Source organism: Choloepus didactylus, chromosome 14 (assembly GCF_015220235.1).
Source record: "Choloepus didactylus isolate mChoDid1 chromosome 14, mChoDid1.pri, whole genome shotgun sequence".
Lineage (NCBI taxonomy): Eukaryota > Metazoa > Chordata > Mammalia > Pilosa > Megalonychidae > Choloepus > Choloepus didactylus.
In genome coordinates this window covers 73,275,152-73,419,330 of record NC_051320.1, presented here as the reverse complement: position 1 = coordinate 73,419,330, position 144,179 = coordinate 73,275,152, and the positions used below count along the sequence as shown (strand labels likewise).

At 38.9% G+C, this 144,179-nt stretch overlaps 1 protein-coding gene across 1 annotated transcript; it reads right to left on the bottom strand.

Annotated features, from left to right (window-relative positions):
- Window positions 1-69,640: 69,640 nt before the first annotated feature.
- SLC30A8 (solute carrier family 30 member 8) lies at window positions 69,641-137,654 on the bottom strand. The gene is made up of 10 exons (XM_037803012.1): window positions 137,644-137,654; window positions 125,996-126,059; window positions 105,827-105,934; window positions 100,819-101,018; window positions 90,684-90,830; window positions 88,802-88,955; window positions 83,530-83,680; window positions 81,678-81,783; window positions 72,871-73,005; window positions 69,641-71,524 (listed from the first exon to the last, which is right to left on the bottom strand). Exons 3-10 carry the CDS (start codon window positions 105,895-105,897, stop codon window positions 71,379-71,381), a joined length of 1,110 nt encoding a protein of 369 aa, XP_037658940.1. The 5' UTR covers window positions 105,898-105,934; window positions 125,996-126,059; window positions 137,644-137,654; the 3' UTR covers window positions 69,641-71,378.
- Window positions 137,655-144,179: the final 6,525 nt, after the last annotated feature.

The window sequence follows — 144,179 nt, the reverse complement described above, 5'->3', positions numbered from 1 at the left end:
TTAATATCCTCAGATACAGACCAACACTGGCCCATGGGTTAGGCAAACCCAGTATCAGAGTTTGCTCATCTGCATCTAGGTTGTAGCACATTACTGAGCACAGCTTCCGTGCTAGACTGACTGCAGGGGTACTAGTAGGAAACCAGGCACTCAGATTATCTTCAGGGCCAAAGAAAGTTCAATTCTGGTGCCCCAACGTTCTTGTTTTATGTAGGTACTTCAGGTATTTAACAGGCACTTTGGGATGATGTGCAAAACCTCAGAAAACTGATTTCTGTTGCAGAAGAAAAATGAGTACATTTTTGCCAATTGTAAGCTTGCCAACTGCATTTCCTCTATAGCCACCGAGTTTAAAGCTTGTTAGGCCAGACATGCAAGCAGAGGCTATTATTTTAATTTGCATTTCTGGAACACAACATCAACCTAGATTTTCTTCTAGTGTACAGTCTGTGTGAAGAAGATGCAATTTTGATGGTTGCTCCCTCAAGCCCCTGAATATAATTAGATACATCTCAGCCTGAGACAGAGAAAAAGAGAAAAAGAGCAAAGCACACACACACACACACACACACACACACACACAAAGGAAAAGAAAAGAAAAGAAGTTGGCCTTGCCTCATGCTAACTCTGGAAATCAAATGTATTTGTTTCTGTGAAAAAAGTGTCCCCGAAGTCCTTGGTAGAGTGCTCAAAGTAGCCTTTATATAAGTGCTGGAAGTCATCTTTCAATCCAGGACCCGAGAACTGTAGTTCAGTGTGTGCAAGATCAAACAGAGGTGAGCAGAGATGCCGCATAGTTCAGCCACTCGCTCTAGAAGAAGAGCTAGGCAGAAGACTGTGGAGGAAAATTTTCCAATTTTAAAAATTACTGAAATATTACTGTCTGGAGATTTGGAGTATTTAAGGGACCTCTTGGAAAATTCATTTTCACCACATAGAAAGGTAGGGATAAGATCCTGAATAAGAATCATTTCCTCAAAGAAGTTCTGCTTTTACCTCCACCACAATCCTTGAGAACTCTGAGGTAAAATAAACCCAACCAAAATGTGAGATCCCACAACCTTGTAAGGAGAGCTGGAAACTTCACTCGAGTAACATAATTGCTCTGATTTCATGCTCTTTTTTTTCATTAACTATTTATTGAGTGTTTGCTCTGTGCCGTTATGTGTGGAAAGCAAAACCTCTATTTCCCTTGCAGAGTCCCCAGTCTGGTTTCAAAGTGGCAAATTTTCTTTGCCTTCTGGACCCAGCTGTGGGGAATGACTTGTTGAAGTATAACAGGAAACCTCTCTTGGCATGTTAAGGACCTGGTGAAATTGGGGCATTGTGGAACCTAAACAAATAGAATTTTATTTTCATTTCTTTCTGCTTTAATTATCACTTCTCTGGACCAGCTTCTTCCCAGACACAGGGTATTTTCAGAGGCTAAACTTGATGACCTTTTCCAGGAACCTTCCCTCTTTGCTACAGAACACTCCCATATCCCCTGGACGTGCCTCAAGGCATGATGGGAAGAATGTGGCCATTGGCTTTAGAGCTGAGTTCAAACATTGGCAGATCTTCATAGGCTACCACTTAAGAGCTATGTGTGTTTGAATAATTTAGATCTGAGTCAATGCACCATTTCCTCCAGTGCATAAATTCTGGCTGCATCTAAATCTTGTTCTCATCTGTACTGGAGTCATTTTTTAAGCAAACATTTATTGAGTCCCTGCTCTATGCAGGCCCTGAAAATACAAAGCTGAGTATGACACATCCAGCCTTGAGAAAGCCGGATGAAATTTTAAATGCTAACATCATTACAGCCTGGTGTGGTTAGTGGAATCAACAGGGATAGGGATTCACAGTTTACAGTGGAGGGCATGGGGGAAGTAACTAATTCTGCCATTAGTATGGACAGTTGGAGGGCTGGGGCTGGAGAAGAGTGAAGTCAGGATAGATGTGCATCTGAACCAAGACACTGGAGATTGGAGCACCCTGATGCATTAGGAAAACAGCAAATATTTGAGATTGGATATAGTGCTTGCTTTCATTTGCTATGTTTCTCAGGATTTCACTCTGGTCACTATGTTTATAATCATATACCTACAGACTTGCAGCTGTTAATTCCCTCATTTGTTCAACAAATGTTTTTGAGCATCTACTATATGTTAGGCAATGCAGCAAGTTTGATATTAGTGTCATCAAATCTCATAATTATAGTCAAAATGGCTGAATTAATTATACTAATTAAAGTAATATTTCAAAGTTTTCCATAATGTTTCTGTGATTCTGTTCTAGAGGTTGAAAACATTCTAGCACATTGTAGCACACAATCATTCTGGCCCAGTAAACATATTTTAAAACAGCCCTGTGCTTATTTATGCATTGATCAAAGAATAAACTTAATAGGGACTTCTCCAGAGTGTTTCACAGAAGTGACAAAATAATTATCAGGTGCTTTTATAAAAGGTAGAATGATCTTTAATGGTAAGAATATCATCCTCTTACAAGCAACAGAGCCCCCTCCAAACTAATTATTTATAATCAGTCTGCAGCATCTTTTCAAACAACATCAAGGCCATAAGCCAAACGTGTTCTGTTTTCCAATTTCCCAATGTGATGTAGAATCTCTGCAAATAAGGACTTGAGAGCATGTTCTTAGCTCTTCCTTAGTTGAAATATGGGAGTTAAAGCATAACTCCCATGCATGCAGTTAGTTTTGAGATGTTAATGACTCTTCTGGTTATGTCAGCCTGATCCTGTGGAGATGCTGATTAATGGATAAGTTATGTGTGTGCCAAAGAGACAGAAGTGGCTCATTACTATGGCAATGCTTATTATGATCTGACTTTGTTATTATTCACAAAGGTGAGTCTCAGCTCTCCCCTCCCTTCTTTACAAGACATACATTTCCTGACCTCGGCATCCCTACAGAGCCCAATTGTTACCTCTTATGGGAATCTGTATAAAATCTCTTTCAGTGATGGACATTTCTGTGCAGTTATCCAGGACTTCGGAGTAGAAGATCCCTGCCTTCTGGACCTCAAGTATTGCAAGGGAAGTGAGTTGACCTTTGCAGCTATTTAACACTGAGTCCTATCCAAGCATTGCCCTAAGAACTAGGAGGGAGTGCTGAGCCTCACCTATGCCCAGTGCCCAGAGACCAATTATGTCCCTGTAAGTTAAATAGCCACCATTCACCTGACTTGCACCCAACAAGTCATTTGGTCACTTCTAAAAGAGGAAGGCCCAAAGACAAGCCAATGTCACTACACCATGTCAGCCAATTCTCTTTAGCAGATAAAGTTTTGATAGTCATCAAAAGTACTCCATAAATACTCATTTCCTTTAATTTATTCATTCAAATAACATCCTCCCACTCATATATTTAGCACATACTGAGTTAAGCTTTGAGATATAATTTTCGCTCCTTGGAATGACCATATCTGAAGTGTATAGATTAATAAAAGTCTCTATAATGATGCACTACAAACTCTTCTCTGAATCACATCTTGTTCCAAATTTTCACAGGATGTCAGATGAACAGAAAGAAGGCATGCTGATAAAACACTGATGACACAAGTTGTTAGTTCTAACTAACACTTTGAATGACAGGGTTAGGATTTTATGTTTTTAACAATTAGAGCTGCCCAAGAATGGAATGAGCTGCCTGGTGAGATAGTAACTTCTTTCTTAACACTGGCAATGGAAAGAGAAAGAAAGAGGCTGAAAGGGGAAGTGTGCGTGTGTGTGGTGTGTGTGTGTGTATGTGTGTGTGTGCCTGTAGAGGCAATGCTTGCTAGAGGGAGAGAAGAGTTTCACTACTGAAGACAAACTTGGTCTCTTCTCAGGTACTGCCTTTGGTCACCTTGATTCGTAAGTCATTTACCCAAGCACAAGAGAAGAAAAAGAAGGATATTCCACTCTGTGAGTCTTCGAGCCCTGGCCTAGGTAGACATATTATTCTCTCAGGGGTGAGAAATGTGGGAGGGTTGGTCTGGGCTTGCATTACCTGCTTATTTGAAATAGATGCTTCTCTTTATCTGAACCAATGCCTCAAAATGGCCCCTCTATAGTACATCTTCATAAAACTATGCTTTATTTTGTAGTATGTAGTCTATGTTTAAAAAATATATATTCTGAAGGGCACATAAATATCCACAAATCCAAAAGATTGAAACAAAGATCTTGGAGTGAATGTCGAAGAGATAGTTCCAAAACTCAGCAAGAATGAGGAAGGATTCTCCACATGGGGTTGTCACATAACATCCGTCTTGTACAGGACAGATAATTCAGAGAGAACAACCCTTCTGCCCAACTCCCCCTACTCCTGAACACTGACTGATTTCCTCAGCCACAAGCTGTTGGATATATTTTTGGAGTCATCTTTGAGGATGATCTTGATTGAGTTAATCAATCAATTTCCCACAGTGCTGATATTCTGACATCCTGCTAAAGGCTTTAGCAGGAAGGCACATAATTAAACTCCCTGCACACCAGTAAACTGCACTATTGCACTAGAATACATAATTTGCTTCTTAACAATTTTCAGTTAGTGGTGTGTGCAGAAAGCTTTTCAATTGATTTATAGTGAAGATTAATCATAATAACAACAATATACTTTTTATTGGATGTTTGCTATGAGCCAGGCAATATGTTAAATATCTGAATGTGTTATGTATATTGCCTGATTTAATTCTAATAGTAACTCCGTTACAAAAATTTTATCATCTCCTTTCTTGAGATAGCAAAATTCATGCAGAGAAAGATTAAGTAATTTTCCCATTGTGAAAAAATTAAAATCTAAATAAAAATGCATTTTAAACTATATACCTTAGAAACCATTCAAGGGGAGAAAGTGAATAAAGAAGATGGAACATTTCAATAGAAAAGAAAAAGAAGAAAAACAGTAAAGAAAAGCTCAAAATGTGATGAAAGAAATCCATCCTGATCAGTAATAATTATGAATGTATGTAAAGAGCTACACATTTTAAAAGAGCTATAATTGAATATAATGAACCTCAAAATATTGAACTAAAGGATTACAAATACACTTGGAAAATACTAACATAGAGAAAGCTGATGTGACTATATTAATATCAGAATAAGTACTTTTTGGCAAAAAGCAGTATTAACAATAAAGAATGTAGTATTGAAAGGAATAATAGTTCAGCAGATATATATATATATATATATGTTGAACTTGAATACACTTAACAACATAGACTCAAAATATATCAAGCAAAAATTGAGAGAATTCTACAAAGAGTTATATCCGTAAAACCACAACCATTATGGGAGATTTTAAAAAGCTCTTTTTGAAATATATATTGTTACTTTAGATAACAAAATAAAGTAAGATTTACATGTGAATAACAAAAATAAAATAAAATTGAACAAAAAATACATTAACTGACACCCAATAATTAGGCAATACATATCATATTCAAGTACATCGGGACAATTTTTGAAAATTGGCCACAAATTAGACCACAATGTAATTCTCAGCAAATATCAAAGAACTGATAGTGTGCAGGCCACATTCTCTAACAATGAATAAAAAATTTGAAGTCATTTATGAAAGTGTATTTGGAAATTTTAAAATGTACTTGTAAATAATTCATTGGTGGTAGAAGATATCATAATATTTAAAACTGAAAAATAATAAAACTAACAAATGTCAAAATTTCCCCAATGCAGCTAAATCAGTGTTTAGAGGGACTTTAAAAGCATATATGAACTTTAAATGCATGTATTAGAAAAGACAAAAGATCAAAAATTAATGAAATAAGAGTACAACTCAAGAAGTTAGTAAATGAGCAACCAAATAACCCTAGAAAATGGAAATAAGAAAATCATGATGGGAGTGAAAATTCATAAAGTTGAAAACAAAGAAACAGTGAGGATTAACAAAAGCAAACCTGTTTTACTTATTGGCATAATAAAATGGACAGATATCTTCAGCAGAATTTATTTGGAAATTATAGTAAGTTCCCATAAATAACATTAGACATGAAAGGGGGAACATAATGAGATGCAATAGCAATGGAAAATATTCATAACAAAACTCTAAACATCATTATGCCAATAATTCTCAAAGCTTAGAATTACCTAGAAATACAAAATTGGCCAAAACTGTCTCAAGAAGAGGAAAAAAACTTGATTAGATTTATAACCATTAAAGAAATTGAGTAACTAATTACAGTAGTTATCATTAGTTATATAATTAATGTACAGTTAAATACTTGTACAACAGAAAACTCCAGGCCTGGAGGATTATATAGGTGAGTTGTATCAAATATTCAAGGAATAGTTAATCCCATTTTATAGAAATTATTCCAGAATATAAAACAAGAGATAAACCTGCCACAGTGGGCTGAATGGTAGTCCCCAAAAAGACATGTTCATGACCTAATCCTTGGAACCTATGAAAAGTTCCTTATGTGGCCCAAAAAAAGAGGATATTATGTTATACGGTAAAAGACGTGATTGGGTTAATCTTGAGAAGAAGAATGCGATCTCACATATCCTTATAAGAGAGGCAGAGGCAGTGTTGAATCAGAAGAGGAGGAAGTGACCTCGAAGCCAGACGTGGTATGATGGGGCCACAAGCAAAGGAAAGCCTGCAGCTGCCCGAAGCTGGAAGAAGCAAGCAACAGGTTCTCCCCCAGAGCCTTTGAAGGGAGCATGGCCCCGATGACACCCTGGTTTCATTATTCTGGCTTTCAGAACTCTGAAAGAACAAATGTTGGCTGTTTTCAGCCACTAAGCTTATGGTAATTTGCTGCAGCAGCCATAGGAAACTCATCACTGCCCCATCCCATTTTAAAGGAATAGTAAAATTTTATTTCTAAATTAAACAAATCATTTATAAATATAATGCAAAAAATCCTAAAGAAAATATTGCACAAATGAATTTAACTAAATATATATGTATTTGTGTATAGTATATACTTGTATATAGTTCATAGTATATAGTATATACAAGTATGTATAAGTACTCTTACTTACTTTCATCCTTTTATATTTTCTAACATATGCACTTGAGAAGTTTTGATTTAGCGTCTTCAGTAAACATAAATGTATATATGTACAAATATATATACACATGTATATATGAAAATTTACTGAGGCGTGCAAAAAGAGAACATAGAAAAATGGAAAGGAAGAAATTATTAAAGTAATACTTAAGAAAATTTCCAACTGAAATGTCAGTTTTTAGATGAAGAAGTCATCAAGTGCCTAGCCCAAAGGATGAAAAATAGACCCACCCTAAGATACATCACAGAAAAATTTCAAAAAACTGGGGACAAAGAGAAAATCTTGTAAATTTCCAAAAGAAAATAAAAGGTCACAGACTGAAGACTTTATAAACTAAACACTGGTTAGTAGAAGGCAACAGAAAAGTGCTTTCAAAAATCTAAAGGAAAGTTATTTTCAACTTAAAAAATGGTCTGAGTCAAACCATCATTTAAACTTCAGGATAGAATAAAGACATTTTCAGACATGCATAGTCTCAATATACTTATCTCCCATGCAAGTCTCCTCTGAAAACTACGGGGTAACATGCTTCACAAGAGCTACGGAGAAAATCTGGGGAAAGAAATATAACAGAGAAAACGTTAGATGAACCATGAGAAAGAGACAAAGGGAATCGCCAGGATAATAGTTTAGGGTCAGGCCAGAATGCAGAATGCAGAAGGGAATAGATGCAGAAGGCACTCAGATAAACTTCTTAAGGACAAGAAAATTGATAGAATACCTGATATATCTGAATATCTTAGGATGAGATTTAGAAAACTGGCAAAGTGTTTGGGGTTGATTTTTAACAAGTACATAGAAAAATTAGGCAAACAAAATACAAGCTAATTTTTAGCTGCAGGGAAAACAAAATGATGTTCAGGGAACAAAGTTATCATAAATGGCTCAGTAGTGAATAGTATTTACAGGGTCAAATAAATAGCAACTGTTAATGGTAACTGAACAGTACACTTATGATGGGAGAATGGGAAGGTGGGTTAGGTTCATGAAGGCTTAAAGTTTTAAAGAGAGCTAAGTCGTCAACTTCTATAGTGGTAATTCAATGGATAATGCCTAAAACTAAAAGTGTAAGAAATAATCTTTCAAGTTGATTATTTTGAAACATGGAGGTAAATACCAAAATAATCAGATAAAGTATTAAAAATTTGCCTCTGAGGAGAGAAAAGAGTAGGGAAGAGAGCAGGCAACTGTAGTTTAAGGAAAAAAAAAAAAACAACTTGTAGAAATATTTGGCTCTTTAAACTATATGCATATAATTAAAAGAAAAAACCTACTACCATTAATTCCAAATTTCAAAAGAAAAAACACATAATCCAATAAATCTAGAAAAAATCTGATAAAATTGAACACCTATAATTGATATATTATGTAATTACATATATTTTATATACATATCTTAACAAACTAGTAATAAAGCAAATTTCTTTAACCTGGTAAACCAGCAGCCTATGGAGACATTCCACTTAAAGGCTAAACCACAGAAGCTTTCCATTACAGTCAGGAATGAGGGATATAGAGTGTTCCAACTTGGTAAAGTCTAGTGAAGCTGAAGATGCACTTCCAAGCCATTCCACTTCCAGAGAAATGTCTGTACATGTGCACAAGGAGACATGTAGAAGAATGTTCTCTGCAATGGTGCTGGCAAAAATGAAAAAAGAAAGACAACAGTGAATAAACTACGAAAACGTGATAAATTTCAAAACATAATGCTGAATGGACAAAAAGCAAAAGGAAAGTTACGGTATGAAACCATGTAAGACAAATCATAAAACCCACAAAGTATATATAAACATGCACACATGTACCCCCATAAATACACATGCATGTATATACACATATACTTATAATAACATAAGTATATAGCTATATTATATATAGCAATATATATGACTATACATGTGTGGATAACAGAATGGATGAATGTAAAAGATGCAAAGAATCAATCTACACCAGTGGTTCTCAGACTGTGGTCCGTGAATCAGCAGCAGCACCTGGAAATTTGTTAGAAGTGCAAATTTTCAGGCTTATCCCAGAAACTTCTGGGATGAAAGGCAGCAGAGTTCTCTGATTTATCAAGCACACCAGGTGATTCTGATGCACATTAAAATTTGAGAGCCACTGAGCTATAGGAAATGATGATTGATTAGATGTGGGGATTGAAAGAAAGGAAGGAAAATGAGGATAATGCCCTATTTCTGGCTTGAGAAACTGGGCAGTAAAGAGGAAAATAAAAGTCAAGACATTGTGCAAATTCTCCATAAATGGGATTATGCTCACAGACCCCTGGCACCTAGGCAGGGACCAGTTTAGTCTTCATTTTCTCTGAACAACATAGAGTCTACCTTCAAAATCCATGAAAATGATGGAGGTTTTACACTCTCTTCCACATGTGGCTTCTCCTTTCCTCCTGCTGAAAGTTATTTTTTACTTCACAACAAATGGTTCAAATATGAAGCAAAAATCCTTTCCAGTTCCTATTCAGCTTGAGGGTTCTGAGCTGCTGCTGCAATGGCACATGGAAAGAAGTTTAAAGAAGAGGGAGTGACAGTGGGAAAAATTCTCCATGAAATTGATCCTCCTTCCAGCAGTCTGTCTGGGGCCTTTTAATGTGCCACATAAATAAATCTGTTCTAGCCCAGGATTTTTAGGGCACCTAAGAATGAAAAAAGGATGAATAAATTATTTATTTATTTTAGGGACTAGCTCAAGCTTCAGATAACAAATAACAAAAATAACTATCATTTTTAAAGCCTGATGCAACAACGCACCTTTGCACGCTGCATTATTCAAAGCTTCTCAATATGTGGGTCCTCGCTACTGCATGCATCCCACATGCCAATGCCAGATTAATCTTCTTGAGGCACTGAAAATACTAGTTTTATTGTGTCTCTCCTGTTTTTCTGAACACAACATTGAAACAGAAGAGAAACATCATATGTCCTGATTTGTGGGGGATATCCCTTTACGGAGATTAGTAGGAAAAATAAAAAGAGAGAATTTAATTCTTAGTACTTTCGGTGGGTCTCTCTTGCTTATTTAATGCATCCATTGGAAATATCTACAGAAAGATTGGATAGAAAAGTGCTCTGAGCTTTGTAAATTCGTATTAGCATAAGGTGGGAAAAGTGTACCCGGAACACATCTCTGCCTAGGGTGAATTGGCTAAGCACATTGCAAAAATATTGAGGAGACAATACTCAGAGCTGGTGTTCTGGGGTAATGCAAGGGGGCCTGTCTACAAAGAGTAAAGGAGATGGGAGCCATGCCAAGTCTCAGGGCACAGATGGGAGTTACTCCTGCTGGGCTGATCAAGGAGAAACATACTGGTGGCTATAAAAGGACAGTTAACGTAGCTTGCAGGCGGGCACTGTTAGGTGTTCTCTCCATCCAGCAGACTTCGGTTGCTGTTTCAGCTCTCCTGTGACTTCTGCCCACCCATGATGGGCCATGTTCTGTTGAGGGGAGGCTGGGTGATCTCCACACTCAGATCTGCCCCTAACCTGTGGCCCCTTCTTGTCCAGTCCTCACGTCCCTGGACATTTAAACCCACACACACACAGAAAGTTTGCTCCAATCTTGTTGGCTCTGTTCCCCCCTTCTCCCAATTCTGATGATATTTTTCTCCCTAGTCAAGGGAGTAGAAAGGACTTACTATTACTAAATGCTTTTCCCCAAACTTACATCTGTTCCATAAGTCCATCTCCTTCCCTTACAGGCCCAGGCTTTAAAGACCTAAAAGGGAGAAAGGATTCTTCTTTTTCCTTTGCTGCTCTCTGCTAGCACTTTAACTTTTTTTTTTTTTTTTTTTTTGGCAGAGGCAAGCATTTACGCTCAGGCCAGCATAGCTTCTTGCATTGGAGGAAAGGAAAAGTAGAAGAAAACAAACTCTGTAAAATGATGATTAAGATTAAGTTGAACAACATGAAACTTCTAGTATTCAACCTTTTTATTTTAACTGCAAAATAGCAATTTCAAATTGTTCAGCTAATAGTTTAAAAATATTTCCTATTACATAAAAGTGTATGAAAGGGCTTTACTATACCTAAGAGCACAATTAAAACAAACAAACAAACAAAAAAACCCACAACCCAACATGGTACAAACTAAGAATTAAGAAACTCTTAGGCTAATCAAGTTAGAATGAATCAAAGAAAATCTTCTAGAAGAAATGAGCTATACTGGTCTTAACGTAGGGGCATGGGCTAAAAGGGAGAATTAGGAGGGAACCTAGACTGAGAACCAAAAGACCTGAATTTTAATCCCAACCCTCACATAAATGGCAAGGCAAGCTTGAAAGACTTAATAGGCTTTGCAAGTGTATACCGCCATATCTATCGGCACAAAATGATAATAGCACCTTCTCTGTCTCCCTCACAGGACTGCTGTCAGGATCAAATAAAATCACCTAAAGGGCTACAAAAATGCATACAATTTATTTATTTATAGTCATGCTTTTGAGGTCTCATTTAGGCATTGTGTGGCTTCATGTGGATTATTGGAAACAAATTCAGAAAAAAAGAAAATAAATTAAACTCATTTTTAGATTCTCAAGAAAAGTCAATAATATTTCAATCATGAATGATGAAAGAGAAACATTAGCATAACCTAAAATTATCACCCCAGGTCCCAACTTGATAAACTCTTCTTCTGGTAAAAAAAGAAAAAATGCTTTGCTTTTCATACAACTTTAATCTTCTTCTCCATTGCCTCTTCTTCCTCCTCCACCTCCTTTTTCTTCCTCTTCTTCTTCTCCTCTTCCTCCTCCTTATTCCTCTCAATTTGTTGAGCATTACTTGCAGCAAGACTCTATCTTAAGCCCCTTATACAATTTTTTGCATTTAATTATGCACCATTTTCTTTCCCGTACTTTTTCTGTTCTCTGAATATTTATCCCAAAATGTAAATTTGCATGATATACACTTCTGGGAAAACTATGGTTAAGGGGATGAAAATGGCCTATCTTTAGACAACGCACCCATTTCCTACCCCCCCACCAAGACCTGCCATAAACCCTGTGGATTTCTCTGCTCATTGGAATTTTTGGCACTCGTGTCTGTCTTCCGTCTCTCCCTACACTTGACTTTCCACACAGTCTGCGGAGCTTGGCCAGGCCCCATCGTGTCCTCCAGCTACGTGCGTTAGCTGCTGTGTGTGGTCTCCACAGCCCTGGACACAACCTCTCTGTGTAATTTCTCTGCCCATCTTGCTTAACCTCGCACGTAGGCAACAATAGTTGTCTCTAGGATGCTGAAGGCTCATCTGTGAGGGGCTAATTGATTTCCCTCTGTCACTCTGTATTTATTTTTTTTTTCGTTGCCTCCAGAAGCATGCTCTGAACCAAAGGCCGTGGCTGCAGCTCAGGCTGGCAAAATCCTGCTTTTATCATTTTTTCTCTGGCAACTGTTATTTACCCAGCTTGTCAAGTGACTGAGGACATTGTCATGACCATCTGCTTCCCTCTGTCTGAATCCTTTAACATAGTTAGACTCCATTTTCAGGAGCATCCACGGATGCTGCTTGCATTTTTCTCCATTTGCATCTGCGAGCTTTGGCAGCTTTTCTTCCCCGGGGTTGGCATTTTCACTTCATGCTTGTTCATTTGATCAGCATCTCTCTCTTGTGAGTTAACTGTTTAGCTACCACAGAGGGGTCTCTTGGTTAGCTTTCCCTTGATCCTTGGCTTTTTTTCCACCTCATACGCACTGACACCATCTTTTTCTTCAAAACCAAGTCTGTTGATTAACTCCCAAGGAGCTCACATCCCCCTCTGTCTTCCTGCAGTGGTGTCAGTTCAGGCTCTCGTCCTTTCATGCCTAGAGGACTGAAACAGCCTGTTCTTCTGTCAATAAGCCTGACCCCTGCAATCCATAGCTGCCAAGTGATTTTTCTCAAACACAAGTCTGTGTTCATGGCACTGTTGTGCTTAAATCCCTCAGAAATTTTCCACTGCACTCAGGATGAGCCCATCCTTTGGTTGTGACAGTCAATGCCCTTTGAAATTACCCCCCCTATTTTTGTCTCTACTACATATCGTGTCATGGCTTCAAACTTTTTCTCGTGACTTGCAAAGCCCTGGAGGTTCTGAATTGGGGGGAAGGATGGGAGGTTGCCTCCCAGGTGATATTTGGCAATGTCTGGGGATATTTTTGTGACAGTGGGGGCTTGGGGGGTGCTGGCATCTAGAGGGTAAAGGCCAGGGATGTTGCTAAATATTCTACAATGCGCAGTTCAGTGTTCCCAAGCAAAAAATCCTCCAGCCCAAAATGTCAGTGGTACCAAGGTTAAGAAATCCTGCTTTAACCAGACCAATGTGCTTGAAGTTGCTAAATGTACTATGCCCTCTTATGGCCCCATATCTTTGCCTAATGCTCTTTTCTCCCCCAATACATTTCCCCCCATTCCATTTGTCTATTAAGGTCTAAGCAGGCTCCAAGGCTGAGCTCAAGAATCCCTCATTTTGATTTCCTGACCATGGACCATGTCTGATGCCCCTCTTCTGAGCTCTTAGTCATCCAAAATTTAGCTAATCTATATTTATTAGGCAATTACTAAGTACCAGTACTGTGGTGGGTTCTAAAATTAAAATAGTGCACAAAAATTAACATGGTCACTGCACTTATAAAATCAGCAATCTGGTGGAGGAGACATAAATTAATCAAATAGACAAATAAATGTGCCATCACAATGCCCTGTACACACCTCCTCTCTGTATTAGAGCACTTACCATCTTTATTTTATTCTAGGTTTTGTCTAAAGGGCTCCACCAGGCAAAGGTCCGCAAACTTTATAAAAGGCCAGAGAGTAAATAGTTTAGCCTTTGCAGGGCTTACAGTGTCAATTCTGCGAAGAGCAGAAGTAGACAATACATAAACAAATAGGCATGGCTGCATGACAATAACGTTTATTTACAAAACGGGGATAGCCCTGATTTGGTCCTCAGGCCATGTGTTGCAGATCCCTGAGCTAGACTGTGAATTCCTTGAAAGCTGCAGGGATGGTGTCTTTCTCGTGTCTGTTTTCTGAGCATTGAACATGGTGTCAGACAAATAGAAAATGCCCAGGAAGTGGTTATTGACTGAAATCACCTTCTTACGGATTCTGGAACAATAAATTTGCACCCTCATGCCCTGCTTGTGGAAGAATAAGTTGGTATGGCCATTTTGGAAAGCAACATGATAGTACCTAATAATATTAAGATTGATAATACTCAGTGTTCTTACAGTTCCATCTCTTAATGTATCCCAGAGAAATTCTCTCAAAGGGCCATAGAGTGCTATGTGAGAATGCTTATTGTGGCAGTGCTACAGGGAACATAGCTGTCTTTTACCAAGGCAATGGACACATAAAATGTGGAGGAGGGATACAGTGGAATACTATGCAGCAATTAGAAGTAATGAACTAGGTGCAGATGCAACAGTGTTGAGATTAAAATGTAAGAAACAGAGCAAGATTTGTAGCACAATACCATTCATGGAAATAAAATGCATATTTGCATGCAAAAAAATTCAAGCTATGTATTTTACAAGGAAGGATATTACATATTGAAGGATACTGCTCCTTCAGTGTCTATGGTGGAACAGTTGCATTTTTGGGGTATGGATCAGGGTTTGAGGATGAAGAGCAAAGAATAATAATATAAGAGAAGGACCTCATGAGTATTGATGAAATGGTGTTCTACAAATTGAAGAATTTAATAAGCCCAACTTATATTGGAGGCTCATGAAGGGAAAATGAAAAAGACAATCTCTTTTTTTGTAAGTCACTCAGTGGCTATCAAAAGCTTTGAATGACAAGAATTCTCCTGTATAAAAGAAATAAAAAATCACGCAAAGGTTTAGGTCCTTCATTTCCAAGGATTTCTAAGAAGCTCCAGTTGAAGTGGATTAAGTGAGGTATGTATCTGGCGACACAATCAATAAACAAGGAAGTTCTTTTATCTACATATAGATGATAAAGAAACCTCCACCTCTTTCCCAGATCCACCAAAGTGATTTCAGATATCCAAAAGCCAGTCCCAGTAGGAACGAGTGTGGTGTGGGTCAGTGGGATGGGGGAAAAGAGGTAGGGGTATTTATTTTCTAACCCAAGACAGGTTCTTTTCAAATAAGGCAACTACACATATGCCTTCTCCAACTTCCAAAATTTTATATAATAAATAATGTGAGAAATGTGTAAATCAGAGGCAGAGAGAATTAGAGAGATAAGTGCATTACATTAGGATAATTGAGCAGAAAATGGTTTGTTCACAGACGAATCAAGAGATATCTTGGTGGAGTCCCTAGGCAGGGATGAAGTCGTGTCCCCTCCCCATATAGGCCACCTAATTGCCAAGTTTTTACTTGGAGATGGGATAGGAAGTATTAAAGTGTTTTTCAGAAGCAGCAGCTGCAGTATTACAGCCACAGGTGATTCCTATAATCAGAGCTTCTAGAGCATAACTCAGCCATTAAGAGGGCCTGGGAAATCTTTAAGCTACCTGGGCTCCTGGGGCACTTATCTAAATTCTTAATATTAGCCAAATGAGAAGCATTCCTGCAGCAAAGTAGGTAAATACTGAGTTTCACAATTTGCTGTTAGAGAAAACTGCCATTAATCCTCCAAAAAGTCATTCGAATGTAAAACTTGCAGTATGGAGAGTAAATGTTATTAAAGCTTCAAGCATCTCTCATGGATTAATGATGCTGCCACCTCATTCTAAGACACAGTGCTGAGGTCTGGGCTGTGGGCTTGGGTTACAGGTGACAGCACTGTTAAATCGAGGTCCTTCAGGCAAGTCTGGTGGTTGAATCTCCCTGCTCAGGAAAAGGGGTGGAGGGTGCAGGGGCGGTGGGGGAGAGTGGTTGAAGGGGCTGGGGGGTGTTGCTGAGAGTGGGGAGGTTGGTGAGGGAAATAGATCAGATCATGCATATCGTCAAGCCTATCTAAAATTTGCAGAAGGGAGGAGTCTGGGTGATTGCCTAATGGGATGAATTATCTCATGCCCATGTTAACTCATTTTGTCCTTTGCTTGCTTGACCTGGACAGACTGAGGGGAGTAACAGTCAGAGACACCCCAGAAAGTGAATCACAGTGGAAATAATGAGTTCTCAAGGAGGGAGAGGTGAGGGGGTGGAGATGAAAGGAAACCACTTGCATGACCAATTTGAGAAAAAGATTGCCCCAATGGCCTCAATTTAATTTATTTGCAGGGAAGATTAAAGAGGAGACCAAAGGGAACCACTTGACTTGCAAACAACCCAAGAGGGGAATAGGTAAATTATTTGTGGAATCTATTTGATTAAATGCAAATACATACCTTTTAAATATCTATCATTCACTACTTACAAGGGGGAAGGGGAATTCCCCAGACCAAATTGGGGTGCTCTTCCCAGGAATGAGGAAGGCATACTAGGTAGACAAAAGAAACAGAAGATAGAAAAACCAAATCCAATCCTGCATGTGCACACAAATCTTCAAATAATTAAAAGTCAATGAAATACCCTTAGTATGGGAATTAAACTGAAAAACACAATTTGGTAGTCCAGATTCTATCACACTTATTAAAGGTTCTTAAATATGTGTTGAATTGATAAAAGAATTTCTTAAATAATTAATCACAATTATTAGATGTATTAGATACATGTATCATAATTTAACTGACCCATGAGTTATTTACTACATATTACATATTTAATCTTACTAGCAAAGAACCAATAATTATATAATATTTTATGAATGTTCTTTATATTAAATATGTTACCATATGTTGCTTATGTGTGTCTGTATGTGTGTATGTGATAGATACACTATCGAAGCACCAATAGTAGAGGTCTCTGGTTAATAGAGTTGTGTAGTTGACAGAAATTCTGGTGAGAGGGGTTCTGTTTTTATCATTGGCCAGTGAAAGGCATGATGGTGAGATAACTACCTTGAATGACCAAGGAGTCTGGGAAAATAAGTTTTACTCTAAGACTCATTTGGAGTCTGAGAACTCAACATCTTCAGTACTCACAGATTTATTTTCCCTTGGAAGCAGCACACTGTAACTCTGAACCCAGTTATCCTCAGTAGTTCAGTATCCTTTTGGTTTCAGAGCTTGTCTAACAAGTTCTTTCTCTGGAGCATATTTCTTTCCTTGTAGGTATGTAAAATATGAATCAGCAATCAGAAAGACCATAAGGGTATGATAAGCCAAATTACACTGGATAAACAGAGTTTCAGTTCCCCACATGTTGACAAAATTTACAATATTGCAAATGACAAACTTCACTCTGGGTTGTTCAGGGGATACTGAAATTGAAAACTGAGTACCAGGGCTTTTCCGCCCTCATGGCCAGACTTGGAGCGTCCAGACGCATTCATGCATCTGGTCCCTGGCACTGTGGCTCTCACGGAGCCCTTGACTGAGGATTATGTCCCCAGTGCTGGCACCATCAGTGGCACCTGGCTCCCCACAGCTGTTCCGACCACGCCCCAACCTAAGATTCTGATGTGAGATTCTGATAACTTCCACAAGCATCAGGTGGGCACTTCAATTCCTGTGTAAAATCTCCAGAACCAGGAAGGGAGCTGAGAGGACTTGCCTGATGTGGTTGGATGGAGCAGAACCAAGCAGGTAATCCAGTAGGCACGAGTGGAAAAGGAGAGAGAAAAGAGAGAAGAGAGCAGGGTTATGTTGCAGTTTGAAGCTGAATTGACCCCAAATGATCTTAAAGCTAATCCATTCCTGTGGGTGTAAACCTGTTTTGGGTGGGACCTTTTGATTACATTATTTCAGTTGGGACATGCCCTAAGTTGGTCTTAATTCTCTTACTGGAGTTCTTTTATAAGAGAATGAAATTTGGAAGCTCAGAGAGAAAGATACAGAGCTGAGAGAGAAAGCCACAGAAGCAGAAAGGAAGCCACTGAAGCCAGAAGCTGGAAGCAGCAAAACCCAGAAGAGAAGGAAGAGACCAGCAGATGCTGCCATGTGCCTTGCCATGTAGCAGAGGAGTCAAGGATCACAGGCAGCCTGTCTTCAGGAAGAAGGTATCATCTTGACAATGCCTAGATTTGGACATCTTCACAGCTTCAGAAATGTAAGCCTTGTAAGCCTATAAATCCTCATTGTAAAAGCCAACCCATTTTATGGTATCTGCATTTCAGCAGCTTTAGCAAACTAAAAGAGGTTATAAGGAAAGTAAGGGAGGAAAAGGCAGAAAGAGAATTTTAAAGGGGGGGGATAGGAGAGAGAGAAAAACCCAACCTAAAAGGCAAAAAAGGGGAAGAGGCCCAGATGGAGGCTGAGACTGAGAGACAGAAAGAGAGGGTGATCACTCTATAGAGGAAGACCAGATAAACCTGACTGAGTAATCAGATAGCCCAAAAACCTGTCCAGCACTGCAGGAAGGAGGTCTGGGTGCTCATCTGTGCCTGTGTGTGTATTTGTGCATATGTGCATGTGCACAGTAAAGCAAAAATGCACCTCCTGATTACAAAAATCAAAGCTATGAAGGATTGCATATGGTTCAGTGTAGAGAAGTGCAAGAGCACAGAAAGAAGGTCTCTAATCAGAATTCTGCCATTAAAAGTAAAAGCAATAATGTCAATATTTATTAGGGATTGATACTTTCCAGGCATGGGGCCAAGTGTTTCACGTGTGCCCTCTTGTTTAATGCTCACACCAACTCCGTGCAGCAGGTCCTATTACTATCATCCTGCTTTGGCAGACAAGGATACTGGGAGATATTCAGCAACTTGCTCAAGTTTACACCTATACGTGTACTTGGTGAAGGGGTGCAGGGTGGGAAAGTGGGTAAGGGGAAAGCTGAGACTTCAAATTATTTCACACATCAGGGTCTGTCTTAACATTTTTGCATGAGAAAAGGAGTTTAGAGCTAAAAGCATCTTAAAATCACAAATCAGACACCCACTGTGATTCCTTCCTGCTCTATATGTGCCACATAAAACCCTTTCCTTCCTACTGTTGAAGGATGATGTAGCAGCTGATATGCTCAGGATCTTTTCCCTAAGGCCCTTTCCCTTTAAAACAACTTTTTTATATAATGAGGAACAGGTGACATACATATAAACAACAAAAGTCTCTGTTTTTATTTCTCCTGCTGTTTTCGCTAGCTGTATCTCCTCTCCACTGGGCTGACTACTCCCAGATTCTCCAGTGTCTGGTCTTAGTTTATCTATGGTTGGAGTTTTTGTGCAGCAGTCTTAGTTTGTTAATCAGTGCTGCAGCTGCAGCTCTCCTTCCTGTTTCCCAGCACCGATGGCCCCACCTCCCTCAGGAACTAGCTGCAAAACAGTCTGTTTTGCCTGGCAGGAAGGGGCGCCGGCCTCCTGGCCACGAGAACTTACAGATTTCACTGATCTCAGCTGGTCCATGCACTGGAGACTGTTGCATGTCACATGTCCAAACTCATATTCCTCTGCAGTGTCCGTTCCACACTGTTCCTGGCTATCTAGCAGGTGTCCCAGAGGAGTAACTAGAAGACCCACCTCACCACTCTGCCATCTTGCCCTGCCTCTCTTCCCATTTATTACTTATTCATGAAGGCTGATGAGAAGGGGAAAGGCTATAGGTCTGCTCCAGAAATGTGGCTAAATTGATGCATGGGCCCTGATTGGTAGCCAGAAGCATTTAGGGACTTTTTGCCCATAGAGAGGATAAAGAGAGTCCCTGAGAGTGAATGGGGGAGCCAAGCAGTGTAGGCTTTAAGCTTGAGGTATAACATTCATTTCTTGTAGCTTTGGTCCTACCCACACTTTCCTAAATCTTATAAATAACTTCCTTAGCACAAATTTTAGTTTCCTAGCTGCTAAAACAAATACTACACAATAGGAAGGCTTAACAACAGAAACGTATTGGTTCATGGTTTCAGAGGCTAGAAAGACTGGCTTCCTCCCTGGTGGGTATCTTCTGGCTGGCTGGCAATTGTTGGAGTTCCTTGGCTTCTCCATCACATGGCAATGCATGTGGCAGTGTCTTCTGCTTTCTCTTCCATGTTCTGTTGACTTCTAGCTTCTTGCTTCTCCCATGGCTCTGGCTCTGTACATGTGAATTTCATTCTGCTTATAGAGGACAATGTGATTCAATTGGACCATATCTTGACTGAAGTGACATCTTGAAGAGATCTGATTCGCGATGGGTACATATACTGTGGACCCAGACCAAGAACATGTCCAAACTGGGGTATGCCAGTTCCTTGCAGCATGGCAGGGAGTTCCTGACTGCTACCAGAAGTCAAAGGCAACACAGTGGTATCCTCAGCAGATACTGAGCCATCAGTATCAAGACTCTAAAAAGACTCTCCATGGAAGTGTAACCCCAGGTGATTCCTGTTCACTGTAAGATCTTTTTGACTGAGGAGGGAGGGCTTTTTGTTGACAGAGATAAAGCAAAGACTGTGAAGGGAGACATGGGGAGATAGATCATAGAGCTGCCCCCAAGTGTTGGTAGGCTGTGGTGAAGCCCATTACTGCAGTCTCTGCCTCCTCTACATCACTTCCCCCCACCCCGCCCCACACACATCTCCACTATAGAAAAATTTAAAGAATAAATTTGCTCTTCACTGTATGTTTTCTTGAAGGGACACAGCACATCATACAGCAAAGCATCCTAAAATTTTTAGGCCCATTTTCCTGAGGTTTTCATGGTGGCTACTTACAAATTTCTTCCCCCAGATTCCTTGTCTGGGTCCTTGGCCATTCCCTTCACTCTGCTCTCTCCTCTCTCTTCAAACCCACTGTTCCTAAGTCAGATCTGACTGCCAGTGTCTCTCTGCAGGCAGCCCCATACAATTCTGGTGAATACAATTCTAAACGGCATTATAGGGAAAAGGAAAGAAGCTAAAAGTAGAAACTGGTAAGAACAAGCCTTGAAATCCTGGGTGAATGGAGAAGTGAGAGGATGGGAAGGAAGGCTTAGAATCAAATGGATATGCTGATTAATGGGTGTTTTAATGAGTGGCTGTGCCGGTTTGAATGTATTGTGTCCCCCAAATGCCATTATCTTTGATGCAGTCTTGTGGGACAGACTTTTGGTGCCGATTAGATTTGCTTGGAATGTGTCCCACCCAGCTGTGGGTGGTGACTCTGGTGGGATAGTCCCATGGAGGCGTGGCCCTGCCCATTCAGGGCGGGCCTTGATCAGGGGAGCCATATAAACGTGGTGACTCAGAGAGACTGAACGCAGTGCAGCTGTGAGTGACATTTTGAAGACGAACAAGCTTGCTAGAGAGGAATGTCCTGGGAGAAAGCCATTTTGAAACCAGAAGTTTGGAGCAGACGCCAGCCACGTGCCTTCCCAGCTGACAGAGGTTTTCCGGACGCCATTTGCCATCCTCCAGTGAAGGTACCTGATTACTGATGTGTTACCTTGGACACTTTATGGCCTTAAGACTGTAACTGTGTAGCCAAATAAACCCCCTTTTTTTAAAAGCCAGTCCATCTCTGGTGTTTTGCATTCTGCAGCATTAGCAAACTAGAACAGTGGCTAATCAGGAAATTGGGGAGAAAGCAAAGATGAGACAAGAGAGACCAGTTATGATATATATTTTTTTTTAATTTGTATTTATTTGATTACTAAAGAGGGTGAATATCAGTTCACATTAACTGGCCAATTTCATTTCTTCTTTTGTGAATTGCCAGTTTCATATTCTTTGTCCAGATTTTAATAGGACAGTTTGCTTTTTTCCTACTGATTTGGAAAACAAAAGCTGTCTACTTTATGTTAAGGATAATGTTAGCAAACTCTTATATAGTGCTTCTATGTACCAGGCACTGTTCTAAGAAATTGAGGTATTTTCTTATTTAATCCTTACAACAATTCTATAAGCTAAATATCATTATAATCTTCATTTTATAAATGAAGAACTGAGGCACAGAAATGATGAGTAATATATAGCTAGAAGAGTCAGAACTGGGATTCAAGCTCAGCAGTCTGGTGTCTTTTGTCTGTTACAGGTAAAATTATTTTTAGAATTTAACTTTTAATTTTAAGCATTTTAAAAATATTGTTGTAATTTATAAAGTCAAATTCTAGTAATCTTTTCCTTTATGGATTCTACTTTGGGGTCATTTAGTTGGCCTTTGAGGGTAGGAAATGAAGCATGCATTAGAAAGTAGAGGATAATTTATTTCCCATGTACTTTTTCAAATTTACCTAAAACTTTTGGATGAGTTTGAATAAAACACCACGAAGTCTCATTGCACTATAGAACCTCTTGTTACAAATCTCTTCTAGTGATATTTTAAATATAAAATGAAGGGGAAAGAGCTAGCCAAGAGAGTATTCTTATTTGTTTATCTTGAAACAGATTAAATAAAATGCTGAAAGTCTTGCATAATGTAAAATATCAACTGTAAATATTATACCTAATGTCACATGGAGAAATTAGATTTTAGCCAGAATGACATTAGTGGAATTGAAAATTCCCCACAATTTGCTGCATTTGGATGGAGATTTGTGAGAAACGAATTGAAGAATCTTAATGACAGAGAGAGCTTGCCCTTTGCAGTGGAAGAGGAGATCAAGTTATCTTATCTTAAGTACTTCCTCCTGCCTCCCTCCCTCTCTCTCTCCTTCCATTCCTGCTAAATGGGAATCAGACACATGTGTCAAGGGGACTGGGTCACCTAGTCTGCATAGTAACTGTTACATTAAGATTTGCTGCAAAAAGACTGCCCATTAAAATTTTCCCTCTAAAGAGGGAAAAGAGTAGAAATAAATTATCAGCTGAAGGGCATTTTGGGAAAACATTTTTTGAGCATTCATATTTAGTCATATTTAAGACTAATTGAAACCAATTGTTCAACGACTCAACTCTACCCCCATCAGTTTTGCCCTTGGGAAAGCTTTATTTCTTCCCGTGTCTGGGTCAATAAATAGAGTTCTGATTTGGTAACCGTGTAAAAGATCCTAGAGTCCTTGATGAGGAGACCCAGCTTTCAAAGCAGACTGTTTTCTCTGGAATGCAGAATTAGGGTGCACTCCCCTTATATAAGAAGCAAGGGCAGCCCAGGGTGATGCTCTGTGCTGGAAAGGAGGCAAGACACTCATTGAGGAACAACTTGGCCAGGACAACAGTGCATGAAGCTGAGGGGGAAATATCTAAAGGGATGTCAACCAAGCCATCCACAGGGAGACATGATTCATCTCACAGCTTTCAAGACTCTGCCCGGAAAGTTCCACCTAACATCATCAGGCCTTTCTGCCTTTGCCCTTGCTATGCCGTCTGCCTGGAATGCCTTTTCCTTGTCTGATGTACAGGTGGATTATGTGATTTGAGAGCACTGGGAAATGTTCTTCACTTGAAATATCACCTACAAAAGCCTGTCTGGTACCTGATGTGTTCACATCAGTCATTTCTAAGGTCACAGCTTTGAAGGAAGCTCTTAAAAGATAATGTCTCCAATTATTTGCACTTAATAAAAGCTGAATTAGTTTATCATATTCACAATAGGAGAGACTAGGAATCAAAAGAAGGGGACATAGTTCAGTTTTAATAGGAAATTAAAGGAAGGAGGAGAGAAGGTATGTGCTTCCGGTAGCTTAGGTTAGTGCAAACAGCACTGAACCAGGAATCAGCCACCCAAGGGTTTGAGTCTACCCTTTGATTCTTACTAACTGCATGACTTTAGACAAGTCATTGGAATTTCAGTGTTCGGTTTCCTCATTACAAAACTGGGATAACAGCATCTTTCCTAATAACCTCACAGGGCTAATGTGGTTATAACACAAGGCGATCAAAGACAGATCCAGGTTCTCTAGGTTCTGAAGCATATTCAATTTGGGGGATCCTCTTTAACAAAAACATATTAAAAATTATAAAAGTAAGATTAGGTACTAGTGTGAAAGTTTAGAATAAAGAAAGAAATCACAATGCATTAAGAAATCTGTATTCCCAACTCAAAGTTTTCTTACCAGATACTATTCCAACACCAGTAGACAGGAAGAGAAATGTGAGAGAGGGGAAGTCAATGTGAAGAGAGAGTGGTCTTAACAAATTGCAGTAAAAAAATCCACGTTTGCGAAGTTTACAAAATCACAGACCATGTGAACACATTGCTAATGTTCCTCCTAGGGGCTTGAAAGGGGCTTGTGCAAATGAAGAGTCTAGATGCCATAGCTTCATTAGCTTCATGGCTAATCAGCTTCTGGGATGATGTTTGTTAAAGTTCATTGTGAACTGTAAAGTACAACACAAATGAAAGGTATTGTTTCCGTTTCATCCATTTCCAGAAGTTTTGCCTACTGTCTAATACCTTACAGTTAACTTGATGTAAACTGGTGATTAGACTGTTTGTATCACAGCCAGAAGTTAAATTATGAAGTTTTAAAAGTCCATATTTACTTAAATTTCCCATCTCAGAATATATACATCCAACTGCATGTACAAAGCATGTTTTAGATCTGTAAGTGAATAGTTCAGACATTATAAAACTCTAAAAACACATACTTTCATTTGAGTCTTTTGCTATAGAACAAACTGCCCTGAAACTTACATGTTTAAAAAAATCATGTATTCTTTCTTGTAATTTCATGTGGTAGGGGCATTTGGCAGTAGTTTAGTTGGATGCTTCTGCCTTGAGGTCTTTCATGTGGTTGCAGATGGATTTAGGACAGACCTGCAGTCATCTGCTCCAGAGGATTTACCTCCAGGGGCTCACACTTACATAGTCAGCAAGTTGGTGCTGGTTGTTGACTGGGAGCCTCATCTCTTCTCCACATGGTATTCTCCCCTAGAGCTGCTCAATTGTCCTCACAGTATGGTGACTGGCTTCCCAAAGAGCAAGCAATCTCAGAGAAGAAGCCAAATAGAAACCATCTACCCATTTATGACTAGCCTAGGAAACCATCAGTGTCACTTCCCTTGCATCCTACTGCCTCAGGAAGTTACAAAATCAGTCCAGATTGAAGTGAAGGCAGCATAGACCTTACCTCTCTATGGATTATCAACACCACACAGTAAGAAGAGCATGTGTAATGGGGTATACGTTAATGAAACATCTTTGGAAAAGACAATCTGCCACAAGCTTCATGCAAACTTGAGGGTGAGTAGGGCAAATATTTGCATCTTCCTTTATGGAGAGGGAGTACGTCAAAGCATTTTATCAGGAAGGAGCCTGGCAGACCTGGATTTAAATCTATTCTCTATACTCGCTGATAACCCCAGGATAGGTACTTACTCTCAGAGTCCCTGCTGCCCTGTCTGTAAACTCTAATACAGTATGGAGATTAGGTCTGTAAAGAAACCAGTCCAGTGCCTGGCACATAGTAAATGCTCAGTGCAGGGTAGCTACGTTTCGTAAATGAGAGAACAACAGTTGAAACATTACATAATTACTTGTTAAAAATTTCGCAAGCCCAAAAAATCAAATTATCAAAGCAAAACCTTTTAACACAAGTCCAATATTTGTTTCATAATACCAGGCCACTGAATATTGCACTCACTTAGTAAATAAATGACTGATACTTTGTGTTAGTATGTATATTCATATGTGATTTGTTCATAGCGATTGATTATAAATAGGGGTCCTTCTTTTAATTCAGTGTCGAAAAGGAACTGGAAAGTTGGTTCTCTCCCAGTCCCAGGGACCCATTATTTATTTTTGGATGATAAATGTGATCCACATTATTGATGATGCAAGCACTGAACTTACGAATTACTTTTTAATTATTCAATTTGATAGGATATAAAATATGTATAATTAATAGAAGCCTGGAGTCAGGAGCCAATTTTCATTTTTTCCTTTAGTTAACAGACTTGGTATAAACAATAATACAGCTGAGCTTAGCACCCAAGGAAAATGTAATCATATTTTTAATTGTTATGTATATTAACTAATTGTGGTTTTTTTCTCAAATATTAAAGGTTATTAAGGAACTTGTTTACCTAGAATTATTTGGGCCATATCTGTTGGGAGGCTGAGGGAAAGAGTTAGCAGAAAGTGTTTAATGCATACGTATAAGGATTCCATAATTCATCAGCTCCACTTTTGTAAACTTCCTATGCATTTACAGAGACTGCATATATTATACAATGATGGATGGGATGCTGATTAAATAAAATTGTTGCTCTTGCTCTTAAGATGCTGATTAAATAAAACACATGTTTTCCACATTAATTTTAGAAATTCTGAATGGTACATTTAAAAATGGCTGATTGTTTATACAAGAATTGAACATCAGGGTTAACCAGAATTACTAGGAATTTTACGAACAAAAAGTTTGCTTTCCCTTGACTTTGCATAGGGCACTTCTCACTGTTTCACATCAAGACTAAGAAACAAAGCGAATTAAAGTATGAAGCCCTATTTCAGACATTTAACAATTCTTGAGAGCTCTTCACAGCATTCAAAATAGTGTACTACGAGAGGGTGCTCTCCACCTCCAAGGAAGTTAATGAAACTGGGGAAGCTTGCCTATTCCACATCCCTCTAGGAGAATCGCTGAATACATTCACATATCAGTGGTTCTCAGAAATCAAGTAGCAAAGTCCGTTTAGCGTGATTTAACCCAGTGTTTTCCAAGTGTATTTGAGCAGGGAATTCTTTTCTTCAAAGAACATCAATTGACATAACGTAGACCCTGGGCCTCTTTTAAGGGCTACACATTCACTCTTCCAGTGGATGTATACAATACAATACTTAACCAAGCTCCTGTTGATGGATATTTTAGTTATTAGCAGGTTTTTGCTATTTTAAAGCACCCTGCACATAAATTGTAGCACATAGCCATGAAAATGTCTTTAGATTCCTAAAAGTGGGATTGAAGGTCTTGACCTAGTCAGGATGTATAAGCCACAAAACAACCTTCTGCACATCACCAAAACTGCTCCACGGAAATCAGAGTGCAACCATCCCTCCTCTGCACTGGAAATCCTGCTGTGACAATTAGAGCATGAGGCCTTGACCTTAGGGGGTAGACAAAGCACCATCTGCTGCATTAGTGTGGGAGCCAGCTCTCTGCTTTGCCTTGATTCCACTCTGGATCTGAATACACATTTTCATCAAACATAAAGCCTACCACAGAGGCAGCAGTTGAGCACCTCTGGCTTGCTGAGGAGATCTTGAGATCATGTGAATGGTTATACTGTGGAATACTCACAGAAGCCCCAAAATGGCTGAGGTAACTGCACAAGTCACTGAGTACCACTCTTCTTTTGCTTTCCTGTCTGCCCAGTGCTTTGAATCCTCTTTTTATTCCTTTTCTGCTGATGCCTGGTTACATATAAAGAAGTGCATGGACCACACGGAACAACTCTCCAAAGTCCATCTGTTTTCTGTGCTACTAGTGAAACTACTTCACTTGTCAGTTTTCAGCTCCTATTTCCATTTGGGTGACTATGATTTCTCTTCAACATTTGGCCAAATGACTCATTTGCAATCAGTGTCCAAATATGTTCTTGTATATAAACATTCATCATTCATGAATTTTGGAAAAGTTCTGAGCCCATCCAATCCTCATTATGACTGTGATATTTTCATAAACCCTGACCTAACTATATTATGAACTACCTTCCAGAACGAACCTCTTTCATTTGTGCTGCTGTATCCAAGCATCATTATCTAGTATTGGACTCACTCTTGTATCCACACATCACTAGCTGGCACCATTCCTCCCTCCAAATAACCCCTCTTCCTACTGTGTGTGCCAGCTTTCCTTCACCCTTATATCCTTCCTCTCTATTTTTTTAATAAATGTTACCTGCTTTTCTTTGCTTAGGTTCTGTTTGAAACCTTCCCTGAAGCCTCCCCAGCCCCTCCTAGCCAAATAGGATCTTTTTGTCCTTATTTCATTCAGCATTCACCGTATTTGGCCTTACGTTCTCATTTATCTTTTTAAAAAATTTCTGTGTGCTTTGCTTCAGCTAGACTATAAGCATCTTGAAATCAGTGACTGTCTTTTCTTCCTTTCAGATTTATGAAGCATACATTCTCTCTAATGTGGTAGAGACTAAAGGACAAAGTCACAGATGGTATTTGCCCAAGTCAGCATAGAATCTTCTGGGTAACTTTCAATGACTTCTTGGTTCTCCTCATCTAGAATAATCAAAAGTTACCTCTACAGGTATTGGGTTATTATTATTTTTTAAATAACATACAACACTCTCCCACTAAGCCACATAGAGTTTCCTTTCAGTTTTTCCTAGGGCCACAAATGCCTTGCTGTCCTTAGGAACTATGCATTTACACATTTAGAGAAGTGTAATGTTTCATTGAAAATCTTTGTAAGAATTTTAGGCAGTTGGAGAACCAGGGATACCTGCCTCAAGTATTGTCTGATAGGAAATAGGTAGGGAAGAAAATGTTTTTCCAAACACTTTTTGAGACACTGGTATGTGCCACTATCCATCCTTAGCTTTGGAATCCAGCAGTGAATAAGACAGAAACACCCTGCCCTCATGAAGCAAATGCACTGAAGATCTTTTGCTCTTAAACCAAGAATCCAACCTTGAAAGCTAAGAGAGAAAAGAAATATGAGTGCCCATTTGAAATTCTAGACATAAAATACATGAGTCACCTATTTTATGCAGACATGCTAGTGTGTGGTTGAATAAAATGGGGACTTTTTTATTATTCTTTTATGGATCAGCCATAGACTATGCAATACAAGTGGGACATAAAAGAGTAATGGAAAAGACAAGACCTGACTAAATAAATCTCTTGAAAGCTTTTCTGAAAAAATTTTTTAACACTCTGTCATGAGAATAAATTCTCCTTGTATCGCTTTTTGCTTCTGTTCCTTTCTAGGTCACCAGAAATGAAAATATATTAGGAGAATGGCATGTACATTAAAAAATCTTTGCACTATCTCTGTGTCAACACTAAACCTTTAAAAACCAAAAGGAAATACTCAAAATGAATACATTGGGGGAAGGGTGCCAAATAGCATTTGGAAAACCTGAAAATGTCTACACATTTGTCTAGGCTGGTGGCTATCATTGTAATAAGAAACTGAAGACAAACAAATTATGAGGCAGTTTTTTAGTGACAGCATTCAGATTGTAATCACACACACTGTGAACACATAAGTATTAGATAATCCTCATGATAAGGGGTTATGAGAACATTCTGTGAATAAATAAAATTAGGGGATTAGGGTGAGGCAAATTTACTGTAGAACATGGGCACATAGATAGGAAACAGCAGTCTATAAGTGTGCCATTTTCCATAATATGACATAAAATGGCTTCTCATTATTAGAAATTTCCAAGCCGTTGAATGGTAGATGAATGATTGGGAAGTATGCTCTGTGATAAAAACAAGGTATTGGTTCTGTGAGATTTTAATTTAGATTAGTTCACTTAGAAAAAGTAATAAATTGAAATGTACTTGACAGAGCTCACATTCAAAATGACTTATCAGGATTCCAAAATGAAACCTTAGGCAAGCAATAATTTTAACTGTAGCACTCACCCCCATCACCCAAACTAAATTATAGCATCTTTGCAAATAATTTGGACAAGAACAGGACAAGTAGTATATCTCTCAATGACAAATGGGAGCTTGCGCTGCAATGTTGGAAGAAAAGATGGGAAAAGAACTGGAAATGAGTGTCTGGCCATAATAAATTAGGAAGACAAACATCTGAACTATTAGAAAAGTGGTTCAACATAAGCCATCCCATAGATTTGCCCAATGCCTGCTTCAATTTTGTGGTTTCACATGGTCAGATGAAAGGTGTTATCTATATGTAAATATAGAATTGGATCTTTTTGATTCATATCTTGATTTCTTGAGATGTTAATTTGTTGGTGGTCAACTTTTGTTTGAAAGAATATTTCATTCAGTTTTTTCAGCCTCATATATGTATTTAAATCAAATAATGCATATAAGTCTGCTAACATAAAGCTTGGCTATAGTGGGATAATAATAATAATAATAATAATAACAGTATTAACATTTTTTGAGCCTTGTTATAAGGCAAGCATTAAGCAAAAACACTTTTATTATTGCATTTAATGTGAAGTTCAGAAAGTTTTATGCCCCCTTATGTGCAATCATGTCTCACTTTTGCATTTAGTTTTACATTTTCTATACTGAAATCATGATCATGGGGCTAGAAATTATTTACTGTTTATCTGCATACTAATTGAAGATGCTAGGATCAAATTTACACCTATTGTGTTGCGTCACTTTTTCTATCAATTCTTACCATTTCCAGGGTAAATATTTTGCTTATACAATTAATACATGCCTCTGTGTGTGTGCATGTATGTGCACACACACACACAAACTTTAAGCTTTCCCTCTTGGCCTTTCTTGATGACTTGGATTTTTAAGACTCATTTGTACAGGTCACCATTATTAAGTGACTTTATAGCCATCTCTGGAATTGTTCACTGCCTTTAGTAAAGAATGACTTAGTTCCGTTCTGGCTCTTTCATACTTGCTCAGCTTTCTAATCTCCAATTTAAAGAATTTCTCTTTTGTAGGTTCAATACTCACCTGCTTAGAAGTGAAGTTCTTTGTTAAAGGTTTAGCTTCTGTAGTATCCTGGGATGCTTTGGGGGCCATTAAGCTTAATGAGTTAACAATTTCTTTTCCAAAGTGTATATGAGGTGCCTACTGAAGATAACTTTAACAGGTCCTCCTGATTTATTACAAAGAAAGTCTCTTTTCAACAAAAGCTTTCCAGCTGAATGTCCATTCTAGTCTAAGAAAAGCAAACGTTTGGTCTCAAGTGCTGCATAATACATCACATGCCATTTCTGTGTTCTTGGGCTATTATATAACCAAGCTATCAGTTACATCAAAGCTTGTCTCCCTGCACAAAGATGCGCTGACAATAGATAAATCCCTTTCCTCTCCAATTGTTTTTTTTTTTTAATAGAATTCCATTGCATGAGGATCACTTTTCCCCCTTTGAAATGAGATTTTAAATTTCACACATATTTATCAAGAAACAGTCAAAGCAGAATGGGTAATTTTTATCATAAAAGTTTTTTTTTTTTTCCTCCATAGAACCTCTAAAAGGCAAACCCCATGGAAAACATCAGAGGACCTTTCAGAGGCAAGCCATCAAAGCGTTCCTTTAGCCCCAGTGGTGCCCATTTCATAAGAGAGACCCCTAAAGACCCTCACTGTCTACCCACCCTATCCTAGGCTTCAAAAGAGACCCCTGACCCAGAGGAAGAGGAGACAGAAGCAAAGATCCTACATGAAAACGACAGGAAGTGTCCCTGACCAGCTGATTGGAGGTTGGACAAGGGGAGCTGCAGCCAAGCTGTAGCCAAGGAGAGGCAGCTTGGTGGGGACACCCTTCTACTCATTCTCAAGGCCACACAGGGTCCTGCTGACCCTCATCAGTCCTCTACTCTGATTTATACTCTAATATTTCTAAAACAGGTAGAGCCCACCATCTTTGTCTGTAGACAGCCAAAATCAACATGGCACACCAGGTGCCATGGAAACTTCAACACGTTTCTTAACCTTTTTGGGCCTCTGATCCCTAATTTGTAAAACATGGATAATTTATTCACATAACAAATATTTGTGGGTGTTTAGTCTGTGTCAGGCACTGTGTTAGGTACTAAGAATACATCTGTAACCATAGAAGCCAAAAGACAAAAATCTCTGCCTTAAATTAGTATACATTCTATAAGGAGTTTTAGACAATTAAAAAAAAAATTAGATGAGCAAAATATCCTGGACAAAATTAAATCAGGGAAAGAGAACAGGAAGTGTAGGTGAGGGTTGCAGTTTTAAAAGGAGACTGGGCAGGGTTTTCTGAGACTGTGACATTTAGAAGGAGATGAGGGAATGAGCCATGGAGATATCTTATCTGGGGAAGAGTGCTCCAGGCAGAAGGGAATAGCAAGTAAAAGAGCCAGATATGGGGGCATGCTTGTGCTCCCAGAAAAGCAAGGAGGCCTGGTAGCCAGAGCAAAGTGGGAGATTATGAAAGTAATAGAAGGTGAAGTCAGAGTTGCAGCAACAGATTTATGGGCTTGTCAGCCTTTGTACTACATTGGCTTTTACTCTGAGTATTATGGAAGGCTATTTCAAAATTTTCAGCAAAGCAATACGATCTCTCTTAGAGTTTAGAAGGGTCACTCTGGCTACCAGTTTGAGAACAGACAGTGAGCAGGGGTGAGCCAGGACAGAAGTGATGAGATCCATTAGGCAGTTATCTGGATGCTGCTGGTTTGGGCAAGGAGTTGATGAGAAATAGATGGGATCTAGACATGTTTTGAATGTAGAATCAGCAGAATTTGCTGATTGATAAGATATGATGTAAGGAAAGGAGAGGAGTTAAGAATGATTTGGACGTGAGCAACTGGATATATATAAAGATGCTATTTACTGAGTCAGAGAAATCTGCAGAAGAAACCTGTTGGGTGGGGGGAAAACAGAATTTGGTTGCGTATATGTTGTTTGAGAGACCAAGGAGACTCCCAAGTGTGAATATTGAGCTAACATTTAGATAACGATAGAGCTTACTGCTTTTCCCACTTGATGGCTAGATTGCTTTTATGATCTAGCCCTGCCTCCCTCTCCAATTTCATCTGCCACCACAGCTTACTATCCACCTAGTACTCAGCCAAGTCAAACTCTTTTGTGCTCTTTCTCACCTCCATGTCTTGGCACATATAATTTCCACTCTCAGAAGGATCTTTCCTCTTTGTCCACCCATTCCCTTCATTCTGCCCATTTCTTATTGACCAATACTTAAATTGTTCTTTCCAATTCCTCCCTTCTTCTCTAATTCCAAGAGACCCACAGAGTAGTCTCATTTGCTTATAACAAATATCACCTCCTCCAAGCAGTCTTCCCTGACCTCTCTGGTTACAGTCCTCCTCCTCTCCGAAAGACTCATAGGGTCTTTCTGTAGTTTTAATGACAGTTATCACATTAATTATTAATTATTAACTAATTAATTGCCATTGTAATTATTGATTTACATGAGTATCTTCTAATAGGCAATAAGCCCCACAAAGTATGAAATTTTTCTACTTTTCTTTCCATCAACAGTGCCTAGTACAGTTTTTAGAACATTAAGTATATAATAAATATTAGTTGAATAAATAACTAAACAAATGACTGAATGTTTTATACAGCAGAAACAAAATAGAGAAATCATCTCTCTAAAAAGAATTTTTGCATTAGAGCATTTGTCATGAAACTGGGTTAACCAGTGTCAAATCTATAATGGTCACCTTTTTTGAAGCTTCCCTAACCCTGGTGTCTAGCACTGAGGAGACCCTTCTAAATGTTTGCTGACAGAGGGAATGAATGAACTCTAGAAATGACTTATAAAGGGAGCTTCTATCTCCATGGTGTCTGCTACCGTAGAAGGTTCCTCACCAGTGTGAAATTTGGAAATTAAGCTTCAACCAATTTGGCAAAAAGTATCCTTCAGAATTTTCTCACATGAGTAACGTTGTTGCAACCTTCTGGTAAGAACTGATTCTTCATGTCTTTAAAGTGCCAGGCTCCAAAGCCACCTGTCAACATTGGTTTGCCAATATCAGATCGTTAAGAAGCAAATGCTTCTGTAAACAGCAGCTGCCCAGCATTTCTGAAGGTGGTGGCCAGGGAGTTCTGGTGAGAACTGAACAGAAACTATCTCCCTTTCCTAAACGTGCCATGTTCTCTCATTCATATCCCTGGAATGCCCGCACCTTCCCTTTTCCCTTGAACTCCCGCTCCTCCAGGTCTCAGTGTGATGTCACTTCCCCCGGGAGTTGTTCCTTTATTCCCCACGACACATACGGGGCCTTCCTAAGTGTGCCCAGAGCACCTGATACACCTCCCTGTCTGAGCAATGATCCCTCTTCATTATAAATTCTTATTCAGGTATCTACACCTTTATTTATAATTTCAGCTTGCTTAACTCAGAGCCTGGCATATGGAGGTGCTCAATAAATACTCATGAAACGAACTAGTAACTTTTGATTAAGGGTGGGGGGTGGTGATTAGGAAAGCATTGGTGCATGGTGTCTCTTTGGGAAGATTAGACTACATGGAGGGCCCTAGAAATAGTTTTCCAGAAACTGATTAAAAAAATCACACCTCGTTGCCCCACAATTCAGCCAGGGCCAATCCCTCTATTAGTGTGCAGTAAAGCCGTGGCTAAGTCATGCTATTATGAAATTCCTCAGGGGTTGTATTATTCCAAAGTTGTTTTTATTTTTTAGGAAATCTCTTTTAACAGGTATAATTCATCTCAATTAGAGAATTTGAAGGCATAATCTCTTCTTTACAGCCCTCCGGGGTTTTCAGTAGTGCATTGGAACATCCAAGATTCAGGTTTGACCATCCCATTGTCTGTTGTAAAAAGAAATTTTGTGATCACTCCCATGTAGCTTCAGGCATTCCTGGGACTCAGGGTACATCTGTAATCAGGTTGGAGTGTTTCCTCATTTTTTTTTTTTCTTCTTTTCTTCCCCAGTGGGTCATTCCAAACTATAATCTGGGGCACAGTAGGGGGAACATGGTAGAACTTAGTCAGATTCCCTTTTCTGGATACCCACATAGCTTTCAGAGATGGGCCCAGAGATGGGCCTGGGCAAAACCTGTCTGTGTTTTTCTGCTTCTCAGCCAAGATCCTCGGTGTACACAGCAAATAATGCATGAAGTCCTTGAAACTACCGAACTCACATTAGTTGTCAGAGCAGTAGACTGAGTACAAATTGCAATTAGAGCATCACTAGAAAAAGAAATCAGTTGTTAAACAATCCTAAGTCCACTTAACATGCAGGTGATGTTCAGCACTTAATATAAAACCAGCAAGGTCATCACCAAGTTACAGCGATCAATTCATGATTCGTGCCGAAGATCAGTGGCTTGGCAAAAGAAAACCTTACAAACTGGGCTTTCAAAAAAATGACAATTAGACAAGCTATGAAGCCCCAAATTTTGATTTATTAACTAAATTAAAATTAGATAGAAAATTCTTTTCCAACTTTTTTTTGGTTCTCAGATGCTTTTCTTTATTATATCTAGTCTTTAACTAGACATCGTTTAAAACACACACACCCAGACACACAGACACAAAGCATGTTCTAAACATAGCTAAAGTCTAATATCAAAGAAGAAACCAAAAATTAAAACCAAAAATTAAATTCTAATTCTTGCTTTAGCATAGTTATACTGATCTCAAATTTACAAAATTTTATTTTCAAGTTAGATGTGATTTTGTTTTTGTCTATTTGCATCTCAAGAACAAGAAAAATGGAAGAATTAGAGATTTCTAAGAATGATATTTAAACAGAGAATTGCATGCACAATTAATTGAGTGAATTAGACCCTAACTTTGAAATACATGATCCTGAAGTCCACATATTTTTTATGAATTCAAAACACTATTATTTTGAGACAGAATAAATTTATGAAGCAGAAAACATAGTTCAAAGAAATGAATAACTGAAGTTGCTTAAATTAAAGCAACTACTAAGTGCAAGAATATTTTTCCGTGTTACCATAGTCTATGCAAGCTTTATCTGAGGTTTCTGGGAGGTTAACCTACTATTTTATCTGCCGATTGTTGTTTATTTGAGCTACGTAATTCTGGATTGTGAGTACATTCTCAGGAGATCCATTTGTGGAAATCCTGGGAAGTCTGGGCTTAGGATGTATCCTGACAAATAGGTTTGGTTTTTGCCAACCTGGAGCTGTTCTCTTCTGATTTCTTCTTTGGTGTTTCCTAGAAAATGCAGGTAGTGTAAAGTCAAGCTCCCAGTGAATATAAGGTTACTGATTTTAGTAAATACCCCACTCTTCACCCCAAATCCCAGGTTAAAATCTACAAGTTCCTTTATCTTCTCATGACTGTGGTCAAATCATTTCTAGCATCGTTTGTAGCCTTTGAGGTCCAGTACCACCTCGTCTTGTGAAGGCTTAGATGCCTCCCTCCTGCCTCTGTGTGGTTACTGAATCGTGTCCACTTGAAACCTATAGGCCTGTCCCAACTCCAGCAGGTGTGGAATTTTCCACATCCTGTTGGGAGTTCCTGAAGCTTTCCCTTATTTTCTCATAAGCTGAGCTATGCATTTTAATTTTTTTTTTTTATCTTCCACAGCATTTCTGGGTGTTTTGCTGCAGGAGGGTTTTCTGGTTATGGGGTCCACAACACTACTAGAAATGGAAGTTTAAACAAGATCTTAACGGAAATAGTAACGTGCCCTTAAAACAGAAGAAAACACAAACACATAAAAACAAAGGTAATTCGCCTCATTGAGTAATTCTCAAAATTTACATAGCTATTGCTATGTAATGCTATGAAAAATTTACATAGCTATTGCTATGTAATGCTATGTAAAATTTACATAGCTATTGCTATGTAAATGCTTTACTTATATAATTAGAAAATTCAGTTTGATATTTTTATTTATTTTATTTTGTATATTACAGTATATAAGAAATGAAATGACTTACAATGGAATAAGAAATTTTAAAAAATATAACTGGGAGAAACATATGTGTTATATAGGTACATTACGTTTATAGAAAACATTATATAAAAAGAAATCTTTATATACCAAACATCCCCAGGGTAATTTATTACCTATTTCAAGACTATGTTTTGCTTTTCTGTCTCCTTGCTCTATCAGTTACTGAGATAGGAATGCTGAAATATCCAACTATATTTTTGGATTTGCCTGTTTCTCATTTCAGTTTTGTCAGTTTTTGCTACAGTATTTTGAAGTTTGTTTCTAGATGCATAATTACTGAGAATTGTTGAGTCTTTTTAGTGAATTGAGCCTTTTTCATTATGTAGTGTACCTCTTCATCCCTCGTAATTTTTTAACTCTAGAGTCTAATTTGCTGGATATTAATGTAGCCATTCCAGCTTTCTTTTATTAGAGTCTACATGTTATATCTTTTCTCATTTTTTCTTTTAACCTTCCTATACCAAGGGTCAGCAAACTTTTTTCTTAAAGGGCCAGATGGTAAATATTTTAGTCTTGTGGACCATGTGGTCTCTGTGACAACTACTCACCTCTTCCAATGTGGCATAAAAGTAGCCAGAAACAATACGTAAATGAATTGAGATGACTGTGTTCCAATAAATTTTATTTACATAAACTGGTAGCTGGTTCATAAGACATAATTCACCAAACCCTAACCTATATCATTATTTTCCACTTACCATTGATAGATATCTTTTCAAAGTCAGGAAAGTAGCTAATTCAGAAGCAAACAACACATACCCTGCACAATGCTGTTATATTCCCTAGAATCCATAAACCCCCTTATAGCCGGGGCCATTAGACCCAAGTAAGCAAAACTCACAATGCTTTCTGTGATTTTTCCACTCTTCTGTCTCCTTCAGAATAAGAGGTTTTATAAATTTTAAATGTATTATTACTGCCATGGTATAAAAGTGCCATCCAGTTTCTACTGATATTACAGGGAAGCAGCACTCAACCTTTTTACTGTCAAAGACACTTGTCGGCCTCTACTCACGCAGATGCTTCCCTTGCTGGGCCTTATTATTTTTCTCACTGTTGTTGATAATGTGGTCAGCTTCCATCACAGCCTTCTCAGGTGTTTGGTAGATCCTGCCACGGAGACCGCACTGGCAGCTCGACGCCTGGTGTGTGAAACGACGCGTCAGCTCCAACCTTGCCTGGCAATGAGAACTGGTGCTTCCAGGAGCTTAATTCTCCAGAGCCAGTGCCTTTCACTGAGAGTGGATAAACATACAGGTGAAAAGAGCCCTTATTGCTCCTATTCCCTACCTATTTGATTGCTTATTGTGTTGTTTTGATTTATGACCCACTCTCAAATTCCTGGTTTGATAGTATCTATTATCTGTGGTTGTCACTTGCAAGAATTGGACATTACTTTCTTTACCACTCCTACGTACCTGTGGTGGGTGAGAAATGGCCTTCTCTGTGCTTTAATTTTCACAGACTATCTAAAAAAAGTTGACAGGGAAGCTGCTCAAATACACACATGTTCTATACATGACAAAGAAAAACAAAAGAATCTAAAATAAAAAAATAATGAATAGACACTTGTGCACTGAAATAAAGATAAAGAAGAAAAACATGCTGATGTCATGCTTTTCTAGTTAGAAGCAAATGAAGGTAAGCCAAAAAAAAAATGCAAAAGAAGTGTTTGGTTACTTGCCCCCCTGCCACTTTCTAAGTAAGTTAATTAACATTTCAAAAATGAATGTTTTTCATGTTTCAAGCAGGGACTGTAATACTTACCACACAGTTTTGCTTTGAAGATTAAATCAGATAACACATGGAGTGCCTGGCACATTGAAAGTCTCTACATCAGCCTTGACCGGGTAGTAAACAGATGCCCTACACCTCTTTACAAAGATGAGGGCAAAGTTGCAGGAGCCAGTATGCATTGTGTAGCAGCCCAGGGCTAGCAACAGCGATGAGCCATTACCTCTCCTAGAACTGAACTGCTGAGAGCTGGTTTCCAGCACCGGGGAGTAGAGTATAGATGTATGGAGAGGGTCTCCTAGCAGGAGCTGGGGCAATTGGCAGAGGGAGCCACTGAACCCATGGCCACCTGGCAGGGAGAGGACTAGAAAACCTAATACTCCAAACTCACTCTCCTCCTGTCTCTGATCTGCTTGTGCCCCCATCCCCACTGTGGGAGAAGCCAAAGAACAAGGGCCGCCATTGAATCAGGGCAGGGTGGAGAAGGGTGGAGAGAGGATCTGGAGGGACAAGTGAAGACATCCAGAGCAGCAGTAGACACTGTTCTCTTTCCTTCCTTTCATGCCTTCCACGTACGGGAGTTTTGATAGTTGGGCACACATTTTTATCTAAATATTCACTCTTGCTCCCCGTTCATCATTTTCCAAAGAGCATTTCGAGCAGTCTTACAAACTTATAAATCTGATCACATCACTTCTTTGCTTAAAACCCTCAATTATTTACCATTGCCCTTGAAAAGCCCTATGTGATCTGTCTGGGCCAACCTCTCCAATTTTACCTCAACTACCCTCCTTCTGGCTCATTATACTCTATTCACACCTCACATTCATCTTTCCTTACAAAGTCACACTTGGAACCACTTTAGGGTCTTTGCTTTCACCATTTTGCCCTTCTTTTCTTAGAGCCATTCAAATGCCACTCCATCTCAAATACTGTCTCTTCTGAAAAGCCACATAAGACCATCCATTCTAAAGTAGCCATCTATGGCAGACACTGTTGGTTGTCTTCCAAATATCTAGTTTTCCCTGCTTTCTCAAATTAACAGAACTCTGGTTTTTCAGTGGCCATATTGCTACCCAGCTGAAAGACTACATTTCACATCCTCCTTGCAGGTATGTGCAGCCACATAACTTATCTCAGACTAAAGATACATGAGCAGAAGGGTCCTGTAGGAATACTAACAAGTCTTCTTAAAGGGGTGAAGTGTTCCCTTGTTCTCATCCATTATGCTGCTTGGAACATTGATGTGATGGCCAGAACTCTTGCAGTCATCTTAAACCATGAGGATGAGGGCTATACCTCAAAGATCGAAGAGTGGAAAGCTGGAAAGATACAAGCTCCCTAAAGACTTTAGAGACGGGCCTGTGCTTCTCATCTGTGGATATTGTGTTTAAAGAGTTTAAAGCATTATTGTTGTTTTTTTTTTTTTTTTCTTTCCATATCTATCTCTTTCTTGCAGCTCCCAACCCTTCCCTGGCACTCTTCTCAATATTCAATATTTCCCCATCCATTTATTTCCTTTAATGGACTTACCACTATCTGAAATTGTCATATTCATGTATTTGTTTTGCTGTGTATCACCTATCTCCCCTCACTAGAGGGCAAGGGTCTTTTCTGTCCCATTCACTGTTTTATTTCCAGCTCCAAAACAGTACCTGCCACATGAAAAAGGCATTCAACTAATGCTTTCAATGAATGAATACTTTCCTTTGTCATAATTTTGCTGCAGATGAGAATGATTGCCTGTGGATCGTATTTTCTTACAGTTTTTACTATTCTCCACTGGAATGGTTAGAGTAAAGAACATAGCCATTGTGGCAGGTAAGAATCAAAGTAATAAAATCATTTCTAAAGTGGAGTGACTTGACATTTAGTCTATTGAAAGGTCAGGACTGTGTTGGGAGCTAAGACCTAAAAGCCATGTAGATATTGCCACTGACTCGAGATGGCTGGAAATAACTTCTATTTAATTGGCCTTATAACTTTAAAGAGAGTCAGTTTGGAACTTCTTTGATACTACTTCCATGAGGAGGATTCTGCTAATGAAAACCTACAGTAACTGTATTAGTCAGGACTTTCCAGAGAAGCAGAACCAACAGGATATTTAAAATATATGTAAATATTAAGAGACTTGTTATAAGAATTGGCTCATGCAAATGTGGGGATTGGCAAGTCCAAATTTCAGAGGGCAGGTGGTAAACTGTAAACTAAATGAAGGTGACAAATTCCCAAGGGAAGCTGGAAGTTGGGAACTCCAATGATGTTGATGATGAAATTCCCAGAAGTAGCTAGGCAATTGAAATAGAGACAGAAATTCTTCCTTTTCTCTGTTTTTCTCTCTGACTGCTGAAATCCTCAGTTCTTCATTTTAAGGCTTCCAGGTGATTGGCTAAGGGAACGCCTCTCCTTGCTGAAGGCAATTCTCCTTTGTTGACTGTAGATCTAATCAGCCATAGATGCAATCAACTGACCAGTGATTTAAATCATTCTACAAAACACCTTTACCATAACAATCAGGCCTGTGCTTGCTTGACCAAACAACTGGACACCATAACCTAGCCAAGTTGACACATAGCATTAACCATCTCACTGCCCAAAGGTTTACACATGTAAACTTAAGATTTAATCCTGTCAGACTCCTTTATAATAACAAATACTATGGGGATTTTTTTCCCCCAAGATATAACATTTTTTAATTCCTAAAGAGTTTTCCCTGAAGCTTGTTCCCAATACAGTCTTCACGACCCTGTAACATGTAATTTAATGCCCATATCATGTAATTCAATGTTGATTTTGTCCACTCAATTTTATCTTTAGGCTTCTGGTGGCTATGAGGGAGGGAAGGTATGTGTAGTAGTTTGAGTTCTGTGAGTTGACTCTTCCATTGTCTGCATTGCTCAGGATGATGTGGGTTGGTACAGGTTTACTCCCACTAAATTTTAGGGAATGTTGACAGAGGTGGGTTGGAAGGTGGGTTTAAGAATTTGGTTGGATTTTGGCCTTCCTTTACTCTTGTAAAACTGAAATAAAGTTTCTTTATAAATAGATAGGTATAATAATAATAGTGATGATAATATAGCTAACATTTATACATTTATTTAACATGTACACCCATTTCACTTATTAACTCATTTAATCCTTTACTAACATATACTATTGTTGTCTCCCATCTTACATACAAGAAAATTGAGCCACAGAGAGGTTAAGAAAGTTGGCCAAGGTGTAAGGAAAGCAAATAGCAGAGCTAGGTTTTTTTTGTTTTTGTTTTTTAATTTTATTTTGAAATAAATTCAAAGTTATAGGAACAGTTGCAAAAACAATACAAACCCCATACACAGAACTCCAGCTTACCCTGATCCCCCTCCCCTGATACCCTGATCCACCAACTTTAACATGCTGTCACACCACCATTTCACTTTCCCTCCCTCCCTCCCTATCATCCATCATCTATTGCTCTGTCTTCTGAACACAGGAGATCAAGCTGCACACATCCTTGAACAAACACTATAATTCACATATACAATTCCCATGAACAAGAACATTCTTTTATGCAATCCCATTAAGCACAGCTAAGAAGTTCAAGAAATTCAACATTGATACAAAGTTTACATTCTTTATTTCCTTTTTTCTTTTTTTCCTTATGTCTCAACTGTGTCCCTTTGAGCCTCCTGTCTTCCATCCTTAGATCCCATCCAGGATCATCCTTGGCATTCAATGTCATCTATTTAGACTGTCATTTTTTTTTTCCAATTATGGAAACATATATACAGCCTAAATCTTCCCATTCCACCCCCTCCCTAGCATTCCATTAGTGGGATAGTGGGATTAATCACATTTAGAATGTTGTAATGCTATCACCTTCCCACCATCCATTACTAGAAATTTCTCTTCACGTCAAACAGAAACCCTACACTCATTTCTTAACTCCCCATTGCCCCTTCCCCCACTTCTCGTAACCCATACTCTACTTTTCTTCTCTATGGTCATATTCTCTGATAATTTCTTTGTGTTTACTGTGGGGATTAAAATTAACCTCTTGAATCCATAACAATCTTGTTTTTCTTTGATACCAACTTAACTTCAATAGGATACATAAACTATGTTCCTATACTCCTCCATTCCCCCACCTTTATATTGTTCTTGTCAAAAATTACATATTTTACATTGAGTCCAAAACCACTGATTTGTCATTAGAGTTTGTGTATTTTATATCATGTAGGAAGTAAATAGTGGAGTTACAAATCAAAAATTATTGACTTCTATTTGTATTCCATTGTGGTCAGAGAATGTGCTTTGAATATATTCAATTGTTTGTTTGTTTGTTTTTAATTTATTGAGGCTTGTTTTATGTCCCAGCATATGGTCTATTCTGGAGAAAGATCCGTGATCACTAGAGAAAATGTGTGTCCTGATGATTTGGGATGTAAGGTTCTATATACGTCTGTTAAAATTCTCTCTATCTCTCTATCCTTTCTTTGTTTCTCTGTTGGTAGGGCTCCCTTTAGTATCTGAAGTAGAGCAGGTCTTTTATTGGCAAAATCTCTCAGCATTTGTCTGTCTGTGAAAAATTTAAGCTCTCCGTCAAATTTAAAGGAGAGTTTTGCTGGATAAAGTATTCTTGGTTGGAAATTTTTCTCTCTCAGAATTTTAAATATGTCATGCCACTGCCTTCTTGCCTCCATGGTGGCCACTGAGTAGTCACTACTTAGTCTTATGTTGTTTCCTTTGTATGTTGTGAATTGCTTTTCTCTTGCTGCTTTCAGAACTTGCTCCTTCTCTTCAGTATTTGATGGTCTGATCAGAATATGTCTTGGAGTGGGTTTGTTTGGATTTATTCTATTTGGAGTTTGCTGGGCATTTATGCTTTGTGTATTTATATTGTGTAGAAGGTTTGGGAATTTTTCCCTGACAGTTTCTTTGAATACTCTTTCTAGACCTTTACCCTTCTCTTCCCCTTCTGGGACACCAATGAGTCTTAAATTTGGACATTTTATTTTATCTGTCATATCCCTGAGATCCATTTCGATTTTTTTGATTTTTTTTCCCATTCTTTCTTTTGTTCTTTCATTTTCTGTTCTGTGGTCCTCTAGGACACTGAGTCATTGTTCAGGTCCCTCTAATCTTGTATTATGAGTATCCAGAGTCTTTTTAATTTGGCCAACAGTTTATTTTATTTCCATAAGATCTTCTATTTTTTTATTTACTCTTGCAATTTCTTCTTTTGCTCTTCTAGGGTCTTCTTTATGTCCTTTATATCCTGTGCCACGTTCTTCTTCATGTCCTTTATATCCATGTCATGCTCTCGTTCTTTGATTGTAGTCCTTTGATTAATTGCACCTAGTACTGTGTCTCTTCTGATATTTTGATTTGGATGTTTGGGATGGGTTCTCCATATTGTCTGGTTTTATCATATGCTTTAAGATTTTCTTTTGTTTTTGGCCTCTTGGCATTTGCTTTGCTTGATAGGGTTCTTTCAATTTGTAAAAAAAATACCAATCTAATTTTTCAGAACTATAACTTGCTGGCGTACACTTTCTCTAACTAACCAGCAGATGGCATCTGAGAGTCACCTATTCCCCTCAAATCAGTTCTCCTCAACTTTGTCTTTGTGGTGTGTGGGGAAATGATTCTTTTGGGGTTCAATTGGTGAACTCAGTTTGGCTGTGTTTTTGGTGCTGTCCGCCCTGAATGTGGGGCATGTGTCTGGGTGGTTAGGGAGGCAGGGAAGCTTTAATATTCAAACCTCCCAGGTGTTCCCAGAGATTCAAGGCTGTTGCAAGAGTCTAAGCCTTCATTTCAGTTTTGCCCCAGATTTTCTCTGCTGCTGACCCACAAGTCCCCGGCATTCACGTAGTGTCCCTGGGTTTTCTGAGCGGGCCCTCCTTCTCAGCTTTGATCTTCCAGGACCTCTGCTGAGGGAAGGCTCTGCTACATCACAAGTGCACATCGTCCCTCAAGGGAAGCCCTGGGCCACCGGGCTGTGCAGGGGTGCTCCTAGCCTGATGCAAAGATGGCTGAATGGGGCATCTTAACCCCCCCCCCCCCACTTTTCGCACAGCTCCACCTTCCTAGCTCCAGGACAACTAGCTGTGTATGCACCCAAGGCCACTGTCCACGGCCAATACTGTGGCATGTGCGCGGTGCTGTGGGATACACTCCCCGTCACACTGGGTTTCCTGGAGTGGCTCTGGGCTGTGGGTACACCCCAGGCAGGAGTGTCTCCAGCCCGCCGGGGAGCCGGCTGCAAGCAGTATGGTTTCTTTCTCTTTTTGGCTCTCCCCTCTGCCCCGCTAGCTCTGAGGGAATCAGCAGCGGTCTATCCTCCATGCCAGACACCGAGAGGTTGGCACAGCACGCTCCTGCCGTGCTTCACTGCACAGTTCTCACTGTCATAACTGCAGCTGCTCCTGGGTTTTTTGTTTTTTTGTAAAGAACTAGTCCATCTTCAAATACCAACCCCCAGTTTCTCCACACCGCAGTACAGCTGTGGGACTTTCAGCTGGCTTACTCACTCGTTTCAGAATGCAGATTCCCAGTTTCACCAAGTGCACAGTCCCTCTGGTTTTAGCAGACCTTGTCCAGCTGGTGCATCGCTGAAACTGGTGTTCTGGGTCACTTTCTGGTTTTTATCTAGTATTTTTCACGGAGGTGTTTTTTTGCCCTATTTCACCTAGCCACCATCTTAGGTTCTCCCCAGAGCTAGATTTCGAATTCAGGCAGTCCTGGCTCCAGAGTCTGTGCTCTTAATCACCATCTGTGCTCCAGATCAATAGTTTTTTTTTTTTTTAAAATAAAAATTGTATCAGGGGAGGGTCTCATTAGAAAAGATTTATATACAAAACAGGTCCTCACTGCCATTTAGAAATAATTAACCTGGATCCAGGAGGGGTCCTCTCTCTGAGGAGCCTAAACTCCCTCCTCTATGAAGCTGAAAAGCTTTGTTAATGAATATATTAAGGTCTGGCCCTGCCTATTTACTGGTTAACAGAACAAAGTTAATTTCCCATCATTGAGGAGGAAACCACTCAGGGGGAACCACAAACACGGGCTTCTGGCCTTCTTGGGAGAATCAAATTAAAAAGCTGACTTTTTAAGGGGAGTGCTGATGTCAGTAACCCCAGACTGCTGTGGAAGTGGCAAACAAGTCAATTAGCTTGGTGCAAAGCGTCACCTCCATGCCCTGAGAGAGAGAGACAGAGACTTCTGAGGACTGCCAAATGAGCCTCCTTCTGTGAGAAGCAGTGTTTCTGGACAGAGAAATGGTGTTACAGTCAGGCAGGTTGGGTTCTAATTCTGATTCTGACATTTTCAATAGTTTAATGACTGTGGCAAGTGGCTACCTATCCCAGAGGGCTGCTGGGAATATTAAAAAAAAAATGAAGTATTCATTTAGTGCCTGATGTGCACCCAAATGTGTTTGGTGCTGGGGACACAGTGATAAACAACAGAAAAATTAGAAAACATCCTTATGGAATTTCAGTTCAATCAGATATCACATAAGTAAGCATATAAATGATATAACCACAGATGGTGACCAAAGCCATGAAATATAGAATAGCAGGATGTGCTCAGGAACAATCAGATAAGGTTGGGGGAGGCACCACTTTTAAAGGGAGGTGAAGAAAGGCCCTTGTGAGGAAGCCATGGGGTAAATTTAGCTATGAAGAAGTCAATCATGGCAAGGGGTGAGGGGAAGCATATTCTAAGCAAGGAAGAGCCAGCGAAAAGGTGTCCTGAAGAGGGAAGGGCTTGCTATACTGAAGCAACCAAAAGGCAGTCAGTGCAAATGGAACATGGGAAGTGAGGCAAAGAGGGATATAAGATGAGGTCGTTGGGGCAGGCACTAATTGCTGCCCATTCCACCTTTCTTCCCTCCTGAAAATATCCTGATTTTGTTTGGTGCTGTAGCAGATTACATTAGATGAGGATGGCCATGTGACACAGCTCTGGTCAATGAGATGAAGCATAGTTCTCATCCTCTCCCAATTAAAAACAATAAAGACTCACAGGATAAGATTCTTGCCTATGTCTTTCATACTTCTGTCTTCTTCTTTCCCGGGACACTGATGTGCCTAGAGATGCAGCAGCTATCTTGTGGCCATGAGGACAAAAGCCACATGGTAAAAATAGCACTGGAGAAAGATGGAAGGAACCTGGGCTCTTGGATGACTGCCTTGATCAGCAACCTGGACTTCCTAGTTTTGGAAAATTATTAAGAAAAAATAATCCCTTCCTTTTCTAACCCATTTTGTTGTTTTCTTTTCCTTACCACATAGCCACAATTCTTAATTCACACAGTTACAGAGATCAACAGAAGCCAGACCATGCAGGCCCTTCCCTATACACTGTGATAAAGAATCTGGAACTTAAATTAGGTTTTTAATACATGAGTAATACTACTATTAAATTGGTGATATTCATATATCCTAAATTGTCAGTTTAGGAAAAAAAGTAAAAATCTTAGATAAAATTTTCAAACTTCTACGAGTATTTTTTTTCCTCTCCAAACTCTTCTCCATTCTCTTCTCCAAAGCAAAATCTCAGAAAATTGCTCATAATAGACACTGGGTCAACACTAGTGTATCATGCTACATTAGGTGCCAATGATTAAACTGATACCATCTGGACTGAAACGTGTTGTCTTCTGTATAATGTCAAAAGAGCAAGGACAGCAGGAGTCACATTCAGTGTGCTGGAAACTTCCAAATATCAATCCACAGAAGGCTGCTGAGGTTGAGAAAGCAAAATCTCAGTAGTCACAAATAGTTTAGCACTCTAGAATTGGCCAAGTAAGCCTGAAGGAAGAAGTGATAGGGAACACAGCTTGCAATCTCAGGAGACAGCACTTCCCTCTAGATGAGAAGTAGAAAGAACCTGCATATCTCCTCTGCCCCCGAGCACAGTTAGCCCCCAAATGAGTCTCCTGGGACACAGGCTTAAGTGGAAACCCGAATCTCCTTAGTTATGATGTAAGGTTTCTAGAACTTGCATTGAGACAATCTTCAGGCTCTTATTAACTACAGGCTCCCATGGTCTCAGTGAAGTGTGTGGCAGCCTCTACTTCCCTATCCTGGGTTGCTGAAATGGTTTTAAACATTTTAAATTTAATTTTTAATAAATAAATTACTTGTTGTGGTTTTCATTTTATAAGTGCAGAGTGTCCCACTGCATAAGAAATCTCTGACTTCCAGGAACTTAACTTCTGAGTCCTCAGAGTCATGTTTCACTCTTAGCAGTTGGCCAAATACTTCAAATATGAATTAATTTCTCCATGAGATTCCAATGGCCTGTGTGTCTTCCAGCTTCAGTATTCTTGGGAGTGTCTGAGATTTGTTCTGTGGGCAGAAATGTACAACAAATCATGGACCAATTTTAGAAGCACAGGATGTAGGACACATTAGAGATTGCTTCTCCAAGTAGTCCATTTTTAAAGGTCCTAGGATGGAAAGGTAATTTTATCTACTAGCAAGCACAGGTTCCTCTTGTCTTACATTCAACACAGCAGAAAATAACTGAGTTTTCTGATCAGTTACCCCACCAACAATTATTCTACCTCTGTCTTGTATAATGTCAGACAAGACATTCTGGTTTGCTAATGCTACTGACACACAAAATACCAGAAATTGATTGACTTTTATAAAGGGGGTTTATTTGGTTTCAAATAAGTCCTAAGGCCATAAAAATGTCAAAATTAAGGCATGAACAATAAGGTCCCTTCACTGAAGAACTGCCAGTGGTGTCTGGAAAACCTCTGTTAGCGGGGAAAGCATGTGGCTGGCATCTGCTGATCCCAGATTGTGTTCCAGCTCCTCTCTCAGCTCCTGTGCATTTTTCATTCTTTCTCTCAGGACATTTCTCTCTAAGTGCCTGGGGGTCCTGTTTTAGCATATTTTGGGGCACACTCTGGGCTTCACCTCTTAGCTAAACATCCTCCTGTCTGCATCTCCAAGCATGTCAAAGCATCAATGTCAGCAACCATCTGGGCCTGTGAGGCTCTTTTTAAAGGACTCCAGTAAACTAATCAAGACTCACACCTTGATTTGGAGGGGCCACACCTCCATGGAAATAATTCAATCAGAGTTATCACCTACAGTTGGTGAGTCACATCTCCATGGAAACAGGCCAATCCAGATATCCCACAAGATTGGATGAAAAGATCATGGCTTTTTTTTTGGGGGGGGGGGATATAATATATCCAGACTGGCACACTCCTTCTCCAATATCTATTGCCACAATAATGCTATGCAAAAGTCACCCCCTACTTAGTATCTTAACATAACCATTACTATTTCTCACAAGTTTATGGGTCATCCAGGAAGTTCTGCTCTCTGGGCTTGACCTGGTCGATCTTAACCAGGTTCACCCTTGAGTCTGCACTTAGATGGTGAGTTGGCTGCAGACTGCTAGTCTAGAGTGGCCTCTCTCACATGTCTGGTGCTTCATCTGCGATACCTGCCTGGCTTGACTCTTTCTGCTCTATGTGCCTCATCTTCTGAAAGGCTAGCCTGGACATGAGCCCATAGCAAAGGCAGAGGAGGAACAAAGAGAGCAGAGTCCACAAGACCTTTTAAGGCCTTAAGTTGTAACTAACATACCATCACTTCCACATGTTCTTGACTAAAGCAAGTCACAAAGTCAGTCCAATTTCAAAGGTTGGAGAAAAAGACTCCACCTCTCCATATCTGATGCTAAATTAGAGTCATTGTAAAGGCCACGGTTACCATAAACTATTGGTATTTGCTGCAGTTGACAACATTATACTTTCGTGTACTAGAGTCCTTTAGAATTGTCTTTAATTTAAGGGTTGAAAACACTTTTCATTAATCAACTTTTAGTTCATTTTGACTTTCAGGGTGACTTTCAAGGAATGGGACCTGCAAAACAAATAGTTTGTTAGATCCCAGGGTGGGACAACCTAATAGTGCTAAACAAGATTCAGATAGTGCATAATGGATCAGACTGCTAGAGTCTCAAGAAAGATCACTTCCAAATCAAACCAACAGTCTCTAGCCTTAAACTCCTACTGCATTTGAGCAAGGGTGCTTATAAAGCTTTAAAGAAACATTCCAACTTGGCTTGGTCATTTCTGTTTTCTTGGTCTTCTCTTTTAGTCTTAGATGTGTGGGGGGTGGTGCGGGGGGAGGTGGGGTATAAATGGGATGTTTGGGGGGTTGTTTGTGGAACACTCCCACTCCCCTTCTGGATGAGCTACAGAGATATTGTTCTCAAGTTGTAAAATTTATAAAGTAAATTTATAAAAACTACCTAAATGTTTTTACATTAAATAGCCTATTTATATGTATACATATAAAGATGTATACAGATTTTGCATATGTATGTATACACTTTGCATTTTTATGTATCATAAATTCATCTCTGCAAATTACATAAGATGGTGGCAGATACCATTAAATATAAGTTTCAGACTGAAATGCTGTTGAGATAAAAGTTATCCATAAGAATAATTTACAATTAGCCATGACATTGGGCTCCAAGGCCAAAGAAGGTAGTTAGGGAAGTCTCACATGTAGATATGGCAAAAATGACACTACCTTAAGTCTGACATCTGGGACAATCACTTTATCATCATATCCATGCCCAATTGAGTGATTAAAATTTCAGACAAGACATCTAAGATGAAGGACGTGCATGACCCCTTCTCCCTTGACATTCACAGGAGACACCCCTATTGTTGGCCCATTTTCTTGTGAGCCCGAAGTGCTGTATGGACGAACCTAACCTTCACCGGGGAGAGCCTCCTTCATTTGATAGCTGCCAGTGTGGTGGTGGCAGTAGTGGAGGGAGGGATAATGACCACCTAGAAAGTAGTCATCAAGCCTCTGTCTTTGTTTTTCACTGTCCCCAATAGTCCTGAGGTAAAGTTGTCTAGTGCTAGCAAAGACACTTAGAAAATCAAACCCCAAATAGAAGACTATATATTTGTACCTAAGGATATATTATATGTGTGTTTATATGCCTTATGAAGTGAATTATTATGAACCAGCAGTATGCAAAAGAAACTCACCAAAATCTTGCTTCCTGCTGACTTGCTAGTTAGTGAAGCTGAGCTTTTTTGGAAATCTAAAAAGCAAACTAATTTGCAAAATAGATAGCAAGGGCTTCCATGTGATTCTCAAGTGTAGCTTTCAATTTACACGTCTTTCATCTGTCCCCACTTTTCTTCTGCCCTTCTTCCCTTCAACATCGTTTGAACCACAGCAGTTTATCAGCGTGAAGATTCTGAAGAATTGCCTAAAGGCTTCCCCAAAGAGTGCAGAACCGTCTATCTAGATATCCCTAAGGTACTTTTAACTGTAGGACAATGTCCTCTGCCACCTGCCATTAATGAAATCCAATCAGCTCAGAATTAACCTGAAATAATAATAATAATAATAATAGCAGCAGTACTAGTAGCAGCAACAACAATAATGAAAGCCACAATGGCTGATCACTTTACATATATTGTCTCACAAAATTCTTTTGACAACCCTGTAGGACAGCTCTTTTTAAAACTGAAGAAATTGACTCAGCTTATTAAAACTACATGGGTAATGGCAGGTACAGGATCAAACCTATGTCCTTATGATTACAAAACTCATGCTCTTAACTATTTCTCTATGTTGTTTCTGGAGAAACTAAAATGAGACTAATTTATGCTGCACACATGTTAGGGTAAAATCACTGTACAAGATTACTGGGGATTTACCTATAGTTGCTTAAGCCACGGCTCATCAGGAACCAACAGTAGACAGGGCAGGCCAAGACACTGATACAAGAGAACTTACATCCAACTTGAAGCAGCAGAATACAGCTCAGTATCTACTGCAGCAGGAAGACATGATGGAGTATGGGGTTACTTGAGATAGGCTGACTCTGAGCAGAAAGCATTTTGACAGCCCCTGGGGCAAAGGGGGCAGAACAAAGTAAAGGGACGCCCAGCAGTAGTAGTAGCTGTGTATTGTAGAATGTACCATCTTGGGCACTATCAGCCCTCAGATAGCAACACTTCTAAGGTGTCAACTTCTAAGTGAGTACACGCATAGGATGTACGTACTCGTAATAGTGAATATTTGTAATTCACTAGACCAGGTGGCTGTGTAGAATGCAGAATAGCCAACCCCCTTTTATTTTTTTTAATTAAATATTTTTTGCAGAACTTTATGTTAGACTCGCTGTGTTTCAGCCACTGGCTTCTGTCTTTGAGGAGTGCAGAGCAAGGCATATAAATAGCTACTAGGAACTACAATGAAACATGAGAGAGGTATTGTAGTTGAAGATTCCCTGAAGTCTTTTGCTATCAGACTCATCTTGATAAACTGAGAGCTATATTCATTATTGTGTAGCACAAGGTACCAACCACAGCCCACGGTAAAGGCTTGCACTCATTCTTCATTTATGCAGACAATATTTCTTGAGCCTCAGTTAAATGTCAGATGCTATGCTCATCACTGTCAAAATAGAGCGGGGGGAACAGAGTACTTTAAAAATGCAGAAATATTTGTTTAATCATGAATGTGACTAGTGCTACCAAGAAGCAGGTCAGGATGCTATGGGAGTGCGTTGGGGGGGGTGTAAGCCAGACCTAGCACTCTGAGACAGTGATGTTTAAATGGAGACTAGAATGAGAATATAACCCTTTTTATGTGAGTAAGAAGGCAAGAATCTTCCAGGCAGAGGAACAGCGTATGCAAAGTCCCAGAAGGAGAAAGGAGCTTGGGACTTCTAACGAATGTTACTGTGGCTGGAGTAAGAGCAGGAAGGCGGGAGGGGGGAGGTGGAGGAGACTGGAGAGAGAGAGGCAGGGCGTGGATCATGGAGGGCCTTGCCAACCATATTTTGTATTTTGGACTTTATTCTCAGGGCACTGAGAAGTCACATGAAAGATTTTAAACTGGGGTGTAACATGATAATAATTGAGCCAGGATTTCTTCTAAGCACTTTATATCTGCTAACTGTACAACCCTAACAGGTAGATAATATAATCATCCTTATTTTATAAATGGGAAAGTTAAGCCTCAGAAAACTTTAGTAACTGATGCCAGGCAAACAGTAAAAAGTTGAATTAGGATTCACTCCCTGGGGTTCTGGCATCTAGATCCCAGCTAAACGATTACCTAACATTGATCAGCTTTGTGTTTTAGGGACGGTGGATTGGTTGTGGGTAAGCATGTTCCACATATATTCGTTTAGTTGGATATGTGAGTGAGGGAGAATAGACTATGATTTGAAGAATAAATCATTGAACATCCATCTGCCTTTTGTACATACAGCTGGATGAGGCCTTCTGACAAATGTGAACATCACTGGCAGAAGTACTTTCTGCTCCTCTTAGACATTCTGCACTTAAGAGGCTCTGCTAAAATGGGAGTCAGTCTATATTTCAGCAGCTTCCATTAAGCTATCATATACCTTCCTTCCATTTTCAGCCAGGTGCCAGGCCTCAGATTGAAAAGATCTTTTCTTGGTGAAAGATTTCCTCTTTCACCTGCCCAGCCATCCTGTTTTCTGCTCCCAATGCCACAGTCTTAATAATTTTAATGTGAGATGCACAAAGTCAAACCCAGATCTTGGGCAATCATGAATCATGTGGCAAATGTAGCCAACCTTTAATGAAGGATAGAAACGCAGTGAGCTTTTTTGCAACGGAGGAGTGGGCCAGCACCGCATCGAGGCAGTAAGGGATGGAGGAGAGGTCAGTCAGGGTGCCATGAGATCCTATCGCTTTTTCATTAATCCTTTAAATTTTTATTTTATTAAATTTAAATTTATTTATTTATTTATTTTGTTTGTTTATATTTGCTTAGAGAAGTTGTGGGTTTACAGAACAATCATGCATAAAATACAGGATCCCCATATATCACTCTATTATTATTCCCTTGCATTGGAGTAGAACATTTGTTACAATTGATGAAAGCACATTTTAATAATTGTACTATTAACTGTAGCCCATGATTTAAGTTACAGTTCACTGCATACTGTGGTTCCATGGATTTTCTAAAAACTTTTTTTACTCTGTTAACAAATATACAATCTAACATTTTTCCTTTAATCACAACTTTTAAGTAGCTTTTTTCTTTATTTGGCACTTGCTCTGTTACTGCAGCCCATTAATTGTTTTCAGGAGATTTGAGAAAGATGTTTCTGCCAGTTGTTGCTTGCTGTTCAAAGATTCTGTTGGTCAATGGTTAATTAAGATTTACTTTCTCTCTTCTGATTAGTTTTGGTAAATTTATTTTTGTAGAAAATTATCCTTTCATTTAGGTTTTCAAGTTTGTTGTATACAATTAAGCAAAGTAATCTATTATAATTATTTTTTAATGTCCTCTGTTTCTATGTTTAAGTCTATTTTTTCCACTTATTCTTTTGTATATCATTTTGCTTTTTCCCTCTGAAGCAGGTTTGGTAGTTCCATTGCTGAAGAACCAGATTTTATATTTATTTATTTTTATATGCCTGTTTCTATTTTCATTTAGTTTAAAAAACCTTCTAATTTCTCTTTTTGATTTATTTTTTGACCTATAGAAGCATGTCGTTTGGTTTCCAAATATTTGAGAATTTTCCAGAGATCTTTCAGTTATTGATATCTAATTTAGTTCCATTTTGGTCAGAGAACATATGTTTCTTTGTCTTTGATTTTTTTAATATGCTGGTCTGCATGTGATAGTGTTCTAGTTTGCTAATGCTGCCAGGATGCAAAACACCAGAGATGAATTGGCTTTTATAAAAGGGGGTTTATTTGGTCACACAGTTACAGTCTTAAGGCCATAAAGTGTCTAAGGTAACACATCAGCAATTGGGTACCTTCACTGGAGGATGGCCAATGGTGTCCGGAAAACCTCTGTTAGCTGGGAAGTCACGTGGCTGGCATCTGTTCCGAAGTTCTGGTTTCAAAATGGCTTTCTCCTAGGATGTTCCTCTCTAGACTGCAGTTCCTCAAAAATGTCACTCTTAGTTGCACTTGGGATATTTGTCCTCTCTTAGCTTCTCCGGAGCAAGAGTCTGCTTTCAATGGCCGTCTTCAAACTGTCTCTCATCTGCAGCTCCTGTGCTTTCATCAAAGTGTCCCTCTTGGCTGTAGCTCCTCTTCAATATGTCAGTCACAGCTGCACTGAGTTCCCCCTGTCTGTCAGCTCATTTATATGGCTCCAGTGACTCAACTTAGACCCACCCCAAATGGGCAGAGCAGCACCTCCATGGAAATTATCCAATCAGAGTCATCACCCACAGCTGGATGGGGCGCATCTCCACAGAAACACTCAAAGAATTACAATCTAATCAACGCTTGTAATCTGTCCACACAAGATTACATCAAAGATAATGGCATTTGGGGGACACAATATATTCAAACTGGCACAGATAGTTTCAGATTTTCTATGCTTGAAAATTTTTATTTTGTTTTTTAAAGATATTAGAATTCTAAGGTGGCTGTTTTTTTTTTTTTTTCTTTTATTACTTTAAAGATGTTACTCCCATTTCTTTAAGCTTGCATTGTTTCCAAAGAGAAATTTGCTGTCAGCCTTACCTTTGTTCCTCTGTGGGTAATGTATCTTTTTTCTCTGGCTCCATTCAATATTTTTCTCATTATCATTGAATTAAACAATTTGCATATGATAAGCTTTGGTGTAATTTTCTTCATATTTATTGTGCTTGGGATTTGTTGAGTTTCTTGGATGTGTGTGTTCATAGTTTGGAGAATTTGAGGTGAATATTTCTACAAATATTTCATCTGCCCTTTTCCCAGTTCTCTCCTTTGGGGACTCCTATTAGAGATATATTAGGCCATTTGAAGTTGCCCCACGATACACTGATGCTCTGTTCCTTTTTTCCATTTTTTTTTTTTCTTTTTGATGGTGATTTTTCTACTCCATTTGGGTAGTTTCTAGTGCTCTGTCTCAAATTTACTAGTCTTTTTCTCATCAATGTCTAATCTGCTGCTAATTCCTGCAGTGATTTTTTTCATCTCAGACATTATAGTTTTCATCTCAAAATCTGATTTCTTTTTTATGACCTTCGTATTCCTACCTAACAGGTTCAATCTAATTTCTTAAACATATGGAATACAGTTATAATAAGTGTTTTAATGTCCTTTACTAATTCTATTATCTGTTTTGTTTTGGGGCCAGTTCCAACTGATTGATTTTTTTCTACTCATTATGGGTTGTATTTCCATGCTTCTTTTGATTCTTTTTACTTTTTAATTGGATGCCACATATTGTGTGTTTTACCTATTGGGTGTTGTATATTTTTGTATTTCTATAAATGTTCTTGAGCTTTGTCCTGGAACCTAGCTAACCTACTTTAAGAGCTTCATTCTTCTGGGTCTTGCTTTGAAGTGTCGTTTGGCAGAGCAGCATTTAGTCTGGGATTAATTTTCCATACTACTGAGGCAAGACCCTTCTTAGTACTCTAAAGGATGCTTCCTAAAGTATGCACTTTTCCATTCTGGCTATTGGGAACAAGCACTATGCCCAGCCTTCTTTAAGATAGGAACTGTTCCCTCTTTTCCTTCAGGTGGCCCTACCCAACTTTCAGTAGTATCCTCATTCACAAACACGGATCAGAACTCGACTAAGGATTGAAAGATACTCCATGCACATCTCTAGCTCTCTCTCTTGCTGTCTCTCTAGCTCTCCCTCTCCCTCTCCCTCTCTCTCTCTTTCTCTCTTTCTCTGTGTGTGCTGTGTGTGTGTGACTCTTTCATCTCTAGTAGTCTACACTGTAAACTCTAGCCATCTTGGTTTCCCCAGATTCTCTCACCTCCATCACTTCCATTCAGAGACCCTTTCAGGATTTCCCCTACCTGCATTGCAGTTTGGGAACCATTTTAAGACTGTAACCTGAGGAAGTCATAGGTCTTTCTTTCTTTGGTCCCTGTCTTTCAGGGATCAAAGTCCTTCATTGGCCAATGTCCAAAGTATTGAGAGCCATCATTTCATATATTTTGTCCATTTATTTATTTGCTTCTGGCAGGAGGGTAAATCTATCTGTTACTTCATCTTGGTTCAAATCTGTTTTTTGGTATCTGAATTCTATTGGGCCTCTCTGTATACTTCTCTATTTCCTCTCATGTGTCTTCTATCCAATCCTAGCTAATTTTGAAAGCCTCACCCATATTCTGGAATTGATGGATTATATCTTTCCCCTAGTGTGACTAAAAATGAATTACAAAGGTTTTTATTTGCCCATTCTCCTTGTTGTTTTGCCTGATAATCTCAAAGAGAATGGGAAAGGCGCTGACATTCTCCAATAAAGCCATTTCAGTTCCCTTTTCTTCAACAACAGCTAATGAAGTGTACAAAATTGCAGTTTCCCATTTTTTAAGGAGAATAAATTGATGCATATTCAAGGCCAGCAAGTTTCCAGGTCATATTATATGGGGATTGCATTTACAATTCTATAGCTAATGAACCTCATAATATTTTGAATGTTATTCAACAGCTAGGAAAATTTTCTGTGAACCTATGTGGCCATCATTATCACCATTAATATTAGCACAATTCAATTTTCAAATGAGGCAAAATTCACTATTCCTTAGGGCAGTAGCGTTGGGAAACAGAATGCAAAAGAATTACCCAGTCTGCCCACGCCAGCCCTCAACTCATCACCTCATCTTGAACAGCTACTGAGCAATTTGCTCCTGTGGTGCCAAATGAGAGAGTTGAAAGCTCTCTCTTCCCCTTCAAGTTATTTTTCATGTTACTTATGTAATCATAATGAGAAATGGGCTGGGAAAGGAGTGGAGAGTAAAGTTTTAGAGTATGAATTTTGGAATGAAACAAACCTGGGATTGAATCTTAGTCCTATTACTTGTTAGATTTGGGCAAGTCATTTAAACTCTCTCAGCCGTTTCCTATCTATAAAATGGAGATTATCATAAACATCATGAAGTTTTTTTGAGGGTAAAATAATAAAATGTATTTAAGTTCTCAGCACAGTGCTTGACACTTTGCTAGGCACTATTATCATTATTATTGAAATTATTTACATAATATATTGTTATTGTAGTTATTATTAATATTGAGGAAAGGGTTGGACCTTAATTTCTCCCTCTAGCATCCAGTTTGGTATGTCCTGTTTCCTGTCCGAAGGTTTTGAAGGGCTATGTCAAACTCGGGCTGTTACAGCTATTTTGATACTTTAATATTCACTGAGCACTAAGTGCAGCATTTGTGGGAGCACTAAGTGGAGCTAGAAGTTCATTGTGTGGCTGAGAGCAGCACAGCTAAAAAGACCATCTGAAATAGTGTAGTAAGGGCTCCCAGAAAGCTTGTGGAGCCTCTGACTAAACCAAGTTGTTTGGCTCCTAATCAACTTAGCATTAAAATTCTCCAAGCCCTCCTGTCTAAGATGCTAATTCCTCCTATAGAGGCATGTTTGTAGGATCCCACATCAATCAGGGGTGCTGTTTCCTTCTGCCTCATGTCACTGCTGTCAGCCAGAGTGATCCCCAGGAAAACAGAATTCTCCCCTTAAAATAAAGTAAAATCCTTATTTGAATAAATTCTGCCAACCCTTCAGTTTGAAGGGCCTGAACACACTAGGGGGCTTATGGCTTTGCCACTCCAGTAATGCTCCTCTCGGAATACATGCCAAGTTCCCTCTCTTATCAGGAAAACAGGCTTTCACAGGTCAATGGTACCTTCCAGAATCACCGAGACCTTGACCTCCTACCCCCCCTCCAACCCCAAATACTCTCTAAAGTTCAAGGGTTTCCTGAATTCTGGACATAACATGGGTGCAGAAGCTGTCTCCTCCAACTTTTCATAAAATGCATCCTGTAATTGCTTTCTTTGCTTATTACCTGCTTCAGGTCAGAAAAACAGCAATCAGAGAAGTCTTTCTATGTCCACCTTCCCAGAGCAAGATAAGCAAGGCCTACCTATTAATACCCTGTATTATAAATTTGGCCTGTTTCAACTTACTATGCTAGAGGAAAATTGAGATCAGACCCTCAGTCTCATTTTCCTTTGAATTACATTGAGTTCCCCAGATACAGGGTCAGGCACATAAAAGTTCCTCCATCAATATTTGTTTAACAGTTACTACCAGAAGTGTTATTTCTTAGCTTCTGTGGGTTTGTATTTGCAAACAAATCCTTTTGTATTTGCTTCCAAACATCATGGACAAGTAGTATTACAGGAAGACCTTAATAAACAATTCTCCACAACCCAGATGGTCAGTGTTTATCCTCTATCCAGGGTGAGTGTCACTTGGTAGTTTTACTCCAGTCTCCAACCTCTTTCCCTTCTCTCCATCTGGGCCCATTCTCCACCCTATGTCTCCCCTCTCCCTGTTCATTCTGTTTCTGAAAGTGATAGGGAAGGAAGTTAAACTTATCCTGTTATCTGGGATAATGCCCTATATATGAGGCAGTAAGTTAAGTATCCTACAAGCATTATCTCCAAATGCAATTAACTACAAACACTTTCCCAATATTGCCATGTCCTACAAATCAGCATCATAACTGTCCACATTTTTGTTTTTGGAAACTCTGTTTTCCCTTCTATCTCTTCCATGTCCTATTTATTTCTACCAATTGCTTAAAATAATGGTATATTCAGTAGAATGAATCTAACTTCTAAAGGTCCGCTGATATGGGCCAGAAAATTTTCCTGGCACATTCTGATCATATGATTCTAAGTCCATTAACCTTTATTTTTTTGGTAAGAACCTGTACATTATATGACACCATCACTGTGGTTTACAAGCTCATGTTTTAAGAGAAGGGATTGAGTTTAGAAACAAAGAAACTTTCATGTTGTTAATGTACACTACAGGCCTACCCTTGTTCTGGGAGAGTCACGTTAGTTAGCTAATGCTTACAGAAATCTTAGGATATAGATGTCAGTATCCCCATTTTATTCTGAGGAAATTGAACTCTGCTTCTATGGAGCTAGAAAGGGGATGAGCTGGTTCAAAGGCCAGAATTTAAATGCAAGTATCCGGTGTTCTCAATGATGCATACATTAAGAAGTAAAATGCTTCACTCTCTTATTAATAATGATTAAGGCCTGCTAGGCAAGAATATGTTACTCCAGACAAAGTAATTCATTAAATACTATTCTGTGCTAGGCATTGTGCTAGGTGATAGTATTCAAAGATAAATAGAGATTCACAGTTCAGGGAAGGAAAGATATAAAACCCAGGGAAAACAATATAATGTGACAAAAGCAAAAGCACAAGCAGGTATGTGCTTGAAAAGGTAGTGCCGAAAATGGAATGATTGACATGTGGAATGTCAGGAAGCTTTCTGTGTGGGGGACATCTGAGCAGCTTCTCAAAAATGAAAAAATAATAACTAGAATTTGTTGAGAACAATATGAGCAGTGCATTGTGCTAATTGCTTTGCATGCAGCATCTCATTTAATCTTCTCAATAACCTAAATGAAATTGGTATTATTAATCCATTTACAAATGATAAAACTGAAACTTAGGTTGAATAACTTGCTCGGGGCCAGACAGCCACTTCTTCAGATTGGGTCCAATCAGACCACACCAATTATTTTAACTGAGAGAATTTCATATAAAAATTTGAACCAGGTGTTGAAGAACTGAAAAGGAAAAAGAGAACACCAAAATATCAGAGGTAGAATTGTAGGAAGCAGCAACCCTCCCAACCCCTGGGCTTGGGAATTCATAGAACTTTGAAGCTTGGAGGGTGAACCCATCCACTGAGCTACAACTCAGTCCTCTGAGGAGGAGGCTCTGATCAGTTGATGCTGAGATCTCAGCCTTCAGGGAGCTGCCACGGAGCTGGGATCCAAGCCTCTGAGGAAGGAATGAGGGCCAGCTGGTGCTTGTCTCTGAGGTGGGGTGATGAGGCTGGCTCTGTGGGTATTGAATACACTGCAAACAGAAATATTACTGGCCCTGGAACGAACTGCCCCTGCCAGGGTGAAGAAGCATTGCTGGGTTGACACTGATTGGAACAGATCAAGCAGGGAGCAAAACAAGAAGCAAGTCCCTTTTTTCTCCTCCAGTCTTGCAGTCTTCCTCTAGGATCTTCTAATAGCAAGTAGCTAGCAAAGAAGAAATGTGTTTAGCACAGTCCCTGCCCTAGAGTTATGAAGTCAAGTATTGAAGGGTGGTTGTGGAGCTGAGAGACAGCTTAATAAGTGGCACAGCCAGGGACTCATACTTTCATCAGAGTCCTTTCACTCTCCACCCTCCTAGTTGACCATTTCATTCTTTCCCCTCTTGCTTTAAACTTGCAGTGCAGCCTCCTGTGCAGTTAAGGACCTTGCTTCCTACTTAGGAAAATAAAGCAATCAGTAGGGGATGCTAGATTGACTCTACCACACCTTCCCATCTACCAGCAGTTTTCTATTATTGTAGATACTCCATTTTGTAGGTATATTACCTATATCCCCATCTAGAGTCAATTCCACCACCCATGCATTAGATGCCATCCTTCCTTGCTAGCTCTTGTATACCACTCCAGCAATTCTTTCTTCTCCCTCTAGGTTGATGGCAGTTAGTACCCACCAGTAATCCATGAGCGTCCCCACATTTCCCAGTGTTCTAGTTTGCTAATGCTGCCGGAATGCAAAACACCAGAAATGGATTGGCTTTTATAAAATGGGGTTTATTTGGTTACACAGTTACAGTCTTAAGGCCATAAAGTGTCCAAGGTAACACATCAGCAATCAGGTACCTTCACTGTAGGATGGCCAATGGTGTCTGGAAAACCTCTGTTAGCTGGGAAGGCACGTGGCTGGCATCTGCTCCAAATTTCTGGTTTCAAAATGGCTTTCTCCCAGGACGTTCCTCTCTAGGCTGCAGTTCCTCAAAAATGTCACTCTTAGTTGCACTTGAGGTATTTGTCCTCTCTTAGCTTCTCCAGAGCAAGAGTCTGCTTTCAACAGCTGTCTTCAAATTGTCTCTCATCTGCAGCTACTCTCTCAGCATCTGTGCATTCTTCAAAGTGTCCCTCTTGGCTGTAGCTCCTCTTCAAAATGTCATTCACAGCTGCACTGAGTTCCTTCTGTTTGTCAGCTCATTTACATGGCTCCAGTGATTAATTTAGACCCACCCGAATGAGTGGGGCAACACCTCCATGGAAATTATCCATACAAAGTCATCACCCACAGTTGGGTGGGGCACATCTCCATGAAAACACTCAAAGAATTACAATCTAATTAACACTGATACATCTGCCCACAGGAGATTACATCAAAGAATATGGCTTTTTCTGGGGGACATAATATATTCAAACTAGCAGACCCAGCTCCTTCAGTTAGGATAGGAACATGATTAGTTCTGGCCAATAGAGTCTGAGTAGAAGAGAGAAGAGTATTTTTAAAAGGCACTGCAACAGATGAGTTTAAGAGGTAGTTAAGAGCCAGTGTGTTTCCTTCTCTCTCTTCCCTGGTGACCTCAGAAGTTAAGTGCTCCAGATAATGCCACTACAAGACGGCAGAGCCATTGTCACCCTGGACACCTGCATGGCTGTGTGGAGCCGACAAGGCCACTGCTTACTGCAACCCAGAATTCTCTCCTAACTGTAGACTCAAATAAAGATCTGCCTATTTGACATCTTCGCCTGTTTCATAAATCATCTTGTCTAATTCCAGACTCCCAGTCCTGCCCTACCCCACAAGCCTGCTCCTCCTCTAATCTTTCCCAGCTCAATTTCTGAGATCTATTCTGGCACTAACCTTCTAAGCCCATATAACCCTCAAGTCGTTGTTCAGTATGTGCTGTTGGACCAAGTAGGCACTAACATCTCAGTAATTGGAAAAGGCAGTGATGTGAAATACCTCACCAATTTCTAGAACAAGTAGAAAAATTTCATCAGGAAATATGACTCATTGCATGATTTGATTACACCCGAGCAATTCCTTTATAAAATATATTTTTACACAGGAGAATGCAGGTGTGTTTCCTCCTTAGAGTTGATGCCTAGCATGAGTATTAGACTTTTTTCAGGACCCCCGGGGTTTAGCAGTTCAGTCAGTCCTCAAGCCCTGATTTAAATAAAAATAGTCTTCCAGACTGATCTAAACTATTCTATGCAATCTATGGCATTCTGCCTGACATGAAGAAATATTAGTAAAATGAGTTACGTAAATAAATGAAATAAATAAATGAATAAAATCTCAGGGTGGGGTATTAAGGGTTATCTTCAAAAATCTGTTCAAGTGTCTTTACCACTGAACAGATGTTTACACCCAAGTAAAAAGACCTCCATATTTGGGGATAACTGCTAAATTCTAGGGTGCTTAAAAACCAATATAAAAAGAAGAAGGAAAAAGGATCACAAGAGCTGTGCTTGACATGTTGCCTCCCTCAGAACTTTTCTTTTGTCAATATTAAATGTTATCTAATTTAAGATCCTGAAAAATTTCCTTCATGGCTTTGTGCCCATAAAGGATTAGCAAATGAAAGGAAAGGGAAATTTTTTCTTATTTATATATTCAGAGCTTACTGAGCCAAGGAAATTTGAACTGTCCTTTCTTCACCCAAATTCATACAAAGTGCTGAACTCTATGAGAAGGTAGAAACCAGAAAAAGAGGTTCCATCTTTTTGGGCCTTTAATTACTCATGAAAAGGATTGTTCTAAATAAATGCCAACACAGAGTGCTCGTACTTTCAGGATTGTGGACTTCTGCCCTGTCAGAGGGAAATTTGGAATTGAGAATAGGGCACATATATGCTGTGCCAGTTTGAATGTATTGTGTCCCCCAAATGCCATTATCTTTGATGTAATCTTGTGTGGGCAGACATTATCAGTTTTGATTAGATTTCTCTGAGTGTTTCCATGGAATGTGCCCCACCCAACTGTGGGTGATAACTCTGATGAGATATTTCCATGGAGGTATGGCCCCACCCATTTAGGGTGGGCCTTGATCAGTGGAGCTATATAAATGAGCTGAGGGGCAGAGGGAACTCAATGCAGCTGTGAGTGATGTTTTGAAGAGGAGCTACAGCCAAGAGGGACACTTTGAAGAAAGCACAGGAGCTGCAGATGAGAGACAGTTTGAAGATGGCCCTTGAAAGCAGACTCTTGCTCTGGAGAAGCTAAGAGAGGACAAATACCCCAAGTGCAACTAAGAGTGACATTTTTGAGGAACTGCAGCCTAGAAAGAAACATCCTGGGAGAAAGCCATTTTGAAAACAGAACTTTGGAGCAGATGCCAGCCACATGCCTTCCCAGCTAACAGAAGTTTTCTGGACACCATTGGCCATCTTTCAGTGAAGGTACTCGATAGCTGATGTGTTACCTTGGACACTTTATGGCCTTAAGACTGTAACTGTGTAACCAAATAAACCCCCTTTTATAAAAGCCAATCCATTTCTGGTGTTTTGCATGCCAGCAACATTAGCAAACTAGAACATATGCCAAATAAATTCCCCCCCTCCTCATCTCTGAAAACAAAAGCCAGAGGTGGGGGTAGGCAGGGTATTAGTTTATTAGTTCCCTACTGATTTCCATTTCAAGGATGCAGATCAATTTGAAATGGGGCCCTAAAGTCACATCGGATCATGCTCCTTTTGTATAGGTGAACTCACCTTGTTTTATAATAGTTCACTATGCTGCTGATGTTTCTTCTTCCATAATTCCCTTACATATTCCTAAATGCTACAGATCTAGGGAAATAGCAGTTGATGGTACCATTGGACTTTGTTCAACAACCACATGGTTTCAATGGCTGCGAATAGGACAATTCTCTTTTAAACAAATCGGTACCCCTTTGAGGAAAGGAAATATAAGGTTATCATATTGATACATTTTCTCCCAGGGCTTGATTGATACACTTGAAAGGGATGAAATTCAGCTTACATCTCCCATCACTTCCTGGCCTTTGTGGTTGAAGCAGCACAAGGTTTTTGTTTTGTTTTTGTTTGTTTTACAACTGTTAACGGCTACCACTCCCTCTGTCCACCATCCTTGTTGCTGTACAGGTTTCATACCAGTGACCAGAATGACTTCAAAATTGCCCTGATTCTGAGATCACCTTCAATCTCTTAGACCCATCTGCTTTCCAAAGGGGTTCCTCCCTCCAATGAAAGATTGAAAGTGGAAGAGGTTATTCTGATCACAGTCCCAGCTCGTGTCATGAGCAACATTTTCTGCCATGATTTTGGTGATAAAAAGAGATGATTTAACCTGAACACTCGTCTTCTTGATTTTCTTAAAAACCGACATGCATTAACACTTTAAAATAGAATCTAAACAGGTGTCCACTAACAGAATGACAAACGTTAAGTGTGAAATCTGGAAGTTAGGAAACTGAACTGCATATGGTCACCTTTCTTTTTATTTTTTAACATCCGCCTGTGCTGGACTAAGAAGTAGCTTCATCACTGTCATGCCAAGCAGGACTTGTAAAACTTAGGATGGGGGTATTCAAAGACAACATTTGCTTAGTGCCTTTAATGACTTCTGCAATTAGTCATTTAAACAGATTGCCCTGTGATCCAAAACAGGGAATGCAGGGAGATGAGCTGAGAAAAACATTTCCTGAAGGCACTTAAGAGGTAATTGCGGAAAATGAGGCTCATCTCTGCAGGGTCTTATGGGTCATATTTCACTGGGTGGGGATGAAGCTGGAGAGCAACCTTCTCCAAGAATCTATCAAATGTAACGCTTTTTTTTTTTTTCTTTTTTTGACACCAGAGTGTTAAAGGCCTTTGTTGGCCTGCAAAATTTAATGGGTAAGTGATCCCAATATGCCAAAGGCAATTTAAGACCTGAAGAAGGAGACACACCTGATTAGGGTAAGCTGAAGCCAAAGGAGAGAAAGAAAGATAAAAAGAAGCAAACAAGTGCTATTTAACAGAAACAGGGTCCGACCTAGGAGAACCATGACTCAGCCTTCATTAAACTGAGCAGTTATACTTTCTGTGAATAAATGTCCTTTGAGCCACTAATTCAGTTTTTACTTCAAAGAAAAAGCAGAACTTTTTCAGAGAGAGGCAGGAAGGAATTCAACTATTTAATTAATCCATGACTGCCGTAATAGGTAATGCTCTCTCAGTAAATGCCTTTATCTCAGCACACCTCAATGGTGCCACGTGAGAGCAAGGGCTGTTTAATTCTCACCAATAATTTTGCCACTTTCTTGTGGGGGCTGTGTTTAACCTTTTAAAAGTTGGGATGATGTAAAACTCTGTGCATACGTGCAAAAGCTCTCATTTTGTACACAATAAGAGATAATAGTTAATATTTACCAAGTGCCAACTACATGCTATGCACAGGGCCAAGTCTTTTAAGTGTCCTAGCTTATAAAAGTCTCACAAACCTTAAGAGATGGGAAGGAGGAACAGAAGACTGAAGTAACCAGCTTAAGATCACAGAGCTAATAAAAGGAAGAGCTATAAGTCAAACTCAGGGACTCTAACTTCAGAGCTGATGCTCAAAGTATGAACAATTTTTCCTTCATGTCCTTCAAGAATCCCATTTCCCATCTGTAACCAACCACACGGAAGACATGCATTTATTTTATGGTCTTTCACATCATCACTGAGCCCTAGATAAATCTTAACTAGGTAATGTATGGTGGAGACACACATAAAGGGTGGAGGGTGGTGGTAAATTTGGCCTAATTTTAGTACTGAGAAAATAAAATATGTTGCTTTGAAAGGTATGAAAGATCATTAAAGTTCTGGACGCCAGAGAGACTATGATGCCACTGAGTAAAGAATTCTACTACCCTGTCCCAGTGCTTCAATGGCCTTAAGTTCCAACCATGCCAAGAAAGGAACTGCTTGTACATCTTAAAATCCTCAAAATCCCTACCTTCATGGGATTCCTCTATAAATTGTCTAGCATGTTACCAGCAAAATATCTCTTGCCCTGAGTTTTCCACCTAGTTAACTGGAGAAGTAGAATTGCAGGAAACTAGGGGAAACAGCTAGGGGCCACAGGGCAATGTCTTTGGTCAATGTACTAAACGCCCCTCCCTCATGATTATCTGGTGTTCAGTGCATTTGTGACATAAAATCAAAGATAAACATGATTTTAAAAAGAAGGCAGAAGCAAACTAGAGCCCATGTGTTTGCCAAGTTATCTGGTCTTAAGGTGTATGCCTACACAAAATATGGAAAAGCAAAACCATTCAGTGGCCCTTGAGTCAGAGAAATGATTTGGCATGAATCCATCTTTCTGTTTTGAGAGGTAGATGAGGCAGGTGACATTGGAAACCTGAGCAGCTCTAAGCCTCGTTGCCTAAAACGTGCTTACTGAGATGTGGGGGACAAGTATATTTATCTCCACTGAGCAGGAAAAGCCATCAGCAGAATGCTAAGTAGCTATTTCAACGGTGCTGATTGATTTGCAGAGGTGGCACAGATGTGACCTCCTACATCAAAGTCAATGTTTTCTTGGCCCTCAAAATTTCAGAAAAATACAAATGTAAGTGAAAAATAATGACAAGACCCACAGATAGCCCCAGCGTCAGTATTTTAACAATTATTAACACCTGCTGGGTTTCCAACACCCTGCTGGAAGCTGACGGTGACATAAAAATCATCTGATACATGACTCCTGGTCTCCGCAATATTAATAGTCATAAAGTAGAAAAAATTATATTGTTTTAAGAATCACAACGGTTAAAAGTTTCCTTTGCCAAATATGCTTTGTTTTTCAAATTAAAAACTAATAAACATAAGCATGTTGTCTTAGTTTGTGCTGTTATCACAAATACCACAAACTGAGTTTGGCGACACAATGGGATATTTTATTGGCTCATGGTATTGTGGTCAGAAGAAGTCCAAAATCAAGAAATTGACCAGGATTTCTTTCTCCCTAAAGACTCGTATTCTTGGGGTTCTTTGTCTTGTGTCTCTGCCTACCATTCCAGGGTGATGTCCTCTCTGTTCTGACTTGTGGGTCCTCTTTATAAAACCTTCAGTAATCCAGATTAAGACCCATCTGCATTCAGCTGGGCCACACTTTAACTAAAAATGACTTCTTCAAGAGGTCCTATTTAAAATGGATTCATACCCACAAGAATGTGCATGAAGATTAAGAATTTGTCTAAATTGGGGTACATGATTCAAGCTACCACACATGCACTGCACATAGTCTTACCTTTGCCTAGAATGTTCTCTTCTAATCTGCCTAGAGAACACCCCTATTTAATTCAAGGTCCAGCATAGCTGTCATTTGCTCTGTGAAGCCTCAATGACCAAACCCACACACCAATATTTGCTACTGTCTCTGTGCTCCCTTCTTACCCATCACATCATTGCAATTCTACATACTATATAGTTATACTATTATGTCTGAATCCCCCACTCAGTGAACTCCTGAGGTTTTGGTTCTCTTAGAACTAGACCCTGGCTATTCTTTAGAATCCCCTCTGGGTATCTTAAAAAAGACAGAAGTCCCGAATTTAAACCAAACTCACTGACCTGGAATTGCCAGGCCATAGACCTATACACCTCTTTATTTTATTTTATTCTCTGTGAGTGGTGTTGAGTTACAGCCAGGGTTTAGGAGAACCCACTGAGTCTGATTCCTCTTTGTAGCTCCAATGCCAAGCACAGTGCCCAACACAAAGCAGGTGCTCACTCATCCTTGTGGGCTGAATGAATTAATTGTATCTGCTTCATTCTTCCCAATAGGTAAATATCTAAATTATCTGTGGCACCAACTTGCTGGGGTTAACTTGGTTGTTTTTGTAGGCTCTTCTTGAAGATCTCTGGGTTTCTACAACCACATTCTTTGGCTGGTCCCAGTGTCTCAGCATTCTGGCAGGTGGCAATATATCCTTTTGACAGTGATTATATGACATTTTGTAATAAACAGTTTAGAATTTAAAGATAAGAGGGATTTATTGCCAAAATGTGACAGGGAAATAAAGATTAGTTGCAAATATTAGAAGATAAATGACATTCATACATATGTCCAAATTCAAACTAGAAAAAAATCCCAAGAAATGATCTATTCTAAGGTCCACGAACAAATTTCTAAGGCTTGATGGACACTTAACACTTTTAGACTTAACATATTCAAAATGGAAGTTACTATCTCCTCCCAAAACAGCTCCTTCTCCTTGTTAGCAGTAAGGGCTGAAGTCTGGGTGGTGGTAAGAGGGTATTATAAAATCAAGGGCTAAGAATGGCAGAAGCCTGTCTTGCCAATCACTCTTCTTCCCTGTGGAGGTTCTGGGAGAACTAATCACACAAAGAGTAATAGCAGAATATGGATCAAAATCCAGCTTCATTAATATCTGAGTCAGGATCCAATAACCCAGTAAAGTGCATCCTGGTTTAGGACACAATGCTTGGGCTGGAGGCTGAAATAGGGCCTCCATTTCTTCTCTACTATTTAAATAAATGCATCTTGGGATGAGCACATTCAATTCTCCCTGTTTGCACAGGGAGAGAGGAGGGACAGACAGGTGGAAGAGCTGCAGAGAAGGCCTTGATCTATTTTACCCACCCAGCTCTGTGCTCAGTTGAACTGGAAAAGAATAGAAGAGAACAATGCCTGGACCTGGCCCAGGTTTATTTACCAAGCAGGCAAGAAAAGAGCAAAATGAGAGCATGTGTTCATGACTCTAAGGCCCAGGAACACTGCTGTTGGCGCTTGAACCATGTCCCCCATAAGGCATGGTCAGAGTCTAACCCTCTGTCCCATGATGTGGACTCATTTCAGATGGGACCTTTAAAGATCCTATTAAAATAAGGCCAAACTGAATCAGGGTGGACCTTAATCCCATATGCCTGGATTTCTTATAAGGAGAGAAAATTTAGACAGAGATACAGATGACTGGGCAAGTGAAGTAGAAGCCACAGGAGGAGATCAAAAGGGAGAGATGGCCACATGACAGAGTTGAAGACCAAGTTAATGGAGTGCCAGCAAGCCACCACCAGACACTACAGACATAGAAAGAAGCATAGTAGGCTGATATCCTGATTATGGTCACCTGGTCACCAAAACTATGAAGCAATAAATTCTTGCTGTTTAAGCCAACTAGTCTGTGCTATTTGTCATAGTGACCCTGGCAAACCAAGACACCTATTGTGTAATAAAATACAGCCCAAAGAATGTCCTGGTCTCAAACCAATCATATTAAATACTCCTGTCCTTTGGCAGGCAATCTGGAAAGTAAGTGGGCAGAGGTGGATCTGCATGAAAGGAGAACCTTCAAGTTCACCTCCTTATATCCTGCTGGCTTCTTGTCAGAAGGCAGCCATCCCAAGCCCCAAGTCCCCACTCCCCATATCTTCCATTGCTTCATCTTCCTTATAGCCTATAAGTCTGTGTGGGTTTAGAGCAGTGGTTTACAACCAGGGACAATTTTGCCTCATAGGGGACATTTAGCAAAGCTTGAAGAAAATTTTTGGTTGTCCCTACTAGGAGTGGGGAGTGCTACTGACCTCTAGGTGGTGGAGACCAGGAATGCTGCTAAATATCCTACAATGCACAGGGCAGCCCTTCACCACAAAAAAATGATCTGGCCCAAAATATCAACAGTGTTGAGGTTGAGAAACTCTGATTTAGAGAGAACATTCAATGAACATACACCTTTCACCACAGAAGAGCTTTGGTCTTTGCATTTATTATTCCATTTAATTCTAAAAGATATCTTTTAATGAAAATAGAATCCCCATTTTCAGAGAAGGAACGTGAAGGTCAGAGAGACTGAGTACTGACTCAAGGTCACAGAGATGGAAAAAAGCAGAAAGGGTTTGAAATTGTGATCTCTAATTCTTTCTTATGTTCATTCCTCTGCCACAGAGTTTGCTATTCCCACCATGCCATTCACATATCCTCCTTTTAGTACCCCCATTGCCACTGACATGACTCAGTTTCTTTGGAGTAAGGCCTTTAACAGGTAACTTCACAACCATTTCAATTAATTCAGGCTTCCTCTTTCATTGGCCAGACTCTTGTGTAGAGAAGATACAAATTCAGTAACTATTGCAGGATACCTCAAGGAAGCATTGTCGGTCCTTTACTTTTAAACTCAGCAATTCATTCATCCCCATCTTTTGAAGAATACAGATTCGTCTTTTGCATGCACTTCTGGAATAATGACATTGTCAATGTCAACTTGGTTAAAAAGAAACAGGGGAAAAAGGTATTCAAAGAGAAAGAGAATGCTCATAAATGAGCTTATAGATAAAACAGATCTAGATTTCAGCGTGTTTCTAACAAGGCCATGCTTATCTCTCCTGCTTCATGAGGTCAATGGCCACATTTGCTTCTTCCACTAACGCTTAGCTCATAGCCGTCACCAAAAAATATTTCTTGAAACAATGATTGGATGACATTGGCCAAGTTTCTTAACCAGTCTGAGCCGTATGTTCTCATCTATACAACGATCTGGTATTGACTGCAACTTCACAAAGTTGCCCTTAGAATGAAATGAAGTTACATATCTAAATAGTCCAGTACAGTACTTGGATTGTAGTAGGTGCTTCACAAATATTATTCAAGATCTGGAAGCTATTATCTTAATTGTATGACTAAATTATTTTCCATGTAACCTGGGATAAGTTGCTCTGCTTCTCTTTGCCTTCTGATTTTCTTTTATTAGGCTAAACCATATATGAAAACACTCAAAGAGCACCAATTTCATATGGTTCAACCTAAATGGATAATTTTTCATTTGTCCAGGCCTTTCAGCCAGAGAAAACAAATAATTCCATAATTTCAGGCATCTTACAACATAATTTATAAGCAGGATGAAGGAGGGCTTTGTACCCCATTTAGAGAATGGAGATGTTGATACACAGGGAGCCAAAAAGATCTGCCCCAAATCATATGACAGTTTGCTGGGTAGTCAATTTCTAATGGGGAGTTAAACATTGAAATTGTCTTTTACTCCTAACATGGCTCTACTTATTTTTGTTTCTTATGTGTGGAAGGAAGTTTATATTTCCTTACACCCACCATTGATACTTTTGATAAGAGTTCCCTGAGCTCAACTTCACCATTCTCTTTACATTCAACTCAACTCATTCTCAGGATGTGTTATTGAAGAGAAATGATATTTTTATTGCCTGTGGTTACAAACAGCTGTGACTTTAGCCCCAGTCAGGAATAATTTACACACACATTCTCGTAATTGAATGTGGTCACTGATGAGTATATAATCCAATTGATTGATGGATCTAAATGCTTATCTTCATTCACGGCGAATGGAGCTAATAAAGAAGGATACAATGCGCATTGCATTGTGTCATAATTTCCCAGATCTCTTCCTTTGATTCCTTATTTCTTGTGTTGAGAAACAACATAGCAGAAGGTGATGGTCTGTCAAACATGGGAAGCTGAGAGCGTGATCGAGCTAGTCCCAGGGGTCTTCGCAGAACAGGCAGTCGAGGTCCTGGTCGGCTGGAGTCTCCATCTGAATGGTGAGGGAGTGCACCGTAAAGTGATGGCTGAGGGCTTTAGTAATCTCTCTCTGAACAACCTGGCTGTCCCAGCTGGCTGCTGTTGATAAAGAACCACAAGTGAGATCGGCACTGATTGCACACACACGGGCGGCTGCTAAGACTCCAGCTTCAAGTCCTCTGTCTTTGACCTGCCAGGGTGGGGAGCAGGCAGAGAGCTCAGAAGGAGCCACGTTGGCTCAGACAATCAGTTGCTTTCACCCAGACAAGGCTGGGGGTGAAATTCTAGGGCAGCAAAGACCTCGTCACTATGGGAACTCTCCCTGCCCACAGTTCTCTCCGGGGTCTGGCACTCCTAGGCATGTGGCAGGGAGGTTAGACTTGGAAAAAGAGGTCAGAACTACTGTTTCGCATACAGCCCTACTTGCCAGTCCCCAAGGATCTCTGGGTTGCAGGATTTGTGTCTAATCAGAATTCCTATCAAAGCTAGTGACAGGGACCAGAAGTCATTTAGAGCTCTCCACCAACCTTTCTTAGTGCTGAAATCCTCACTGCCGTCTGTTTTCTTGTTCCAAATGGTATCAGGAGGCTGTAAAGTCCCCTCAATAGAAACCTTGTTGTTTACTAGATTCTTTCATTTGCAGTGAAATATTGGTGTAGGGAATGCTGTAAATTCCCTGAAGCCAGATCTGAGCCCAGCAGAGAAGATGAGGATGTCTGAGAAAGGATGTCCTCAAATGCCCCGGTGTTCCTGTACCCTGCCTCTTAGTGACTTCTTGAATTATTTTTTAGTAGCCTAATCTATTGCCCTTGGCCTGAGCTCTCTTCTGAGGCAGTAAAAGGCCTCTGATCACATATTTTCCCAACCCTAGGACATATCATGGACAGAATCACTCTGTACTTTAGAGAGTAGTTTTTAGTATAAACCCAGTCTTCTAAGAATTTTCTGATTACATGGCTACAAAATTTCTAACCATCTAACAAAGAAACCACCATTAATTCCTATTAGCACATTTGCTAGCATGTTAGAACTTTAAGGATGGGGTCTGGGTCTCACTCATCTTTTTGTTTTCAGTGCTAGGCAAGGTATCTTATGCACAGGAGATAATTATGATTTATTGTGGAATCCACTCCTATTATTTGACTGGTAGGGCACCATGTCGGTCAGGTACTGTGCAATTTCCAGTTGAAGACTTCAAAGTTTGGATGGCATTTTAGTCTTGTGTTCCTTCTGTCTTCTACTTTCCACAATCGGCCTCAAGGAATGGCACTAGTGTCATCGTGGCTTTGACAACATGGACCACGGGGTGCTTTTCAAAGGCCCTTAGAAGTACAAAATGTTTTACCACTGTTTTGACAGGCAACAGACCCTAAGAGGAGGGAAATCAATGACTTTACAGGACAAGGGCTGAAATTCTGTCCATGAGGCTTACAAAAGTCACTGACCTGTAGCAACATGAGCTGAGAGAATCACTTGGTTCATTGTTAGAGACCAGATATGCAGACTGTGCACAGACACCACCCCATCAACCGCTAAGACAAGCTCTTTCACCGCATTGTAACTCAGGCCCTTTGGCACACCTGAAGAAAGAAAAGAGAGGGAGACTATTGCTATTCAGCTAAATATAGCTCATTGAGATGGCTATAAGGGCACCAAGGTCCTCACCAAAGTTCCAGCCTGTCCTCCCCTTTTTTGGTCTCTTATTTTAAAAATTTACAAATAAGATTCGCCTGACTATTTCAAAGTGTTTACCATCAAAGTTCACAGACAAGTAATATTTACAGAATTTACTACGCAATAACAACATGAACAATCCTTAGCATTTAGGATGTGTTATTAAACTAATTGTGCTTTTCTCAATTCTCTTTGCATACACTCTGGAAAGAAAAATTAAATAACATAGGACTTGATATCAGGCAATCCTGGATTAGCATTCTGGCTGCTAGTATTTTATAGGCTTACCCAAATCTTGAAACTTCTGTGATTCTGAACATCTTTATAGTAAAATAGGGGTGATAAGAACAACATCTAGTTCACATAGTACTTTATGGGTCAAAGCATAAAATCTATCTCCACTCTTCATAATTGCAATGCTATAAAATATTAGTTTTCTAAAAGATCACTTCTTAGTAAGATGTGTTGACTGAGCATCCCAACTCCATGCTATCATTTCATTATTTGGATTGTAAAATTTCTATTTTAGCTACTTAGGGTTCAATGCCCAGGTGGCAGAATGTAATAATCTGACTGTCATCCTTGTTTCTAAAGAGACCATGTGGGGCATGCAACAGGCTGGGGAGTCTGACTGTCAATCTGCCATTCTTTTGGGCTGAAGGGACTGGGGTATCTCCAGCCTGGAGAAGAGAAGGCTAAAGGAACCATGATCATTTTCTCCAGCAATTACAAAATTTATCACATAGGAGATGAGAGGAGATGAAAGTGTAGGGACACAATTTTGCCAGCTCCAGAGAGAGAAGTAGAGCCAATGGTTGGAAGTAATAGTAAAACAGCAGCTCAATATAAGGATACTTCTAAAAAATCAAGCCAACCATTGATGAGATAGGTAAATTCTTGTCAATTAAAGATGATCCAAAGAGGATGCTGTAGAAGGGATTTCTAAGAACTATACTTAGTTTAGCCCTTACTTTAATTATTCTCAAGTGTGATCTCAGAACCACTCACAACACAAACACTCGGGGTATTTATTAAAAATATGTATTCCTTTGGGTTGTATATATGTTACTAGAATCAAAATTTAAAAACATAGGACTGTACAGCACAAACCAGTGAACAATACTGTAAATAATGGACTATTGCTAATAATACAATTTTACTTAATAGTACGATTATACAAATGTTCTTTCATGAATTGCAACAAATATGCTGCACTAATGTAAGGTATTAATAATAGGGAGACATATGGGAACTTGGTATTTTATGTATTTTATGCATGACTTTTCTGCAAATCTACACCTTCGCTTACATATATATATATATATATATGTATATATATATATATATATATATATATATATATATATATATATACATACACATTCCTTGGTTCCATTCCAGACTTCTGGAAGGAAATTTCTATGGATGAGGCACTAAAATCTACAGGCTTTCCAAGTGGTTCTTAATCATGGATGCACATCAGTATCATTAGAGAAGATTTTAGAAATCCTGATCACCAAGTTACACCTAAGATCAATTAAATCCTAATCTCTGTAGATAGAGCCTAGCATCAGTGTTTTTCAAAGCATATTTGGTGATCTACCATGGAGCTAAGGTTGAAAACCACTGGACTAACATTTATGAGGCTCCGAGCAGCTCCACCTTGCAGTGGTTCCCAACCCCAGCTGCCCTTTAAAAAATACTAAAGCAGCCCTGGAAAACTTTGAATTAGTGTGATGACATAATGTATGTTTAAATGGCATAGAGACTATTATTGAAACAAAAACCCATAAGTAATCAAGGTATCAAAAAGAGATGGATATCCTTACTCCAATTATGAGTGATATACCTAAATTAAGGGCTACTCTACAAAATAACTTAATATTTTTCAAAAGTATCAAGGTCATAAAAGACAAGGAAAGACAGATGGTTACAGACTAGAGGAGACTAAAGAGAAATAACAGCTAAATGCAATGTGAATCCTGAACAGGATCCTGGAACAGAAAAAGATATTAATGGAAAAATAAGTAAAATTTAAATAGGTCTATATCATTTAGTTAATAGTATTGTACCAGTGTTAATTCCCTGTTCTTGATAATTACACTATGGTTATGTGCTATGTTAACATTATATATATCCCAAAGTCATTCCTCACCCAGACCAAACCAATTAAATCAGAATCTCTAGACATGGAGCCTGAGCATAAGCATTTTGTTTTAAGTTTCCCAAATGATTGTAATGCACAATGCAGCTGAGAACTTTGGACTAAAAGCCTCAGGGACTCCTTAGCCCTCCTTTTTCAGGATTTAAGTATCTTGCTCACAGAAAATTGCCTTTGGGGGGTTAAATGACATTAACCTATAGCTTGAGCTTAGTTTAATCCCACATCCTATGGTTTCATGGAAGTAATGAAGAGCTGTTCAATATGTTCTCTTACTCCATGAACTGCAGAAGATACAGGGTATCCAAAGTACATTAAAGGAGATCTTGTCTCAGATTAATCCTATAGTGTGTCTAACATCATACATAGTAATTATTATACAGTAATAACAGTAATAACAACCCTCTTTTGAGAATCTACCATCTGTCAAGCTTTGTGCTAAACATTTTGTACATAGCCATTATCTCATTCAATACACCTAAGAACTTTATGAGCTAGTTACCAATGTTTTAATTCCTGTTTACTTGAGGGAGAGGAAATTGGGGATCAGAGAGTGTTTTAACTTCCTGGCTGCTAAAACAAATACCATACAATTGAATTGGCTTAACGACAGGAATTTATTGGCTCACAGTTCTGAGGCTAGAAGTCCAAAATCAAGGCGTCAGTAAGGCAATACTTTCTCCCAAAAAACTGTGGCATTCTGGGGTTGCTGCTCATGATCCTTGGGGTCCCTCAGCTTTTCTGTCACATGGTGATGTCCTCTTATTTCTTTTCTGGGTTCCATTGACTTCCAGCTTCTTGCTTCTACCCGGGCTTTCTCTGGGTGGCCTTGTCTATGAAGTCCCAGTAATAGGATTAAGACCCATCCTGATTCAGTTGCCCACACCTTAACTAAAAATAACCTCACCAAAAGGTCCTATTTGCAACATGTTCACACCCACGGGAATGGATTAAGATTAAGAATATATTTTTCTGGGGTACATAATTCAACCTGCTACAGAGTTAAAAAATGCCAAAAATACACAGATAAGTGGCAGAGTCAGCAATGTCAGATTCTAAAGTCCACGCTCTATGTGTAAAGCATTATGCAAATGCTAAACTTTAGAGATGGCAATCAAAAAGTTGATTATTATGCATCATGTGTGTCATTTCTTGGGGGAGGATCCATTGACCCTTTGAAGGCCTGCTGTCATTCAACTAGGACCCTTAAACTGAGGTCATGATCACATTACACTTTTGTTTTTCTCTTTCCTCATTTATCTCTTAACATTTATGGAGATCACAAGTCCACCATTATTTGTTTACTCCAGAAAAAAGTGCTGACAAGCAAGAGGACGTGACCCCACTGGACTCAGTGCTCCAGCACATCTTAGAAACCTTCTTTTCTGAAAGAGATCCTGCAAATATGTTAGTGAATCCAAGACAAGACCTGAATTGATGTTTAAAAAAATAACTTCCCAGGCTAATAAATATATTTAAAAAATCACTAACATCTCATAATAAAAGAATTTCATATGAAATCAATAAGATAATGTTTCACCTATCAGGTAAGTAAAGAATCAATATTTGGATAATATCTGTGCTGGTTTGAATCTTTTATGTACCTTTAAAAAGCCATGCAATCTTGTAGGGGCAGACGTACTGTGGGTGGGATATTTTGATTAGGTTGTTTCCATGGAGATGTGACCCACCCAATTGAGGGTGGAACCTTTTGATTAGATTATTTTCATGGAGGTGTGATTCTGATCATTCAAGGTGGGGCTTGATTAGTTTATTTGAGTCCTTGAGAAAGCTCAGGGGCTGAAACAGACTCAGACCCTTGGAGATACAGACAGAAAGACGTTTGGAGGTGCTAAGCTAAGAGATGAAGCCCAGACTTTGCCCCAGAGAAGCTAAGAGAAGACTGCCAGACACTTAGAGAGAAATGCCCTGGGAGAACAAGCAAGGATGCACAGGAGCTGAGAGATAGAAGCTAAGAGAGACAGAATCCTGGAGACATTTTGGAGAAAGCCATTTTGAAACCAGAAGCCAGGAGCAAAGGACAAGCAGATGCCAGCCACATGCCTTCCCAGCTGACAGAGGTGTTCTGGACACCATTGGTCTTTCTTCAGTGAAGGTATCTTCTTCTTGATGCCTTAGTTTGGACACTTCTATGGACTTAGTACTTAAATTTGTAACCTAATAAGTCCCCTTTATAAAGCCAATCCATTTCTAGTATTTTGCATAATGACAGCTTTAGCAAACCAGAAATTAGCACTATCAGACACTGTTGGTGGGTAAATAAATTGATGTGGTAATCTTTGGTAGAAATGGCAATATCTTTCACAACCTAAAATGCATATAACTTTTGAAACAGTAATACCACTTCTAGGAATTATTTCACAGATAAACAAGGGCTAAAAATTGTGTAAAAGAATGGCAATTACAACATTGTTTGGAATATCCATTGTGCTGGTCTGGAGCTGTTACTACCCCAGGAAAGGCCACGTTCTTTTAATCCATTCTTACTGGGGGAAGACCTATTGTGTGTGAGACCTTTTGATTAGATTGTTTCCCTGTAGATATGACCCAGCTCATTCAAGATGGATCCTAATCCCCTTGCTGGAGTCCTTTATGAGAGGATAAAAGACAGATAAAATTCAGAGAGCTCAAAGAAGATAAGAGATGAAATCCAGAGTTTGCCCCAGATATGTGAAGAAAGGACCCACAGGAGCTTAGAGAGAAAGCCACCAAACCCAGAAGTTAAACCCAGGAGAGAAGGACCAGCAGACTCCAGCCATGTGCCTTACCATGTGACAGGGGAACCCTAGGTGCCAGCAGCCTTTCTTCAGAGAAGGTATCCTCTAGTTGATGCCTTAATTTGGACATTTTCATGGCCTTAGAATTGTAACTTGTAACTTAATAATTCCCCATTGTTAAAAGCCAACTCATTTCTGGTATATTGCATTCTGGCAGCTTTAGCAAATTGAAACACCCATCAATAAGCAAGTATATCTATAAAATGGAATACTTTGTAGTTATCAAAAACTGTGTATCTATGTAAATGCTAATGTGGAAAGAAGTCCAAGTTAAAAAAAAAAAAAAACCCAAGGTGTAGAAAAAATATATATTAATGTATAATCCTACTTGTATGAAAAAAACATAAACACAACATATAAACAGTTGTTTCTTGTCATTTACAGTAGCTACATTCTATAAAGTCACTGCAAACACTGAATTAGCAAACACTGAACCACTGTTCCTGAAGTATAGGATTAGGTTCTTATGAACCTCTGTGTCACAACATTTTTGTCAACCAGTCAATATATAACCTTGTATTATGTGTGTTTCCATTTACAGACACCTTATTTAATATATATCATTGATTCATTAACACTGATTTCATGGCCAACAGTACTGTAACTCATGCATGAATGAAGCTTATCTAACACATGTATTTTCTCTGTGAGTACAGCTGTCGTGTGCTGTAGTAAAACTAGACAGCACTTCGTTTGGCACCGCATTTGGGGACCACCTTAAACAGTGAAATCACCAACAAAAAGCACAATAATATGAAAAATGTGACACTAAATATACTATGAAAAGGACTCTTATTTACAACATGAGAGCTGAAACAAGAAGTCAGAGCATTGCCTGGTTCAACCTCAGCAGGTAATGTGTGCATCAGGTGACTCAAATTTTTCACTACTCTGTGTATGTTACAAATGGCTGTGAAAGTGCCACAAAAATCGATTTTGGGATTACAAATAAATTTTAGCAAGTAGATAAATTTGTAAATACGGTATCCATGAATAATAAGGATCAACTGAATATATATATGTGTGTGTATTATATACATAAATATGACACACATATATATGTAATAGGTGAATGTTTTTGGAAAGATATATGCCAACTTATCAACTGAAGAATGAGACTAAGAATTACAGAGGTGGAGTAATAGGGAGAATTTTTCTTGTCATTTTACACCTTTCTGTAATGTTTTAGAATTTCACGAAGTTCAAGTACTATTTTATTCTAGCCCAATTTAAAACCTCATTTATAAATGAATCACCTTTCAGAAAGGAGTCACCTGCTTTTGATATTAAGCTGAGGTAACCACAGTCTGTGCACTTTTCCTTTAATAAAATAAGATAGATAAGTACCAGACAAGAGCTACACTGAGAGGCAGAAAGGGTGGAATAAAGTTACTCAAATTTTGTGCCAATTTGTCTGTTGTCCCTATTTAAGCCAATAATTTCTATGATAGTAAAAAACACTGCAGCTCAGCAGCCAGCACTTAGGGAAGAAAATGGATGCCTTTGTGACTTGACAAACCAAATATTCTCACCTTCAGAGCTAGAAAGTCCCCTGCTACTCAATGAAGTTTTACACCACCGTCTGTTTCACTATCATCAACAATATCTTCTGCCAACAGAGTGTCCACCACGAACAAAACCCTTAATCCATATTTTCAGTGAATGTTAATGAAATGTGAGCTGACCCTGAAGTTAACAGTACCCTGAGGCAGGGTTTACTTTATATCAAAATGTGCTGAATAAAAAAATTCAGCCCATATCTGGATATTTTCAATCATCTGGATGTTTGATATGACACAAATCTCTAGATCTGATTGAATTTTCCAAGTGCCATTCCCAGTGCCCTCATGTGGGAATCCTTATAGTGGTATGAAAAGCCTATTCTGGTCATTCTCAGTGTGTGATCCCCAACCAGGAGCTGCAGCATCTTGTTAGAAATTCAAAATCTCAGGCCCCACCCCAGATTCACTGACACAGGAACTGTGGGGTGGGCCCAGCCATCTTTTAACAAACCCTCCAAGTGATTCTGATGCTGGCTTGGTCTAGCGAGGGTTTTAGGAAGGTTCTACCTAGTGCCTTTATTCCTGGACTGTAGAAGTGAAAATAATGTCATTCATGTCAATTGCAAATAGTCGGTATAACAATGATAAATCGCATTGTAAATATAATCAAATACCTTATGTCTTTAATAAACTTTAACATTCTAAGATGACGTCACTGGGATTCAAGGGCCATTGAATAGTTTTCCTGTTTGTTCTGATCAAGACTCTCTTATCTGGTCCTCCTGAGGCCATGCGCATTGATTGTTGGCCAAGATTTTGACCACAGTCTGTGACCAAGGGTCAGGAATTTCTCGGTGAGAGGATATAGGCCGTATGGGGATCCTATCCTCAACCTGGCTTCATATTTCCCATTTTCTAGTCAACACGAAGAGCTAGCTTAGAACCTACATTGACTGAATTCTTACTGCGTTCTAGATATTATGCCACACATCTTATCTCATCCTCACAACAACTTTTGAGTGGATGCTGTACTCCCATCTTTGAGTTGAGAAAATTTAGGTTCAGAGAAGTCAAAGGTCTTGTCTAAGGTCCCATAACTAGTACCTTGTGCGATCAAAATTTGAACTGAGGTTTGTCTGACATAAAGAGCATGCTTTGTCCTCTACATGATGTGTCTCCCCAAAGATGTGGCCTAGAAAGGCCAAAAACCAGCAATTCTTCAGACGCTTTACACCAAATTAAAAGAAAATCACCAAAATGCAGAAGGGGAAAGAAGGTGAGGTTTAGGCATAAGAAAGAATTTCTTGACAGTGTTACTTATGTCATCTGTTCCTGGAGAATGGAAGGCCCAAGGATCCTGACAGGGATTTCACAGGCCCAGGAAAGCAGGCAGGGCTGGACTCTGGCCGTGGGGAGTGAGGCTGATACGCATGAGATCCTACCCCTGGCTGAGAGCGGGCCCTGTCACCCCCTCAGAAGGACCCATCCACTTCCATCCCCCAACCAGGTCAAAATCACCAATAAAGGGGCCGCCTCTCTTCTTTTATAGTACTTACTGCTACTTTATTTCTCTGTCATCATTTGAATAATCTTTCTCCCCCTTGCCAAAATATTAGCCCCATAGGGGTAATTAGCTTTAAGTTCAGTAGCTGGAGGAAAGTTGGAGCTTAATAAATACTGGAAGGATGACTAAATAAAGGATCACTTTGGTGTTCTTGTACCTTGAGACACAATTTGACTAAAATGTGCACCTATAAGGATGCCCCAGGCGTAGATTTATGCAGTGTTTCTTGCGTTCTTTCCAGTATTTTCAGGAATAGATGTATTTCTTTGGGATACCTCTCTCAATGTCTCTATCTCAAGTGTCAGTGATTATACTCATTGTTTTTACATTGCAATATTATTTAACAGTTGCCGGAGGGAAAATAGAAGCCAATTTTTTTTATTTGTTCCCATATGAATAAAAATCAAATATTTGTTCTCATGAAAATGCCTTATCAATTTAAAATTTCCCCATAATGCAAATTAACAGTGAGCACACCTTGGGGCCATTCCCCTTTCTGATAATAGGGAAGAAAAAGCATCAACCCTGGGAATAATAATAAAATCATTCCTACCTTCCATGAGTAATATGGAGAAGTCCTTTAGGATAGTGATGGTGCTGGCCAAAACCAGGATGGAAAAGACAAATGTACAGATTGGGTCTGCTATTTTGAAGTCTGGCTAGAAAATACAGGGGCCTAGGTTAGCTGAATTCACACCTCCTATCCAGAAAGCCTGATTAAGAAAATAAGTAAGCCCCCCCACTCACCCTTCCATTCCTCTCTATCACCTGTTTCCCCTCCTGACCCTTGACATACAACTCGGAGGCAAGGCTTCATTCCAGAAGACTTGGCTACTACTGTCCTTCTTTATAGCTTACACTACAGTAACTGAAGAAAGGAGACTGCTAGAGGTACTCACCTCATAACTTACGAATGCAAGGGAGGAATATACCTGAGTGTTCTTTTAAGTGACTTGCTTCAACCTCTCTCAAATAAATAGAATGGATGCACAGAAGAGGTGATGAAAATAGGCACAAATATACCCAAAATATCCAATGGATTGTCTGCATTAATTATGATGAAGAGAAGAAAGGGCACCATCTGCTTGGAGGATGCATGAAGCCAAGATACAGCTGGACTTTGATCTTGGATGAATGGAGTTAGTTTATTTCTTTCCCTGCCAAATATAGCACATGCTTGAGGTGCGCATCTCTGATGGGGTCCTAAATGCATGAGCCGAGGCCTCATTCTTCCTTTCTCTCCACTAGAGCCCTTGGCCTCAGGGTAAATCACCTGCTATTCTGCCCTTGATGAAGTTCAGCACCATAGAAGAATCCATACCCCATAACCTCTAAGAAACTCAGTGTCAACATAATTTATTCAAGAGTACTCTCAACTTCACTAACCCTTAAAATTTTGAACTATTTTTGCCTTAGATTTGAAGTTTTTGGTGAGAATTTTACTCAACTGAATACAGATGTTATGTTTTAGACTTCGTATTTTTTATTTTAATCTTTTCTCTTTTTTTTAGGGGCAATAGTAAAGACTCAATGCAAGTTGGACAATCATGAAGCAAACAGAGCTAAATGCTCTTCTCCTCCATGGTACCCCATCCCATCCTAACACACCTCTGTTAGTTCTTGGTAGTACCAGACAGAGGTCAATAGCGAATATTTGTTTAGGGTCAGAGGCTCACTAAAGATCCATTCCCACATTCAAGCAGTACTCTGCTTTTTGTGGGGAAGTTATCGCACCCTTATTGTGGACACAATTGATAGTACAGTCAATGAGGCACTCTACCATGCCCCAGCTAAGAAGCAGGGACAAAAGAGCCAAGCTAGTCCAATAGGACTCCCCCTGCTAGAAATACGAATCTTCAGCAAAATGACAAGAACAGAGAAAAAAAAAAAGTTGGTTGGGTCGCTTTCATTTCAGTATGCTACTTGGGACAGACATTGGATAGTTCCTGAAACTTAGATGCCAAAAGTTGCCCTTATTTCTTTATTGATTTCTGTCCAGGAGTATATCCAATAAATTTCTGCCAATAAATCTCTATTTTACTTAAGTAAGTCTGAGATGTTTTCTGTTGCTCACAACCCAAGAACCCAAAGGTATTCAGTGTTCTACTACTGTCCATCTTGACCCCATGACTGAAGGAACTGCTTTCTGGAAAAGACTGGCAGCCCTACAGTTAAAGACATAGGTCTTAGGAATTTGAGAATGTCCAAGGTTTCAGACTTTGGGTGCTTGCTTGTTTGTTTGTTTGTTTGTTGGTTGGTTGGTTTGTTTGTTTTAACTTGGCAAAGTAGTTTGTGTAGGCAAATGCAAACTGTCCACCCTTTAGTAGGTTAATATTGGAGGGTCAGATTCTGAACTACCTGGTCCATATAATTATATGAAGGTGGGTAAGCACAAACACACTCACCTTAAAGTAGATGATAAGTGCACTGATTAGCACACTGATGCTCTGAAATAGGTCTCCAAGTGCATGCACAAAAGCTGCTCTGACACTGGCATTAGCTTGTGCTTCCTTGTGATTGTGGCCAGGGCGTCTCTGGTGCAAAACCACACTCAGCCTGAAAGAGAGAACAATCCTCTCAGCACACATGAGATTGACCCTGACCCTTAAGAATCTCTGCATCAGAATGGTGGAGTGGACTATGGTATGGATTATCCAAAATGGTGGATAGCTGAAATATTTATGCTTTAAAATTTTGAACTAAAGCTGTAATATGAGTGTACTGTAGAATTTTAAAACTTTCACACAAGGTCAGACTTCCAAGATTCATTTCAGTTTTCCCATTCATCCACTTAAAGCTATTCTGTTTTCTTTGAAATTAGAAAGCATCATTTTTAGATGAATGTCAAATATTCAACAATGAAGATGGCAAATATCATTTATTGAGTGTCTACTAAATGTCAGATACTGAGCTAGGCTTAAAGCTGAGCTTTGGTTGGAGATTAATTAAATGTACTAACTTCAAATGCAATAAGCAGAAGAAAGGGATGAAACAAAATAAGAAGTGACTTTCATCCTATTTTTATTTTATTTGACTTAATTATGTTCATTTCCATGAGAATTTGAAACTTGAAAATTTCCCAATAGCCAATGAAGAGAGGACTCTGGTTATCTAGACAATATAATATAGGAATGTATTAAAAATTTACTTATCTGTATACATTTACATACAACATATTGTGAAACTTCGCACCTCATGTCCAAGTTAAAGTGGTAAGTAGTAGGCAGTATGACTTATGTACTTGATTCCATTTATATACAACTTTTAAGAGGAATTAGACCAAAGGTGAATGAGAAACTTTTCACTGATTGCAGCAAGGATTGCTCTGCCTAGAAAGCCTCTCTGAATATTTTGGAACAAAGGCTAAAAACAAAAAACATAAACAACTTATTGTTCAATATATTTGCAGGTAAAGTGTCTGTTAAAAATCAGGCCATCCCTTTCTCTCTAGCTAAGTCAACTCAGCAGGTGAACTCACTGCCCTCCCCGCTACGTGGGATCTGACTCCCAGGGGTGTAAATCTCCCTGGCAACGTAGGATATGACTCCTAGGGATGAATCTGGAACCAGAATCATGGGATTGAGAACATCTTCTTAACCAAAAGGGGGGATATGAAATGAAATGACATAAAGTTTCAGTGGCTGAGAGATTCCAAATGGAGCCGAGAGGTCACTCTGGTGGGCATTCTAATTCACTATATATAGAGAACCCTTTTTAGGTTTTAATGCATTGGAATAGCTAGAAGCAAATACCTGAAACTATCAAACTGCAACCCAGTAGCCTTGACTCTTGAAGACGATTATATAGCAATATAGCTTATAAGAGGTAACAGTGTGATTGTGAAAGCCTTGTGGATCACACTCCCTTTATCCAGTGTATGGTTGGATGAATAGAATAATGGGGACAAAAAACTAAATGAAAAATATGGTGGGATGGGGGGATGATTTGGGTGTTCTTCTTTACTTTTATTTTTTATTCTTATTTTCACTTTTTCTGGTACAAAGAAAATGTTCAAAAAATAGATTGGGGTGATGAATGCACAAATATATGATGGTACTGTGAACAGTTGATTGTACACTTCAGATGATTGTATGGTATGGGAATATATCTCAATAAAATCAAATTTAAAAAGAATCAGGCCATCACTTCAAAGTGGAATGACTGTAGGTTACCCCACCAATATTTGAGCAATACAGAATGTATAGTTCTCAGATTATCAGTGTTTGGGTAGGAATTCACCCTCAATTAGTAATTACCAATGAAGGTTCTTTAGAAGCCTGACATGGATGGTGATCAACAAATTCTTTTCTAGATCTGCTATGTGTGCTCATCAAGTGTCATTCATTGTTTTATACATTTTATCCAAAAAAAAAAAAAAAAAAATTTAAAACAAATTAAAAATTTTGTTTTATTAGCAACTCATATTCTAGGTACTTTTCAATGTTTGGAAAATAAAGGTGAACGAACATAGACATGGTTCTTCCCCAGTGGCATTTTAACTATTGTGAAGATAGAGATTAAAGAAAGATGCAAATAAATACAAAATTCTAACTATAATGAGTTCTACAAAGAACTGGTACTATGGATAGCACAACAGGGGAATTTGACTTCATTAGAGAGACAAAGAAATTGATGTGGATTTGAAAGTTACACTAGAGTTAAGTAGGCTAAGAGGAGAGATAAGAATGTTTCAGGCAGAGACAGTTTAGCACTCAAAGACCCCATGGCTCTGTCTGTAATCTTTGTCCTCAGATCCCATAACAACTTTGATAAGAACTTTCTGTTCTGATTTTGAGTCTGCAAGGAATAAATTTATTCCCAAAACGTGGTTCTGATACCTGTGGAGTCAGACAACACAGCATCTAGCAACACTTAAAACCTGTAATCCCAGGTCTTGGAGACAACCTATAGTCACTCAACATTTTTACCTTTAAAGAATTACCTACTTGCATAAGGAGGGTGTTTTAGTTTGCTAAACTGCTGAAAGCAGATATCATGAAATGGGTTGGTTTAACAATGGGAATTTATTATTTCACTGTTTTGAGGCTAAGAAAAATGTCCAAATCAAGCCATCATCAAGATGCTTTCTTCCTAAAGACTGGTTCCAGCGATCCTTGACTCCTCTGCCATATGGCAATGCACATGGTAGCATCTGCTGGTCTCTCTCTTCTCCTCCAGGTTTCATTGCTTTCAGCTTCTTGCTTCCATGGCTTTCTTTCTCTTTGTATTCATTCCATTTATAAAGGACTCTAGTAAGAGGATTAAGACCCATCCTGAATGAGGTGGGTCACACCTTAACTGAGTACCCTCATCAAAAGGTCCTACTTACAATGGGTCCACAACCACAGGAATGGATTAAATTTAAAAACATGCCTTTCTAGGGTACATACAGCTTTGAACCACCAGAGATGGTAAAGCTTTTCAATTCACTTAGCTTTTTAAGCATTGAAAAGCATCTGCAATGTTAAAGTTAGGAGTCAAGAAAAGTTGCAGTAAAAAGAAAATTTGGATGGTATCTATTTAGAAAGTGAACTTGATCATTGAGGGTCCCAGATTTATGTGGTCATTGGCTAGGCATGTCCTTCATGTTAGTGCAGCATTGGACGCAAACTCTGTGACACATGACTCTCAGGAAATTATTAATACTTTTATTCTTCCAGCTGCCTTGTGGATATATTGTTCTCCTTATGTAAAGTTGGAGGTATTGAGCCCCAGTCAGCAAGACATGTGCTCTGGGTTATTTGTCTCATAGTGCTGATAGATTTGCATTGATCTACCCCCACTTTTTCTCTCAGTGTCAATGTAAAACACATTTTCAAGTTAACTGATAGGAGATAGGGATCTAGTCAATTGACAATAGATGAAACACAATTCTTCTAATTGTTTAGCTCAGAGATTTTGACCACTGGTTTATAAATTGAGAGGTGAGGGACTGAAGCAGATAGGGCTTAAGAGTATTAGAATGACCTGTGGAGCTTTTTGAAAGTGTACATGCTCAACTTTTCCTCTATTTCCAGAGATTTCACTGTGTCTTCTCTAAAAGACTACTGTTTAAAAGGCCATTCTTCTCTCACTGACTTCTTCACTTTCATGCATCCAGTCACATTACAAGATAGATCAATGATATATAGATAATGTATGAGAGTCCTACTGCTGCTATAACAAATGACCACAAACTTAGTGGCTTAAAACAAAATATTTATTATCTGGAGGTCAGAAGTCGAAAATGGGTCCAAAGACTACATTCTTTCTGGAGGCTCTAATGGAAAATCCATTTCCTTACCTTTTCTAGCTCCTAGAGACTATCTACAGTCCTTGGCTCAATGGTCCCTTCTTTTCACTTTCAAAGCCAGCCGTGAAGCATCTTCTCTCCTCTCTGACCTCCTGCCTCCCTCTTAGAAGGACTTTTGTGATTACATTGGGTCTACCTAGATAATTTCCCCATCTCAAGATCCTTAACTCAATCTCATCTGTAAAGTTCCTTTTGCCATGTAAGACATCCCTCATAGTTTCTGGAGCTTATGCTCTAGACATCTTTGGGAGGCCATTATTTTGTCCATCATAGATAGACATATAGACATAGCAGATAGATAGATAAACAGAAAGATGGGTAGATAGATAGACAGACAGATAATAGATAGATCATAGATAGAGTTTTAAATAGAGTTGCCCAGCATATCAAATAGGAGGGAGCAAACTGACCCAAAAGGATCAAATTCCCAGCCTCAAAAGCCCATCATCCTGTGCAGTCAGGTGGCTCATTTTGAGAACAGCAGACCAAGATGGCAAGGGACATGAGATCATACTCTGTAAGACTGATTTAAGGGTGCCTGGATAAAGAAATACTTAAATGGATTGGAGGTGGGAGCACTACCAAATAGCTGTTTTCAAACATTTGAAGAATTGTCACATGATAGAAAATAGAGATCTGTTCTCCATAGCTACAGGGGACAAAAACAGCAGACAACAAGTAGAAACTAAAGAGAGAGTTCAGCTAACACAGTTTAGGGATGAATTTTTATGCAATCACAATGATACAAAGATAAAATAGACTACTTTTGAGGGAAATAAATTCTCTGTTGCTAGGTCTGTTTATATGAAATGAACGACCATTTTATGGGGATTACCTAAAGAATTCAAAAGAAGGAGGACTGAATTAAATGACCTTTAAGGTCCCTTCAAACCCAGCTCTCTGGAGAACTATAATCTGCTCGCTTAACAAGAGTTGAACAGGCCTAAGTCACATCCTATGTGGAACCATCAATAGATACTAGAAAGTAGAGTGGTTAGGAGCTCAATTTCGGGTCTAGTAGATCTGGATGTAAATCCTGGCTCTGTACTTCCTCACTGGCAAGATATTTAACTTTTCTTTCCTAGTCCATAAAGTAGGGATGTTGTGAACATTAAACATAATATGTTTATATATATGCATGATAATATGCACAGTCTCAGGCACATAGAAATCAAAATGGTATTATTCGAAACCAATATTAAAACATCCTTTAGCTTTCCTGACAAGTTTCCTAAAGTAGCTCAACTAGCCTATCTTCAATCTTTGAGCCATTTGAACACTCTCTCAGGTCTCTACCATCCTTACAAATGGAAGAAGGAAAACCAAGGCACTGTTGAGGACAGGGTTGAAGATATCCTCCTGGGAAGAGTGTGGGGGTGACTTACAGAACATTGGCCACCACTGCACAGCCCGAGACGATGATCATCACCATTGCCTGGATCTCATAGTCAGGGTGCAGCAGGCGCTCACACGCCAGATACACCAACACACCAGTCACCACCCAGATGCAGAGGATGGAGAGCAGGGCACCAAGGATTTCTAAGGATTTAAAACAGAAAGACACCCACAAGCAAATAATTCACGGATCACCTTTACATGCCCAAGAGTCCTAGCCATTGATGCCCCCCAAAAAGGAGCTTCAAACTAATACACTTAGTGATGCACTGAAGCAAAAGTGTGGAAAGATTTTAGGACTAAACTGAGGCACTTTAATGTTGTGTTCATAAACACTGTCTGAGCTCATGCTCCACATTACTAAGTATTTTCCAGCAAATGTTTAAAGCATATTAATTGCTGCCTGCTCTCACTGTTTTCCTCAGGGATTGTAATTTAAACAGGTGCTAAAATGACTGAAATTTATTAGGAGATGAAATAATGAGACACGAAGAGTAAAATGTGTTTAGAAACTCATAATTTCACCATAAAACATGTATAACTTGCCAGTACTAGCACCTTTGGAGGAATAAAAAGGGAAGGCTTCAGATGGTGCTCGATGAAAATGAGTTTCATTTGCCAGCCCAACATATTACAAACACTGAGGCAAGCTCAGAGCTCATCACCACCTAACTACATTTTAAGAGCAGCAGTAAGGAAAAGAAGCATCAGAGTGGAGACATTTAAATGAATATTTAAACATAAGATAGTGTTCAATCTGCCCACTGGGTGAAGTACATTTGCTAGCCTAGGATTTCCTTAACTCCCACCATAGTCTTTAACTCAACCTTGTAGATAGATTATAAAACCCCACAAGGGTCTAGAAACATTCTGTGATCAGTGGTCAGACACATTAGGTAATTTTCACCTTCTCCCCTTTAAGTTTAATCCCATATGCTAGCCCCGAGTACAGCAGAGTAATGTATTGTTTCACAGTATGTGGCTGTTTCCCAGACTTCATTCACTTCCATATAACCTTTGTTATTTTTGACATGTCTATAAGTCACCTGTCTTATTAGTCATTTACCTTTTCCTTGAATAAATTCACTTTTTATACTTATATTCTTCCTTAAAAAAATATCCATGAAATTACATTTTATGTGCCAGTTTATTTCTAATACATATTAGGATATATAATTGTGGTTCATGTGACCCAAAATCATCTGACTAAGCAGCAGTGGTATGTTTCTTACACTATGGAAAATGCTAGTGCAGAAATTTGGGGTATGAGTTCAAGCATCAGACATATATGGTCTGCCAGTAACTGGCTGTGTGACCTTAGACAAACAGCTTATCCCATTTGAACCTGAGATTTCTTATTTAAATGAGATATAATAATAGCATATAATGTATAATGAGTTTGGTATAGAGCTAGCCCTCAGGATATCATTTTATTAGATTAGTCTGGTTATTCAAAATTCTGATTAATAGACGTTTATGGGGTCTGGGTCCAAGAATTACTGGTTAGCCAGCAACAGATATTAGGTTGTAGAAGTCAAGTACGGTGTTTTCTACCCATGAGGGTCCAAATCTGGGAAAACAAGTAGAAGATGTTCAAGTCTAAACCCATGATCAGAGAGAGAATAGTGAGACAAAACTGGGAAGATAAAACCCAAACACCAAGTCCAATAGGCAAGAGTGAAATGAAAACCATAGAACAGAATAAAGTGCTGAGGTAGGAAGGGAAACACGTTAGGAGCTGTTCACAAGTGCTACAATGATTGCTAAGAAAACTTTTAGGGTAGCACAGGTCATTGGAACAGCCCAGAACAGTCTGCGGGTATGTTGGGGTCACTTGTACTGTGTTAACACTGGACAGTAAGTGAATTGTACCTGCTCGGTGCCATCCAAATGTAAACCGTTTGGAGGGGGGCTTTGATGATAACCACAAGGAGAAGAGACTAAGCAGGAAACTGGTCAGGTCAATCAAGAGGTGGGCAGCATCTGTGATGACAGCAAGACTTCCAGCGATGTATCCGCCTGGGGGAGGCAGAATAGCACACTGAGTTCCGGCCCAGAATGTGACTACATTCATATGCATGATCTGCATCTACAACAGACTTGCAAAAGTTTAGAATAGAAAGGGATCTTAAAGTTTATTTAATCCACCTTTTCTTCCCAATTTGGCAAGTAAAGAAACTGAGACCCAGAGAGTGGGTAGGATTTGAACATGAAGAAATGAATTTCAAGAGAGAGGCTTCCTGGTGGAGCAAAGATACAGAAATTGGAAAGTGTGAGGCACATTTGGAAAACATCCCAGTTAGGCTGGGGCATAAGGATACAGGAGGATATGGGAAGATGAGACTGGAGAGGTGCAGGCCAGATGCGGAAATCCACACTTTCGTCTACAACCAAAGGTCACTATCTGGCCCACGGATATGTTTTTATTTGACTTGCAATGTGGCCATCGTCTTTACCACATCCTTTTGCTTCACTTATCCATCTGGCCCCTCAGGCTTTGAGTTTGAAATCTCTGTTACAAATAGTGGGGAGAAGAAAGGTGAAAGGGCAGGCACGTTCCAATGGGCTTCTTGAGTGCAACAACAGCCCAATAAAAGCATCAGAGGAGAACCTAAGCCACGTGAGTCCTGCCTTGCTTTTCTCTCCATTTGTTGTGCCTTCACCTGACTATCCTCTAACTGTCCTTTGAGGAAAGACCTCCAGCCTCTAAAATAGAAGTTAAAGTAAAAACTTGTCCTTTCCTTCCTGAACAGAGCTTGTTGTTCGAGATCAGTAACCTTTATTGCTCTTACTACGTCTCAGCAAAAGCTTTCACTAACTGATTGGTGTTCCCAGCAACTGCTTATTTCTTGTGCACTACAAAGCAATGGGGACTGTCAGTCGTCAGGCCCTCCATCATCAGGCTCACCTTGTCTTGCCTAATGATTGAAAAAAATTACATCTATGGCTCATAATTGCAATAATCCCCACAGACTGCTGGCTTTAGCTGTAGTTAATAACTGGTTTGTCAAAGTTTAATGGTCTGAAGCAAAGCAGTCTTCAAGCTTGTTACTGAGCTGTCAGTGCAAAAATCAGAATGATTCATTAGCCAAAAAGCAACGTTTTGCTAACAAATCAGCTGTCCTTCCAATTATCCTCTAATGTTGCTCTATCTGCCAAACTTGGGCCTGATAATAAAGCTGTATTAATAATGCATTATTTCTTTCCTGGAGAATGACTATATGCAGATGAGTAGCATGCTGCAATGTCACCAATGAATGATGATGATGATTCCATGTGCTGAGCTGAAATCATGGCCTAAGTCAAAGAAATGAGTCTTACAGCTGAGTCAGGAGGTAGCTGAGAAAGAAAAAGGGTTTGCTTTGGAAGAAGTATGTTAATATGGAGAGCATAGAACCAAGAACTATTTTGTAACCATCAGAGCTACTTAAAAGAACAATCCAGAAAACTGTGGGCAATCGAGGTGAATCCTGTGGAGCAAATTGTATCTAAGAGGTAGTAGGCAGCTGAACATGCATTTGCTTCTAAAAGCGTGGGGTATTATTGACAATTAATGCAATCACCCAGCCAATATTTATTGAGCCCTAACTGTGCATGGTAGCAGGGATAGGGTATACAAAGATAAATAAAGATAAACAAGTCACAGTACCTCTCTTCATTGATAGTGTGGTCTAAAACTCACTGTACTGATGATATGCATAATGGGGTAAGGGACCAGAGAGCTGCTCTCCCTCGGAGTGTGGAGGAACTTTTCACAGAAGAGAGGGATAGGAAATAACAAAAGAAGACATTTTTAGGTAGAGAGAAGAGCATGAGCAAAAACACAGAGAAATGAGAGAATATGGCACCTTTGTGGGAAAGCAGGGGGTACAGAATATTCGGAAAATGATGTGAAAGACAGGTTGAGGACCCTTTGGGTGGGGGTTTATAGTTCATGCCAAGGAATTTGAATGTTATCCTATAGGATATGGAGATCTACTTAAGGAGTTGAGGCAAGGCTGTGAGATGTTCAGGTCTGTATTTAAGAGAAAGATCCATGTCAGAAAGATGGAGGAAAACTCAGAGAGAGGGGAACTTAAAAATTTTAGACAAAGGAAATAATAATAAAAGCATGAACTAAAGCAGTAGCAGTCGTATTTCTGGCTTACTTGGGCAGACATGGAGGAAAGTGCATTTACAACATGACCAGAGAGGCATCGAAAGGACTACATCCTGAAACAGACCTTACTTAGGGCCTGTGGGATGGAGCAGTCTGCAGGAAGGTAGGGAGCCATAGGGCATGGGCCTCAAATTCACAAGTCACCTCAATTTTAGACAGTTGGTGTTCACTCCACATGAGATTTCCATGGAGAACAGAGATATATACCAACAGGATTGAAAGAAGTAAATGTTCATCTTACAACATGTCCCATTACTGGACTGTACCTCAGTATGCTATTAATTCATACATTAAACATTGTTTGATTATATTATAACTGTCATTACTTTATTAGAGAATATGCTATGTCAAAAACACATTGAGTTGTTATTTCACAAGTATTCAAAATACACCACAGTTTTCATAGCCATGTTTTGGCATTTCTTCAATTTTTAATACTAGGAATCTCAAAAAATATGAGTGGCCTAGACTACTGAGACACTTTGAGTCTAGCAAACAGTAAGTACCCTTATCAATAGAGCTCTAGTTATCACACCACCTAGCTACACCTTTCTCTTACTAAGAGAAATTTTTCTACTCTGAGATAGTTACTGTCTTCCCCAGCCTGTTCCCAGCTCTGGATTCTGGACTAGTAATTGGGTGTTTATTCCATCCTTGCTTGACTCTGAGTAGTCTTGCTTCACTCACCTCTCCCTGAGAATTCTAAATTTCTTCCAGTAATGGTTTGAAACTCAATACTTGAGCTTATTTTTCTGAGCTATCATGTCTACATGTCTATTTTTCCAAATAGATATGCATGTTTACATCTGCAATCTAACTCATCTTTATGGCCTTTCTACATTTGGGAATTTTCACAGGCAATCAGAAAGAGTCCCAATTCAATAGGTTCAAAGGCCCATTAGTAGTGGACACCTTGATCTTAAAGCCTTGTTTAGTTTTTCCTCCAATCTCTTCTGCACCCTGTGGCCACAGTTATCTTTCTAAGTCCAGCCCTATGACTTTCCTCTCCCCCTGTTCTAAGCATCGGTTACTCCAAAGGACTACAGAATAAACCCAGCTTCCTCAGCCAGGCCTCCAGACCCTCCTTGACCCATCTACAAGTCTAGCTTTAATCCCCTCTGTACTTCTGCCTAAGATAGGCTCTTCCAGTTCTAAGTTATAAATGCCTAATTCATACTAGCTTAAACAAAAAAGAGAGAGAGAGAGGGAGAGAGAGAGAGAAATCTTGGTTGGTAATGGGCATCAGGCATTGGCAAATCCTAAGGTTCACCCCCACCTGGACCACAGCAATAAATATCATGCTGCTCATTCTGGCCCCTTCATTTGAAAGGCCCTTTGCATCTCCCTTTCAGCCACCTACCAAATCATACCTGGACTTCAGGGTCCTGCTCAAATCCCTTATTCCCAAAGGTGATTTAAGAATGATCACTTTCTATGGCATGTCCAAGAATGGCCTTGGGTTGGGGTCTCAAATGATGGCCAGGATTTTGATGCATGGGAAGAATGAGGGGAGGGATTTTCCATTCAAATAAAAGGGAATAAGCAAAAGCCATAGGCACTTTAAGGCTTGATGATAGTTTTGCAGAGAATTAATAAATAAATTTAGCCAAAATATTGGAATTATGTAGGGAAGTAGTAAGCAAAAAATATTGATAGTCAGGTTGGCAGCCAAATGGTGGGAAATCTTGAAAGTCAGAGAATTTTTCACTTCGTCCAGGATGCATTCAAAGACATTGATCTTATTTTCACTTGGGGCAACCAGGTGGGGCCTACGACAATGGGGGCCTCTGAACTAGCCTCTTCCAGCTACAAGCACCCTTTTCCATTTATTCCAGTGCTCAGTAAAATTCCCTGTGTTTGCCATGATGGGAAAAAAGTTGCAGAGCACTGAACGAGGCAAAGCAGAGCCACTGAAGACGGAAGCAATGTTTTAGGAAAATCTGCTCAATATCAATACAGCTCAAATGCCAAATGACTGCCTGCCCACATCCTTTAATTCCTTTACTGATGGCATCACTTTCTGCTGACTCTAAAGTCAGATAGAACTCACAGAAACTAATTCAGAGCAACAAGGAGGAAAGAAAGAGACTGATTTTCTTCACTTCAAGAGAATAGCTGCCCATTCTCTCCAGACCCATCCCCTCCAAGAAAAAAATATGTATGAATTTTAAAAGCAAAATGGCACTGCATACGGAAAGATATAAGGGGTGAAGTCTCACTTCAGACCAGTGCTTAGACATCAGCTGGGGAGGAAATGTTGTCCAGTCTCAGCATCCATTTAGGGAATGGATTCAGGGAAAAAGCTGAGGAAGAAAGCAGGGGAGGATATAAACCAATTTACAAATTTTCCTGCACATTGTTTGCACATTGTTGTGTGAGCATTTTATTTGGAGAGCTATGAATTCCAACATCACCTTTTCAAATCACATTTCGAATGGACTATGTTTTCACGTTGCTCCTTTTGTGGGCCCCTGGCCCTGTTCTAGCTGGAAAAAGACAGACTTGGAAAATTCCTGTCTCGTGTGCCCCCTCCCAGAATTTGCCCTCCAGGGCAAATTGAGACAACTTGAGACAAAAATGGCAGTTTAAGAAACAATTGAGTTGGATGACCTGCTTTGAGGCTTACCTGCTTTGAGTCCAGCAATTGAACACCTGGGAGAGGGAGAAGGTTTGTCTCCCAGGAAGTAGAGGGAGGATTCCAACTCCTGTCAACAAGGGAACTCCTAAGGCCATTAGCAAGCCCAAGCCCAGGGCAAAACCCAGGCCCAGAAAAAACAGGACCCTGCACTTACATTTGCTATGAGCTGATCTTCCTGATAGAGAGCTGGCATTCAAGAAAATCTGTCATATCATCAGCTACTTACAAACTCAAGAAACAAAAATCTCAGGGAATAAATCTGAGTTAACATTTTAAAATATTGATTACAAGGCAAAGAAACAGGAAATGAAGAAGGCCAGACTTGTAAAAAATGATCTTCAATATGCTCAAGGGGATGAAGGAAAATACCAGAAACTAAAGGATAACAGGAAAGCTGAATGAACAATATGAGAATCTCAATAAAGAGATAGAAATTTTTAAAAGGAACCAAACAGAACTACTGGAGGCAAAGACCACAATAACTGAAATGAAAAATTCCCAGGAGTGTTTCAACTGCAAAATGGAGCTGGCAGAACCTTAAATGAACCTTGAAGATAGCATATTGAGTGAAATAAATCAGACACAAAAGGACAAAAATTGTATGATCTTTTTGATATGAAATAATTAGAAAAAGCAAATTCATAGAGTCAGAGTCTATAATACAGGTTACCAGGGGATAGGGGCAGGCAGGGAATAGGGAATTAAGGCTTAAAATGTGCAGAGTCTATTTGGGACAATGGAAATGTTTTGGTAATGGATGGTGGTGATGGTAGGACAACATTGTGAATGTAATTAACAGCACTGAATTTTATGTTTGAATGTGGCTAAAAGGGGGAAATTTTAAATTGTATATATGCAACTAGAATAAATTTTTTAAAAATACATGGAACTGCACAACATAAACAGTGAACCCTAAGTTAAACCATGGACTATAGTTAATAGTACAATTATAAAAATGTGCTTTCACCAATAGTAACAAATGTACCTCACCAAAGCAAGGTGTTAATAATAGGACAATGTATTTTATGCATGATTTTTCTGTAAACCCACAACTTCTTTAATTTAAATTAAAAAAAAACAACTTTGGGCTAAGGCAAATCTGTTTTCTATGATAAATTCATACTTGCATACCCTTATATTATTAATAAAGAAAAAGGATAAAAAGAAATTAAATAAATATGCAGTAAGAATACAACCATGAAAAGAGAAAGACAACAGAAACAACAGAGATTTTAAAAACCAAAATTATGAATTAGGAAACAAGAAAAATTAAAACAATAATATATCCAAGAGCTGTCTATGCAAGAGAAGTGTATATATGTATCAATAAAATAAACAAACTTCTGCCAAAGTAAACCAAGGGGAAAGAAAATATTTTTAAAATAATAAAATCAGAAGGGAGTTAGAACTAATAAAAGAATACCAATAAGAGATTATCATGTTCCGTGTTATGATAATAAATTTGAAAGTTACAATGAAATAAATGACTGGAAAAATGTAAATGACCAAAATATAGTCAAGAAGTAGAAATTTTGGGTATGTCAATGAATGAGGAAGGCAGTAAAAAATGCATCAAAAAGTAAACTTCAAGAATATCTCTAAAACCAGACAGTTTTATCAGGGAGTTGTTAAAAGGAATAGATAATTAAAATGCTATATAAACTTTCTGTTTTTTTAAAATGAAATTATTAACACTAAACTCTCCATTTCAAAATGCATAATTCTGATTCAAAAACCTAGAAAAATAGTACCCAACTAGAAAAAACTATAGTTCAATTTCATTTGTTAAAAAAGATACAAGCATCCTAAAGAAAATACTAGTGACCCAGATTCAACAATATATTAAAAGAATGGCCAGCCATGGCCAGGTTGAGAGACACCATAGAGAGAGCCAAGAACATGAGACCTGCTAGGCCTCCCTACAATTGTGCCTAAGACTCCCCCCCCATTATGCCTCTTTGTTGCTCAGATGTGGCCCTCTCTCTCTTGCTAAGCCGACTTGGCAAGTGAAATCACTGCCCTCCCCACTACGTGGGATCTGACACCCAGGGGAGTGAATCTCCCTGGCAACGTGGAATATGACTCCCAGGCAGGAATCTAGACCCAGCATCGTGGGATGGAGAACATCTTGACCAAAAGGGGGATGTGAAAGGAAATGAAATAAGCTTCAGTGGCAGAGAGATTCCAAAAGGAGCCGAGAGGTCACTCTGGTGGGCACTCTTACGCACAATATAGACAACCCCTTTTAGGTTCTAATGAATTTGAATAGCTAGCAGTAAATACCTGAAACTATCAAATTACAACCCAAAACCCACAAATCTTGTAGACGATTGTATAAAAATGTAGCTTGTGAGGGGTGACAATGGGTCTGGGAAAGCCATATGGACCACACTCCCCTGTCTAGTTTATGGATGGATGAGTAGAAAAATGGGGGCAAAAAAAAAAAAAAAAAGGCACCCAGTGTTCTTTTTTACTTTAATTGTTCTTTTTCACTTTAATTTTTATTCTTGTTATTTTTGTGTGTGTGGTAATGAAAATGTTCAAAAATTAATTTTGGTGATGAACGCACAACTATATAATGGTACTGTGAATAACTGAATGTACGCTTTGTATGACTGAGTGGCATGTGAATACATCTCAATAAAAATGAATTAAAAAAAAACGAAATTGAAAACAACTGCAGAACAGGAAAATATATGACTTCATATTATAAACATATAACAAACTTCATATCATAGATGAAAAAAAAAAAAGAACATGAGCCCTGGAATCCAGATTGCCTGCCACTTTCAGATAATATTACCCAAAGAGAGTTGTGTTACTTTATGAGCTTCAGGTTCCTTGTCCGTAAAGTGAGATTAATAACAGAATTTACCTGCTCATGTTTTCTTCAGGATTAAGTAAGGTAATACATGAGAAACACTCATCATAGTTATTGGTACATAGTAAGCCTTAAATAAATATTAGCTATCAGCATCATAAGACCATAAATACAAAGGTCATATCCTATTAGGAAATCTCTTCATATGATATAGCTCAACAATGGCTGAAAACAAATTTAAAAACAATATATTTAAAAGAAAAGGTATTTGATAAAAGTAGCACTAATCCTTGATTATTTGTTAATTATTTTAAAACTAAGGCAAGGAGAGCCTTCATTAACATAAAAATACTAAAACCTTAACATAAAAAATACTTAAACCCTCATGCTTCGTTTTACTTAAAAGTTAAAGGTAAGATACGATTTAGCACAATATATTATTTAACATGATAAAAATACGAAACGAAAGAGATACAACCATTGAAACTGAGGAGCAAAGTATATTTTTGCACAAGAGAAGGCTTTCTCATTTGGTAGAGAGGACAGATCAGAGAGGAACAAGGAAAAGTTACTGAAAAACATTAGAATTAACAATAATTCAAATACATTTTGAATACCAAGTGAATATACAAAAATCAAAACTTTCCAACAGAAGAAAGTAATCATCCAGAAAACAAGACATGAGAAAGGAAAGACTAGTCACCTAAAAGAAAAAACCAAACACAAAAAGTAACCAGAATAACTCTGACAAGAAATAAGTTGTCCTCGTATTAAAACAAAATCTTACTGAGAGCTGTAAAATGCTTGACTGAAAGGAGAAACACACCATCTTCCTGGATAGGAAAACTGAATATTTTAAAGATGTTTGTGCCCCCAAGTTGATTTATATGCCAATAAAAATCATAATTTGATTTCAGGGAGAACCAGACAAAATGATTCTCATATTTAATTTGTATAATAAACAGGGATGAATAGCCGTCACCATTTTCTGTTAAACAAAGAATAATGAGAAGGGACCAACAAACATTATATCATATAAATTTGCATTAATTAAGTAAGGATGTTATTGATAGAAAAATAGAAACAGAGATCAAGGAAACACCTTCGAACAAGACCTACTATTTATAAAAACTTGATAAATGATAAAAAGAAACATTAAAATCAATGGGGAAAGAACTAATTATTCCATTAACGGTGATGAAAACTTGTTTAGCTATATAAAAATATATTTTTCAATCCTTAGAGGACACAAAATATCTAATTTCAGATTGATTTAAAAACTAAATGCCAAAAATTCAACAAGAAAGGTATTTACCTGCTCACTAGGTGAGAAAGGATTACTAAGCACCAAAGCAGTAAAGGTAGTAAAAAAAATCAAGCTAAAATGAAAAGTTTGATACAATTACCTATATAAAATTTAAAACTTCTTAAAGTCAAACCAAAATTAAACAAAAATTAGAAGACAAACAATAGACTGGAAGAGTATTTATAACAAGTAAGACAAAGGATTAAAATCCTATCTATATAAAGAGCTCCCAGTGATCAATAAGAGAATTGCAAAGTTCTCTAAAAGAATGAGCAATGGACGTTAAGAGTCAAGGAGGAAAAGCATTATCAGAGGGAAATACAAATCACTAACTGTGTGCAAAACATACTCCAACAGTAACAGTTAAAGAAGCATGTATTAAAATAAACATATTCACCTATACATTAAGAAAATTTTTTGAAAGATTAAAATAAGTTCTGCTAAGATTTGCAGAAAGTTTCATTCTCATGTAGAGTTGATGAGTATATAAATTGTTTCAAACTTTTTGGATAACAGTTTGGTAATATGCATCAAAAAGTAGTAAAAATATTCATGTCCTTCAACCAACTATTTCCATTTTTAGCAATCTCTTCAAAGGGAATAATCAGAAAGGTAGGGCAGAGTTTTATTCACTGTTTTTCATTATAACATTGCTCATTGCAGGAAAAAAACTCTAAATTTCTAACAATAGAGAGATGGTTATATAAATCACTGTGGAACATATAGAATATTGTTCAGGCACTGAAAATGTTTCTGACAAGTATTTGGTAGGTTGGTCAAAAGCATTCAGCAAACTCTCAATTGTGTAAAAAAAAACCTTTGAGATATGAATAGAAAATATACTGTACAAAAATACAATGTACATAATGTTAGTAGAGGTTACCACTCAAATGTGAGGTAATGATGAATTTTAGTTTGTTTCCTTCTATTTTTCAAATTGTCTACAATGAGCATATTGTTACTTTATAATTACAGAAAATATTAAAGCTTACATTAAAAGAACGCAGGTGACTCTCCTGTAATGATGCAGGGATTTGTTTTTTGGTTGGTTTGATTAGGGAAGTCTTCTTGAGAAACACTTACCCACGACCTCGGCAATCATGAAAATGAAACATATTGCCGAAGCGGCACAGAGTTTCCACTTGGCGTGGACTTGTTCATTCGTCCTGTTCTCAGTGGCTTTGGAGTTGCTGTGGCAGTGATAGATGGCTCCTGACTCCAGCTCCTCTGGCTTCTCTCCAGGACACTGATCTTTATTCAGGGGTTTCTGCTGGAGTTCCACACTGTGGATGAGTTTGACAGAAACAAGAAGTGAACATGGTTACAAACACACCTTACTGTCAGCCCTACCATTCTCAAAACTGCTATAAGGACATTTGCTAACTAACTAGGAAGTTATCATTCACAGCTCCTTCTACAAGAAATGTCAAATGTAAGGGGAAGGCAAGAAGAAATTTCCTTCTAAATTTGCAACCACTGAAAGTTTTCTTTTTATTCAGTCAGGCTGTTCATTAATGTAAACCAGCTATGATTAAGAGATGGCAAAGGAGAGGAAGAAAGGATGCAGAGACACTTGGATGTATTTCCTTCCCTGTTACTTCACTTTGAAAATATTTTAGGCACTGTGCTACCCAAAAGAGAGGCAGGGGTGGGATGTAGCATATACCTATATGAGTCCAATATTGTATGCCTTCAATCTCCCTTTCTTCTTCCAGCAACACTGTTAATGGATCATAGCACTTTTTCATGCTGAGTCCATGTGGACCCTCAGAATCCTTCTTAATACAGCTTTGCAGACAGTCTTCACCGATCAGTCAAACCCATAATGAGAGCTGAAAGCTACTTATACTTCGTAAAGCAAACAGTGCCTATTTGTTCTGCTCAAATATAGAGAACATCATTTAGGGCCATTCATAGAATTAGAGAATTTCAGAGCAAGATTGTAGACAACATTTTGTCCAACCCCATGATTTTTTTGGCTGAAGTACTAGAGTTCAAAGAGGCTAAGTAAACTAATTGAGATCAAACATCCAGGAAATGGCAGAGCTGAGATTCTGAGCTGTGTTTTTCCACTACCCCCTCACACTGCCTTCCTACCTAAGTATCAGTATCCCCAAAACTAATTTTACTAATGCAAATGCCTATGTCCATGGATCTTGAACCAATCAGATTTTGATTTTTTAATAAACTTAATAGAAGGCATTAATGAGATTCTTGAGATTGAGAACTTTGCATTCATGGGTTTGAAAGATATTTAAATGGCATTAAATTAGCCTCCACTTGAAGAGTTAATTGATTATTTGGTTTGTCACCATCTGGAGTTAAAAACCTGATGGTTTGGGCTAAGATAATGATTATGATTATGACTCTACCATTATATTGGGGGCTTTTTATGATAAAATTATATATACATTCATTATAGAAAATATGGAATTACAGAAAAACACAAAGTAGGAAAAAAATCACTAGTAACCTTGCTCCCCAAAGATACCTATTATTTACATTTTGTCATATAGCCTTGCAATATATAAATAAACATGTTCTATGTGATTGGGGTTTGTATTAGTTAAGATGCATTTGTTCACAAGCAGAAAATGCCCAGCTCATGCTAGCTTAATTAATAAATGGGAACTGTTGGTTCTGTAACAGAATATGTCTAGAGGACAGGCTTCAGGCACTGTTTGATCAGGGTTCCAGATCCATTTCTCTGTAGTTTCAACTACGCTGCAACCTCAGGCAGGTTTTCCACATGGTAGTGGGAGGGCTGCCAGTGGTAATCAGGGCTTGCTTTTTCATGTACAGGAGAAAGTGTTCCCTTTTGAAACTCTTTGAGTTTCATGCTGATTTGGCCACCCAAGAAATAACCAATATGGCCAGAAGAAGATGGATGGGTTGATTGGCGTAGGCCTCATTACACTGGGGAGTTTGGCTTAACCTAACCAGGCTGACTCCTAGAGCTGAGCGTGGAGTCAATGCTGCCCAAATTGCATGGCTGCAACTCAGTGGAGAAAAGCTGGAATCACCTTGGACAAGATGACAATGTTCATAACAGGATCCCACTAGAGATACAGCTTTGGAACCTAATTCTTAACTTTAAGCAGATTGTGAACATTTTCTCAATGTATTAAATCTTCTACAAAATCATTTTTAACATCTGCAGAGAATTACATTTAATGTAGATATGTCATATCATAATTAACTGATTTTCTATTATTGGACAATGAATTCTCTTCCAATTATTTGCTCATATAAGCACTGCTGGGATTCATGTCTTATAGTTAATCTTTGCTAAGTATATAATTATTTCCTTAACATATTATCTTAAAGGGGAACTTACTTGGTCAAAGAGTATCTACACTTGTAAGGATGTCGATACATATTGCCAAATTGGCCTCACAAAGTTTGTACTGATGATGTTAATAGCTCTCAGGATTTTTTGAGTAGCTCCAAATATTCTTTTTGGAATCAGAACCTTTTGGCAAGTGACACTAAGAATATTTATACCTATAAATGAGTAGATTTTTTGCCTTGTAATGTAATACAGATCTTGATAATAAAAAAAACCACAGAACATAGTAGCAGGTGGCACCAATGCACATCAATTCAGAGGAGCCCGAGAACTAATAGGAAAGCAAGGCGGAGATCCCCTCTGCCCCTGTGCTAAGAAGGCTACATGAGCAGGCAGGGTGGCCAACTGTTCTGGAAATGTCTGGTTTGCTCTGGTCATGTGAAGCTTTGCTTTAAATTCTTTTTTTGTGAATCTTGTGGCCAAGGAAGACCATGCAGTAAGAGGCTAGAAGAAGAAACATCCTGAAGCAGATTAAAAGTGAGACCAAGGCAGGCAAGGTTTCTGGGCAATGCCGCAAGGGGAAAATGTGAGAAACCTGGCCAGTTCTTACTTTTGAATCATTTCCGTGTCCTAGACTCTAAGATTTACCAGTGTGGATGTACTTTGAGCTGAGATGCTCCTTTAAGCACTATGCCAGAGGTCCAAGTCTGGGCTTCAGAGGATCTAGTGGAATTGGCTGCAATGTGCTTATGTGTATGTGTTTCATGAGAGAAGGCAAGAGCCCACAGTTTTCACTGGATTCTCAAAGGAGTCTGTGACTCCAAAATATGTGAAAAAACAAAGTTAAAATGCATTCCTCATCGTCTCATTAGTGCAAAGTTATCTAGGTATCTCTAGATGCAGAACAGGTCCTTGATCTGAACAATGATGTGAATTCTAAGAAGTATTATTTTAAGAAGGTGCTTAACAGCAAATGCTATGACAGCTCAAAAAATTAAATGCGAATTTGTTGTTAATGAATAAATCACCATTGATTCCCATGTATTCAAATATGTCCTAGGTATTGAAGAGTAGGAACAACAGGATAGAGTAAATAAATAGAAAAATAAATGTACTGCAGCATCAAAGAGAAAAAAGAGAGAGAAATAGGGAAATATTAGAAAAGTTGATGCCAATAACCTAGAACTTTGAATCGATCACTTAAAATAAGATTTAGAAAATGTAGCTTTTGTGTTCTTGGATAAGTTTCCATTTTTATTTTTATTTTGTTTTTGTTTGTGGTGGAGGTTAAATCCTTTTTTTTTTTTTCCTGTATCTCTAAAGAGGACCTGATAATATTTTCCACCCTCTTATTTTACAGGTCGACCACACAAATTCACTTGTGTTTTTGCAATTTCATATTACTTTTCCTAAGAAGCTTAAATACTACTCTGTTAGAAAAAGAGATCTAAGCTTAGGTCTTATCATGCATTTTCAACACATCATTCATTTGTTCACTCTTTCATTCATTTGACAAATATTTATTACATGCCTACAAGGTACCTGAGCTATTAGACATGTTAATGATATCATGGCCTATAAGATAAAGTTCTAAATTACCTAAGAAAAAGTCCCTCTGCAGTGGGCTCAGACATTTAATGCTATCAAACAAAATGTTGTTACTCTTTAGAATATGAATTCTATGTTAACAGAATTGTTCCATGAAGCCAGGAGTCATTAATGGGTAATTACTCTCTTAAATCCTGTTCCTAACATGAATTCATTTCAGATTTTCTTGCATTCATCTCTACGGATTTAGTGTGCTTCTCTTTTCTCCCCACTCAGGTTAAACTATTCTCAGCTCCCCAAACACACCAAGCTCTCATTCTTACATGTCTCTGTCTTTACCTTGCAAATCCTCCAGTCTGGAAAACTTGCCATAACTCTCCTCTCTATGCATGGTTTAACCCTACCCTAACTTCTTTTAATTTTGCATTTCTTGGCCTATCACTTTTTCTGTAAAACCATTCAGAAAAAGGCCTCCCTCCCCCACCATGCCTACAAAGTCCAGGTAAAACCTAGGTGTCCCTGGCTATATTCTCATGGAATGTCTCCAGCATGACACATATGCTGTAGTGTAATTGCCTATTTCTTACCCATATTCTCCAATAGACCCCAAGCCTCAAGAGGACAGAGATCTGGGACTAGGGATGTTGTCTTCTTCATTATATATCCAGTATTTAATGGTCAATAAATAAATGTTAAAGAAATAGAAAATGAATGAATATACAGCACATGACAGTGTGGGAGATATCAAAAGGATTTGAAACTATGCAGAACATTAAAATCTGCCATATTATGATAGGTGTATGTATTGATAAAGACATGATATGATTAAGAAAATAGTAATTAATTTCAAGATCAACATAATCACAATTTGGCCACATAGCTGAAAGTTTTATTTTTGTCTAAATATAATTTAATAAAATTTACTACCTAACTTAAAGGTGGGGATAACTGAGAAAAAGAAAGGAAAACACATAAGCACATGAATGCCCATTTAATGGAAGAAAAACTACACATGAAAAATACGTTAATAAGATGTTATCTTCATGCACTTAAAATATTTAAGGAACCAAACCAACTGTACAGAGTTTTGCATTTTCCAGGACATGAATTAATTAAATTAGTAAACAGCTTATAAATTTTTACAAAATGCCCTCAAGTTGCAAAGCCGAAGTTTTCTATTCTGAAGCAAGAGAATCTAGGAATTCAAGTGAATATTCAAGGCACAGAGAATTATGAAGCAGACATATATGTTACCTGTCTTGTGTGAAGGCATACATCTTGGTGGCTTTGTCATTCACAAGATAAGTTCTTTCAGGAAACTCCATGGCAGCCAGGAAGGAGCTTTTGTTGTTGTTTAACTCACTGTCCAGTTTGGGGAGCAAAGTAGTACTACAATTATTCAAACGCTTTAAAAAAAATTATAATTTTTCAGGACTTAAAATAACAAACCTCCTACATCCGTGTTCTTGGTAGGTCTGCTAAAATCACAGCCTCCTTGGACTATCACCTGGCTTCATTCTCTCACCCAAACAGACTCCTTTTCTAGGGGTCGTGCATGTGTGTCATATTAAGTGTGTGGAATGTGTGTGTGTGTATGTGTGTCTTTCCTATGCTCCCTGATCCGATGCGCTTTCCAAGAGGTAGAGGAGCTAGAAGGTTTCCAACTAATCGCTGATGTAGGGGTTTGACCTTCAGAGCACACTTGGTTGAGCTGCAAACAGTTACCCTTCTGTACATTAATCTCCTGTTTGTTTTTCTCTGTCGCACAACCTAAGAGAATTTCTGCTGGGATGTAGCTCTGAGATGACCTCTAGGCAGCTGTCTGGATTTACGTATCCTCCCGTAGGACCATTTTGAGCTTTCACTACTGAAGGGGAGGGCAAGGGTCACTAGTTCTTGAAGTCTGTAATCTGAAACAATTCCTGGTGCGGCAGCTTTGAAATCCGTTTGACAGGCAAGAGAAGGGCAGACTTGGCTTCTAAATAAATAACAGTCCTCAATCATAAAAAAAAAAACTCAGAATGATCTGAACTCTCTCTCGCCAGAGCATTGTGTGCTGAGGATAAAAGGCTCACCCAAGGAAAACTTATCAGGCAAACTAATCACAACTTTTAAGAATGGAACCTTCTGAGTTACTCCCGAGATACTGTCAACACCCAAACTTATAGGAATCGACAATTTACTTCATTAAAAAGCATTTTTCTTTCCAGATAACAGAAAGGACTACAGCCCAAGAGCAACAGAATAGCCAAATGGCAAGCATTTGTGTGTGGGCCAAAGAGGACCAAGATCTGTACAGATAGTGGTGGGGGAGAGGAGAGTATGGGGTAAGCCCAAACCACTGAGTTCTCATTTTCCTTCTCTCTGTCAACACTAACTTCTTAGTAAGAAAACTCAGGGTAGTTTAGTCGTGGGAATAGCACAATGGCCCAGAGTCATGAGAATTTGCCCATTTTGCTGAGATGGGAATTTGCCCCCCTTTGCCCACTGTGCTGGTTTTGATGTATTATGTCCTCTAAAATGCCACGTTCTTTGATGCAATCTTGTGGGGGCAGATTTATTAGTGTTGACTAGATTGTAATTTTTTGAGTGTTTCCATGGAGATGCAACCCACCCAACTGTGGGTGATGACTCTGATTAGGTAATTTCCTTGGAGGTGTGGCCCTGCCCATTCAATGTGGCCCTTGATTAGTTTATTAGAGCACTACATGGGCTCAGACAGAAGGAGCAAGCTTGCTACAGCCAAGAGGGACACTTTGAAGAATGCACAGGATCTGAGAGAGGAGCTGCAGCTTACAGGGACATTTTGGAGATGGGCTTTGAAAGCAGTGTTTTCTCCTGAGAAGCTAAGAGGACAAATGCCCTAAGAGCAACTGAAAGTGACATTTTGAAAAGGAGATGCAGCTTAGAGAGGAATGTCCTGGGAGAAAGCCATTTTTGAAACCAGAACTCTGGAGCAGACACCAGCCACGTGCCTCCCCAGCTAACAGAGGCTTTCCAGACGCCATTAACAATCCTCCAGTGAAGGTACCCAATTGTTGATGCATTATCTTGGACACTTTATGGCCTTAAAACTGTAACTGTGTAACCAAATATACCCCCTTTATAAAAGCCAATCCATTTCTGGTATTTTGCATAATGGCAGCATTGGCAAACCAGAACACCCACAATTGCCTACTAAAAAAATATTGTCCCCTGGAAGAAAAATGACAATTGCCACCGCAGTGAAGGGAGAAGTCATCCTCGGCTGAGAGTGAGAAGGTTAGATCGCCTATCCCATGGTGGAGCTGCACTTCTTATCTTAAGATTACAGACACTTTCCCCTGTTAAAACATAACTTACAATTTCTTTTCATATGACTCCATTGTCTAACTGATGATTAGCTTCAGTCTGATGGATGGGAATCAGAAACAAGGCTCTGGGGAGGCCTGTGGGAAAGGAAATGATTTTTTTCTTCCATGAGAAGGTATTACAGTCTGGATCTAGTGTTGGCAAAATAAAAACAAAAGGATTTCCTTCTCATATGTCCTTATTCTTAACTTTGCAAAATAACAGGTTATTCTGTGAAGTCAATAGTAGGAAACCAGAAGAGAATTACTAATCAACCTGTGTGAAACATTGCCATACTTTGCATCTCAAATCGTTTGAGTACTTCCTAACACATTATGAGATAAATAGAATTCAAGTAAAGGAATGTCAAAAAGTAAGGAAATTGGTCAAAATCAGGGTGAACTCTCTTTAAGTGCAAAGAAAATAAGAAAAGCAATATTCAAATGCAAGGAAAGAGAATATTCAGCTATACAGAGCAACAAGAGACCCTCCAGGAGTTTGAGCTTCTGAACCATGAGTTTTGTCACTAGAACAAATATGGATGAACAGATACAGTTCTCTCTGTTTATGAGTCTATGATTTCGGAGAATACAAACTAACTTGTTAATGTGGATTGCCTGGGAGTGAGCATAGGCTGCGGCTGATATGGTCTGGATGGGAAAAGAGGGGATGAGGGACCCAAGTAATAAAGGACAAGGAAAGACTGCAGCCCTCCTCAAATGCCTTTTGTGATTTTTTCTGTTCATTTATATGCTGACCCATATGAAATTGCTGTTTTTGTAGGTCCGACATGGTTGAATATCAGCAATTTCATACAGTTTAACTTACATGTACATGCACCCATAAGGTTATAGCTATATGTGTGTACATGAATGATAAATTTGGAAATAAAAATTAAAGTGTGCATATTTCAAAGATATTGGAAAAGGCTTTAAAAGTTTAAAAGTTTCTGGTGGGAGCAGCATAAGAGCCAGAAACAAAAGATTGTAACAACTAAAACTTAGATGTAAAAAAGAGTAAAATTTGATGCTGTAAATTTAGATGTAGATCAGTTATAACCCAGAATTGGAAAGCAATGTGGATCAAAAAAGAATCCTCTCTCTTGTTTTGGTGGGCATTATGCTGCTCATCCCAGTTTCCTAGGCAACCGGCTTCCAAAGTATCCTGAATTACAGGATGTCCTCTCCGCCCACTCCTCTCCGCCCACAGGTTTGTACAACTGAAGGGGCAAAATGCAATTTATAAATTACCTCTGGGAATAAATATTCTGTCACCCACCAGAACATCACTCACAGACTGAAGCACTGGTTCAGGCACCTAGTGCTAGCTGTTGTCACCAAAAATTCCTTAATAGGATTTAATGAACAGTAGCTAATACTTGTACAAAAAAATTACACTGTCTATTGCACTGTTTGATATTTACTTCTGGATAGAATGTGTACATTTGTACAAAACCGCCTTGAGCGTTCCTAGACACTAAGGTTCTCATGATTTGCATTCCCTAAAACCTATACTCATTTTTCAGAAATATTTCATGTTGCCGTTGTTTGTGTGTAGCTACCTTTTTAAACAAGACACAAAAATGTGCTTATTTTAAAATAATAAATGTGGGTTTTCATCATGTTTGTCTCTTGCCTGTTCTTGAGGAAAAGCAGTGGAGTGACGTGGCTTAACACAAGGGCTTTCCAATTAAATAGATTTCTGGTTCAACCACTTTCTCAGTGTGTGACCTAGAAAACATTATCTGACCTCAGTTTTTCAATTTCTCGTCTGTAAAATGGGGGCACTAATAGAATCTACAAAGTGCTTGTTAAATGTAAAAGAGATGTGCATAAAAGTTCTTAGCATGTGAGTTACTATAAACTTGATCATTTCTAAAGTAACTTGTTTTGCCTATCCCTGAGATATTGGTCTCAGCCTCAACAGAAGACTAAGAATTGCATATAAATGAAAGACTCTATCAAGGAGGTTGTGGTGGTTTGAAGTTATATGTACTCCAAAAAAACATATTCTTAAATCTAATCCATTCGTGGGTGTAAACTCACTGTAAGCAGTACCTTTTGATGAATCTACTGAGGCTACCTCAATTCAGGATGGGTCTTGATCCTATTTTGGGAGTCCTTTAAAAGAGAATGAAATTTAGACATGAGAGGGAGAAAGCCACAAAAGCAAGAAACTGAAATCAGTGAAACTCAGAAGAGAAGGGAAAGACAAGCAGATGCTGTCATGTGCCTTGCCATGTGGCAGAGGAGCCAAGGATCATCAGCAGCCAGTCTTAGAGAAGAAAGCATCACCTTGACGATGCCTTGATTTGGACATTTTCTTGGCCTCAAAATTGTAAGCTAATAAATTTCCATTGCTCAAGTCAACCCATTCCATGGTATTTGCTAGAGCAGCCTAGTTAACTAAAACCAAGGTATAGGTTATTGGAAGGAAGATTTGTGGACTGGAATGTGCCATCATAGTACCTCCTTAGCTGCCAAGTGTCTTTTACAGTGAATTCTTAGTAAGGAGCTATTTCCCACAAAAGAGTAGAAAATTCAGACTCATTCATTGTAATCACCTACTAAAGATGCAGGACTTACACAGACCATAAAGAACTTATGATTTCCAAGTTAGGCAGCATTTCCTTGGCAAAGTGGTTTTATGTTTCTTACTACAGTGTAAGTTTTTCAAAAATTCCATCCGGGAATGTGAAAATAGACATTGAAATTTAATTGGAGTATATTTTAGAGAATGCTGTGGAATTTCATTTTAATCTAAAATAAGCATGTATAAAACACAAACCACTTCCTGATATTTCATGCATTAGATGAAAATGAACTGAGGGCCATTTGATTTTCATCTCCTTCTTAATAAATTAGGACTATATCACTTTTTTACCATTTTTAGTTTTAAAGAGATTAAACTGCAGAAATGTCCCAGTTAAAATGCAATTTGAGTTTGTTGAGAAAAGAGAAATAGGATAAAATATTTATAATAAAACAATAAAATAAATATATTATTAAGCTTCAAAGATGCAAACACATAATACAAAAATAGACTAGTTGTGTTTTAGTGGGGGGAAATATTGGGGCTAGAGGGTTAAAATGTTTGTGAAGTTAATAGTTTATCAGCTAGTCCCATGTGCCAAGCTTCCTCTTCCAAGCAAACTTGAACCAATTAACCCTTAAGCGTATTCCATGGGCTAAACATGGGAGATGGTGTCTTGCAAACTCCCAGGCAATTGTTTGCTGGCTTCACATTTGCACGACTGTGTATGTCTCTCTTCTTTTATTTATTTAGGCAAGCAAAAGAGAGTTCCAAGGACCTAAACCATGATTGTAAGGCATTAGAATAAGAAAGGATGACAAAAATATACTCTCTCTATAAAGAGAGTATATAAATGCACAAAATGCCAGTGCAAACTAAAGCATTGAATACCTGAATTAAAAAAAAATAATAAATACAGCCCTCTTGCCATTACCTACAAGGCCATCATTTAATTTTCATGAAGACAGTTTACTTTCCTTAAGTGAAAGGCCTTAGCAGCCCATAATTTGTCTTAGGGAGAAGGATTTTCACAGAGAGCCCCTGAATGCACACCAGTAGAGCCAAGGCATAGCTCATCTTCTCCTCTGAATCTCAAAGCCTGGATTTATTTGACTCCTGGCTGACAAGAATGCCTCTCGGGAGATAGTCCAGGAAACAAGACAAAGCTGCTTTGGAGCACTCCCCTGAAAGACTGAGCCATTGCTTTTCACATTGAATCCAAAATGTATCAAGGGATGGCGGCTGTCTTCTCTGCTTGGAAGCACAACCACAAGGCATTGCAATTAATTCATCTCTCCTTTTGGTGTTAATGAATTTGCTTCCTGTGAGCCTACATTTTAAAATGCTGTTAATCCAATTGTAGTAAATCTCACCACCACCATCAGGGAACACGTTCTTTGAATTCACATCCAAAGCAGATGAGAAAGGTATCCTGTTACCTTTTGCAGCCATAAGCTCTCTACCCAAGCACCCAAATATTGGTCATAAGCAGGTGACAGGAGCTTCTATTTCCTTTGAAGTCAGCTAACTTCAAAAGAGAAGAGAAATGTTTAATGATAACAAATGAACACATAGTGCATTATTAAAAATAATATATTTGGCAACAGATTTTTAAAAAGCTTTATGTGCCTAGGATAATATTCCCCTTTACCATTCAGAATCTAGAACTGAGGCTATTTTTCTGAGTCTTCACCAGAACTGTGATACTTCTTCATTCACAGAATAAGAGTTTCACTTTAAACATTAGAAAAGTCCAGATTAAACTGGTACAAAAAAAAAATCCAAGACACAAACCATGATAATGTTCTCCTATTTTAAATAATAGGTATGGAGCAAAAAGTCAATATGACAAAACAGAATAAACAGTTTTTCATAAGAGTTGGTTAGGAGGAGATATGGCATAACCTGCATTTCCTAGTTACAAGTTAGTTTCCAAGAAAGCTGGTAAATAGTAAACTCAGATACCCTTTGGCCATTTTCTATTGAAAGAAACAGAGAGAACAATCAATTCAATGACTAAAACAATGTCCCAATGAATAACTAATCCTCCGTCACTCCTTTTATTATTATTTTTATTAGAGAAGTTGTAGCCTTACAGAAAAATCATGTATAAAATGCAGTGTTCCCATAAACCACCCTATTATTAATACCTTGCATTAGTGTTCCATCACGTCTTAGAATCATTATTCCGGATGTTGCTGTCAGCAAAAGAGGAACAGTTCTTTTTAATCTGCTTTATCGTAAGTAATTATTTCTCCTGAACTTCTTAATAAAAACCAGGGCCCCAATTAAAGTGAGGTATACTGATTAGTCCTAAGGTTTGAAGGACGTATGAATTTATCTTCTGCTCAAATACATCCTGTCCACTGTTGGCTGGCTAGATTAAAGGATATTGTGCATTCTGTTCTAATCCATGTGGCCATTAGCTACTAAATCAAAACTGCTCCTCTTTGCTGGGTAGAATAATTATTTAATTTCTACCCGATGCCTTAGACAGTTTGGTATAGTCTGTAGTACTAAGCTCTGCTCTGAGGATATTTCTCCTCAAGAAGAGTGTATTTGAATCTAGCCCAACCACCCATTTTTACTGATACTTCTACTGCTGAATTGACCATATTTTCATACTGAATGCACCCAGTTTGGTAAATTTGAGGACTGCAAGTTCTAATTCTCTCTTAGTGATTTCATCATGTCAATGAATAAGTCAGTTTGCTTCTTTCTGCCCCAATTCCCTAATCAGAAAAATTCAAATCACAACTGAGCCACCTCAGAAGACTCTTGTGGATAATGAAATGCTTTCCGAATATTTAATATTATTGAAAACATTAAAATTGAGAAGTTGTTTATTAGTAACATGAATAAAATATAATATCAGTAAATGCCACCTAAATAAAATTTTCTAACACGTTTAAAATTTTAAAAGTAGCACATACACACAGCAGTGTTCAACATGCAAGAGGGTAGATATATTTTCCTGTGAATATGTGTTTCAGCCCTTGGGTAGAAATTAGATAAGCCCCTAGACTCTTTCCAGGGGATACAATCAGTTTTAAGAATACCCTGAATATCGTCCCAGAATTCTTTGTACATTTATGGGCGTGCACACACACAGACCTTTTGAAAACAAATTTGCCACATTTTTGTGAAGTTGCTGTTTGGTGACTCCTGAGGTAGCATTGATAACAAGGCTGTTTGCTTTCCTGGTGCGGTTACTAGGAGACCCCCAGGCCTGTGCTGTACCTGCTGGAACTGTGATGCATGATGGAGACGGCCGCTGTTGCATTACTCCCCCATGAGTCAGCAAGTACAGCTCCACTTCTCACCTCATGTCTCATATGCCAGCAAACTGAACAGACTAAATTTCATAGAAATTGCTTTCCACTGGGAGAAAAGTGAAGAAAGACAGTAAGGAGCCCTAACAGACAACTCAGTCCATTGGTCAACTCCAAAACTGACACATCATTGTCATCTTCCTTCCCCTCTCCAAGCCTTGCTGAAACTGCTGATTTGACCTGGTACTGTGCTTATCTCTAGTGATTTAGACATGCAGCTCCTGTCCTCTGAGAATTTAAAACCTAAGAGAGGACTGCCTTTGAAAAGCAATGCATTCTGTATGAGATGACACACAATAGTGATCACAAACCAGCAAGCATGTCACAATACTGCCAACACATTCATGCTTAAAGTGTATAGCATTCATTCACAAAACCTGGACATAGAGTGAGAAGAAAAGGGACCATCACTAGCCCAGTTAACCTCAATGCAAACACCAGGAATTAGAAGCTCCTATCTTATCTTCTTGGATTATTAGATCTGGCTCTCTCAATCAAAAACAATATTACACATCACACATAAAGTTCCTCACGGCTTTAAAAAAATATCTCTCTGGGATGGGATGGGCAAGATGGCAGCATAGAGAGGAGTGAAATTTAGTTAGTTCCCTGGAACAACTAATAAACAACCAAGAACAACTAATAAATAATCTGGAAACTGCTGGGGGCAACTGTGACTGTACACACATCATACACCAACCTGGATTGGGAGGAGTGCCCAAGACCACAGCATAAAATCTGTAAGTAAAAACTGTGGAACCGTGCTGGGAGCCTCCTCCCCCCACAGCAGGCTTAGCTGCAAAACCTCGCTGTGGTAGAAAGCAGCACTCTCTGAGCAAGCGAATATTGCTCAGCTCACCTCCAATGGGGGTTTTAATTGACAGATGTGGACTGCTGAATACAAGCCACAAACCCCCAACAAGCAGACAGAGGCTTTTAGTGATGACTGACCTTAAAGAACCAGAAGACTCATCTGTCCTGGGAGGGAGAGCCAGAAGACCACATTTTATCTCTAGCCGATGAGGGAAACTGGGGAGCTGTGTAATGGCTCTAAAAGGGGGCTTTCTATCCCTTTTTCTCTCTCTCAGACTGAGGGGCTCAATGGAGACAGCCTCAGCCATTTTCAGTGGACAGAGCTTCAGCCATTTTCAGTTCGCAACACTCTGACCCAGACAGATGGTGACAGCAGAGTCAGAGAGACACCAATTCACATGCAGATGATAACTCCCTAGGGGGTATATCTTCCCTAAGAGGAAGAAGATGGAGACCAGATCTACTACTGGTCTTCAGAACCAGACCCCAGAGCCTGAGGGAAAACAGCCAAAACAGAAACTGAAAGGCCACACCTCCTTACACCAGTCGGGAGTGACAGGCATCACCTGCTGGGCAGGTTAGGAAAAGCACAGCAACTAGAGGCCTCACAGGAAAGTCTGTCAATCTTCTAAGACACACCCTCAGGGAAACCTGACACTGAATATAGCCCCACTCTGAGATCTGAACCTGTTCTGGTCTGGGAAAATCTGATTGGGGTAACCAAGGAAACCAGATGCCTAGACAACAGAAAACTACAATCTACAGTAGGAAAACTGAAGATATGGCCCAGTCAAAGGAACAAATTTACACCTCAATCAAGATACAGCTGAGATATTGTTTCACTTTATGAAACTATCTATTAAATATTTTCAAAGAAATATGCTAAATCAAAACATAAACCAAATCAATGAGTTCAGGGAAGATATGGCAAAAGAGATGAAGGCTATAAAGAAAACACTGGGCAAACATAAGGTAGAAGTCGAAAGTTTGAAAAAACAGCTGGCAGAATCTATGGAAATGAAAGACACAACACAAGAGATGAAAAACACAATGGAGACATACAACAGTAGATTGCAAGAGGCAGAAAAAAATACTCAGGAACTGGAGAACAAGACACCTGAAATCCTACACACAAAAGAACAAATACGGAAAAGAATGAAAAATATGAGCAACATCTCAAGTAACTGAATGACAACATGAAGCACATGAATGTATATGTCATGGTTGCCCCAGAAGGAGAAGAGAAGGAAAAGGGGGGCAGAAGAAATTATCAAGGAAATAATCAACGAAAATTTCCCATCTCTTAGGAAAGACATGAAATTACAGACGCAAGAAGCACAGCATACCCCAAACAGAATAGATCTGAACAGACCTATGCCAAGACACTTAATAATCAGATTATCAAACATCAAAGAGAAGAGGGAATCCTGACAGCAGTAAGGGAAATGCAATCCATCACATACAAAGGAATCCTGATAAGACTATGTGCAGATTTCTCAGTAGAAACCATGGAGGCAAGAAGGAAGTGGTGTGATATATTTAAGATACTGAAAGAGAAAAGCTGCCAACCAAGAATCCTATATCTGGCAAAACTGTCCTTCAAATATGAGGGAGAGTTTGAAATGCTCTCTGATAAACAGACAATGAGAGAGTTTGTGAACAAGATATCTGTGCTACAGGAAATACTAAAGGGAGCACTACAGACAGATAGGAAAAGACAGGAGTGAGAGGTTTGGAAAACAATTTTGGGTAAAGGCAGCACAGTAATGTAAGTACATTTAACAAAGATGACTGTGAGTATGGTTGAAAGAGGATGGTTAGGAGCATGTGGGACACCAGAAGGAAAGAGGAAAGATAAAGACTGGGACTGTATAACTCAGTGAAACCTAGAGTGCTCAACAATTGTGATAAAAGGTATAAATATGTTTTTACATGAGGGAGAACAAATGAATGTCAACCTTGCAAGGTGTTAAAAATAGGGTGGTATTAGGGAAAAAATACAATCAATGCAAACTAGAGACTTTAGTTAACAGAAACATTGTATTATGTTTCCTTTAATGTAACAAAGGCAATATATCAGAGCTAAATGCCTATAAAAGGAGGGCATAAGGGAGAGGCATGGGACTCTTGGTGTTGGTGATGTCTGACTCTTTTATTCTACTTTAGTTTAATTCTGTCTTTCCTTCTGTTGTTTTTTAGATGTCATGTTTTTTCTCTCTCTCTCTCTCTTTCTTTTTCTTTTGTCTCTCTACCTTCTTTGATTCTTCCTCCTTCTTTATGGAAAAAATGGAGATGTCCTTATATAGATAGTGGTGATGGTGGTGAATACATAAATATGTAACTATACAGGGAACCATTGATTGTTTACTTAGGATGGAAAGTATGGTAGGTGAACAAAACTGTGCCAGTTTGAATGTATTATGTCCCCCAAAATGCCATTATCTTTGATGCAATCTTGTGCGGGAAGATGTATTAGTGTTAATTACATTGTAATTCTTTGAGTGTTTCCATGGAGATGCGACCCACCCAACTGTGGGTGATAACTCTGATTGGATAATTTCCATGGAGGTGTGGCCCTGCCCATCTGGCTTGGGCCTTGATTAGTTTACTAGACCACTCTTTAAACTTAGACAGAAGGAGCGAGGTTGCTACAGCCAAGAGGGATACTTTGAAGAATGCACAGGAGCTGAGAAAGGAGCTGCCATTTACAGAGCAACATTTTGAAAATGGCCTTTGAAAGCACACTTTTGCTCTGGAGAAGCTAAAAGAGGAAAAATGCCCCAAGAGCAACTAAAAGTGACATTTTTGAGGAGCTGCAGCCTAGAGAGGAACATGCTGGGAAAAAGCCATTTTTGAAACCAGAACTCTGGAGCAGATGCCAGCCACATGCCTTCCCAGCTAACAGAGGTTTTCCAGATGCCATTGGCCATCTTCCAGTGAAGGTACCCGATTGTTGATGACTTACCTTGGACACTTTATGGCCTTAAGACTGTAACTTTGTAACCAAATAAACCCCCTTTATAAAAGCCGATCCATTTCTGGTGTTTTGCAAAAAGGCAGCATTAGCAAACTGAAATACCATCTTAAAAAAAAAAAAAGAGGGTTGATGAAGAAACCTTGAGGGCACTATATTGAGTGAAATAAGTCTGACACATAAGGACAAATATTGCATGCTCTCACTGATATGAACTAATTATAATATGTAAACTCATAGACATGAAATATAAGTTACTAGGATATAGAACGAGGCTAAAGAATGGGGAGCAGTTGCTTATGATGAGCAGAATGTTCAACTAGATTGAACTTAAGTGTTTGGAAATGGACAGAGGTGATGATAGCACATTGTGAGACTAACTAACAGTGCTGAATGGTATATGAATGTGGTAGAAAGGGTAAGGGTAACCAGAAGGAAAGTTGGAGGTTAAAAGATGGGAATGTATAAAACAGTGAATCTTGTGGTGGACAGTGTCCTTGATTAACTGTCCAAATATTATAAATCTCTTTCATGAACTAGAACAAATGCATGACACTATAACTAGAAGTTAATAATAGAGGGATATATAGGGGAAAAAATATACCTATTGCAAACTATGTGCTACATTAGTAGTATTTTAACATTCTTTCATCAACAGTAACAAATGTACTACACCAATACTATGAGTCAGTAATTGAAGGGGGGTGGCTAGGGGTATGGGAGGATTTGAGTTTTCTTTTTTTGCCTGTATTTCTTTTCTGGAGTAATGAAAATGTTCTAAAAATTGAAAAAGAAATTAATTGTGGTGATGGATGCACATCTGTGTGATAGTACCGTGGGCAATTGATTGTGCACTTTGGAGCTTTGGATAATTGTATGCTATGTGAACAATATCATAAAATAAAATTTTAAAAAATATCTCTCTGGAACCTAAAATTACAGACATTGAAGCTTATAAATTCAAGCTTATAATATTGTTCTGAACAGTTAGACAACTTAAAATCAAACATTTACTTTGTTACATGAATCCAAATATTTTTCTGTCTGGCAGAGAATTGTCACAAGAACCCTTCCTGGCTGAGTCTAATCGTGGAAGCAATGGCAGTGTGCAAGAAATAATATCTCTTCTACTGGCAAAATCATCCTTGTTCTACGTTTCAGATCTTTTGTACAAAGAGATTTGGCTATTACTCTTCAGCACAGTGTCTACAAACACTTGGCGACTTAGTATTCAGTAGATGAAAGGAGACTGGAAGGCTACTTCAAAAAAGTCATTTAACTAAGACATTAAATAACATGAAAATTCTAATTAGAAATGTGAGTCCCCCATCATTTTTCCCCAAGAGCTTCCACAAAGGCCTCTTTCTTCTTGACTTCAAAAATAAATGTGGTACACATAATAAGAAGACTTTAGAGTTGTTTAGCTAAAATGAACATCTCAGAATATATTAATGGCCTTACTGTTACCAACAAAAAACAAAGGATATGTCCAGTGGCTTCTCTTGTAGGGGGCAGCATAGTATATAACTGACTAGTTTTCACTGAACTGGTTACCTGGTATTTAAATTGACACTCAGAAGAGTATTCTTCAGCTACCTGGCATTGCCTCCTCTGGAACACTCCCTCTCCCTCCGGCTGTGCCTTAGTGGCTGTCTTCTCATCCTTCAGGCCTCTGATCATCTATCACTTCCTCAGAGAGCCTTGCTCAACTCTCCCTTGTGAAAAGCAGTGTGATCACAGGCATTTCCAGTTTCCCTCCTTCACATCACTCTCTTCATTGCCTTCAGAACCATTACTGTTGTCTGTGTTACCATCCTTATTTCTTCTTTGGGGTCTCTTCTACCCCTAAAAAAATGTCAGTTCCTGGAGGGCAGAGGCTTTGACTGTTTTCACACTTGCATCCTCAGCTCTTGGTGTATAGTGTCTGTCATATCATGGGTGAATTACACATTTTTTAAATAGAAATCGATGAATGAATGATTGAAAGATCAAGGGAATGAATGGATGGAATATGCTGGTGAGAAAGTATACACAGTGACTCAGAGTAAAGACGTTGAAGGCAAATAGATTTGGATATCACCAACTAGCTGGGTTATTGTAACCTTTCTGTACTTATTTTCTTATCAGCAAACCCGGGATAATTAGATTTTTCTCATAGGATTGTTACAAAGATTAAATGCAATAATTTATGCAAAGCACATTTAAGCACATAGCAATTACTCAGTAAACAAAAGATATTCATATTAATGCCTCACATATGAAAACCAGCTGCTTATCAGACAGGCAAATATACCTGCTCAAATATGAAAAAAATTACAAAGTACTTTCAGATCCAATTGCGAAGTCAGCTAAAATGGAGAAAAATCTATTCTAAGCTGGATTTCTCTGCCTTTTTTAAAAAAAGTTAATAATATCTGGAGTTGGCAAGGATATTATGCTTGAAATTGCCCTGCTAACTGGTATCTCTTAACTATCGCTATGCTTCCTCAAGGGAAAAAAAAGGACAGAGATGAGATCATGCATGCTGATGTATTTTGGAACCAAAAACAACTCTAAAACTTACTAGAGAAATTTTTACACACCTAGATTTTTTCAGCTATTAATAGATATTTTAATTGTTTTTTATTTTTTAAATATGGAGATATTGCATTATTTCTTTTATTAAAACTTGCAGAATATGCTTTGTTGTAGTGTTACTTAAATTTCTAAGTACATTTGGGCAGTGAAGAGGCATTTTAATATATATATGGGGAGAGACAATTTATTATAAGACATGGGAGGTCCTGCATTATTTCTAATTGGTGTAAAACTAATTGGCTTTTCTGAGCCATTGCACAAATACTTATTTTTCTATTTCACCATCCTTATAATTTCAGCAGAAACTAACAAAGGGCACAACCACTTGGCAAAATCTAGAGCAGGAAGATTTGCATTTCCAAGCATCTTAGCCCCAACCATTTTCCAAGCCTCAAGAGTCGATGCTGATAGACGGTCCTTTACTCTCTGCCATGCCACTTCCCTTGGTCATACCAGTTTCCCATTCACAATGACATTCGGTCTATTTTTAACCTTGAGCTGAAAAGCCCTAAAATGTATGTGTTATCTGAGTCTCCAGAAGTGGGAATGAAAACTCCGGTGGCATACACTTCTGGTTTCTCTGCTGGCTACATCAGAGTCATGAAATTCTGGACTGGTAACTTGTTCATGAGAAAAGGAAAAGGAATGATAAAAAGTATGAGACAGTGGAAAAATTAAAAAGAAAGAACACAATCCGTAAGACAAAGTCACATTTCCAAATTTTGGAAGCTAGATTCTAAAAATCTCAATAAAGGCAACAAAGAGGTTGTTTATTAAATGCCAAATTTCCTTATCCTGATAAAAATCTAGGATATATTCTGAGATAACTATTTGGGGGATCTCCCAGCAACTTGAGATGTTTGGCTTTAAACCTAAATCCCATTGTCTGTGGAATCCAAAGTCTTTCCTGTATTTTGGCAACTTCCTTCACACACAGGAGGGACAGTAGGGGTGGGAAGGTGTCTACCTCACGGCTCTGTCTCTGTGTAAGTTATCTTCATTTAGCAATGTAGTGAGCCAGAAAAGAAACTCTCCTTCATTTTTTACAGAAGAAATCCATGCAAACAGTGCACTAATGAATGTAGCAGATTCCTGAAGATTGAGGGCAGAACGAAGGAGGAAGTTAAATTGCAGCCATGTGAAAAAACTGAAAAGGAACATTAGGCATCGCTGTTCTGAAAAGGTACTCCAGGCATTTTATTGGCCTCTCAGCCAGCTCGAGTTGCTCTATCTTCTGACTTCTATCTCTTCATACTTTTTTTGTGTGTATTTTCTCCTTCTTTCTCTTGGAGTCATAGAAAATTCTTAAACTTGTCATATTCAGAGGAACTCAGTGATAAGCTTGCTTGTATTATTAGTTCTCATCCTTCACCCTAATAAATATCAAAATATTTTCCCAAATGAAAAGAGTTCTCCCACCAAAAAGAATTCTGATGCTGGGATTCTGGCAGCTCAAATTTTTTTTTTCCTCCATTTCATTAAACAATGCAATATATGTGGTTGACTCCACTGCTCCTCACTGAGTTTAAATTCTCCTCTCCTGGGCACGTGGCAATACTGTCCTGCCACCTTGACATGTGGTCATGTCACCAGTTCTGCTGAAGGGGTTGAGGGTGAAGGTCACATAAATCTTTCTGGTTGAGGTATTTAAATGCCAAAGGGAGATTCCCCCAGCCTTGCTATTGCTGTATCATGGTGACCATGAAAGCAAGTATCAAAAGTGAACCTCCTTCAGTCTCCCTCCCTGAATGACAAAAATGAAGGAGCAGAGTCCCCTACTGATCTGCATTAGACTCGTAACATGAGAAGAAACAAATCTATTATTGCAAGAATCTGAGATATGACTTGTTTGTTTTTGCAGCATAATCTAGCCTGTTCTGACCAATATGATATTCCTATTGAAAAGGCTTAGCAAAATCCTTTGCTGCCCTCTCCCTGTAGCAAAAAGATTGTGTACCTTCACACCAGATTTTACTATCAGGGTAATGAGTACTTAATCTATCCTTTGACAGTGGTCTCTGTATCTCAAGGTCTGAAAATAAGCCACTTTTGGAGAAAGTGCTTGTGAGGATCAATTGGTTCCCTCTGCCCATCCCTAGCTTTGCATTTGCCTTGGCCATCTCCCATCAAGAGCCTAAGTAGTGGAAATTGACCAGACACTTGCTTCTCAAGGATATAATAAGGATGTGCACATGAAAGGGGAGAGAAGGAAGGTCTCCTCGTAGCAAGTTACTATGCTAAATGTACCAGTCAATACCCCATGCAGTTTTTTTTGTTTAACTTCTTTATCTATAGTTCTCAATGTCTTCAGTGTCTTTTATGTGTTGTGTATTCATCTGAAAACTAATAGTGGGAACTATTTGTGTTTGAGTTACATTGAGAACGACACATTATATTCTAAGATTAGAATGTGATGATGGTGGCAAAACACTATAAATTTACTAAGATTCATTGAATTGAACACTTAAAATGAGTGAATATGTTGCTAGGCAAATCATACCTCAGTAAAGTTGTTACAAATGACAAACTAAAATATATAACTGCTTTAAATAAAAATATACTTTAAAAAGGCAAATATTGCTTTATACTATGAAATTTTCATTTTACTTTATACACATAAAAGATACCTCATAATCTTTCAAGTATTTCAAAACATATTATCATGTCTCCAGGGTATCAATGACTAATAGTGAAGTTGGTTCACGTTTCTAATTAATGTTACATTTAAAGGTTCATCTGTTATTTTAATATTGATAGCCTGTTTATGTAAATGTCATCATTAGTCTCATTCTGATGTCTGATTATGCATTGCATAAAATCAGGTACACATTTTTAAAACATGAAGTATCCAGGCAGGGGAGTAGACCTTTAGTCTCTGTGTCATCTGAGTAAATCAGAACACTTAAATATTGGCATGTTCTGGCTAATGTTGGCCATTCAAACTTGGGCCCAGGATATGCCAGTTAATTTCCTAGTCACAAGGAGCAAAAGATGAAGATGGAGGAGATGGAGGCTGACCTGAGATCTGCCCTCTAAGCTGAGACAGATGATGGAGATGATGTACAGATTAATTCATTCAACACATCTTTGTTGCCTGCCTACTCTATGCCAAGCAATGTGTTCAGAGCTGAACCTACAACATTGAACAAGTCCAAGTGCTCTATGTCCTGTAGAGTGTACCCTTTAATGGCAGAGAGGAATGCCCAAGACAATGTCAAAAACCATGACAATCTAAATCATGGTTTGGGGAACAATTCAATTTATTAATTTCCAAACAGAGGAGCAGAGCCCCATTGAAGGGAATGGAGAGTGAGTTCCTACTTGGATTGAAGGCAGAGTGTGGCCATCAACAAGGAAGACAAGGAAACCGCAAGGCTTTGTGTTCCTCACTTGTCAGAAAGGAAACTTAGGCTTCAGTGAGGGATCAGGAAGCTCAGAAGTCTTCACTGAAACAACCAGAGCTCAAGTGTCCTACTAAACCAGAGTGTGAGAAAGTTTAAAATTGCCTCCCTCATCTATGGATTCATCTGGGGCCTGCAAAGAATGTCAGTTCTCAGATGGAGGGAGAGTCCTTGCAGATGGGGAATCCAGCTGTTAGTGCTGTGATGAGTACAGGCAGGGAGAGGCTGTAATAGTGGTGGCTAAGGGTAGGAGTTCTAGAGATACACAACTTGTATTTGAATCTCAGTTCTGCCATTTGCGAGCTATGCAATCAAGGGTAAGTGGTTTGATCGATTTCCTTATGTGTAAAATGGGGATATCAATAGTGACATCTATCGGGTTGTTGTGATTATGAAATGAGATAATGCATGAACAGTGTTTAGAATATTGCCTAACACTTCACAAGCTCTCAATACATTTATCTATGATTATTTAAAGATGCTAGGACCTAGCCTTTGTAGCAGCAGGTAGGTCTCTGAATATCATTTTCCCACATATGATTTGACTGTAAACCAATTAGATGAGATCTACAGGCCATATAAAGCCCAGTCTTATCCCTGCTTCTAAGCAGCTTGAGTATAAACACCCAGTAAAGCAGTGTCGAGTATAAATGAACACTCTAATGCCCTGGTTTCCATTTCAGTAAAATTTGACCTACTGTAGAGGATATTATAAGAATACATTTCATCTTAACATGGTACTGCTCCTTCCCAGCCTCTAGGCCTCCCAAGAGCATTTTGAGGATGATGTGTTATGTATCAGCCATCCAAGATGAAACAGACTGAATGACCACACTATGACCAGATACTGTGATAAAGAAGTAGGCAGTATGGGGAGATTGCAGCACAGAAGAAGGAAGAATGTTTGAATGAGAGGTCAGGGCAAAATGGCAGACTAATTCTTAAGAGAACTGATTCTTCTCTCTTTCCCCTTAGCTTCTCATTTGACTAAAGTAGGTGTGGCAAATGTGGAACGACCCTTCAACAGCCAGAACCCTGTCATTGGCCAGGAACTTCCTTTTCTTCCTCCCTTGAGAAACTCAGTCTAAATTATAATTATGGAAAAGGGGCAATATAGACTAACTCCCGAAGAATTCTAGACTAGGGTAGGTCTCAAATGTTTTCCTAATATATGGTAGATGAGCTAAGGGTGTTACAGGCAACAGCTAAAGCTGTGAACCGCTTTCTGAACAAGAGGAACGCAGATTATTTTAAGAAAGCAACCTCAACAGTTTATCAGCACCACAGTCTAGTTCCCCTTACCCCATAAGTAGACCCAGCTGGTAACTTTTTCCAGAATGCTCTTGCGAATACAGGCAATCAAAATTGTATGTGCCCTTTTCAAATGATGGCCTCTGTATTCCTTGGCATGGTACCCACACAAAGGGAATCTGCCATATTTCACTGCCATCAAGTCTGACTCTCCCATGGTAGTTGGGCTGCTCTCAATAAAGCTCAGTTTCTTTTCCTTCTATAAATTCACCAAGAATTTACCATCTCCTGATGGCAGTGCAAAGATGAATGGCTCAAATCATTGATCAGGTTATGAAAGACCAGGTTTATGAGCTAATTTTATACATCTAAAGAAAATTATGACATCTTTCAAGTGAGAAAACATGCTAAGAAAGAAACACTAGATATGTTTAGAGAAGTTTGTACCCAGTATGGCTGTTTTTTAACGTAACATTGGTACAAAAAATGAAAGGGGCCTGCTGGAAAATATTACTCCAAATCCATATTAGTTTTAGGCTACTATAAACTTTCAAGTCCTGAAGGTATGACTTAGCGGACCTGGGTAACGCATTAAGAATGTTCTGTGCTTTAAAAAAAAAATGAGCTATTGATCTTAGAAGATTTTGATTTAGATTAGTTCACTTAAAAGTGTAATAAATGGCAGAGCTCACATGTTGAATCACTAGGCAGCAATTATTTTAAGTGTATCAGTCATCTGTGTTTCCAATTTAATCAAATCTCTTTATAGAGATTTTAGGCAGCATTTGAAACAACCACATAACCTGTCTATAAAAAGGTGTTTTGAGTTGTACGTCAAAAGTTGAAGAGAAAGTAGAGAGACAACTTTTAGTTTTAAAAGACCAGTGATGACAGATGGGCAGTTGCTTGTATTTTATTTGTGAGCAAATGTTTTTTGTAGGAATTTTTTTTTTTTTGAGAGACAGAGAAGGTATAGCATCTGAACTAGAAAAATAATCCAAAATGCTTCTGAGTTAAATGTGTATGAACTGAAAGTCTTCATAAAGTTAGGATAAGAGCAATTACACCATTTTGGTGACCTCCAGGAAATTAATCTTGGTCTTTTTCCAAAGGAAAAAGCAAATATAATAAAAAGGAAAAAGAAGAGACAAGCCCTGCTTTTAGCACTAAATTTTACCTTATAAGCCAAATGTTTAGTCTGAGGCTTTTTTACCTCTGATGTTTTCAGATTTCAATGAAGATTTCATCATCTTGGTCCTCAAGATTCTTGTGACTCCCTGCTGAGACAAAGGCAAGTTTTCATCTTTGGAGCCAGGACCACAAGCTCTCCCTTCAGTCCTATAAAATTCATTTACAGTATCTTTCTTGACAGCTGTACATAAAGCAATATAAAACATGACAATATAAATTGCATCCAAGGGATTCATCTGAAATTCTATTTCACCGTTAATAATTAAAAGTTGAAAACCTCTTGGTAGCTTTATTGCACTCTAACAAGAATAAATTTTCTTGATAAGGCATCCTTCTCCCTCACAGTGGAAGGCTTTGGAACATACTGCAGAAATGTGCTTAGTGATTAATAAATTGTATCCTCTGGGATCTGACTCCATGCAGAAGCTATTATTGAGGTCGTGTTACATATTCAGAGTTTCCAAACTATCCATTTATTTACAAGTGTGTGAATTTAGTATAAGTGCCTGTTTCTTTCGTCCATATAATGGAATAGTTATAGTACCTGCCACATACAGTTGTTACAAGGATTAAATGCGTTAATATAAGTAAAGTGCTCAAAACAATGGCTGGCACTCAGAAAACCCTACATACATTTGCTAGTGCTTTAATTGTTATTATTTGTGTGGTGTTATTCAGAAGAATCCTTTTTGCTTCACAAATATGAGAAATTCTTCTTCTGAGAAGTCTTTCCGAGAATGACAAAAATGCTAATAGCTATAAATTATTTTTATTACTTTTTGAGTCCTAAGCATTTCTAGAATGAATATCATTAATTTTCAGGAGTCTAAAAACCACAAGGTGATAGGGAGAGGGGCAGCACTCTAAAACATTAGGATTGTAGATGACACAACGTGGATGGAGAAGATCTACAGGGGGGTAGTTTGTGATGTTCTAGAAAGGGCTTGTGCCTGAATATTGGTCTCCTCCAGCCCTTACTCATGCTTGAACTCACCCACATCCAAACCCTTCCCAGGTGTGAAAGCATTGCCCCTATTCAAGTACACATACTTAGAGAATAAACATATTAACCCACTGTCTCCTAGTAAAACTTAGGTGTTAACAAAGCCATCAGAACTTTTCCAATTTCACTGCAATAGCTACCAGAGAAGAGATTTTGATGGTGGCAAGAAGAAAGAGATCAAAGAGCACAGCTGGAGTACCTACCAGTTTGTGAGGTGTTTTGGGAGTAATCTGTAATTAATAATTCCGATTCTAACTTTTTATATAAAAATCAAGGCCAACTTGAAATTAACATCCATAATTATGACACTTATGCTTTCAGGTGTCTTTTGGAGTGGAAGAGAAAAAGATGGACTCATAGCTATTATACTTGGAATTGCTAATTTTCTGCCCTCTATCAAAACTAAGTCATATGTAGCTTACAAGGGGTAACAGTGTGATTGTGAAAAACTTGTGGCTCACACTCCCTTTATCCAGTGTATAGATGGATGAGTAGAAAAATGGGAACAAAATATAAATGAAAAATAGGGTGAGATGGGGGAATGATTTGGGTGTTCTTTCTAACTTTTACTTTTTATTCTTATTCTGATTCTTTCTGGTGTAAGGAAAATGTTCAAAAATAGATTGGGGTGATGAGTGCATAACTATATGATGGTACTGTGAACAGTTGATTGTACACCATGGATGATTTTATGGTATGTGAATATATCTCAATAAAACTGAATTTAATTAAAAAAAAAAAAAAACTAAGTCATAGCCCATATGAGCAGAAGTCATATGTATACCATCAATAGTGCAGTGATTATAAATTATTACACAGAATTTCAATTGTCTGGAATTTTAGTATTAGTGCTTTAGTTTAATCAAATTCTGGGCATGCCCATGAAATAAGTATTTTGTTAGAAAAACACATGCAAATTACCAACTTGTCACTTTTAATTCAAACCCTCCAGTGTCATCCCATCACACTTAGAACAAAATCCAAGCTCCGTGCCGTGGCCAACCTATGAGGAAGGCCCTGTGAACTTCTCCGACCTCAGATCACCCCACCTTCCCCTTCACACAGTGCATTCCAGTCATACAGCCCTCCTTGCCTTTCCCTGTCTTTTCCAGTCTGCGAGAAAGGGTGGCGAAGGAGCTCTCCCCCACTCTGTAAAAGTTCCCACCTACCTTCCCCAAGCCACTCCAATAGAGTTTAAGCAAAAAGAATATGCTTTCTCTGCAAATGCAGCATCCAGATCAGTCCTGGAGACCCCTTTCCTATCAGCCTATCCCCAAAGCACCTCCTGTGTTAAAGAACTTTGCACTTGTGGTTCCTCTGTCTGGAATGAACCTCCCCGGAGCTCAGAATGACTGGCCCCTTCTCATCAATTAGTTCTCAATTCACATGCCACTGCTTCAATGAGCACTTTCCCAACCACTCTTTAGAAAGTGCCTCCAAATCCTTACCCCCTGTGGTAATTTGAAGCTGTTACGTACCCCCAAAAATCATGTTCTTCTAATCCATTCCTGTCAGGGTAGACCTATTGTGGTTCACTTTGATTATGTTATTTCAGTTGAGATGTGAAGCACTTCATTCAGATGAGTCTTAATCCTCTTACTGGAGTCCTTTTTAAGAGGATAAAGCACACAGGGAAACAGAGAGAAAGATTCAGAGAAGTTTAGAGAAAAATCCATAGATGGAGAATTCAGAAGCTGAATCAACAGAACCCAGAAGAGAAGGACTAGCAGGTGTCGCCATGTGCCTACCTATCTGACAGAGGAGCCCAAGCTTGCTGGTAACCGGTCTTCAGAGAAGGTATCATCCTGTTCATGCCTTAATTGGGACATTTTCACAGCTTTGTAACTATATTTGTAAGCTAATAAATCCCCATTGTTAAAAGCCAGCCCATTTCGGTTGTACTGCATTTCATCAGCTCTAGCAAACCAAAATACCCCCATCTTCAATCATGTAACTGTTGCACAGGCTTCCTTCCATTTATTGCTAACTGAAATTAACCTGTGTCATGTATTTGGTTGGGATCTGCCTCCCTAGTTCAGAAGGAATCTCAATGAGAATAAGGACCTTGTTTGTCTTCTGCCTATGACATAGTAGGTTCCCAATGCCTATTTTTTGAGTGAAATAATAAATGAAAGACTGAATGTAACCACTGCTATTTAAAAAAAAAAAAGAGCAAAAGCAGATGTAGAACTTGGGGGTGTGATTGAGGAAAGCCAGGTGTAGGGCACACCAGGAAAGAAGTCAGTATCCAGAAATTGAACAAAGGAAATTCTAACAGAAGACTGATGAAAGAAAAGAGGGGCAGAATGACCAAGAAAGATGATAGTTGGCAAAGATAACCTTACAGTTGTTCACAGTTTTTCTTGCACCATGTGCTAACTTTAGGAGTTTACTGGTTTTCTATGTAGAGAAAAAGAGGAGGTGATTATCTTGTAGCACCTGACATGTAACTCAGATCCCCTTATTCTTATTTCTTATTTCTGAGGCTTCCCTCATCCCTTCTGGCATTGTGGAGGGATGACTCGGTCCTTTTCACCCAGCTATGGAATATTCTATGGCCAGGGACATGCCCTGCAGAAGGATGGCTTTCTGCCACACCCCTACTTGTTTTCTCAGTACCCTCCGGTCACTAAGTTTGAGAAGGAGAAGGACTCACAAACTTCTGGCTCACTAAATAGCCAGTTAGTTCACTTTTTAAAAGAAAACACTGGGTAATGGAAGGTCTAGAGATTTAAAGCTGACAGGGGTCAGCTTAACCTTTGATGGGAGAATTCGCTCTAGTGATTACTCCGCTGCTTAACTATTCAGTTATACAACTTAATTCCTCCAGATCGATTTTCCACTCTCCATCATCATCAAATTATTGTTTCAAGGTGCTACTCCCTTGGTTTTCAAAAGCTATCCTGTGGCATCTGGGGGCAAGATGGGAACAGGGTGTGAAGCAGGAATGTAGGGGTTCAGTGATGGTTCCCGTCAATTGAACATTAACATTGTTTTTCTCACTCAAATTCTAGTCTAATTTCATCTCACCATTATTACTATGTGTGGTGAGGCAGTGATAACACTTTCCTGGAGAAAAGTTACAAACTTTGGAAAGGGAAAAAAATGCTCCAGTTCCTAAGTGACGTGTGTTTGGATTTTCTACCTTGATGGCTAAGACAAGGAATTCTTTCTCACCTGGAGCTAGCTCTTCACTTTCTAGAGCTCTGGCTCATGCCCCAACTGGCCTGTGAGTTTGCTAAAGGGGAGGGTAATAAAAATATAGCCTCTAAGCAATCTGTAGTGTTCTTGTTTTATAAATCTTCTATGTTTAACAAAACTATCTGTGATATACCTATCGTGTGAAACTCTCTCACAGTACCTTTCTTATTGTACCACGAAACATGATTATTTTGTACATTACATTATTATCCAAAAATAAACCAAGACAATGGGCTTTATTGTAGCTGGCCATACCCAGTAATTTTACACAGTATTCAAGCCCTCAATAAATTTCATTGAAATGAGTTAAACAAAAATATACATAGAATGCCTACCACAAAAATTTCTGTATACCTATAGCACTAGAACCTCGGTTGCATGCTGGGGCCCCAACCAGCCTGTTCTTCACATCTCTGAATCTGAGAGATAAGAATGTCTTAACGCAGAATCATAATGCAAAAAACTGTTAAATCAGAATCAAATCCCAGTTCCTGGGCAATGCAGCCAGGCAGATACACAGAAGCTTTTCTAAACCTTAAATGTAAAATAGCAATGCCTTGCTTTTGGATAGCTGTTACACTTTCCCAACAATTTTCTCATCTTATCTTCACAACAGCCCATGAGGGAGGAAGGGCAGATATTATTATCTCCATTTTGAAGATAAAATATTGAATCATAACATGGATAAGTGGCTTGCTTCGCTCCATGGCAAGCATCACGGCAGAAAGTCAGCAACTGGTAGCAGCCAGGCAGTTGGAACAGAAGTTCATTCCTTTCCCATGAAACCACACTATGACACATGTGCTTCTAAAGCTGTGCTTCTCAAATTGTCACGTGCATATGAAATGCCTGGGGATTGTGTTAACATGTTGTTCCGGTTTGCTAATCCTGTCCTTTTGCAAGACACCAGAAATGGATTGGCTTTTATAAAGGGGGTTTATTTGGTTACAAAGTTACAGTCTTAAGATCATAAAGTGTCCAAGGCAAGGCATCAACAAAGGGTACCCTCACTGGAGAAAGGCCATTAGCATCCAGAAAACCTGTTAGCTAGGAAGGCACGTGGCTGGCATCTGCTTGCTCCCAGGTTGCGTTTCAAAATGGCGTTCTCCGAAGTGCTGCTCTTGGGGCATTTTATCCTCTCTTAGCTGCAGCTCCTTTTCAAAATGTCACTCTCAGTTGCTCTCCAAAATGTCACTCACAGCTGCTCTGCTTCTGGGCCTGTGTGGCTCTTTTTAAAGTACTCCAGTGATCTAATCAAGGCCAACACTGAATGGGCGGGGCCACACCTCCATGGAAATTATCTAATCAGAGTTATCACCTACAGTTTGGTGGGTCACATCTCCACGGAAACAACCTAATCCAAAGGTTCCAACTTAATCGACACTAATACATCTGCCCCTACAAGATTGCATTAAAGAATATAATCTATACAAACTGGTACACATGCAAATTCAGATTCAGTACATCTGGGGTGGAGCTTACAATTCTGTATTTCTAACAAACTCTTTGGTGATGCTGATGCTGCTGGTCCCCAGACCACACTTGGGGAGCAAAGTTGTAGGGAGTAGTGACTATGGCTAGTCCATCTTTCTATTCCCACTGCCTGCACACAGCAGGTGCTCAATAAAAGCTGTTGGCTTAATGAATGAACAACCATGCTTCTCTCAATTTTTATATCTCTACTGCTTGGAAAATAGTAAAATACTTCAGAAATAAGTAAATTAATGAATTAATCAAGCAGTCAATAAAACAAAGAAAGTTCTGACTAGGCAGAAATACATGCGCTCATACTCTATAGAAAACCAAAGGACTTTACCACATGACCCAGCAATTCCATTCTTAAGTATATACCCAAAGAATTTTAAAACAGGGACTTACACAGATATTTGTAAACCAATGTTCATGGCATCATTATTCACAATATCCAAGAGTTAGAAACAACCTAAGTGTATGTCAGCAGAAGAATGGATAAACAGAATGTGGTACATAAACACAATGGAGAATCAGTAGGCCATAAGAAGGAATGGAGTTCTGAGAAATGCTGCAACATGGATGAACCTTGAAAACATTATGCTGAGTGGAATAAGCAAGGAACATAAGGATAAATACTGTATGATTTTCTGTATATGAAATATCTAGAAATAGAAAATTCACATAGATGTAAGGTAGATTAGAGGTTACAAGGGAATGGTTGGAGGAGAGAAGAGGGAGTTGTTGCTTGATGGGTGTGCTGGTTTGGATGTATTATGTCCCCCAAAATGGCATGTTCTTTGATGCACTCTTGATGTATTTAGTGTCGGTTAGGTTGGAACTTTTTGATTGTTTCCATGGAGATGTGACTAGTAACACCTTTGATTAAGGTGTGACCTGTTGATGGGATTGTTTCCATGGAGGTGTGGCCCCTCCCATTCAGCTTAGGTCTTCATTTAGTTACTGGAGCCCTATAAAAGCTCAGAAACAGAAAGACTTTAGAGCAGCTGCAGCTGAGACAGGCATTTTGGAGAAGGCCGTTGAAAGCAGACTTTTGCTGACCTTTGGAGATACTAGCTTAGTGTTTGCTCTGGGGAAGCTAAGAGAGGACAAAAAGCCCCAAGAGCAACATTTTGGAGAACACCATTTTGAAACACAACCTGGGAGCAAGCAGATGTCAGCCACGTGCCTACCCAGCTAACAGGTTTTCAGGATGCCAATGCCCTTTCTCCAGTGAAGGTACCCTATTGTTGATGCCTTACCCTGGACACTTTATGGCCTTAAGACTATAACTTTGTAACCAAATAAACCCCCTTTATAAAAGCCAATCCAATTCTGGTGTTTTGCAAAATGGTAGCATTAGCAAACCGGAACAGGGGGTATACAGTGATGGCAGATTTTGGAAATGTTTTAAAAAATTAATGTCTCTTTAAAAAAAAGAGAGTCCTTGGGCCACACCCCATGTCTCACTCTGTGATGAGTATTGAGTCCATAGTAACAAATTTTACTTATATGATGTGTTCACCAGAGTATATTCTTGACCCTGTAAGTTATATGATGACTTTCTTCCAAGTACTTTTTGTTCTTGGAAGACTTTGCCTCCCTAATACTCTCTTTCAAGGCTCAATGAAGTAAATCAATTGCAGCATTCTCATTTTTGCTTTGGCAAAAGGAAGCTGGGAGTTCTCCCAGGTCTCTGCCAAAGAGCTGAAAGTAGAGAATTAGAGCCCCTGTTTTCTTCCATTCAGGCCAAAGCTTGACATTCAACTTAGCCTCCAGGGTTTTTTCATACACACCAACTCTCTTATCTGTGCTATGCTCCTGAGTAGTGGATGGGGGGTTATACTTCAAATTAAATATTTAACAGTTCTGAGTTGAATTATGAAATAAAGGGCTTCATTAAGAGTAAGGGATGAACACAACAGAGCTTAATAAAGAGTCTCTGAACAGTTGGTGAAATAGAACAATACAACCCACATTAAACCATTTTCTAGGACTCCCACCTTTCAAGGTCCAGGGCACAGGGCACAGGACACCTGGGCACCTTGCATCTGTCTCAGGAAAGCATAAAAGTACCTGTCAGTTATTATACCTTTGAATGGTGGTCCTTCCCACACTCCTAGCAGCAATTACATTTTTTTCAGGGAGTAAGGTTAGGAGGGAGGAAACAATAGTTAAAATAGAGGGGGTTGACTCCACCCATATGCTGCTGCATGTTTTCTAGCCTCTGCAGCCCTCCTCTTGGCCCACCTGGGGCCACTTGGCTCCCACCTTGAGGCACAGGGTGGCCCCCTCCCTAGGACTTTTCCAGGTGGAAGTAAGAAAGACACTGAGAATCAAGAACTGAAAATCAAGGACTGTTCAGTTGTAAAGAGAAAGAAGAAACACATCAAAATGATTCAGACAAAAAGGGATACTTGGTAGTCAGGTTACTAAAAAGTCTAGGAGAAGAGCTGGTTTCCTGCACAGCTGCTTCAAACAATATAACTGGGACTCAGATTTCCTTCATCTCTCAGCTCTCTGTTGCTTGAGGTTGACTTTTCCATCAGAAAGGTGCACCCCTGGGGTGGTAAGATGGCCTCCAGCCCTCAACCAGCTCAGCAGCCCCAGTGGAAAGAGAGTGCCTCCTCCACCAGAAGGTCTCAAAAAAGTCCCAGGATTCTCTCAAATTAGATTAGTATAATCTACTTACCTATAGCTAAACTGGTCATGGTGGCCAGGGAGTAGGTGCTCTAAATAGCCAGGACTGGTTAGGTGTCTCCTCCAGTGCTAGGGAGTGGAGCTCCATGATCCAAGGCACCAAGAATTTAGAAAGGCTAATTCCTCAGAGGAAACCTGGACCCCTGTTACTAAAAGACTGAAGGGATGGCAAGAAGACAAATAACATCTGAACTTATGTTTTGTCTGAATTCTGATAACTAGGTTTCCCCTTTGTTCCAAACCTGGTCCCTAAGCTGAACCCCATTTCTGACAACTGGCATCATATCTTTTCTTATATCTGATCTTGTCTTGGTATTTTGCCTGAAAATAATGATAACAATAACTGTTAATGTTTATTATGTACTTTGCCAGGATTTGTGCTAAATGTGCTGTTCTAGATTGCTAATGCTGCCGGGATGCAAAACACCAGAAATGGATTGACTTTTATAAAAGGGGGTTTATTTGGTTACAAAGTTACAGTCTTAAGGCCATAGAGTGTCCAAGGTAAGGCTTCAACAATCCGGTACCTTCATTGGAGGATGGCCAATGGTGTCCAGAAAACCTCTGTTAGCTGGGAAGGCATGTGGCTGGCGTCTGCTCCAAAGTTCTGGTTTCAAAATGGCTTTCTCCCAGGATATTCCTCTCTAGGCTGCAGTTCCTCAAAAATGTCACTCTTAGTTGCAACTTGGGATATTTGTCCTCTCTCAGCTTCTCCAGGGCAAGAGTCTGCTTTCAACGGCTGTCTTCCAACTGTCTCTCATCTGCAGCTCTTGTGCTTTCTCCAAAGTGTCCCTCTTGGCAATGGCTCCTCTTCAAAATGTCACTCACAGCTGCATTGTGTTCCCTTTCCCCTTCAGGTCATTTACATGGCTCCACTGATCAAGGCCCACCCTGATTGGGTGGAGCCACACCTCCATGGAAATATCTAATCAGAGTTATCACCTACAGTTGAATGGGGCACATTTCCATGCAAACAACCTAATCCAAACGTTCCAACTTAATCCCCACTAATATGTCTGCCCCACAAGATTGCATCAAAGAATATGGCTTTTTCTGGGGGACATAATACATTCAAACCAGCACATGTGCTATATGCTGTATCTACTTTTATCATCAGAAACAGCTATAAAATATGATTATCATAGCTCAATGTTTGGTTGAAACAACTGGGGCTCAGAGTTAGGTAGCTTTCCAAAGGTAACATGACAGTTGTAGCAGAGCCGGTTGTACAAATGTCTATTTGATTTCAGAGTCAAAGCTCTTAATCACTATGCTGTGTTGCCTGGCTATGTTTTCTTGAACTTGCGGACAATAAGATATCTTCAAGCCTTAATATCCTCACCTAAAGAAGGAAAAAGATGATATCTTCCCTGACTTACTTATCATATCTCTCAGAGTTACTGTAAGGATTAAATGAGATGGACATGTAGCATTATGATTATGATTATTATATAAGCAAGCAAAATTTAGGATATGGATATGAATTTGTATACAGAAGTACACACATTGTGCTAATCCCCATAGTCACTCACATTTAGCTTTGCCAAGAATAGATCCTGTTTTCAGTCAGTTCCTGGAGCCCCTCAGATACTCCAGGACTCAGTGGGCTCGATCCCTCTCAGAGGTGAAACCTCATCCTACATCCCCTGCATGTACTGTCTTCCAGCCACCTCCTGCAGATCCCTCACTCCCAGCATTTCTCAGTCCTGCTTTGCAAGTCTGATGGTCACCCCTGGAGGACATCTTGTCACTCTCTGGGTCACCGTTCCCCAGCCAGTCCACTGTGACACACAGTGACCTTGTGTCACTGCTCTTGCTCTTTTCATGTTTTTGGCACTTACTCCCAAAGGACTGGAAAGAAGTCCTCAGCTATGACAATCAGAATGAGCAAGTGACAGAATGCATGGTGTTAGACTACAATTTCCACCTATTTGCTGGCTCTTTTTTAGACTAGTGTTGCTGAATTCTTATAAAATGCAGAGGAGCAGAAAGAATTTGGACAAGCCTTAACATTGCTCTCTGGATCTTAACCCGAACGTCAACGGCAGCCACATATTCTTAGTAAGGATTTTTTAAATCAACATATTTTTATTCTAATAATCTTACCAGGAATTCCTATCTTACAGGTACAATGGAAATTTTTAAAATGTCATAAATTCATCTTTAAGTGAACATAATGATTTGCACTTCTGTTTAGTTTTTCATAACAGAGAGAGCTTGGAAAAGTCGATACAGAAAGGGTCATTCTAAGCCTCTTAATCACTATAAATGCTGAGCTGGCTCTTCTGTGAAGCCATTTCCTTATTGGTATCCAGGATGGTAATTCCTCTTAGATCATCTTCTCAAAAGAATGTTTTCTCTGAATTCTCAGCATTTGTCCTTAACAACACTAAGACTCTTAAAGACTTTTTACTTTGGTAGACAAAGTGGAAAAGCCCAGGAGTCTGTTGAAATAGCAATTTTTCAACTTAATAACAACGTGTCTTCAGCAGATGTAAATACAAATGTTGTTTTAGCATTGTCAGATAAGGGACCATCCATTAAACACAAGTGAATAAATAACTATCCAACCACAATATCCACAAGGCTCTTGGACGAGTTTAAAATCTGGTGAGCTACTTCTCTTATCTTTCCCTATTGGGAGAGGACAGATTTGAAAGGTGAATGGGACACTTCTTCCTGGCCTCAGTGACCAAGGATATTAGGAGTTAAGAACTTTGTTCCTACTGATCATCACTATCTTTTTCTTATTCAAGCTACTTAACCTCTGAACCTCAATTTTCTCACTTATAAAATGGAGCTCATTTTAACTTACCCCTAGTGGACAGTTGCTATCATTTTCTGATAGCAACATCTTAATTTTCTTTGGAGAATCATTCCATCCCATACTAATGAAATTTACATAGGGCTGACCTTACACCCCTGACTCAGCCAATCAGTGTGTTCAATCCTTCTGGCCACTGTGCTGTTCGGGTTTGGGCACCTGGCACAGATCAGTCCAGTGAGCCACAATCCCTTTACTGGGACTATGAGTCAAGACATGACACTGGGTTTCCAAGCGAGAATGAAGGCCAGAGCTGTGAGGTGCCATGTCCTGAAGAAGGCTTGCCTGACAGTGAAACCGACACAAAGGAAAGCCAATTTCCAAACAAAACGGTAACACTGAAACCAGGAAAGCAAATTTGTTAAATCCTCCAGTAGCCAACAGCTTCCAGGACAGAACTGCCCACAGGAAGGCTCAATAATGATTTTTTAGAGGAGTAGGTAAGGACATTTTAGATCCCACGATACTCAACTTTTAAGAATGCTGCTCTAGATCCTGAGAATTGGTTAGTCTTCTTGTAGAGTGGAGGCATCAGGATAAAAGCCCAGTACATGGGACTCTTCCATCAAACTGTGTTCATGAGGCAGGCTACATACCTAGTCTTCATCTTGGCTTCATCGTCTGTGAAACAGAGGTAACAGTGGTTGTTGGGGATCAACTTGTGTCCCTCAAAAAAGACATGTTCAAGTCTTAACCCACATTCCTGGAGGTGTGAACCCACTTGTAAATAGGACCTTTGAAGATGTTAAGTTGTGGATTCATTTGTGAATAGGACCTTCAAAGATTCTGTTTAGATGTTGCAAACTGAATCAGGGTGGGACTTCTTTGACTGGAGTCTTTATAAGGCAGAGGAAATTCAGATGCAGTCATGGAAAGCCAAATGAAAAAATCAGAAGACCAGGTACGGGGGGGGGGGGAGAAAGAGAGAGAGAGAGAGATCACCGTGTGACAGAAAAGAGCTTGATTGCTACAGACTTTGGAGAAAGCAAGTCCTGCCAACACACTGATATTGGACTTTTGCCCTCCAAACTGTGAGACAATAAATTCCTGTTGTTAGCCAATCAGTGTGTGGCATTTATCATAGCAGCTCTGGCAAACTAAGAAAGTGGTTTTCTAGAATTTTTAGGATAGTTGTGAGGATCTAAAGAGACAATGAGAGGGGAGGGATCACTTTCCATTCATCAGTTAACATTGGCCTCTGAAGTCATCTCCTCTGAGCACCGTCCACTTCCTTGCTAAAGTAGCACTAGCAATTCACTTTTTGGAGCTATTTCTAGAAAGAGTTTCTATACAAATAAAAGTGGAAAACTCTGAATATAATATGTAGGCCTGTTGTAACCATCATTATATATCACTCTAAACACCATTCTGCTTATTCTTGTCATCTGGGGTCATTTGACTTCTACACACTTAAATATTAACTTATTCTATAGATTTTCCACCCAGCAGTCCTTGTGCAGGAACAGCTCTCATTAACTTTAATAAAAGTTTTAAACATGAAAAAGTGTTAGGAGGTGGCTGATATTTTATTCATACTGCTAATGATTATTTTAAATGTCTTAATTGCTCCACGGGTGCTCCAAGGCTGGTTAAGGAAAAACACAATTTTGTTCATCAAAATAAAACATTCTAGAACTGTAAAATGCTACTAATAGATATTGAACAACAAACTACCCTAAAAGATTTATTCCCTAAAAAATTGAAGCTGGGGACCTCAAAACACTGATTATATACTTCAGAGCAAACTCTTTTATAACAGAATGATAAAAGTGATGGGATTGAAGGAGAGGTTTGGTGTTCATTTATTTTTCCTGCATTTACTCTAACTCATGAGGCTTTCCAGAGCAAAAATAATAATCCCAGCCCCAAATCACTTTGTTTAAATTGTAGTTGATTTTGCTAGTTTTTAGTTGAGCAGATTTTGGGGAGCTGTACTTAACAGCTCTGATGTCCAATCTAAATTTGGGCCTCTGATAGCAATGACTAGTTGACTCACCTCTCATAGGAATGACGGAACTTGGATCATTGCATCAATCACAAATAGTGGCTAGGATGTCTAGCCCCAAATAATAAAACTCTGCACCAAGAGATAGTACCATCTTCCTGCCTTAAATAACAAGCCTCATTTCTACCCAATATAAGAATTTCATCTTCAATAATTGATCCAGTGTGACAGAAAATCTGTTGTTGGCAAAGCATGTTTAAAATTATATTATTCAATCTTTCTCATTTCATGTAGCAACTAATTGCTATTATTTTAAAAATTTACTTTATCTAAAAGGAGCAATGGCAAACTTTAGTCTGAGTTTTTCATAGCCTATATTTTATACTTCAATACTGAATTAAATGCAGAGTCAATATGACATCTAGTTCTCGGTGTGGTGTATAATGGCTTCAAGCTCATTTTGACAAGGACAATGTCGTGATGAAGTTGCACTGTCAATAAAAATCTTTTATTTTCCATAGTGGAAATGAAAAAATAAAGGTTCATAGTGCAAGAAAGTGGATAAGCAGACCTGTGAGAAAATCTTAGGATGCTTTGCTCATTCTGTTTCTGTCACCTAGAGATTTATTGAGGAAAGTTCTATGGCAAATATTGCATCCCGTGGGCAAAGTGGCATTTTCCTCTAAGGAAAATGCTGATGACTAAGTTTTATGCAGATAAAGTGGTTTTCTTTCTCCAGTAAAACATATGGGGTCATGCGTCACTGGAGAGAACATCCCACTGGCATGATTGCGGAGGTGCTAGGTGTGCCACAAGCCAACTAACTTCTTAAAAAGAAAATGCCAGATCAGTCTGCCATAGTATACAGATATGAGGTAATCATTCTGAAACCATGTTCATGATGGAGTTCCATTTTAGAGGCATTAAGTAATTACAGTCAAAGTGAGCTAGGGATTCCAAATGAAAAATCAAAGGGTCTGATTAGATGGGGAAGCAGCACAGGGTAGGGAAATAAGCACCTTACTGGGATCAGCTGATCCAAGTTCTGGGTTCTGCACTGCTGCTAACAAGCTCTAACCTTCAGCAATTCATTTGACCTCTGATTCCTCATCTATAAAGGGAAGTTGATCAAATGACCCCTTCTAACATTCTCTGAAGCAATAATCAGAATGCAACCTACCCAGATCTAAATTATTAAAACTATATTGCACAATACACTAGACATGTTTGGGTATTTATGTTTATATCTAATTTCTTAAAATTAAATAAAGGGTAAAATTCAATTCCTCAGTCATACTCACCACCCTTAAAGTGTTCAGTAGCCACAGTGACTACTATAATACTAGATTATAAAGCATTTCTATCATCACAGAAAATGCTAATTTATAAATACTATCTTCTACCCCATAGAGCCTGGTGAATAAAATAAGCATTCTATTTGTGAAGTGAATAAATGAGAGAATGTGATATGAATAAAGCCAATACACCCTAATAAAGAGCTACAACAATAACAAAAAATCCAAAAAATGACGATGTGTATTGAAAATGAAAAGAAAACACTATTCAATTACGTGCTTGGTGAAGTCACACCTGTTCTGCCATGTATAGTTCTCTACCATTTAAGAGAGGTAAGCAGTAAATAGAGAAGAAATAAAGAAAAGTACCCAAAGTAATCAGGGCGATGAGGGAGAAACTAACAAATAAAAACTGACTAACAGCATTTTTTCTGCCAGAAAGATGAATGATAAGAAATACAGAAATTATGTAATAAAATCTATGGAGTGATAAGTGATTTAGGCAACTCATTCATCTAATTCAAAAGATGTCCTTTAGAGCATGAGACAGGTGTATTTAAGACAAATAAATGGAAGCAGAAAATCGCTTTATATAATGGCATAGTAAACTTATGGAAAACTTTGTATCAAAAAGAGGCAAAGGCTGAGAATTCAAGTAAATTCTGAAGATGTTCACATGAATCTATTGGAATCTAGTTGTCAATAAAGAGTAGAAGAAAGTCTAAGGAAAATTAGCATTAATTTTTGAAAAATCAAGCAGGCAGGGTCCAGCCTGCCTTCCCATAATTCAACAGTGACATTACACCCGGTAGGACATTGTGTAACAATTCTGTATTCTTAGATAACATATATCCAAATAAAGGAAAATGTTATTTTTAAATTCTATACCTCTGCAATGGTATTTTTCCAGAGTATTCAATGGCTAATAGGCATTATGCAAATACAACTGAGCAATTCTGATTTAAACATATTTCTTTGTTATGGGAATTTGCTCTGAAACTTAAATATGTTTACGTATGCTGGGGTGCTCTAAGAGGTACATATTGTGTGCAACTACTCCAAACCTTTTTCTCCATTGACCTCCTTTTACATAGAGCATATTTTGGTCTGCAAGATATAATTGTGATACAAGGCTCTAGAAAGATGTTTTAGTCTTTATTTGGAGGTCCCAAAATACTTTATCCTGTCTTTCTCTTCTGTGGTTATGTGGGTTTGAGAAAAGGGGATAAGAGAGGCAAATTTTTTTTTTAATTATAAAGATAGCTTAATTCAGGGTCTAAGATAAAAACCCATGTAATAATTCCTATCATTCAAGAACCATCCATCCATTCATTTGCTCTTTGATTTATTCATTCCTCCAAGTTCTTCTACAAATAAAGGGTTCCTTCCATTTGAACTTGTTCCTATTTCTAAAAGAATGGTGTATCTAGTTCTGGAAAATAACACTAAAGAACATAATCTATTAAGAACATTGAGGAGGATTCAGAGGAAAGTTACATTCATGCATTAGAAGACTTGAAAATGGCATCTATGGGCAACAATTTCATGAGATTATTTAAATTATCCCAGCTGGAGAAAATGGACAGAAAACCTAATCCAAGAAAGGTTTCTTTAATTATTCATTGAATAAAATTTTATAGTGAGCATCTACTATGAAAAGGCAGAGGGTTATTTTAGATGTTAAAGATTGAACTTATGTATAAAGCAGAGGAAATGGACTTATAAGAGCAGAGGCAACACTATTTCAGGAACTATCTAGCTACTCACTGTAGATGCCCCCTAGTACCCCCAGTAGCTAAAATGGCTTCCTGTTTCTAGCACAGGTTGATACCCCATTGTCTGCTCCAAAAGCATTCACACAGGCCATTTGTAGACTTAGGGAAAACACAGGACCTGGAGTCAGAAGACAGGCCTTTGTTGGGGGCTTTGGAGCCCAGTTTGCTAAACCTGCCTAGGCAAAATACCAGATATGGATTGGTTTTTAAAAAGGGTATTTGTTAGGTTACAAATTTACAGTTCTAAGGCCATAAAAGTATCCAAACTAAGGCATCAACAAGAGGATACCTTCACTGAAGAAAGACCAATGGCATCTGGAACAACTCTGTCAGCTGGGAAGGAATGTGGCTGGCATCTGCTGGTCCTTTACTCCCAGATTTTGGTTTCAAAATGGCTTCCTCCAAAATGCCTCTGGGCTTCTGTCTATCTCAGCTTCTCTCAGCTCTCTGCTTGGTTCTCCTGAGGCGTTTCTCTCTAAGCATATGGAAGTCCTCTCTTAACTTCTCTAGGGCAATCTCTGGGCTTCATCTCTTAGCTTGGCATCTCCAAACTTCCTTCTGTCTGCATCTTCCAGTGTCTCCAAGTATCTGGGTCTGTGTCAGCTCTTAGCCTCTCCAGGGGGCAAACTCTGGATTACTTCTCCCCAAAATGTCTCTCTCATCTTCTCTGAGCTCCTTGTTTCCAAGAGCTCTCTTAAAGGACTCCAGTGATCTAATTAAGACCCACCCAGAATGGGCAGGGTCACATCTCCATGGAAATAATTTAATCAAAGGTCTCACCAGTTGGGTGCGTCACATCTCCATGGAAACACTCAATCAAAAGTTTCTACCCAACAAGACTGGATTAAAAGATCATGGCTCTTCAGGGGTCCATAACAGTTTCAAACCAGCACAGAGACCTAGAGAAGAGTTGGGGAAGAAGATGAATCTGTGCTTAGAGATAAGACCTAGAACTCCTCATGTGCTAAAAATATGTTTATGGAGGAAGTATGAGACAATTGAAAGAATGTGGTTCAAATGTGTCTTTTCCACTGTGAACTCTCGAGCCATTCAGCATCACCACATCCTTAATTTCTTCATCTGTCAAATGGTGACAATAATACATACTCATTAAAATTTTGTAAATATCAAATTGTATGTATATAGGATTCATTGAGTATATAACATTTATAGAACATTGTCTGAGATAGAGTAAGCAAAAAATAAATAACAGCTATAATTTTATTTAAAATGGCTGTAAATATGCATTCACAGGAGTGGAGTGTATTGTTTATGGATGTGGAACCTTCAGACTGCCACACCTGGTTCACATCTTGGTCTCATTATTCACTAGCAGTGCGACCTTTGGAAAGTCATTCAGCCTCTCTAAACTTTAGTTCTCTCATCTCTAAAATGCACATATAACAATATTAGTACATACCTCATAGGGTTGTGGCGAAGATTAAATAAGCTACTGTAGTTAAAGCACTTAGCTCACATTTGGCTCCAAAACAAATGCTTGATAAAAACTAGTTCTTACTTAATGATTTAGTCCTAGGAGTTTATTATTTTATTAATTAATGTAGGGTTAATATTAATTTAATTGATATTACTGTATGCTTATTTTCCTAAATTTAAGTAAAACTTAGAGAAAGCCCATTGTGATGGTTAGGGTCATGTGTTAACTTGGCCAGGTAATGGTGCCCAGTTGTCTGGTTAAGTGAACACTGGCCTGTTACTGCAAGGATGTTTCATGGCTGGTTAATAAACCAGAAAACTGGTTTATTAAATCCTCAGTCAATTGATTGCCCCTGTGGCTGATTACATCTACAATCAACAAAGTGTGTGTCTTCTGCAATTAGAGAATCTGATCAGTTGGTCTTCTAGTTTGCTAATGTTGCTGGAATGCAAAACACCAGAAATGGATTGGCTTTTATAAAAGGGGGTTTATTTGGTTACACAGTTACAGTCTTATGGCTATAAAGTGTCCATCAACAAAGGGTACTGTCACTGG

Coding starts and splice junctions, on each gene's coding strand:
- SLC30A8 (XM_037803012.1), bottom strand. CDS start 105,897: ATGGAGTTTCCTGAAAGAACTTATCTTGTGAATGACAAAGCCACCAAG. Junction 90,831..100,818: donor CATGATTGCCGAGGTCGTGG/GTAAGTGTTTCT, acceptor TGCCTCCCCCAG/GCGGATACATCGCTGGAAGT. Junction 71,525..72,870: donor CTCAGCTCATGTTGCTACAG/GTCAGTGACTTT, acceptor CTTTATCAACAG/CAGCCAGCTGGGACAGCCAG.